This window comes from Trichomycterus rosablanca, chromosome 6 (genome assembly GCF_030014385.1).
Source record: "Trichomycterus rosablanca isolate fTriRos1 chromosome 6, fTriRos1.hap1, whole genome shotgun sequence".
Lineage (NCBI taxonomy): Eukaryota > Metazoa > Chordata > Actinopteri > Siluriformes > Trichomycteridae > Trichomycterus > Trichomycterus rosablanca.
The window spans coordinates 11,940,603-12,060,549 of record NC_085993.1 but is presented as its reverse complement, the minus strand read 5'-3'; the positions used below and the strand labels follow the sequence as shown (position 1 = coordinate 12,060,549).

General features: G+C 39.2%; 3 protein-coding genes across 3 annotated transcripts; 1 reads left to right on the top strand and 2 right to left on the bottom strand.

Annotated features, from left to right (window-relative positions):
* Positions 1-13,081: 13,081 nt before the first annotated feature.
* Positions 13,082-48,917, bottom strand: lrig2 (leucine-rich repeats and immunoglobulin-like domains 2). Its single transcript, XM_062996614.1, has 18 exons — positions 48,733-48,917; positions 39,554-39,628; positions 39,175-39,309; positions 37,447-37,587; positions 37,149-37,292; positions 32,939-33,082; positions 32,526-32,669; positions 31,754-31,834; positions 31,601-31,672; positions 30,835-30,903; positions 30,222-30,385; positions 25,644-25,955; positions 22,803-23,084; positions 22,217-22,660; positions 16,162-16,314; positions 15,665-15,805; positions 15,295-15,528; positions 13,082-14,260 (listed from the first exon to the last, which is right to left on the bottom strand). Exons 1-18 carry the CDS (start codon positions 48,915-48,917, stop codon positions 14,076-14,078), a joined length of 3,105 nt encoding a protein of 1,034 aa, XP_062852684.1. The 3' UTR covers positions 13,082-14,075.
* A 14,791-nt stretch (positions 48,918-63,708) lies between these two features.
* On the top strand, positions 63,709-95,333 carry padi2 (peptidyl arginine deiminase, type II). The gene is made up of 16 exons (XM_062996613.1): positions 63,709-63,849; positions 70,208-70,382; positions 73,274-73,343; positions 75,010-75,071; positions 75,803-75,923; positions 76,741-76,890; positions 78,765-78,955; positions 79,042-79,145; positions 79,366-79,477; positions 79,566-79,673; positions 79,911-80,062; positions 80,163-80,310; positions 89,853-89,946; positions 90,029-90,102; positions 91,391-91,522; positions 94,625-95,333. The coding sequence occupies exons 1-16, from the start codon at positions 63,761-63,763 to the stop codon at positions 94,856-94,858; spliced, it is 2,016 nt and encodes a 671-aa protein (XP_062852683.1). The 5' UTR covers positions 63,709-63,760; the 3' UTR covers positions 94,859-95,333.
* A 4,511-nt stretch (positions 95,334-99,844) lies between these two features.
* Positions 99,845-117,882, bottom strand: rap1gapb (RAP1 GTPase activating protein b). Its single transcript, XM_062996611.1, has 22 exons — positions 117,850-117,882; positions 117,426-117,473; positions 116,525-116,563; positions 116,239-116,427; positions 114,958-115,061; positions 113,572-113,650; positions 113,434-113,487; positions 113,266-113,349; positions 113,079-113,179; positions 110,265-110,394; positions 108,836-108,991; positions 108,045-108,116; positions 107,878-107,964; positions 106,443-106,580; positions 106,100-106,231; positions 104,877-104,986; positions 104,702-104,803; positions 103,071-103,212; positions 102,262-102,367; positions 102,114-102,175; positions 101,945-101,996; positions 99,845-100,084 (listed from the first exon to the last, which is right to left on the bottom strand). The coding sequence occupies exons 1-21, from the start codon at positions 117,865-117,867 to the stop codon at positions 101,988-101,990; spliced, it is 1,962 nt and encodes a 653-aa protein (XP_062852681.1). The 5' UTR covers positions 117,868-117,882; the 3' UTR covers positions 99,845-100,084; positions 101,945-101,987.
* Between the last annotated feature and the right edge of the window lie 2,065 nt (positions 117,883-119,947).

Below are 119,947 nucleotides of genomic sequence, written 5' to 3'. Positions count from 1 at the left end.
CCTTATATAGATGCACTGTGTAGGTATCCAACTGCTGTAGCCCACTTTTTGTTTATATTGCTCTATAAGGGCGACATGGTGGCATGGTGGGTAGCACTGTCGTCTCACAGCAAGAAGGTCCTGGGTTCACTCCTCAGGTGGGGTTCTTTCTATGTGGAGTTTGCATGTTCTCCCTGTTTCTGCATGGGTTTCCTCCGGGAGCTCCGGTTTCCTCCCACAGTCCAAAGACATGCAAGTGAGGTGAATTGGAGATACAAAATTGTCCATGACTGTGTTTGACATTAAACTTGTGAATTGATGAATCTTGTGTTAAGAGTAGCTACCGCTTCTGTCATGAATGTAACCAAAGTGTGTAAAACATGATGTTAAAATCATGATAAATGAATATATATTTATATATTTATATAATGTGTCTATACACATTAGCGACACCCAGTACCCCATCATTTATTTAAATAGAACCCCTCTGCATTTAGGTTACAACAATAATTTATCAAAGTGTTTATAAACCAAGCAAGGGACTGCCCAGTGGCTCGGTGGGTAGCACTGTCATCTCACAGCAAGAAGGTCCTGGGTTAGCTTCTCAGGTGGGGTTCTTTCTATGTGGAGTTTGCATGTTCTCCCTGTGTCTGCATGGGTTTCCTCCGGGAGCTCTGGTTTCCTCCCACAGTCCAAAGACATGCAAGTGAGGTGAATTGGAGATACAAAATTGTACATGAATGTATTTGACGTTGAACTTGTGAACTGATGAATCTTGTGTACCAAATAACTACCGTTTCTGTCATGAATGTAACCAAAGTGTAAAACATGACGTTAAAATCCTAATAAATAAATAAATACTGCTCTATACACCTTAGCGACACCCAGAACCCCATCATTTATTCTAATAGAAATATATGTCTTATATATTATTCTAGCAGGATACTGCATTTGTAGCATGTTGCTGACTGTCTGTGTTAACTTGATGAAAATAACACAACAATGCTGAAATTTGGTTATTCTGTGCTGTTTTAATTAAAAACTTGTACAAGACATATTACTGCTAGTTACTAACAGTTATTGACAGTTGTAGCCTAGTGGGTAGAGCTTTGGACTATTAACTGAAAGGTTGAGAGTTTGAATCCCAGCTTTGCCACGCAGCCACTGTTGGGCCCTTGAGCAAGGCCCTTAACCCTTTCTGCTCCAGCAGCCCCATACAATGGCTGACCCTGCGCTCTGACCCCAGCTTCCAAACAAGCTGGGATACGCGATGAGGTACTGTACGCCTGTATTTGTATATATGATAAATAAAGGCATTCTACACCGATCAGCCATAACGTTAAAACCACCTCCTGGTTTCTACACACACTGTCCATTTTATCAGCTCCACTTACCATATAGAAGCACTTTGTAGTTCTCCAATTACTGACTGTAGTCCATCTATTTCTCTACATACTTTTTTTTTAGCATGCCTTCACCCTGTTCTTCAATGGCCAGGACCACCACAGAACCACTACAGAGCAGGTATTATTTAGGTGGTGGATCATTCTCAGCACTGCAGTGACACTGACATGGTGGTGGTGTGTTAGTGGGTGTTGTGCTGGTATGAGTGGATCAGACACAGCAGCGCTGCTGGAGTTTTTAAATTCCGTGTCCACTCACTGTCCACTCTATTAGACACTCCTACCTAGTTGGTCCACCTTGTAGATGTAAAGTCAGAGACGATCGCTCATCTATTGCTGCTGTTTGAGTTGGTCGTCTTCTAGACCTTCATCAGTGATCACAGGACGCTGCCCACGGGGTGCTGTTGGCTGGATATTTTTGGTTGGTGGACTATTCTCAGTCCAGCAGTGACAGTGAGGTGTTTAAAAACTCCAGCAGCATTGCTGTGTCTTATCCTCCCTGCTCTGTAGTGGTCCTGGGAGAGTCCTGACCATTGAAGAACAGCATGAAACGGGGCTAACAAAGCATGCAGAGAAACAGTCGGTAATTGTAGAACAACAAAGGGCTTCTATATGATAAGTGGAGCTGATAAAATGGACAGTGAGTTTATAAACAAGGAGGTGGTTTTAATGTTATGGCTGATCGGTGTACATTTGAGTCTAGCCATGCATCTCTGCAGCCCCACCTGGTGGTGTACTGCTGTAAATACCTGACTTAGTAAACCAATCCACTAACGCTTTTATTTGCAGTGATTTAACAAAATACTGGTACTAAGACAAACCTCTGCTGGTTTCATTCAGCACTTTGTAAATAAGCTCAGGCTACTGCTTAATTAAAAACATGTAAAGACAAGCCAGTTAACCACCTTCACAAGGCATCATATCACTCAGTAATACACTTCATGCTTTTTTTTCTATTGAAAGGTTCTGCACTGTACAGTGTTTTTTAAACCTCTGATTCCACCTTTAATAGTTGTTTTCATTTATTTATTTATTAAGATTTTAACGTCATATTTTACACACTTTGGTTACATTCATGACAGAAATGGTAGTTACTCGTTACACAAGATTCATCAGTTCACAAGTTTTCCATGTCAAACATGAACAATGTATCTCCAATTCACCTCACTTGCATGTCTTTGGACTGTGGGAGGAAACCAAAGCTCCCGGAGAAAACCCACACAGACACAGGGAGAACAATCAAACTCCACACAGAAAGGACCCAGACCCCCTCACCTAGGGATTGAACTTAGGACCTTCTTGCTGTGAAGCAACGGTGCTATGCACTGAGCCACCATGAGTTGTTTTCATTGCAAAGTAAGGATAAATTTTGCATACCCCATCAAGACGTTATACACCAGAAAATGGAAAACACTGATAGCTACTTTTGGTCAGCTGACAAGGCACAAACACTTATCCGTTTTTAAAAAGAGGAATTGGCATGTTCACCCTGGTTGGGATTACGATGGGCCCAGTGGCACCCAGACAACACTGGGTACCAGACAGGAATTCATTCTTGGGAAAGCAAAACACAACTTCTGTTCACTTACACCTAGAAGCCAATCTACAGTATATTTTGCAGCAAAGATCCAATGGTTCCCCATGGCTTTACCAGCTGTGCCACCCAGCTTTAATGTTATAAAAATTTTAAGTGAATTCATATGGCAATGTATTGCCCAACACCAAAATGTAATTACTGCTGTGTAATGAAACTAATTCATGAATCAGCTGTTTTCATTTCATTCATTTTGATAATTAGCCTATTCCAAGGACGTAGCCATGAAATGAACATTGGGGAGCAAATCTGCCAGGGGAGTGGGAAGGGGTTCCTGCTATATCAACAACTGATGGGAACACTGACAGACCCTAACATTACACAAAGCTATTGAGTGGAATATGGTGGGGGACATAATGAGCATATCTGAATATTGGGGGTGGGCATGCCCCCCCCCCCAGTGTATATTGTGACCTATTTATTTAAGTATAGCAGAAAACATCCTCTAAACATCCTCTAAAATCTTTGAGTAAAAGAGCAAATTTGAGATTAATTCAACACCACTTAAAGGCACTGAACACACGTCAAAGCAAATTTTAGTTCATTAAAACATCAAACCATACTGACAAGGTTAAGGTGCCCCTCATAGGCAGTCAACTAACTTGAAGGAGATGTCTATTGTAACACCAAGGGGAGACAAAGAAATACAGTGATTAAAGAGAAAAAGGAAAGAAGAAAAAATAGCACTGCTGTAAATAACTGTACTTAGAAACTAATGTTTTCTTCAAAAAAGAGTCTCTAGACAAATTAATATGAATACAGAGCACAAAACCGCAACCAAAATGGCTGGATCTAACCCATTTACCCAGTTCCACTAAACCTGACTAAACCTCTGCTGACAAAATGTAAAAATACACAGATCAGCCATAACATTAAAACCACCTCCTTGTTTCTACACTCACTGACCATTTTATCAGCTCCACTTACCATATAGGAGCACTTTGTAGTTCTACAATTACTGACTGAAGTCCATCTATTTCTCTACATACCTTTTTAGCCTGCTTTCACTCTGTTCTTTAACGATCAGGACCCCCACAGGACCACTACACAGCAGGTATTATTTAGGTGGTGGATCATTCTCAGCACTGCAGTGACACTGACATGGTGGTGGTGTGTTAGTGTGTGTTGTGCTGGTATGAGTGAATAAGACACAGCAATGCTGCTGGAGTTTTTAAACACCTCACTGTCACTGCTGGACTGAGAATAGTCCACCAACCAAAAATATATCCAGCCAACAGCGCCCCGTGGGCAGCGTCCTGTGACCACTAATGAACGTCTAGAAGATGACCGACTCAAACAGCAGCAATAGATGAGCGATCGTCTCTGACTTTACATCTACAATGTAAACCAACTAGGTAGGAGTGTATAATAGAGTGAACAGTGAGTGGACACGGTAATTAAAAACCCATACCAGCACAACACACACTAACACACCACCACCATGTCAGTGTCACTGCAGTGCTGAGAATGATCCACCACCTAAATAATACCTGCTCTGTAGTGGTCCTGTGGGGGTCCTGACCATTAAAGAACAGGGTGAAAGCAGGCTAAAAAAGTATGTAGAGAAACAGAAGGACTACAGTCAGTAATCGTAGAACTACAAAGTGCTTCTATATGGTAAGAGGAGCTGATAAAATGGACAGTGAGTGTAGAAACAAGTGGTTTTAATGTTATGGCTGATCAGTGTAGTTCCCTCTTCTAGGAACAACTGAGTTGTTTCCTGCAGTAAATGTGTATTAAGTCCTTTTACATTATGTTTTAAAGTTTTAAAAGCAGCATTATTAGTTTGCATAAATTTCCCACCGGTTATATGGGAAGGGTGCGGTGCAAAGTTGTTGATGAGGGTAATAAACCCAGAGTGAGTTGAGGGTGCATGCATTTTTAATAACACAGCAGCGCAGTTTAGCAGCAGACTGAGGTGAATGCTTTGATCCTTTTCCCCAAAATATCCTACACAGCACTTCACACACAGGCCTGGTATGAAAACTGTCAGTTGAAGTGTTTAGTGAGATGTAAAAGCGTCTCAACTTATTTTAAAGCCTGCCAGAACTTTCCTTTTTGTTCTACTGTGTTGACCTAATTCAGTCATGCTGCCACAGCAGTGCTACATTGCTGAGGTGTAATTTTTTGCATATAAGCACCTCAATAAAGTTCCTCTGAGCATGACATTTTCAAACATTCAGCTAATGAATGTAGGACAGCTAAAGGCCCCCAAAACTACTACAGTGGTCAATAAACATCTTTTATTAGAGCTGACCCTTTTATTATAGGAATTACATAAACTGATACATAAGTTCTTTGGAACTGCCCTATGTCTTGCTGTTAGCTGATGTATAATAGGCTAGCTGGCCAATTGGTACCCAAGTGAAGTTCAGTCGTAACTGAGTAAAATACATCTATTTTTATGGTATGGACTTTGAAAGACATCCTTACAATTGGACAGTGTTGACCAATGTCTACCAAACTACAAACTATTCAACTAATTAATTTATCAAATTAGTGAACGGCTATTGGTGCCTTTACAATTATGACAATCTCTGAAGTATTCAGATTTATGATCATATATATATATGATTTACAGTGGTACCTTGAAACTCAACGTCAGTTGGTTCTGGGAGCGGCGTTGAGTTTAAAAGACGTTGAGTTTCAAGTTATTTTTTTTCCATAAGGATGTATGGGAAACCTGTTATTGCGTTCCATGGTCCCGGTTAATGTGACTTATTTCACTAAAACAACAAGCAATACATTTCATTAATAGAGAGAACTAATGAGCAGTAATAATAAGAGAGGTTTAGTGTTTCCATGTTGTTCTTTTATTACATTAAATCACATTAAGCTGTTTTTAACTATAAGCGTTTTAGACTCCAAAAAAACAGAACCCCGAGCTATAATACAAGTTTAAAAGTGAAACAGGAGGAAAATCCAGCTAAACACAGATACATGTGGATGCTTTTCGAGTGGATTTGACGGTTATTCCACACAAATGCAGATTTGTCTAATAAGCGCACTTGATGACGTTTTACTGCACAGCTTATGTCAAGTGCTGAATAAAGCGGCTGTTCATTGTAAATTTTAAATTAAATAAATAACACGGTGAGTTTAAGCGTACAAATTTCTTGACGAAGAGCGTTGAGTTTCAAAGTACCTTCAAATTGCAGCCCAGTCTGAACTGAAGGATTTAGTAAGGTCCAATCTTATTTTTACCATTTACTTAGGCATAACAAATGCAAGAATCACCGTCAAGAGAGTGGTGAGATATCGATTGTAAGGTTAAAGATTTTAATCCCAGCTTCGCCAAGCTACCGCTGTTGGGTTTTTGAGCGAGATCTCTGACCCACATTCTGACCCCAGGCTGGGATATGCAAAAATATTACATGTATGCACACAGGTGGTGGACCATTTTCAGCACTGCAACGACTAGCTTGGAAATGGCATGGCATATGAGTGTATCAGGTGTAGCATTGTTGGGATTTTAGTTACTCACAGCTTACATCTAGGATTCAGCAAATATGATCTAGCATTATAAACTGAGTAACTTTAAAAACGCCAAATCACTATGGTCAGACAACAGAGTTAAAGTATTATTGTAACAGCAAGGGCTGCTTAGAGTCAGCCAACAGCGGTCCAATGAGGGTCAAGCCACAAACCGCCGACAGGTTGTTGGGCAGCCAGGACTCACTAATGCCACTGAAAATAAAAGTACAAACCAACAAATGGGCTAATTTGATTCAAACTACAGTACATTATTTTATTATTGATTGTTATTAAATGAACGTGTCTTAACACAGTGCATCAAACCCTTCTGTCTATAAGGCTGCATAGTCATGGGGCAAAGTGCCCATGCTAATTCCTGTCCACCACTGAAAGCACCTACAATAAGCCTGTAGGCATTGAATCTGGACATCAAAGCAATGGAAAAAAAGTCAACTGGTCCAACGCGAACCGTGTATCATTTGCCAGCAGAAGAGATGGCACCAGGATGCCCTGCAGGATGAAAAAGAAGCCAGATGAGCTGCTGGTTATTTCCTGGTGCTATATACTACATGGCTCTTTAAATGCCTGGGCGGCATGGTGGCTAAGTGGGTAGCACTGTCGCATCACAGCAAGAAGGTCCTGGGTTCGATCCCCAGGTGGGGAGATCTGGGTCCTTTCTGTGTGGAGTTTGCATGTTCTCCCCGTGTCTGCGTGGGTTTCCTCCGGGTGCTCACAGTCCAAAGACATGCAAGTGAGGTTAATTGGAGACACTAAATTGTCCATGACTGTGTTTGATATAACTTTGAGAAGTGATGAACCTTGTGTAATGAATAACTACCGTTCCTGTCATGAATGTAACCAAAGTGTAAAACATGACGTTAAAATCCTAATAAACAAACAAACGAACTTTAAATGCCTTGTGGCGTCCAAGTCTCAGCAGAGCTGGTTTGACAGAATATTATGCAATTGGTTTGATGTTATAGTTCATTTGGTGTACAGCAATGTCACCCAGCCAGCACTACCATCCAGGGAGTTTTATATACATGAGTCTATTTTAAAATTCTACGTTTACGGAGATTTTGTGATCTGTTAACTAAATATTGGATGACATTGCTGAAGGTTGTTGTTAAACATAAAATGTAAACAAATCCCATTTCATGTTCAGGATTAGCTTCATCAGCTTAGCATGCATAACATGACAGTGTACGAACATAGTACAACAGAATTAGCATTTTTATTGTTTAAATTTCAGCTAAATATGCAACATTTTCAAACAAAAAGCTCTTTATACATGCTTTACAGAATGTACAAGGACAATATTGGAAATAAAACATCATAAAAAAGACATTAAAGCAGCATTGGAATATTCTCAAAGCATTAATGCTGACCTTTGGTTTCAGTTCAGGAAAACACTGATTTAGTATGAAGAGAACAGCACTGTTGGGTGTATACCAACTTTCCAGCTTAAACATATGCCCTTCGGCACAAGAGCGGGCACACTCGGCTCACCTCCATTTGAATTGGATTGGTCAATAAAGTCTTATGATTGTAGTGTGTGAATTTCTCCCATCTTTGCTCTAATATACAAATAGTAAGAGTTTGCAAGTGATCACAGTGGTATATGTTCTTCACCTATAAGTTCCATGCTCAACAGCTTCAATTTCTTACCAATAACCACTGACATCTCACAGTTAATGTTACTGTTAACAGAGCTGCATAGGAAGTCAATCACAGCATCGACAGCATGTACACTATGGGATTTAAAAGACGTCATATTGAACAGAACGATGTGTCATAAAACAGCTGGAAATCTTAAATATGTCAAAGCACAATGAAAAAAACACGACGTAAAAATAAACATACGGTAAAAATGACATGATTAGGTGCAAAATTCTAAACAGTTTGATGAGAATGACAGTGGACGGTAGTTGTACCATTTATACTGAGCAACAGCTTACGTGAAATGAAATGGGATATTGAAGGTACCTGTCTGATACATACAGGAAAGAGGTGCTAGGGGTGTAATGATACACATATTTCTAGATACAGTGGTCACAATGTGATACATGCTGCAAGTCTAACCGAATACAATGCAAGCAATGTTCACATTTACATTTTCGTCACGGTGGCTCGGTGGGTAGCACTGTCGTCTCACAGCAAGAAGGTCCAGGGTTCGATCCCCAAGTGGGGCGGTCTGGGTACTTTGTGTGGTTTGCATGTTCTCCCCAAGTCTGTGTGGGTTTCCTCCGGGAGGTCCGGTTTCCCCCCACAGTCCAAAGACATGCAAGTGAGGTGAATTGGAGATACTAAATTGGCCAGGACTGTGTCCAATATAACCTTGTGTAACGAGTAACTACCGTTCCTGTCATGAATGTAACCGAAGTGTAAAACATGACGTTAAAATCCTAATAAACAAACATTTACATTTTTAGCATTCAGCAGACGCTTTTTTCCAAAGCGACTTACAGTTGTGACAGTGTACAATCTAAGCAATTGAGGGTTAAGGGCCCCAACAGTGGCTACCTGGCAGTGGTGAGGCTTAAACCGGCAACCTTCCGATTACTGGAACAGTACCTTCACCACTAGGCTACAGCTGGCCTATACACAGCCATTACACCAGAACTCCCATGATGGAGCTAAATTTCGACTACAGAAAAGAGAGATCTAAAGCCTTTGTTTTAATCCCGACGTTAATATGGCGTTTAACACTGTGCTAATTGTCAGCTGCATTAAACGACAAGAAATCACGATAAAGCAATTAACATTCAGCAATTCTGTAACGTTATCTCAGATTACTCGATTAGTGTCACATACTTTACTGCAGCTGTGTTATCCACGCCTAGCACACAATAAATACACTGATTTTTTACCCGCTTGTGTTTGAACTGTAGTGTTTTGAAGTGCAGCGATGCTTTTTCATTTCCTATCCTCAAATTTGTGTATCGTTACACCCCTGCTCAATGCTGTAGTGTATTTTATCTAACACACAGTTCACAATTATATTCAAGTACCTCATAAGAGAATGTGTTTCATATGCACAGTCACATACTCACACACAATTGCATTAGCTCTTTGGAACATTGCATCCAGCTACAATAAGTGCAGCATTTATAGGACAATACAGGACAAAACATTTTGGAGAAAAATTAAAAACCAACCTATGACGTACTGCATGGAACATCAGTCTATGACTGCAGATTTAAAAAGTGCTAAAATACATATTAGGTATTTTTATTGAACTTAAATCGTAGGTCTAAACTCAGTCAGCCTGAACCATCGGGTCCAGTTTTAATAACAGCAAGAGAGGTGTCAAAGCTGGTGGTAAACCTTTTGGTCATGTGTATGCAGACTTGAAGCAAACAGCGTATTTGTGTGTATAATATTAATGTTACGTTCAACAGGTACATGGAAAGAAATTAGTCGAAGGGAGGGAAGAATCCCAAAAAGGGAAAATAGTAAATAATTTATTATTTAAATAATAATATGCTATATAAAACAGTATGTGCAGCAGATAAGCTGCTCTGTCTCCAAATGAACATACACTACATGGTCAAAAGTATTTGCACACCTGACCATGAGCTGGACACCCCATTTTTATAACAAATGGAATTAAAATAGAGTGACATTGATGTGATCTTTTCAGGTATAACAGCATTCTTCTGAGAAGGCTTCTCATGAGACTTCAATGTATGTCTGTGGGAATTTGTGCCCATTCAGTCAAAAGATGACAGCATTTGAATTGCTGGCACTGATGTTGGCAAAGAAAGCGTCACTGAACTTTCCAGTTAAGTCCAAAGCTGTTCAGCAAGACTGTTCAGTGGTCAAGCTTCACAGACATGAAGTTTTGTGTACAGGTGCACAGTGATGCTGGAACAGAAAAGGGCCCTCCCTAAAGTGTTGCAGCAGCAACACCTGTAAGCAACTGCTGTGCCTGAAACACATGGATTGAATAATTAGAAGGGGTGTCCCAATACTTCTGTCCATATAGTGTACCTTATTACTCTGTGTACTCGTTTCAGTGTTACGTTTAATTACTGGTTCTTCCTTATCAGCCTGTGTCATATAATATGGGCTTTAGATAAACAAAAAAGTAAACAGACTATATCATCACTATGATTATTATTACTAGAAACTTAATGGTGCTGCTCTTACACCCACAAGCAGATCAACTGTGGCTTCCCAGGGTGCTATCGCAGGCAGTCATGTGATGTATTGGGCCCGATCAAAGTCTAATCAAGTCTGTACACGATGAGCTGTATGAACTCAAAGCACAACCTGTTTCCTGAAGCAAATAATGTCACTTGCACAGTGTGTCTAATGTCAGACTTGCTTCTAGCAAGATGTATGCTGGCGGCAGACTCTGCGAAAAAGGGGTTTCAACACAAAGATCACCTGCCATGTGTTTCAAAGGCAACTGGAGAGAGCTTTAATACTAAAAAAGCCACTGACATGCCCAAAGCTGTCACTACAGGCTGTGTTTACAAGGACAGGTTTACAGCTTCTGTTAAAAACTCTCTCTCTGCTGTGTTTCACACACACAATGTTTGAGGATGTGTGGGAATATGGGCAGCTTTACCTTAAAATTTCATGAGAATTTCTGGTGGAATTTAGGATACTTATTTAAAATTTAAATGTAAAATATGCGACCCTTTAAAAACTCTGACACACAAGCGGTTGTACCAGCAAAGCACATCATGTTCTCCTGAATGCTTGAATTCACTTGTAAACACAGCACAACTGTTAGTAATGGTACTGTAACAGTACCTGTACTCTTTAGTGGACACAACAGCGGGTAAAAAAAATTACCTACGTACAGACTTAAGAATTTTCTGTTTGATGTGTTTTACTGATTTTTTCTGAATTTATCCACCTTTATCTCCCAATCTTGTGAATTCGCTGATGCTTAAACAAGCCCTGGTCTGAACAAGAAGAGCCGGATCACCACACGCCCCCTCCAACACGTCTGATCTGCGGGCGCTTTGTACACCTGCCAGTGTTGGGTTGCCACACAGCGTCAAAACGCATAGATCCATTTGACCCCCCAGGACCCTTTTATGCAGGTGTCTGGACCAGTCCTGGAAATTGCATATCTCTACGGCAGCAGGAAGAGACCCTGTCCAACCTTTCCTACCTAAAACAGGGCAGTGTGGTGCTAGCTGCAGGTTCTGCTTTTTTTTCATATAATAGTGCTAAGTCACATCACATTTCACTCTGCTTACAGGATTTATTCAAGCATAAAAAGGTGGTGAAATGCCTAGAGGGTTATACACTGATCAGGTATAACACTATGACCACCTTCCTAATATTGTGTTGGTCTCCTTTTGCTGCCCCATACAACAAACTGGAATGCACTGTGTATTGTGACACCTTTTTGTCTGAACCAGCATTAACTTCTTTAGCAATTTGAGCTACAGTAGCTCGTCTGTTGGATCGGACCACACGGGCCAGCCTAGGCTCCCCACGTGCATCAATGAGCCTCGGCCGCCCATGACCCTGTCGCCGGTATACCACTGTTCCTTCCTTGGACCACTTTTGATAGATACTGACCCCTGAAGACTGGGAACACCCCACAAGAGCTGCAGTTTTGGAGATGCTCTGATCCAGTCGTCTAGCCATCACAGCTTGGCCCTTGTCAAACTCTCACAAATCCTTACGCTTGTTCATTTTTCCTGCTTCTAACACATCAACTTTGAGGATCAAATGTTCACTTGCTGCCTAATACATCCCACCCACTAACAGGTGCCGTGATGAAGAGATAATCAGTGTTATTCACTTCACCTGTCAGTGGTCATGATGTTATGCCTGGTCGGTGTATGTACTCATACATACATTGAACAAAACAGGGACTGTCTTTTTACGAATTGAGTGGAAACCTATAGAAACATCAAGTGAACTGCATAAGAATTAGTACAGAGTCAATCATTGTTGAGAGGAAGTGTAACCATATGGGAATTATGTCAGAATGCAGATAATGGACCCTATAAAACTTCTGTCTTTCATCTTTCGATTGTCTATAGTGCCTATTAAAAGTAGGGACATAGTGGGTCTGTCTGAAAACCTAGTGATCTCTTTACATCCTATGGACGCTCTTGAAAAGTGTAGTCAATTTGTCTTCTGCTGCTGGGGGATCCCTGATTGCAGTCGACGTGGGTATATTGCTGCTCACGCCTCCTCCTGTGCACAGCCCTTTGCGGAACCCTTCTCGCCTCTCTATCTGCCAATCAGGGTCCTTACACAGCGTTTGAAGACCCCACCCACATAGTCCAGTCATCCCGCCCTAGCAGAACCGGGTCTGCTGCAGGCACTGCCAATTATGCCCACTAGATGGTGCCCAGCCGACCGGTGGCAACACCAAGTTTCGAACCGAGGAGTTCAGAATCTCGGCGCTGGTGTGCTAGCGGAATATCCCGCTGCACCACCTAGGCGCCTAAGGTGCCTTAATTCAAAGCGACAATCTGACTGAATAACGAGGGAGCATCTGAAGCTTCCTTAGTGGCAAAGGCAATCCCAGCATTCAGTGCGGTACAACTTTTCTGACAAAAAATTACAGATGCAGAACGACAAACTGGATTCTTTTCATATGTAAATACATTCTCATTGATTTTAAATTTGTATAAGTACAAGTGTCATTTATTTGCAAATTCGGATTTGTCAGCGACAATTTAACTGTTTTTGGTACAAAGTGGGAAATGTTAGCTGGCATGCTACCTGGGTGTGCCACACAGTGTAACAGTGTTAGCTTAGTAAGCGAAAACTGCGGTGACATAATTACTCTCTAAGCAGTGTGTCTGAACAATCTGCCTTATAAGTTTGATGACTTATTAGAATCCTCTCAACTTCGGCAGCTGCCTAGATAGGGAGTAGGCAGCAAGGCAGCTCACTAGGTTTTCGGACAGCCCCAGAGTATATTTGGCTTTGTGAACAGCATTAAACAAACAACAGCAAAAAAACTATTAACATACACTGTAATTTCAGCTCACAATATTAGGAAGGAACAAAAGGAATATTCTTCCACACCTCGGGATAAACATTCTAATCAACGTGATTACTAGGAAAGAGTAATGCAGAAAGGACCTTTGTCTTCCTGACAGCATCAGATTGTTCAATTAGTGTATTCACCTACCCGTACATACTGTACAGGTACTGATTTGTACCAACACAGAAGGGTCCGCCACCCCGGGCCTGAATGTGTGGACTTATTTCCCACCTTGTCTCTGCGCGCGCTCGTTTTCAGAGCCAGGGCGGCATGGAACTGGCTGGCTCAATGCTTTGGCATTCCCGTGAGAACTCCAACTCTCCGAAGTAGGTGGAAAAGTCAAAGAATAAAGGCATGGTGAGCAATGCTAAAACATTTTCTTACAAGGGCCTCAGCTTTAATGAATGATTAGTGTTTAAAGAATCAGCCAGAAGGTCTTATTCACCATGTCCTCGCTGAAGAGATTCTCACCAGAAACACACACTCTACCGAGATCCAATGTGAGGATGGGATGGAATGTAAACACACAACAGGAGGCGCTTACTTATATATATATATATAATTTGGCAGAGAGCGAGTTTTCTCAGAGGAGGTAGTGGGATTGAAGGGCACATTGTGCAGGGCATAAACACTTGGTGCTGCTCAGGCTCTATGTGTTAGGTGGGTTTTGATCCTGCGAGTTAGTCCTGTAAGAGGCTTCGTCTAGTCCCCCTCTCCTTTCCTCATGGATGGTGCCATTGAGACCTGTTGGGGGCTTGTGTACAGTCACTGAGCCCTGGGGCAGCTCCAAGGAATGAGGTTCCACTCCACTCCAAAAAGAGCTTTCTGGAATATCTGTACAGAGACAATAAAAGGCTGTCAGAGAGCAGAAAGATGAAGATATGCACCAACCTACTCTTCTGAATACTGAACACTGATGGGGTTATCAACACTAACACTAATACTAGTACACTAGTACTCCTACAGAACATATTTACATATGTGAATTGTGCATTTGTGTCAAATAACAGTCAAATCCTCTCTAAAAGCATCCACATACAGTGGTACCTTGAAACTCAACGTCAACTGGTTCCAGGAGCGATGTTGAGTTTAAAAAGCATCGAGTTTCAAGGTATTTTTTTATAAGGATGATTTTTTATGCTCATTTATTTGAAGTAAACAGACAGCATAAATGTGATTGTGAGATTCTGCTGGTTTGTTTGAAAGAAATATTGCCAATATTAATACTTTGATGTTGTTTTACCGCTCCGCTCAAGCCAAGCGCTGAACAAACCGACACACGTCAAGTTTAAGGGTACAACTTACTAGACGAAGGGTGCTAAGTTTCAAAGATTTCGAGTTAAGGGGATGTTGAGTTACAAGGTTCCACTGTACAGTATATTTATGTTTTGCTGAATTTTCCTCGCCGTTTCACTTTTAAACTTGTGTTATAGTTCAGGGTTCTGAGAAATCGTTTAAATTAGCTTTTCAAAGAAAGCCTAAAATGCTTATTGTTAAAAAAGCTTAACGTGGTTTAATGTATTAAAAGAACTACATAGAAACGCTAAACTTCTCTTAATTATTACTGCTCATAAGCTTTTTTCACTAGATGGGATTTCACAGTTATTGTTTTAATACAATAAGTCACATTAAGTCTTGTTCACGTTAAGCGCTGTTCGTTTTGCCCAAATAGCTTATACTGCGTCATATCAAACAGTTTGTCTAATTGGAGGCACTTTGAAAAGGCCAGCAGCAAACTGGGTCAAAGCTCAAATTGCAATCCCAACACAGCAAAAGTGCTCGGTGTGCACTCCATAGGAAACAACGGCACAGCCAGCTCAAAAGCGGTTCGCGCCCTAATGCATATAAGTAAGGGTGAGTCTGCTTACCGTTGCTTCCGTAGTATTGTGAGGCACAGAGTTGTGTCTCTGGACTGTTCTGAGCGATCAGGTTGTGCAGTGTTGGATCTTTGTACTGCCCCTCTTGTCCTGTGTCCCTTGGCAGCTGGGCATCTAGAGCATCTTCCTCACTCAGGTAGGAATAGTGACAGTAGTCACGTGTGCGAGAGTAGATGTTGGCATTGTCATAGCAATCTGAGCAGATGACCAGCGAGCCGGCGCCACCTAAGAGACAAACAGAAGATCAGTGTTCACTGCCTCAATAGATGCTCTTGATAATCCCAATAAAAATTTAAATATTTTAATATTATAAAGAATATTTATGGAAATTCTTGTTCTTTGCAAGAAAAAGCTCACAGACCATTGGGCATATGTGGCAGGCCATCTCTGGTTTCGCTCTGGAGGAAACCGCTCCGTCCAGCAAACAAGGACCCAACACGATTACCCAGCATCCCATTGGTCTCTGGGTCCATTTCTCCACCCACCTCGCCATAGCATACAGCTTTGGACAAGAAGAATTTGTTATGAATGTACCAAAAATACTCAGGTCAGCATTTATTTTACTCCAATGTGGATGTTTTTTTTTTCATTGCACATTTTTGTTCCCTTATGAACCAATCTAGTCATTTCCAGTTCTTTATTGTGGTTTAGGCACAGCCTTGCTGGCTGTTTCTCATCATCTGCCAGTGGTGGGCTCCCACACAAAGCCGTATCACTTTCAGACAGACACGCCACACTTCATGTGTCTTGTTACATTACAATAATAGTGACAGGCATTTCTAATGTGCAGCGTTTTACCATATGGAACTGATAGCGACAGGTAGTTATCTATGGTAAATGTTCTGTGGGTGATCTTACCATCATTTCCTTTATGAGCACAGCCATTGGACAGGGGAGGCATGAGCTGCTGGTGGCTGCCAGCCTCCGAGTTACTGTAGCCCTCCTGAGGTTCAGACAGAGTGCCCTGAGATGACAGGTAACTTGGAATGTCTGCTGGCAGATTCATCTCATCTACAACACACATATACACACAGTTACCAATATCTGTGTGTATCTGTCCACATCTGGAGCTGATGTCTACTCAGCATCTGCGTAAAGCTTAATGTTTGCTTCTTGTCAAGAACTGGAGTTATTTTAGTTATATATCTGCCTATGTGTGATCACTGTTACCCAACTCACTGTGCCAGCCATATGTGTGGGCAGAAAATGGGATTATTCTAGCAAACTGGGTTGCTTGCAAAGAGTTTTTTTGAAGCTTTGTTTTTTGTAATTAAGTTCTGCGACAAACATAGCACTAGCCCCATGGCACAATGTTCCGTGATATGTTTTTTGTGCATGAAAAAGCTTATATATATATATATATACTGGTGCTGGTCATAAAATTAGAATATCATGAAAAAGTTTATTTATTTCAGTAATTCCATTCAAAAAGTGAAACTTGTATATTATATTCATTCATTACACACAGACTGATATATTTCAAATGTTTATTTATTTTAATGTTGATGATTATAACTGACAACTAATGAAAACCCCAAATTCAGTATCTCAGAAAATTAGAATATTGTGACAAGGTACAATATTGAAGACACCTGGTGCCACACTCTAATCAGCTAATTAACTCAAAACACCTGCAAAGGCCTTTAAATGGTCTCTCAGTCTAGTTCTGTAGGCTACACAATCATGGGGAAGACTGCTGACTTGATAGTTGTCCAAAAGACGACATTGACACCTTGCACAAGGAGGGCAAGACACAAAAGGTCATTGCTAAAGAGGCTGGCTGTTCACAGAGCTCTGTGTCCAAGCACATTAATAGAGGCGAAGGGAAGGAAAAGATGTGGTAGAAAAAAGTGTACAAGTAATAGGGTTAACCGCACCCTGGAGAGGATTGTGAAACAAAACCCATTCAAAAATGTGGGGGAGATTCACAAAGAGTGGACTGCAGCTGGAGTCAGTGCCTCAAGAACCACCACGCACAGACGTATGCAAGACATGGGTTTCAGCTGTCGCATTCCTTGTGTCAAGCCACTCTTGAATTAGGAGACAGTGTCAGAAGCGTCTCGCCTGGGCTAAAGACAAAAAGGACTGCTGAGTGGTCCAAAGTTATGTTCTCTGATGAAAGTAAATTTTGCATTACCTTTGGAAATCAAGGTCCCAGAGTCTGGAGGAAGAGAGGAGAGGCACAGAATCCACGTTGCTTGAGGTCCAGTGTAAAGTTTCCACAGTCAGTGATGGTTTGGAGTGCCATGTCATCTGCTGGTGTTGGTCCACTGTGTTTTCTGAGGTCCAGGGTCAACGCAGCCGTCTACCAGGAAGTTTTAGAGCACTTCATGCTTCCTGCTGCTGACCAACTTTATGGAGATGCAGATTTCATTTTCCAACAGGACTTGGCACCTACACACAGTGCCAAAGCTACCAGTACCTGGTTTAAGGACCATGGTATCCCTGTTCTTAATTGGCCAGCAAACTCGCCTGACCTGTATTGTGAAGAGGAAGATGCGATACGCCAGACCCAACAATTCAGAAGAGCTGAAGGCCACTATCAGAGCAACCTGGGCTCTCATAACATCTGAGCAGTGCCACAGACTGATGGACTCCATGCCACGCCGCATTGCTGCAGTAATCCAGGCAAAAGGAGCCCCAATTAAGTATTGAGTGCTGTACATGCTCATACTTTTCATGTTCATACTTTTCAGTTGGCCAACATTTCTAAAAATCCTTTTTTTGTATTGGTCTTAAGTAATATTCTAATTTTCTGAGATACTGAATTTGGGGTTTTCATTAGTTGTCAGTTATAATCATCAACATTAAAAGAAATAAACATTTGAAATATATCAGTCTGTGTGTAATGAATGAATATAATATACAAGTTTCACATCTTGAATGGAATTACTGAAATAAATAAACTTTTTCATGATATTCTAATTTTATGACCAGCACCAGTGTGTATATATATATATATATATATATATATATATATACAGTGTATCACAAAAGTGAGTACACCCCTCACATTTCTGCAGATATTTAAGTATATCTTTTCATGGGACAACACTGACAAAATGACACTTTGACACAATGAAAAGTAGTCTGTGTGCAGCTTATATAACAGTGTAAATTTATTATTTCCTCAAAATAACTCAATATACAGCCATTAATGTCTAAACCACCGGCAACAAAAGTGAGTACACCCCTTAGTGAAAGTTCCTGAAGTGTCAATATTTTGTGTGGCCACCATTATTTCCCAGAACTGCCTTAACTCTCCTGGGCATGGAGTTTACCAGAGCTTCACAGGTTGCCACTGGAATGCTTTTCCACTCCTCCATGACGACATCACGGAACTGGCGGATATTCGAGACTTTGCGCTCCTCCACCTTCCGCTTGAGGATGCCCCAAAGATGTTCTATTGGGTTTAGGTCTGGAGACATGCTTGGCCAGTCCATCACCTTTACCCTCAGCCTCTTCAATAAAGCAGTGGTCGTCTTAGAGGAGTGTTTGGGGTCATTATCATGCTGGAACACTGCCCTGCGACCCAGTTTCCGGAGGGAGGGGATCATGCTCTGCTCAGTATTTTACAGTACATATTGGAGTTCATGTGTCCCTCAATGAAATGTAACTCCCCAACACCTGCTGCACTCATGCAGCCCCAGACCATGGCATTCCCACCACCATGCTTGACTGTAGGCATGACACACTTATCTTTGTACTCCTCACCTGATTGCCGCCACACATGCTTGAGACCATCTGAACCAAACAAATTAATCTTGGTCTCATCAGACCATAGGACATGGTTCCAGTAATCCATGTCCTTTGTTGACATGTCTTCAGCAAACTGTTTGCGGGCTTTCTTGTGTAGAGACTTCAGAAGAGGCTTCCTTCTGGGGTGACAGCCATGCAGACCAATTTGATGTAGTGTGCGGCGTATGGTCTGAGCACTGACAGGCTGACCCCCCACCTTTTCAATCTCTGCAGCAATGCTGACAGCACTCCTGCGCCTATCTTTCAAAGACAGCAGTTGGATGTGACGCTGAGCACGTGCACTCAGCTTCTTTGGACGACCAATGCGAGGTCTGTTCTGAGTGGACCCTGCTCTTTTAAAACGCTGGATGATCTTGGCCACTGTGCTGCAGCTCAGTTTCAGGGTGTTGGCAATCTTCTTGTAGCCTTGGCCATCTTCATGTAGCGCAACAATTCGTCTTTTAAGATCCTCAGAGAGTTCTTTGCCATGAGGTGCCATGTTGGAACTTTCAGTGACCAGTATGAGAGAGTGTGAGAGCTGTACTACTAAATTGAACACACCTGCTCCCTATGCACACCTGAGACCTAGTAACACTAACAAATCGCATGACATTTTGGAGGGAAAATGACAAGCAGTGCTCAATTTGGACATTTAGGGGTGTAGTCTCTTAGGGGTGTACTCACTTTTGTTGCCGGTGGTTTAGACATTAATGGCTGTATATTGAGTTATTTTGAGGGAAGAATAAATTTACACTGTTATATAAGCTGCACACAGACTACTTTTCATTGTGTCAAAGTGTCATTTTGTCAGTGTTGTACCATGAAAAGATATACTTAAATATCTGCAGAAATATATATATATATATATATACAGTGTATCACAAAAGTGAGTACACCCCTCACATTTCTGCAAATATTTCATTATATCTTTTCATGGGACAACACTATAGACATGAAACTTGGATATAACTTAGAGTAGTCAGTGTACAGCTTGTATAGCAGTGTAGATTTACTGTCTTCTGAAAATAACTCAACACACAGCCATTAATGTCTAAATAGCTGGCAACGTAAGTGAGTACACCCCACAGTGAACATGTCCAAATTGTGCCCAAAGTGTCAATATTTTGTGTGACCACCATTATTATCCAGCACTGCCTTAACCCTCCTGGGCATGGAGTTCACCAGAGCTGCACAGGTTGCTACTGGAATCCTCTTCCACTCCTCCATGATGACATCACTAAGCTGGTGGATGTTAGACACCTTGAACTCCTCCACCTTCCACTTGAGGATGCGCCACAGGTGCTCAATTGGGTTTAGTCCATCACCTTTACCTTCAGCTTCCTCAGCAAGGCAGTTGTCATCTTGGAGGTTGTGTTTGGGGTCGTTATCCTGTTGGAAAACTGCCATGAGGCCCAGTTTTCGAAGGGAGGGGATCATGCTCTGTTTCAGAATGTCACAGTACATGTTGGAATTCATGTTTCCCTCAATGAACTGCAGCTCCCCAGTGTCAGCAACACTCATGCAGCCCAAGACCATGATGCTACCACCACCATGCTTGACTGTAGGCAAGATACAGTTGTCTTGGTACTTCTCACCAGGGCGCCGCCACACATGCTGGACACCATCTGAGCCAAACAAGTTTATCTTGGTCTCGTCAGACCACAGGGCATTCCAGTAATCCATGTTCTTGGACTGCTTGTTTTCAGCAAACTGTTTGCGGGCTTTCTTGTGCGTCAGCTTCCTTCTGGGATGACGACCATGCAGACCGAGTTGATGCAGTGTGCGGCGTATGGTCTGAGCACTGACAGGCTGACCTCCCACGTCTTCAACCTCTGCAGCAATGCTGGCAGCACTCATGTGTCTATTTTTTAAAGCCAACCTCTGGATATGACGCCGAACACGTGGACTGAACTTCTTTGGTCGACCCTGGCGAAGCCTGTTCCGAGTGGAACCTGTCCTGGAAAACCGCTGTATGACCTTGGCCACCATGCTGTAGCTCAGTTTCAGGGTGTTAGCAATCTTCTTATAGCTCAGGACATCTTTGTGGAGAGCAACAATTCTATTTCTCACATCCTCAGAGGGTTCTTTGCCATGAGGTGCCATGTTGAATATCCAGTGGCCAGTATGAGAGAATTGTACCCAAAACACCAAATTTAACAGCCCTGCTCCCCATTCACACCTGGGACCTTGACACATGACACCAGGGAGGGACAACAACACATTTGGGCACAATTTGGACATGTTCACTGTGGGGTGTACTCACTTATGTTACCAGCTATTTAGACATTAATGGCTGTGTGTTGAGTTCTTTTCAGAAGACAGTAAATCTACACTGCTATACAAGCTGTACACTGACTACTCTAAGTTATATCCAAGTTTTATTTCTATAGTGTTGTCCCATGAAAAGATATAATGAAATATTTGCAGAAATGTGAGGGGTGTACTCACTTTTGTGATACACTGTATATATATATATATATATATATAAAATGGTTGTTGAATTTGCATTACTACACAAAAAGCACAAAGATAGATTTAGTTGCCACACTTTTTTTTGTATCTGTTGGTCCTGGATTGTTGAGTGCTTGTCCCATGCAGGGATAAAATAAAGAGAATTGCATCAGGAAGGGCATCTCCTGGGCCAGTTCATGTATGCAGACCAGAATGCTCCACTGTGAAGCCCCCTAATACGAGAGCAGCCAAAACAAAGAAATACGAATGGTGTAGATCATGCATGTGACTCTCCCTGTTAACAGAAGTGACTTGATTATCACTAGAATTTGTTACTGTTAGAGCTCTGATAGCGGTACCATATCAAAGTGGGAAACTCAATCAGTGTACACCTGAACACCCAAATATTTTATAGTGGATGGCACCATAGTTAAGTATCCATGCTGTATTTGGTTACTGAGACAGTGGTAGCCTAGCAGGTAGAGCTGTGGGTTGCTAACTGAAAGGTTGTGGGTCTGAATCCTGACTCTAAAAACAGTACTGACCAATGACCGGTGGTCAAGGGTCACTGAACTTTACCCACAAATGTACACTGGTGCTTAACCAGTGTGTGAATACTTCTGAATTCTGATTAGTAAAAAGGCCAGGTCATACCGTGGGGTCTAAAAGAATAATACGCCTAATTCAAAAGTCCTAATTAGACAGGATCTAGTCTGCAACCTACCTGTATTAGTGATGCTATAGTCCTCACTCTTGCGTCTCATGTGGTAGATGACTATAACCCAAACCAGCGAGGTGCCCACCACACAGCACACCACCACCATGACCACAATCCCCACTGTGGTCCAACCGTCCTGGTCGTAGGCACCGCCACCTGGTTCACAGTTGGAAGAGGGTGTGACGCTGAGGTAGATGTTGCCACGCTCTGTGCCCAGCGTGTTGGACATACTGCAAGTGTATTTTCCTGCATCAGCAGGCCTGGCATCCACGATAATAAGCAGTTGGTTGGCCGCTGCGAAGAAGTGACGCTCCGTTAACATCAACAGGCCATCTTCTTTAGTCCAGTTAAGGCGGGGCGCAGGGCTACCACGAGCTATGCACTGGAGAACGGCAGTCTCGCCGCGTGCTACGGTGCGATCCTCTAACGGCCGCTGGAACGATGGGGTCTCTGTATGGAGCAACACATGATGTAAACACAATGACTGGCATGCTCACATGACCATAAATACAAAAAATACTGACTATTCTGCAACTTAGTGAAATACACTATGACATCACATCTCCTAATAATCAAAGCGTGAAGGGCTTACCTAACACAGTGAGCGTGGCATTGGCTGACAGACTGCCCGCCTCATTTTTGGCCGTGCAGCTGTACACACCCATGTCCTCTGCTTTCACGTTAGCAATGAAAAAGGTGTCGTCTTCCGGCATGACATGCATCCTTCTCTCACGGGCAGCGGGAAAGTTGATGCCGCCGTCCTTCTGCCAGGCAATCTGGGGGGGCGGGTGCCCCTCAGCTGCACATTCTAACCGCGCCACTGTGCCCGTGCGGATAGTAAGATCCATTGGTGTTTTTAGAAAGGAGGGTAGCTCTGAAAATGTACGACAAATAAAGATTCAGTCAGGTTTCAAATGTGTGGAGGAAGGATGTGGTTAAATGGATGCAACTCTATTAATCACCGCTCTATTAATGCTATTGGTTAAAAATGCAATTTAATAAATTATTAACCTCATTTGAACCAATGTTAATGTCGAACATCTTACAAAAAAGAGTGTAAGAAAAAGATCACAAACAACCTGAACTTCAATAATAACTAATCACTGTGTACAAGCTCTGCCCTTGGTTTGCGGCACTATAATAATTGTATTTAAGTGTAAATCTTTAGTTTCCGAGTGCTGTTTGGGCACAAAAGCTTCACTTTCATCCAAATTATGGGACACCGGAATAATCACATCGCACAAGATTGCTTCCCAGAGGGCCACATAATGTTTGTTCTTATAAAATTGGAAATTAAATTAGAAGAGTCCTGAAAACAACAGGGGAGAGATTAAAGATCTGAAAAAACACAGAGGCTAAAATATTCATAACCAACAGTACCTCCAAAAGCCAAACAGGACTCTTTATCATGCATCCTGGAAGTATTTGACAGAAAAAAAACACACCCAATACACTCTGCTGATAGACCCCCAGGCTTCATATGTAAAATTGGCTTTCGTTAAAACGTCTTTTGTGGCTGACTGCAAGGAACCTAAGTATAAATCCTGAAATAATGAACCCCTACACACAAAGCATGACAGCTAAAGAACTTCCTTATAAGTAAGGCCCTACTTAATTCATGACTGTGAAAATTGCGTCACGGACCGTGAAATAAGCTGTTTACTTGTGTAATAGGGATGTCCCGATCACGTTTTTTTGTTCCCGATCCCGATCTTTAATTTTGATCCCGATCCGATACCGATACCGATTCTCAAACCGATACTTGTATTTTCTAGATATTGTCTAGATAAGAACTGGATAATACTGTTCACACAGTGCACACTTCAAGTACATTACAGTTATTCAAATTAATCCAATGTACATGTTTAACAACTGAATAGCTCTGCAGTGCTGTAGGAAAAAAATTGCCTGCATCCAAGCTATTGCTTAATGTTCTTTTACAAAATAAAAGTAAACAAACCTAGTGCAGCATTGTAGTAAAAATGATAATTACAGTTTCACTTTGAACTTTATATTCAAAGAACATAATTCTGTTTAATGCAGTGATACACTAAAAATGAACAAAAATCTCCACTCACAAGTGGTGTAGCAGCTTAACTTGAATATAAAAAAACAAATAAGTTACTTAACAGCATTACAGTAAAACCTGAATACCAAAATAAAATGGAAAGTCACTCTTTTGTTATGAAGGAAAGCCAGTTCTTAAAGTGCTTGTATTGTGACAATGGTTTGATGGACGGGTCTACGCAAAGTGAGTGTGTTTTGACCCTTTGGGGCTTCCATAGCGCATGGGATAGCGTGCTCGGCTCTGGCTGTCCGCTATTCGGAACAGAATAAGTTAATAAAGTGTTTTGCTCCCGACAATTTGTGAATATACCGTGTATTTTATTTCTTTATTAAGCGAGTGCATCACTACTACTGAGATGTCGTTCAGTCTTGTAACACGTAAACTCGTAAAAGCTGTATGTTATGGTCCTGAAGTTTTCATACTCGGATTAAAAGTTATTGTTTTGTAAACCGGAGTGATCCTCGACTCACACACCATATAAACAGTGCAATTCTACAGTAATGAACGCAGCTCTGCTCCTACCGCCTGGTGAAACGCTCGCAGTGCAGACATTACACCGCTGTTGGACACGTTTTACTTTCCAATTTAAAGTATTTCCACACAGCGGACATGCTGACGTAAAACAAAAGATCGGGTTATGATCGGCATTAGTAAAGCCGATTTCCGATCAGTTAAAAATGCCTTGATCGGCCCCGATCCCGATCTGTGAGATCGGATCGGGACATCCCTATTGTGTAATATGCAATTTGCTGTGAAATTCAAATTTTAACTAGCAATCATATGGTAATTAAGTTAGTGTAACAGACTTTTCTGTGGTATAGTGTACTGACAAAGATGTATGTGTTTCATACATCATATTCCATAATTAATGGAAAAGTGTGCTTCTCTACACACGTGATCATCTCTGTGTAGTCTGTGCTCCGCCTCAAAAGAACAAGCCAGTAAAGTATTATGCTCCAGATTGTTTGTCTATGTACAGTTTATTTATTTCTTTATAAATTAGCAAACCCTAAAGATGCTCAGTTACGTTAGCAATTGGTTATAAAAAATGTCCAAGATGTCGAAGTCTAAAGCAGTTAAAAGCACTACTTGTGTTACTAAGTTTGGAAAACTCCCAACCAATTTTGTGCATGCAGAGGGGGTGTCAAAACAGCAACATTAATCAATTTATGAGTGTTATTTAATGACTGCCATAAAATGTGGCACTTTTCTTTAAAAATCCGTGAAATCTGCTATTTTTGAAAAACAAGGTCCACGAAATAAAGCATTAATAAATTTTCCCCATAATTTCGTAGGGCCCTAATTAATTATAAGTTAAAGCCTCTGCAGGCGATATATGACTGATTATATGATGATTCAACTCACCGTTAACCGTGAGCTTGGCTTCAGTGGAGTAGTTGGATCCAAAGTGGTTGAAGATCACACACTGGTACTGTCCCTCATCTGTAAAGTTAACAGCAAGTATGTGAAGCACACTGGTGAAGTAAAGCTGCTGATCCTGGTAGCGGGTGTAGTCCAGCACCAACGCTTCGTACAGAACTTCTCTGTCCTTCCTCCAGGAGGCCGTCATGGGGGAGTCACTGCTGCTGAAGGCAGAGCAGTTCAGAGTCACGTTGGTTCCACGAAGGGTCACCGCGGTCCTGGGGTTCCCATTCATCTGAGGCTTTGGAAAGTCGTCTAAGAGGGTAAGAAAACAGAATAACGGTCATTAAAAGCAATTCTTCTCCAACGTTTCTATTAATGAAATGAATAAAAATGTGAGTCTGGAAATCTCATTTGTAATTAATCTTTATCTGCAGGGGTTTTCCAAATAGAGGTCTTGTCTTATTTATAAATCTCACTAGGCATTTCTCAATTTTGACCTTTATTTGAAAGATATCCAACTCTAGTCTGAACAGGTCACAATCCAGAACTGACCAAAATGCACACAAGCAAAATGCTCCACTTTATCTCTGGCTAGTGCTGTCAGAATTAATTCCATATTGACATACAGCTTAAAAATCTGACAGGTTACATATATTCAAACTGAAATGTGTGATTCTAGCCTAGTGGTTAGGGCAGCCTTTCTCAACCGGGGTGGCGCGGCACCCTGGGGTGCCGTCTGGCTTCGTCAGGGATGCCGTCAAAAATATTCTGATAGTGATAAATCGTTCACGAACGATCCGATTCTATTAAACGGCTCTTTAAAATGCGCCTCTGGAAGCCGCTATATACAGTGCATCACAAAAGTGAGTACACCCCTCACATTTCTGCAAATATTTCATTATATCTTTTCATGGGACAACACTATAGACATGAAACTTGGATATAACTTAGAGTAGTCAGTGTACAACTTGTATAGCAGTGTAGATTTACTGTCTTCTGAAAATAACTCAACACACAGCCATTAATGTCTAAATAGCTGGCAACATAAGTGAGTACACCCCACAGTGAACATGTCCAAATTGTGCCCAAATGTGTCGTTGTCCCTCCCCGGTGTCATGTGTCAAGGTCCCAGGTGTAAATGGGGAGCAGGGCTGTTAAATTTGGTGTTTTGGGTACAATTCTCTCATACTGGCCAATGGATATTCAACATGGCACCTCATGGCAAAGAACTCTCTGAGGATGTGAGAAATAGAATTGTTGCTCTCCACAAAGATGGCCTGGGCTATAAGAAGATTGCTAACACCCTGAAACTGAGCTACAGCATGGTGGCCAAGGTCATACAGCGGTTTTCCAGGACAGGTTCCACTCGGAACAGGCTTCGCCAGGGTCGACCAAAGAAGTTGAGTCCACGTGTTCGGCGTCATATCCAGAGGTTGGCTTTAAAAAATAGACACTCAAGTGCTGCCAGCATTGCTGCAGAGGTTGAAGACGTGGGAGGTCAGCCTGTCAGTGCTCAGACCATACGCCGCACACTGCATCAACTCGGTCTGCATGGTCGTCATCCCAGAAGGAAGCTGACGCACAAGAAAGCCCGCAAACAGTTTGCTGAAGACAAGCAGTCCAAGAACATGGCTTACTGGAATGCCCTGTGGTCTGACGAGACCAAGATAAACTTGTTTGGCTCAGATGGTGTCCAGCATGTGTGGCGGCGCCCTGGTGAGAAGTACCAAGACAACTGCATCTTGCCTACAGTCAAGCATGGTGGTGGTAGCATCAAGGTCTTGGGCTGCTTGAGTGTTGCTGGCACTGGGAGCTGCAGGTCATTGAGGGAAACATGAATTCCAACATGTACTGTGACATTCTGAAACAGAGCATGATCCCCTCCCTTCGAAAACTGGGCCTCATGGCAGTTTTCCAACAGGATAATGACCCCAAACACAACCTCCAAGATGACAACTGCCTTGCTGAGGAAGCTGAAGGTAAAGGTGATGGACTAAACCCAATTGAGCACCTGTGGCGCATCCTCAAGTGGAAGGTGGAGGAGTTCAAGGTGTCTAACATCCACCAGCTCCGTGATGTCATCATGGAGGAGTGGAAGAGGATTCCAGTAGCAACCTGTGCAGCTCTGGTGAATTCCATGCCCAGGAGGGTTAAGGCAGTGCTGGATAATAATGGTGGTCACACAAAATATTGACACTTTGGGCACAATTTGGACATGTTCACTGTGGGGTGTACTCACTTATGTTGCCAGCCATTTAGACATTAATGGCTGTGTGTTGAGTTATTTTCAGAAGACATTAAATCTACACTGCTATACAAGTTGTACACTGACTACTCTAAGTTATATCCAAGTTTTATTTCTATAGTGTTGTCCCATGAAAAGATATAATGAAATATTTGCAGAAATGTGAGGGGTGTACTCACTTTTGTGATACACTGTATGTATATATTTTTATTTCTGCGCAATTCTTATCGACTGTAATCCACCCATTCCGCTTCCATCAGTAGAGGGAATTAATCAGTCATAATAAGAGCTGTTTATTGTCGAAATTCAAATCCGAAAACGGAGAGCGAGCGGCACACACACACACACACACACACACACACACACACACACACACAAAACTCAAAAGAAGCTTTATTGGCATGACAAATAAGGACATTCCTATTGCCAAAGAAAGTTACAGAGAAATAATAAAAATAACAATAAGAAAGAACAAATATATACAAAACAGTTACATGTGCAAAAATATAAAATAGAATAAAATAATAATAAAAACAGTGCAAAATATTAACAATAAAAATGATAATATTTACATTAATGAGGTAGTAATAAAGATCAGTTAATGTGCGCGCACACACACACACAGAGAGAGAGAGAGAGACTGATCATTATTACTACCTCATTACTGTAAATATTATAATTTTGTTATTATTTTGCACTGGTTTTATTAATATAATATTTTTTTGCACTTGTAACTGTTTTAGTAAGTAAGTAATTTATTTATAAAGCACATTTACATCCAAAGTGCTGTTTTGTATATGTTTGTTCTTTCTTACTGTTATTTTTATTATTTCTCTCTAACTTGCTTTGGCAATACGGATGTCTTTATTTGTCATGCCAATAAAGCTTATTTTGAGTTTGAGTTGAGAGAGCCGTAACCGAGCTACAGAGAGAACATGCAGAAAAGAAGCAGTGCTCTTAGTATAATGACAAATAATTGAGAAATAAACTATAAACTTGTTAAATTATGGTAAATCTGATTAGTTCATGGTGTGAACTGAGCTTTTCGAGTGTAACTTGCATCAAGAACAAGTACAGGGAGCGACTGAGGGCTCTGGACCAGGAGCTCCGTTTCTGCCTCTTATCCATCCCTGTCAGAATAGGGCGATTGTGTGCATCATTCCAGGCTCAGGTTTCCCATTAAAAGTAAGTCACGTTTACCCCTCCCTCCCTAAATGACACCTTATGGTGTGTGTCCGTGTGTGTTAGCAGTCCGAGGGATGCAGAGTGTAAGTTTTTTTAATACATTTTAGACTGGGGTGACTTGAGATTTTGCATACTTTTAAAGGGTGCCGTGACTGAAAAAAGGTTGAGAAACACTGGGTTAGGGTACAGAACTAGTAATCAAAAGGTCGCTGATTCAAGCCCCACCATAAACAGAAATTTGTGATTCTAGCCTAGTGGTTAGGGTACAGAACTAGTAATCGAAAGGTCGCTGGTTTAAGCCCCACCACTGCCAGGTTGTTACTGTTGGGCCCTTAAGCAAGTCCCTTAACCCTCACTTGCTTAGACAATATATACTACCACAGTACTGCAAGTGGCTTTGGATAAAAGCGTCCGCTAAATGCCAAAAATGTAAATGTAAAATACTTTAAAATTTCATTAGATTTCACGGCATGGTTTCCTTATTCCTAGTAAGTGTTAGCGAGTGACAACAGCCGTTGCCCCCCAAGAATTAGAAAATGCTGAACACAGGTGGCAATGTTCACAGTTAAGCAGTTTTGCAACGTTGCTGTGCGAGGAAAAAGGCCCCTTCTTTATAAATGAAAGTCGTTTACAACATAAATAGCTCTAGGAATAGGGAGACCTGTGTACGAACAATCTGTATCTCCATTTTCTCCATGTGGGACCCCATGTTTCCTCCCACCTTCTAAAACATTGGCTACTGTGATTAGTCTGGTTAATGGATGAGTGTGTCAAGCCCTGTGATAAATTAAGGCCCTGGCCAGGATACATTTTTGGAATGAGCTGTCCTAATGAGAGCCCTAATCAGGATAGGATAGAGGATAGAGTTTACAACTTTGGTTTATGTATTTGTTTATGTACTTCTTCCTTTTTAAATTGTCGTGCTACATTCTGCCATTGAACCTGGAATCAGGCACTTGCTACATTGAGTTTTTTTGCAAATCGTACCATCAACAAAGTGATTATCAGTGTTACATTCAATTTGATTTGCACCACCTTTATCTGCAGTGTGAACAAACCTAGCCTGTGTGACTTTTATATATTTAGACACTCATTTTATTCCTGTGATATATGAAGTACATCAAAGATATACACAACCAGTCACTTACTACACACAAATTCTTTCAGCTGGACATTGAAGATACTTCTGCCTGCCAATGGAGCAGGATGTGCACACACAGCGATGCACGACTGCTGGAGGTGGTTGTCAATCAGCCACTGACTCAGCCACTTTAGCTGGCAGTCACACAGGAGACTGCTGGTGTTTAGGTCACTGTAAGATAAATGAAGATGGAGACATTCTATTTAAACATAATAATGGCAACTCTCATAAGAACAACTTTTGTGACAAGGAACACATTGTTAAGCATAAAACAATATATAAATATGATGTTTGTGTCATTTTCATGTTTTAGCACCGTTGATCCTGGTCAGATACATGCAGGGTATGGTTTCCTGGGAATCGCTTGGCACAATGTAGTAACACACCTCAGACAGGACATTAGTCCATTGCTGGCCTCAACCATTCACACCCAATCCATTTCTCAGTATAGCCAATCAAGTCTGTATGTCGACCAGCCCATGGCACCACTGCTGGAATTCAAGTGGGCTAGTGTAATTTACCACTGCACCACCCAAGCGCCCAAATAAAAATAATGCCAATGATGATACGTCTTAAATAATACAAAAGAAACCTAATAAGAGAAAAATTTTTTAACTTACAGTGATTTGAGTTTTAAATGGGAGAAGGCATCAGGGTGAACAGACATGATCCGGTTGTTGCTCAAATCTCTGCAGAGATAAAAATCAAACACATTTACCAACAAATCATTGCTGTGAATTCTATTTGATGTAAATGTAAATGCAAAAACAATACAAGCTAGAGACACAAAATTTGCTATTTTTCTTTAACCAATAACTGACTGCTATTAGTTGATGGTTAACCGTCAACCAACAAGCTTATAGTGTCTCAGTAAAATACATAACACATCACAGAGTTCCACAACAGCAAGTCTTTATAGTTTACTTATTGAAAACCAGTATAACAAAGCAAATGTAGCAGCGATATAGAACAGCAAAATGGTTTGCTACCAACACTTTCACACTGAACTGATTTTGCTTAGGGTGTTTATGTCTAATACAAGTGCTAACTGAACATGCTTATCAAAGTGAACAGAAATGCAGTCTGTGTTTTAAAACTCTCCCTGACAACATTAGTGTGGTTATCATAAGATGTTTACTGTTATATGGAGACACAAAATCCAAATCATTTCTATAAAAAAAAAAAAAAAAAAAATGTTAAACAGAAACTACGTTTAAATCAAACTTCAGCTGTTAAAAATAAGTTAAAATGCCCTTTTTAACAACACCATTAATCAAACAATGATTTCTTTGTTGGTTATGGGTTAACCAGTTAATCATTAGAATCCCTTCTACAAATCTTAAATATTAAAATAGAAAACACTTAAGAGAACCATTAGAAACTTACAAATGTTCTAGTTCTCCCAATCCCTCAAAAGCCCTTTTAGTAATGGTCCTGATCTTGTTCCTCTGAAGAACCCTGTAATCAGTAATATTACAATGTTACACACTGAAACAATCTGTGTCAAGGCATTGTTGACCTTAAAAAAATCAAACTTACAATGTGTTGAGCTTCTTCGTGCCCACAAACATACCAACTAAATCCTCAATAGCAAGAGATATGTCATTGTTACGTATATCACTGAAAAAAAAAAAAAAAACAGTTTAATATAGAACAAAACTGTCGTTATAGAATAGAACAGAATGCATTTTTTTTTCATATATACATAAACACGTGTACAGTACAACAATATTCTTTTTTTTGTGCATCCCAGCTTTTCTGTAGCTGAGAAGGTTAAAAGACTTGCTCAAAAATTCAACCATGGCTGCATGGCAGAGCTGGGATTCGAACTCCCAACCTTTTAATTGACCTCAAAGTTCTGCCTATTAGGCTTTAAAAAAAAATCACACATCCAATTGCAATTATCAGACTGTTGTGTTTCAACAGACTCAAATGTGAAGTAATATGTCATAATTGGTGATAATATTAAACTCATAAGAGAAATTGAACTATAATCCAGAACTAAATAAATAACCAATAGCGCATCCTACGCAGACATAAAATGCGGATGGGTTTAAATTACAACATAGCAGGGTAGCTGGCTGATAGCAGAGCTGAGATTCTACTTGGATCATATTTTTTAATCTAAATACATATACAATGGATATTAAATAATTAATCACAAAATTAATTCATATTTTCAGATTAACTTGATAAATAATCTGCATGTTACATATAATAACAGCAAATCAGTTATAATCAGGCTAATGACACTTTAGACAACAAATCTAAACACCCAGAATTAAAACCCTAGTATCATGTGTTGTCTTACAGTGTGCGGACATTTGACAGGGTATTAAAAACTCCCTCTCCCAGATGTGAGATGCGATTCTCTCCCAGGTTGAGACTCTGCAGCATCCCAAGCCCAGAAAAAGCCCAATCCTCCAGACGAGTGAGATGATTATAGGACAGATCCCTGATAAACACAAACATGCAATAGGTAAAGGTTAGCACTGGAATGTGTGTGTTTTTATTAGTAATCATGGACAAAAACACAAAATAAGAAAACAAATTAAAAGCTACTTGAAAGCACTTTAACACACATAACTCTAGCCTGGGCACAATCCTCTCATGTAAAGGAGCTCCAGTACAAGTGAGTATTTAATCAGCTAATCTGTGTACTGGAGTGTGTTTAGAATTTGAGCTGAAAAGTGCTAAAGCTTAGAAGTTGAGTGTTTTACTTACAGCTCTTCCAGACGGTGGCAGAATTCCCAGGAGTCAGCTCGGATAAGGCCGATGTTGTTGTGGGTGAGCCGGAGCAGACGGAGCATGTGGAGGCCGTACAGCCAACCTTTATTCAACTCTGTGAGGTTGTTGTGCTCCAGCTCTCTGTACAGAGAAACATCAAAACCCTTCATCTCAACTCAAGCATAAACAGCGTAAGATTAAGCATGCTGGCCATAAAATAATGAGATGTAGCTGTCTTTATTCTATTTATTTATGCATTTTCTCCCTTTTAAGCGAAGCCAGTTAGTCTTCCACTGCTGGGGATCCCTGATTACGTTGGAGAAGGGTCCCCTCTGATGTGCGCACCGTCCCTCAACCCCTTCTTTCTCAACTGTGCCTCGGTGGTTTCGCACATGAGTAGGGTTGGGCGGTATTGCTGATTTTCATACCATCATACCGTCTTCAGAACAATCAGAACGTCAAACATTGCTTATCCTATCTAATCTATAATAAATATTTCAGGCATAAGTGTAAATGCGTCTCTTTATATATATTTTTTATTTCTGCGCAGTTCTTATCGGCTGTAATCTCGGATGTTAAATCTGATTATTTCATGGTGCATATGTTTTAAAGCAGAAATAAACACAGGCACATCTCTGCACAAAAGAGGATTGTTCTGAAACTTAATGCGATGCAACCACAGTATGTCTCTTCTCTGTAGTTTTTTTCTCTTCTTTTAAAATAAATCTTTTTTTCTCATTTAAGTGTTGTTTGAATTAGGCCTACATTTAAGGCAAGGTAGCAAAATGTTCATGATTGTTCATCATTGATATTAATATCCGGGTTGTCTTATAGTTTACCCAGTAGCGCTTCCCAAGGCCCGAAGAGTCATTTTTTTTTGAACGGCTCTTTAAAAGGAACCGAGCCAAAAGATCCGGCTCCCTTCAAGGAGCCATAATTCCCATCACTACAACCAATCAGTGAGCTCCAACTGCCTACCCCTCCCTTACTGTGGATGCGCGAATGTCTTAAAGTCTCAGTTTTCAAGGTAAACCTGAAGCAGAAATTTGGCGCTTCAAATTTTTTTAATACCGTCACCATTTTTAAATACTGTCAACAGTTTACCGTAATACCGTCATACCGCCCAAGCCTACACATGAGACACCTCAGTCTGCTAACCATGGTTCTGCACATCGTTTGATGACCCCACACACCAAGTCCCACCCAGCAGACTCAGTGGCCAATTTGTGTCTGCTGCGGGCACTGCCAATTGTGCCCGCTAGATGGCGCCCAGCCAACCAGTAGCAGAGCTGAGATTTGAACCGGGGTGTTCAGAATCTCAGCACTGGTGTGCTAGCAGAATATCCCGCTGTGCCACCTGGGCCCCATCGTAGCTCTGTTCCTAAAGCAGGTTTTTAATCCCTACCACACAACTAGTAAGAAAATAGATTTAGTTACGCATATCATTATGAAAGTAAACACTGACCACCCACTTTCTCAGTGGCTTTCGTTTCAGATGTGTTTTTAAACATCAGGAAATTAAAACAAAACCAATCTGCTTAAAGTTGACCTAAAACTCCACACTAATTATCCACTATTTTAAAAAGAAGTTAAAAAGAAATGTTAAAAAGGACAAAACACCGCTGAGATCCGAACTCAAATCTCAGCTGTGCTATCAAATCCTGGATCCCTGGATCTTAGCGGCAATGGGCTAACATATTTTGCCGTTGCACCACCCGAGTGCCCAATACCTATCAGACTACACTACACACAAACTGAAAACGAGTATGTTTTGTGAAGATCAACTGAAAATCAAAAAGTCTCTTTTTTACAAAAAGTATTTAGACCCTTTGCCTGTGCACTCTAAACTGCGGTAAAAAGCATCCTGTTTGTTTAAATTATCTGTGAGATGTGTCAACTGAATCATATTGGATTGATTAGACAGAGTTTGGAAGGATTTAAACTGCAATGTAATGATAAAAACCAAGCAACAGAGTCCAAAATACTCTCTGTGGATCTCTGTGATCGATATTTGGCAAGATATGAATCAGGGCAAGGATATAAAATAATATCTAAGGCTTTAAGTAATGCAGGACCACAGTAGATTTAATAAGTTTGAAATGGAAGAAGCTTGGCACAAGCTTAAACCTTTCTAAAGTTGGCTGTCCGGCCAAACTTGGCATGTGGGCAGTAAAAGCTTTGGCCAGGGATGTAAGAAAGTGCCCATCAGTAACTCAAAAAAAAAGCTAAAAGTCCTGTTGGATGGACAACCATCTCTGCAGCACCCAATAATTTAGGCATTTATGGCAGAGTAGCAAGTCAGTAAAAGACATGGTTGAGCCTGCCTTGTTGAAGAACATGAGGAAAATGATTCTCTAATCTGATGTGAGAAAATTGAACCACATGGTCTGGCAAAAAACAGGCACTGAACATCACCTGGCTCATATCATCGCTATGGTGATATGTTGTGGTGGCATTATGCTATGGGGTTGGTTGCTTCTCAGCGGCAGGGACAAGGAGACAGTCAAATCCTTCGAGAAAATTTTCTAAACTGCAGTGACAATTCACCTTTTAACAGCCAAAATAACACTAAAAAGGCTTTGGGGCAATGTTATGAATCTATTTGAGTGGTCTAGCCAAATTCCAGATTTAAACCCCTTTATGAGACCTGAAGATGGCAGTTTTCAGACGGTTCCATACAATCTGACTGCTTGAGAGACAGGGACAAAGTGCCCAAATTTAGGTGTAAAAAGCTTGTAGAAACATCAGACAGGTAGAGCTGCAAAATTTGCATCTACAAAGTTCTGAATAAAGGGTCTACATCTGTGGCGGAAAATGAAATACCTTTGGCCCAATGAAATACCTCAGAGACCGGATTATGAGAGAAAAGGGTTTTAGCCGCTCAGGTGGCGCAGCGGTTAAACACGCTAGCACACAAGAGCTGACATTTCGAAATCGTCAGTTAAAAACTCAGCTCCATCCGGCTGGGCTGGCCGGCTACATAAACTGATGTAATTACAACCTCATAACTGATGTAATTACAACCTCTGCTGGCTGACTGATGGCGCCTGCACAGAGACGATGAATAATGCGTTGATCAAAGTGTGGCTCTCCGTACACAAAGCTGATCCGCATATGAACTCGCCTCGTGCAGGTGAAAAGAAGCAGTCGGCTACTGCACTGCACTCGCTATCCTCAATAAGGAATGGAGATCAGCATCAGTACAGAGGAAGCGTAATGCAATCGGGTAATTGGATTTAATTTAAAGTTCTGATCTTGCCTGCAGAGAAAAACCGAATTGACCAAGTCTCACATGGAGACTCTGTGAACGCGATAAGGCAGAAAGAAAATAATCACCCTTTATACCAGTGACCTTGTAGGATAGATTTCACTGTTAACAGAGATTTCTTAGCTAGAACATAGAAACTGGTCTAAACCAGCTAGAACTGGGTTTTGGATGTCATACAATGTTATTGATGCACTTCTTGTCATGTACACCAGCGGTCCCCAACCTTTTTTGCACCACAGACCGGTTTCATATAAGATATAATTTCACGGACCCGCAGGAGGATTTAAAATAAAAAGAACCATAGACTAGAAAATCTGTGTAAACCTGCAACGAGACGCTGTTTCCACCTAGTGGTGATTGGGGACAATAACACCAGAAGAGTTTTGGAGATGTAATTGCTCTTGTAGCGAGCTCTAATTATTTATTCTTTAAGTGCAGCCCAGTAATAAATGACCAACGGACCGGGACCGGGATGCGGCCCGGTGGTTTGGGACCACTGACGTAGACCACTTTCCAAAGCATATGTACACTTTTTAATTAGTAATTGAGGGCGGCACAGTGGCTAAGTGGGTAGCACTGTCACCTCACAGCAAGAGGGTCCTGGGTTTGATCCCCAGGTGGGGCCCGGGTCCTTTTCTGTGTGGCGTTTACATGTTCACCCAGTGTCCGCGTGGTTTTCCTCCCACAATCCAAAGACATGCAAGTGAGGTGAATTGGAGACTAAATTGTCCATGACTGTGTTTGATATAACCTTGTGAACTGATGAATCTTGTGAGTAACTATCTGTTCTGTCATGAATGTACCCAAAGTGTAAAACATGATGTTAAAATCCTAATAAACAAACAAACTAATTAGTAACTGATTATGTTTTAATACTATTAATTCTGGTTTAAATGAACACTTTTCTCCCACACATCAAATGATTTACAATTCACTTACAATTCCTCCATATTGTCAAGGCCAAAAAGAGCGCCGTCCATCAGCTTGGTGATGCTGTTCCTCTGCATCTTCAGAGACTTCAGAGACTCCAGTTCTTTGAAGATCAAACTGTCCACCACTCTGATCTTATTGCGTTTCAACTCCCTGATACAGACGAGACACAGAAAGTTCATTCCACGGACGGCGCATGTTTTTCTCTACGCGCCACAAAACACCGACATTGCTTAAGGCAGATTCTTTCATCTAAAAGTCACTATGATCAGCTTCTTAAAGCATATGAAAATAGAATTGGACTTACAGAACTTGGAGCTGAGCGAGAGTGAAGACTTTAGCAGGGAGGAGTGTTAGCCGGTTCCTGTTTATCTTCAGAACCAGCAGAGAGGTGAGGTTGCTAAAACAACCAGGTTCCAGCAAGCTGATTTTGTTGTTACTTAGATTCCTGAAGTCAGACCACAAAACACAAGTTCAGCCTCACAAACTTCAGTCTATCATAGATTTTACAGAATCACTTGTGTGTAGATATCTGATTTAATTGTGATGACTTGATTTGACTGTGATTAGTTCCATAAATGATCGTTTCAGCTACGGTAGTATTTGGGCTGCACTGACATTTTTCCTATTTAAGCATTTTCTCTTTTTTTCTCCCAATCAAGCATAACCTTGCTAATTGGTCTTGCTGGGGACCACGACTGCTACCAAAGGGGGGTCTATTTGCCTGACACACGCTCCCTCCGACACGTGAGCAGTCCACCAACCCGTTCTTATTCGCCCACACTTTGGTGGATTTGCATGTGAGGCCAGTCTTGCGCATGAAGAGTTACACAGAGCTGTATTAAGCATAGAGAGCCTTACTAAACTCCAAGTGACTGGCCCCCTCCCCTCCACCACCACTTGCGCAGACACCCTGACCAGTCTTGGAGATCTCTTATCACAGCTGGGATTTCTTATCCCATCTGACCTTCCCTCTCTCAAACACGGCCAATTGTGTTTGTGAGGACGACCAGTCAGGTCGGTGGCTCTGCTGAGAGAACACTCCACATTGGTATGCTAGCGTGTTAGATTGCTGCGCCGCCTGAGATAAACAGTAGATCACGACTGTTTTAACAACTGTGTTACTGATGGTAAAGCTTGTATTTGTATGAAATGTATTTTATTAGTTTCCATACATTTCTAGATCTTAGCAGGTGTATTTATTTAATTACTTTTATCCTGAATAATCTAATGGTTGTTTAGATGTTCTGATAACATACAAATGGAAACGAAATCAAATTACTTTATTAGATAACAGATATTAATATTTACATACACCGACTAGGCATAACATTATGACCACTGACAGGTGAAGTGAATAACACTGATTATCTCTTTATCACGGCACCTGTTAGTAGGTGGGATATATTAGGCAGTAAGTGAACATTTTATCCTAAAAATTTATGTATTAGAAGCAGGAAAACGGTTAAGTGTAAGGATTTAAGGGACAAATTGTGATGGCTAGACGGCTGGGTCAGAGCATCTCCAAAACTGCAGCTCTTGTGGGATGTTCCCGGTCTGCAGTGGTCAGTATCTATCAAAAGTGGTCCAAGGAAAGAACAGTGGTAAACCAGCGACACGGTCATGGACGGCCAAGGCTCATTGATGCACGTGGGAAGCGAAGGCTGGCCCTTGTGGTCCGATCCAACAGACGAGCTACTGTAGCTCAAATTGCTGAAGAAGTTAACGCTGGTTCAGACAGAAAGGTGTCAGAATACACGGTGCATCACAGTCTGTTGCGTATGGGGCAGCAAAAGGGGGACCAACACAATATTAGGAAGGTGGTCATAATGTTATGCCTCATCAGTGTAGAACACATTATGGTTCCACTTTGGTGTTAGATTAATCTTGGTAAAAATCAAATGACAATACCAAAGCAGCTGTTTGCAAAGACAAAAGATTTTGAAAATGCTTTATGTTTTATAATGTCTGGTGTAATCACATTTATTGGCCCTATATTGTGTTAAAACTTAATTAGTAAAAATATAGAACATACAGGTGTTTGAGCTGCATAGGAGGAAACAATCCAGCTTTCAGTTCCGAGATGGAGTTGGAGCTCAGATCCAGACTCTCCAGAGCCGAATATGGCAGAAGCTGCTCGGCCACCACTTCAGAAATCTGGTTATGAACGCTGAACGCACACACAAACACAACATCAGATAGGAGCTCTTATCTCTGTCATTTCCTCCAGCTCTACGGCCATAACACGTTTTAATTAGCAAAGCAAGTAGAAGGATTGAGCTATTTCCACATACAAAAACAAGTTATTCATTAAGAAGTCTTTTCCCAGCAGGCAAAGCTCATTCAGTACCACAAGTAGCGGAAAACATTGCATTGTATCAAACTGATAAACAAGGGATGAAAGAGAAACTTACAGAGATAGCACAGTGATGTTTGAGGTAGCGTCTCCGAGAAAAGGAACACTGGAGAGCTCATTATGATTCAGAGACCTGAAACAAAAAAAGAATTTGTATAATTATGAGCATAAAGTATAATTATGTGCTTACAATGATGGCTTTTTCTAAAGCATAAACAATGCCAATAACTGACATTTAAGACAGCCTTTATTCCCCTGTGATACAAATTTTACACACCTAGTACATTTTTTATGGAAAACAGAAAGAAACAAAATATTTCACAAATTAAAAGGATAGCAAAGTAGGCCGCTCAGGTGGCGCAGCGGTAAAAACACACACTGGAACCAGAGTTGGGATCTTGAATACATCGTATCGAATCTCAGCTCTGCCTGCTGGCTAGGCTGAGCGGCCAGATATGGGTGGGATTAAACCGGATAGGGACTCTCTCATAACTAATGCAATTACGACCTCTGCTGGCTGATTGATGGTGCCTGCAAAAGAGTGCTCTCAGGGTGTGGTGTGTCTCTCTGTACACAGTGCTAAGCTGCACTCGTCAAAGTGTAGGTGATAAGATGCATACGGCATGCTGCCCACGTGTCGGAGGTTAGTTCTGCTCAATCAGAGCAGGGATCGGCATTGGTGGAGAGGAAGAATGATGCAATAAATGCATAAATAAAAAATAAATAAATAAATAAAAAAATAAAAAATAATAATAATAAAAAAAAATATATATATATATATATATATATATATACAGTATATATATATATATATATATATAAAGCGGTTGATGAAAATTACAAAAAAAGGAATTAAATAGGTAAATTAATAAAGTACCTAGTTCTTATCATGATATGCATGCAACTCATCATATAACTTTGCTATCCTTTTTATTTATATATATATATATATAAATAAAAAGGATAGCAAAGTTATATGATGAGTTGCATGCATATCATGATAAGAACTAGGTACTTTATTAATTTACCTATTTAATTCCTTTTTTTGTAATTTTCATCAACCGCTTTATATTGGTTGATATATATATATATATATAAACGCAGCCTGTCTGATTTCTCTGGAAAATATAAACCCTGGAGAGGGCACCAATCCATCGCAGGGCTTCATACGTATACCCATCCTCCCTCAGACTTAGCCAATTATGTATGTGTAGTCGCAAGACCTGTCAATAGAGATGCTGATTCGAACCTGAATCTCAGCAATGCTGGGTTAAGAGAAATACAGGGTTTTTCAAACCCGAGTCAGGGTCGCGAGACAAAAAAATGGATCACAGAAAAAAAAAAAAGAACTAACTTGTGGAGGTTTTACATTACATCTTGTAAACCACTGTGGGACCAGATTACCACTATTTTTATTAATTAAGTATATTTCGTTTTGTGTTTCATATTGATGCATTGTTTGTGTGGCCTGGATCATTGTACAAATCATGGACAAAAAGTTTAAAAAGCCCTGGCGTAATACACCATTGTGCCACCTAATGCCTTATTCACACTACCCGATTTCTGCCCTCGTTTTCACTCGCCGCTAAATTTCAGCACTAAATTTGCTGGCTCGGGAGTAACTCGAAACTCGGCTCTCAATCGCTACGTGTGAACTACTCAACAACTTGATCCGAGAAGCTTGCCGAGAAGAGAGATATCTAGCTTGTCAAATATCTGGATCTGAGTCACACAACTGGCAATGGGTGCTATGTCGAACAGCCAATGAGAACGCAAGATTTGGGGTGAGCGGAAACGCAGGAGAGGAGTTGTAAAAAGGTGAGACATAATATAGTTTATATCAGAATACATCGGCACACACACAAGTTTTACAGTATTTCTGACCTGATCTCTATAAAACATAACACCAACTTTGCATTGCAAAAAATATTTATTAACCTCCAACTCACTATAGAACAATCCCTGCTGCTTGCTTAGCCAAATCCACTCAGATTCATTTATTTTTTCTCCTTGCTGCACATCAGCGCACAAAGTTTGATCGCTCGCTACTTGTTGACGTGCATTTTTGGACATGGTATCATTAACCCCCTCGTCACTTCTCGCGTTTGTTTTCGTGACAAAATGTAGTTTGGGAGATGTAGCGTAGTGTGAACTGTACAGCGACCTGACGACTTGGAAAGTCATGTAGCGTGAACTTGGCATAAGTGCTGGTACTTTATTATCATCTATTATACTTTGACATGGAGCTAATTTGATGCCGATAATGGGCTGCCAACTGTGAATAAGTGTCAACAAACAATGATTTTGGTTGCTTCAGTATATTAAATAAAGTCAACTTCATGTCCAATCAACAAAACCAAATTACAAATTAATCATATACTGTGAAAGACCAGACAAGTGCTATTTTAGCATGACTTAGCTACTGAAAATAATTTTAATATTGTTTTGACTGGGACACAACGGTGTCGAGGATTCAACTATCTGGCTAACAGTCTGGCTGTGGTAAAAAAAAAAAAAAAATTTATTACTCTTGTCTGGTTATTTAATCTAATTCAAATTATCTTCTAGGGCGTGCAAGGAGGATGAAGGTCCCTGTTGAGTCTGGTTCCTCTCAAGGTTTCTTCCTTGTAATAGTTGGGGAGTTTTTCCTTGCCAATGTTGCCCTCAACTTGCTCAACAGGAGGTTTTGGTCCTGGAGTCTGTAAAGTTGCTTTGAGACAATGTCTATTGTGAAAAGTACTATACAAATACACTTCACCTGACCTGACTTGATCATTCCTGCAAATCACCAGTTCCATTGGCAGTAAAGCAGCCCTGAACAGCTTCTTTTTTTGGCAGGCTTGTTTTAAGATGGTTCTTAAATGAGATCTGGACTATTTTCCTTAAGATAAGAAGATAATTCAAGTATTCTTCGCACCCTTTCAAACAGCCCACTGTTCCATGCACTTTGTACTTCTACACTGTTCATACAGATGATTTTCAAACTTAAGCAATGGCCCCCAGTGACATCCCTAACTACCTAAACTTTGAATATCCATGGCCTGTTTCTGTGGTTCAGTCAAATAGGAGCAATTAAACTAGTAATATTTGCACTGGCACAAAAAAGATCACCAGCTGTAGACAACCATACTGAGGAGAATTAGGACACCATGCCACAAAAAAACAACAATTATTTTACAACCTTTTACATAGTCAACATTATTCACTGCAACAGATCCAATTTACAGCTGCTTTTTTCAGATAGTATGAGTATGGGTAAGTATGGGTATGGGTAACAGGTTTGTTTGTTTGTTGATTAGAATTTTAACGTCATGTTTTACACTTTGGTTACATTCATGACAGGACAGGTAATTTACTCGTCACACAAGATTAATCAGTTCACAAGGTTATATCGAACAATTTAGTATCTCCAATTCACCTCACTTGCATGTCTTTGGACTGTGGGAGGAACTGCAGGGCTTGTTTGCTTCAAAGAAGAACAGCATTTATAATTTCACATTTGGGATGAGACCAGAAAAGACAAAAAAATGTCAATGAGATATTTGAAAGGCAGAAAATCACTGATAACCAAAAGGAATTTCAGAGCTGCTTTAGATATTGTTCTTTGGACTAGAAAGTCAAAATTTAAACATTTTGAAAGGCAAAAGTTTCATTACAAACTCACTATTCAATAAGAACAGTATTGTACCACCAAAACATGGTCATACGTGATAGTAGTATAGTAATAGTGTGTGTATGCTTTGTTACAGAGTCATACTGCTTTAACAAAGTTCTCTGAAGTTCAAAGGAAAGCACCGCAAAATGTATACAAAAAAGTATAAAAGTACACTGATACACCACATAGTGCACGACTCTAATTAAAGACGCTGCCTCAGTTAAGAAAGGGGTGGAAGCAGAATAATATGCACTGCTTCCACAAATAAAAAACCAAATCACAGCTTAAACAACAGAGAGGTTTTAGAGCGGACGTGTTATTAACTAACAACCTTTTAACCAATGAGCAAGAAAAAAACAACATGATGGGTTATATAATACTGATTAACACTGATTAACAAAATAAAACAATGTGGTTGTTTATCAGCACAGTTCCATCAATGTTATTTGAACTTAACTCAATCATCTTATAATCACCTCTACTGAAAAAAAAAAAAAAAAAAAAAAAAAAAAAAAAAAAGAATTCAGCTTTACTACTACTGCGATGTGAATAAAACCAGCTTTAACCAGCATTACACATATTAGATAATTAAACAATTACATTTAACACTAAACATACACCGATCAGCCATAACATTAAAACCACCTCCTTGCTTCTACACTCACTGTCCATTTTATCAGCTCCACTAACTATATAGAAGCACTTTGTAGTTATACAATTACTGACTGTAGTCCATCTGTTTCTCTACATACTTTTTTAGCCTGCTTTCAACCTGTTCTTCAATGGTCAGGACCCCCACAGGACCACCACAGAGTAGGTATTATTTGGGTGGTGGATCACTCTCAGCACTGCAGTGACACTGACATGGTGGTGGTGTGTTAGTGTGTGTTGTGCTGGTATGAGTGGATCAGACACAGCAGCGCTGCTGGAGTTTTTAAATACCGTGTCCACTCACTGTCCACTCTATTAGACACTCCTACCTAGTTGGTTCACCTTGTAGATGTAAAGTCAGCTGTTTGAGTTGGTCATCTTTTAGACCTTCATCAGTGGTCACAGGACACTGCCTACAGGGCTCTGTTGGCTAGATATTTTTGGTTGGTGGATTATTTTCAGTCCAGCAGTGACAGTGTGGTATTTAAAAACTCCATCAGCGCTGCTGAGTCTGATCCACTCATACCAGCACAACACACACTAACACACCACCACCATGTCTGATTATATAAACTTATTGAAATTCAGACAATTTCCATGTTCAGATAAGATATACACATGGAAGCTTATATGTTTACTATATTTAGATTAGATTTACACATGGAAGCTTATATGTTTACTATATTTAGATTAGATTTACACATGGAAGTTTATATGTTTACTATATTTAGATTAGATTTACACATGGAAGCTTATATGTTTACTATATTTGGATTAGATTTACACATGGAAGCTTATATGTTTACTATATTTAGATTAGATTTACACATGGAAGCTTATATGTTTACTATATTTAGATTAGATTTACACATGGAAGCTTATATGTTTACTATATTTGGAATAGATTTACACATGGAAGCTTATATGTTTACTATATTTAGATTAGATTTACACATGGAAGTTTATATGTTTACTATATTTAGATTAGATTTACACATGGAAGCTTATATGTTTACTATATTTAGATTAGATTTACACATGGAAGCTTATATGTTTACTATATTTAGATTAGATTTACACATGGAAGCTTATATGTTTACTATATTTGAATTATATTTACACATTGAAGCTCAGATATTTACTATATTTGGATTAGATTTACACATGGACGCTTATATGTTTACTATATTTGAATTATATTTACACATTGAAGCTCAGATATTTACTATATTTGGATTAGATTTACACATGGACGCTTATATGTTTACTATATTTGGATTAGATTTACACATGGAAGCTTATATGTTTACTATATTTAGATTAGATTTACACATGGAAGCTCAGATATTTACTATATTTGGATTAGATTTACACATGAAAGCTTATATGTTTACTATATTTAGATTAGATTTACACATGGAAGCTCAGATATTTACTATATTTGAATAGGGATGTCCCGATCCGATCTCACAGATCGGGATCGGGGCCGATCAAGGCATTTTTAACTGATCAGAAATCGGCTTTACTAATGCCGATCATAACCCGATCTTTTGTTTTACGTCAGCATGTCCGCTGTCCAACAGCGGTGTAATGTCTGCACTGCGAGCGTTTCACGAGGCGGTAGGAGCAGAGCTGCGTTCATTACTGTAGAATTTTACTGTTTATATGGTGTGTGAGTCAAGGATCACACCGGTTTACAAAACAATAACTTCTAATCCGAGTATGAAAACTTCAGGACCATAACATACAGCTTTTACGAGTTTACGTGTTACAAGACTGAACGACATCTCAGTATCAAGCTCTCTGATTGGCTTAGTTATGTAACCGAGCGTCGTAGTGATGCACTCGCTTAATAAAGAAATAAAATACACGGTATATTCACTAATTGTCGGGAGCAAAACACTTTATTAACTTATTCTGTTCCGAATAGCGGACGGCCAGAGCCGAGCACGCTATCCCATGCACTATGGAAGCCCCAAAGGGTCAAAACACACTCACTTTGCATAGACCCGTCCATCATTCATAACAAGAGTGACTTTCCATTTTATTTTGGTGTTCAGGTTTTACTGTAATGCTGTTAAGTAACTTATTTGTTTTTTTTAATATTTAAGTTAAGCTGCTACACCACTTGTGAGTGGAGATTTTTGTTCATTTTTAGTGTATCACTGCATTAAACAGAATTATGTTCTTTGAATATAAAGTTCAAAGTGAAACTGTAATTATCTCACTTCATTTTTACTACAATGCTGCACTAGGTTTGTTTACTTTTATTTTGTAAAAGAACATTAAGCAATAGCTTGGATGCAGGCAATTTATTTCCTACAGCACTGCAGAGCTATTCAGTTGTTAAACATGTACATTGGATTAATTTGAATAACTGTAATGTACTTGAAGTGTGCACTGTGTGAACAGTATTATCTAGTTCTTATCTAGACAATATCTAGAAAATACAAGTATCGGTTTGAGAATCGGTATCGGATCGAGATCAAAATTAAAGATCGGGAACAAAAAAACGTGATCGGGACATCCCTATATTTGAATTATATTTACACATTGAAGCTCAGATATTTACTATATTTGGATTAGATTTACACATGGAAGCTCAGATATTTACTATATTTGGATTAGATTTACACATCGAAGGTCTGATATTTCCTATATTTAGATTGTATTTACACCTGGAAGGTCTGATGTTTCTTATATTTGGATTAGATTTACACATGGAAGGTCTGATGTTTCTTATATTTAGATTAGATTTACACATAAAAGGTCTGATATTTTCAGTATTTAGATCAAATTTAGACATGGAAGGTCTAATGTGTCCTATATTTAGATTAGATTTACACATAACATGTCTGATGTTTCTTATATTAAGACTTACACATGAAAGGTCTAATGTTTTTAGTATTTAGATTAAATTTAGACATGGAAGGTCTGATGTTTCCCACATTTAGATTAGATTTACACATGAAACGTCTGATGTTTCCTATATTTAGATTATATTTACACATGGAAGGTCTGATGTTTCTTATATTTGGATTAGATTTACACATGGAAGGTTTGATGTTTCTTATAGTAAGATTAGATTTACACATGAAAGGTCTGATATTTTCAGTATTTAGATCAAATTTAGACATGGAAGGTCTAATGTGTCCTATATTTAGATTAGATTTACACATGAACTGTCTGATGTTCCTTATATTTAGATTATATTTACACATGGAAGGTCTGATGTTCCTTATATTTAGATTTACACATGAAAGGTCTAATGTTTTTAGTATTTAGATTAAATTTAGACATGGAAGGTCTGATGTTTCCCACATTTAGATTAGATTTACACATGAAATGTCTGATGTTTCCTATATTTAGATTATATTTACACATGGAATGTCTGATGTTTCTTATATTTAGATTAGATTTACACGAAGGTCTGATGTTTCCTATATTTAGATTATATTTACACATGGAAGGTCTGATGTTTCCCACATTTAGATTAGATTTACACATGGAAGGTCTGATGTTTCTTATATTAGGATTAGATTTACACATGGAAGGTTTGATGTTTCTTATAGTTAGATTAGATTTACACATGAAAGGTCTGATATTTTCAGTATTTAGATCAAATTTAGACATGGAAGGTCTAATGTGTCCTATATTTAGATTAGATTTACACATGAACTGTCTGATGTTTCCTATATTTAGATTATATTTACACATGGAAGGTCTGATATTTTCAGTATTTAGATCAAATTTAGACATGGAAGGTCTAATGTGTCCTATATTTAGATTAGATTTACACATGAACTGTCTGATGTTTCCTATATTTAGATTAGATTTACACATGAAAGGTCTGATGTTTCCTATATTTAGATTATATTTACACATGGAATGTCTGATGTTTCTTATATTTGGATTAGATTTACACATTAAATGTCTGATGTTTCCTATATTTAGATTATATTTACACATGGAAGGTCTGATGTTTCTTATATTTGGATTAGATTTACACATGGAAGGTCTGATGTTTCCTATATTTAGATTATATTTACACATGGAAGGTCTGATGTTTCTTATATTTGGATTAGATTTACACATGGAAGGTTTGATGTTTCTTATAGTTAGATTAGATTTACACATGAAAGGTCTGATATTTTCAGTATTTAGATCAAATTTAGACATGGAAGGTCTAATGTGTCCTATATTTAGATTAGATTTACACATGAACTGTCTGATGTTTCCTATATTTAGATTATATTTACACATGGAAGGTCTGATGTTCCTTATATTTAGATTTACACATGAAAGGTCTAATGTTTTTAGTATTTAGATTAAATTTAGACATGGAAGGTCTGATGTTTCCCACATTTAGATTAGATTTACACATTAAATGTCTGATGTTTCCTATATTTAGATTATATTTACACATGGAAGGTCTGATGTTTCTTATATTTGGATTAGATTTACACATGGAAGGTCTGATGTTTCCTATATTTAGATTATATTTACACATGGAAGGTCTGATGTTTCTTATATTTGGATTAGATTTACACATGGAAGGTTTGTTGTTTCTTATAGTTAGATTAGATTTACACATGAAAGGTCTGATGTTTCTTATATTTGGATTAGATTTACACATGAAAGGTCTGATGTTAGCCATAATAAGATTATTAATAACATAAAAAGTGTAAACAATTTCTAATCAGACTTACTACAGTACTATAAACTGGCATTGATTATAAACAGATAACCGAATATCACGTAAATACCAACAATCTGATTACTTGGCTAATCTGATTTTTTGCAGTAATGTGATTGTGTGTGTAAATAGATGCACTCACGGTTCCTTGTACAGAACTATACTGTGTAGCTCCGTACGAACCTTGAGCTTTACCAGCATGTAAACAACCAGTTAAACTCGGCCTGAAACTTACACATGAGTGATCCACGCTGGGATCTCCAGAAGAGGATCAGGTAAGGATTTTCGACTGCAGTCCAGCACTTTAGTTCCATCAGCAGCTTGTGTACAGATACAGGGAGATGGACACGGATCGAGTCCCACAGCAGCGCTCACTAGCACCATAAACAGAGCCTGGGGGATGGGCCAGGCCGCCGCCATTTTCACTCTCACACACACACACTTAACAGGAGCCAACCGGGAAAACTAAGTTTTATAAAGATGTTAAAGTCGCCTTTGAATTTAAATCGAACCAAAGACCGAAACAAATCGGGTGTGAAATAAAAGCGGTGTGTGTTTGATCCATGGCTGAGTTTGCTCCCTCCGGTTTCTTCTTCCGCCTTCCTCTTCTCTTTCTCTGCAGCACTACTACTGATTCACATCCAGCACCAAAACACCCCGAATATACCCGCTTTCCTGCAGGGTGGCATGCAATAATCCATAAATACAGTTTAAAGCATCCGAGGATGGTATGAAGTGTTGCAGGAGTGTGTTTTGTTTTCAAATGTTCTTCCAGCACTTCGCTCTGATGGAAAACAAAAGCAGCTCTCCTGCACCGACGTGCGAGGCCCCTGTCCCGCGCATGCGCACTGCAACATTGTGCCAAACGCCGGTCAACCTGCAGATGGCGACATTTCTCCAAACATCTAATAAACAAACATGTTCGCTTCAGTCAGCTGAACGGTGGAAGCCTCAAGTTTAGTTTCGAACTCTACACTGATCAGCCATAACATTAAAACCACCTCCTTGTTTCTACACTCACTGTCCATTTGTAGTTCTACAATTACTGACTGTAGTCCATCTGTTTCTCTGCATGCTTTGTTAGCCCCCTTTCATGCTGTTCTTCAATGGTCAGGACAGATCACTACAGAGTAGGTATAATTTGAGTGGTGGATTATTCTTAGCACTGCAGTGACACTGACATGGTGGTGGTGTGTTAGTGTGTGTTGTGCTGGTTTAAGTGGATAAGACAGCAGTGCTGATAGAGTTTTTAAACACCTCACTGTCACTGCTGGACTGAGAATAGTCCACCAACCAAAAATATATCCAGCCGACAGCACCCCGTGGGCAGCGTCCTGTGACCACTGATGAAGGTCTAAAAGATGACCAACTCAAACAACAGCAATAGATGAGCGATCGTCTCTGACCTTACATCTACAAGGTGGACTAATTACATAGGAGTGTCTAAGTGAGTGGACACGGTGTTTAATAACTCCAGCAGCACTGCTGAGTCTCATCCACTCATACCAGCACAACACACCACCATCAGAATCAGATTTATTGGCCAAGAATGTGGATACACACAAGGAATTTGTTTCCGGCTGATGGTATCTTTCTAATAATAATAATAATAATACATTTTATTTATATAGCGCTTTTCAAGATACTCAAAGACGCTTTACATAAGACAAATAATCAAAACAAATACGTACATACACCATACAAATCATAGTACAAAATCAAAATAGTACATCAACATCAAGAATAATTAAGATAAAAACAAAGAGAGCAGCATAAGACAGTTCATTAAAAATTAGCTAAATTATGAGAGAGAACAACAAATATAGAACAATTTCTTAAAATTAGACAGAAACAGGACAGATTTACATGCAATCAGGAAACTGAAAACTTTACAAGTTTTAGGATCTAGGACTTCACATTTCTGTCGTGATCTAAGTATAAAAACTATTAAAAAGAATAGCAAAAATAAGTGTTGAAAGCTGAGCTGAAGTCCACAAACAGGATCCTTACATAAGTCCCAGGGCAGTCGAGGTGTTGCAGGACGTAGTGAAGGCCCATGTTGATTGCATCATCCACTGACCTGTTAGCCCTATATTTCCTTCAGATGGGCTAGCACCAATCGTTCAAATGACTTCATGACTACTGATGTCAAAGCTACCGGTCTGTAGTCATTCAGTCCAGTTATGGAGGGTTTCTTGGGGATCGGGATGATGGTGGAGCGTTTGAAACAGGAGGGAACTACAGACAGTTCCAGGGATCTGTTGAAGATACGTGTGAAAATTGGAGCCAGTTGGTCAGCTCAGGCTTTGAGACAGGAGGGAGAGATGTTGTCCGGGCCTGACATGTCAGTGTCAGTGCAGTGCTGAGAATCATCCACCACCCAAATAATACCTGCTCTGTGGTGGTCTTGTGGGGGTCCTGACCATTGAAGAACAGGGTGAAAGGGGGCTAACAAAGCATGTAGAGAAACATATGGACTACAGTCAGTAATTGTAGAACTACAAAGTGCTCCTATATGAAGTGAAGCTGATAAAATGGACAGTGAGTGTAGAAACAAGGAGGTGATTTTAATGTTATGGCTGATCGGTGTATATACTGTATACTGAATACTTCATCAGGTAGACAGAACTGTCTGATATTTAACCATTTTATAAGACACCCATGGAAATTAACGTTGTGGGTATACAATCACTAACTGTAGCTGTTGCTTTGTTACCAACTGTACCCACACCATACGTTAATAAAAAGGGACATCTACAGGATAAGATCAGATTAAATAAAAATAATAATAATCATTTTTTTCATTTGACATTATTTTAAATTGCCATAGTTCTTATGTGTGTAAAACAAATTGGGACGGGAGGGGGCGCTGTGGACAAGTTATTGTTCCACTAAATTCTTAATCTTTTCTTTTCTATATTTTATTTTCCTTTGCTATTTTAATTAATTCATTGTCTGTTTTACCACGCTTGATTATTATCGTATTCAGAGTCGCGGTGGGTCCGATTCACTGTGGGAAACAGGTCGGCAGTCAGGGCAAACACACACACACACACACACACACACACACCTAGGGCAATTTTAGTAGCTCCAATTAACCTGACTGCATGTGTTTGTCTTGGCTACCCACTAAGCCACCTTGCCGCCCTATTTACTGTTTACCCTATGATCCGACTCTCAACCCTCTAACCCTGAACAACAGTCAATCGTTGTTCATGCTGCCGCCCAGCCCAGTCGGAGAGGTAGAGTCGAGATTCGATGCGATGCATTCAGAACCCCAACTCTGGTGCACTAGCGTATTTTACCGCTGCACCACCTGAGCGGCCCCTTATATTTCCTTCTTATTATATTCAGTGTTTCTTCATTTTTCTCAGCATTTCTTATTCGTCTTCACAGTCCTACCTATCATGTAATTTTAACATAATAATAATTGTGCTAGTTGTCCATTAACTGTAATGTTTCTCTTTCTTTTTATAACTGTGAGATGATGGTTCTTTAAAAAAAAAAAAACAGTGATTCAATTCATCAGTGAGATGAATATTAATATCTTTAGTGTACTGTATTTAAAACCAATGATTCATCTAATCTACAACTATGACTATGATTAGAGATTATTAGCTACAACAACCTTACCTCAATTAAAATATTTATTTTTAACCTTTTCAGTATATAAATTAACTTGGACGTCACGGTGGCTAAGTGGGTAGCACTGTCGCCTCACAGCAAGAAGGTCCTGGGTTCAATCCCCAGGTGGGGCGTTCCAGATCCATTCTGTGTGGAGTTTGCATGTTCTCCCCGTGTCTGCGTGGGTTTACTCCGGGTGCTCAGGTTTCCTCCCACAGTTCAAAGACATGCAAGTGAGGTGAATTGGAGATACTAAATTGTCCATGACTGTGTTTAATATAACCTTGTGAACTGATGAACCTTGTGTGTGTAATGAGTAACTACAAAAAAATGTCGTTGTGCAATAACAATAAAGGCATTCTGTTCTCTTCCCGTCATGAATGTAACCAAAGTGTAAAACATGACGTTAAAATGCTACTAAACAAACAAACATATAAACTAACTTAAAATAGTACAAGGCCAATAGCTAGCACATAGACTGATCAGCCATAACATTAAAACCACCTCCTTGTTTCTACACTCACTGTCCATTTAATTAGCTCCACTTACCATATAGAAGCACTTTGTAATTCTACAATTACTGACTGTAGTCCATCACTTTCTCTACATACTTTTTTAGCCTGCAGAGAAACAGATGGACTACAGTCAGTAATTGTAGAGCTACAAAGTGCTGCTCTATGGTAAGTGGAGCTGATAAAATAGACAGTCATCTTAAATGATTTACCTTTTTTTTTGAAGGTGGTCTGGTTGTCTTTTCTCAAGATTCTAAAAAGGATTCTTCTTTTCGTGTCTACAGAATTGCAGTGTTGTATTTTCCCCCTGAACTGAGGGACTATATATATACAGTATATACCTGTATATATATATAGTGGGGGAAATAAGTATTTGATCCCCTGCTGATTTTGTAAGTTTACCCCCTTACAAAGACTTGAACAGTCTATAATTTTTATGGAAGGTTTATTTTAACAGAGAGAGACAGAATATCAACAAAAAAATCCAGAAAAAAAACATTAAATAAAAGTTATAAATTAATTTGTATTTAATTAAGGGAAATAAGTATTTGATCCCCTATCAACCAGCAAGAATTCTGACCCCCACAGACCGGTTATGTGCCCATGAGGCACACAAATTAGTCCTGTCCCTGTATAAAAGACTCCTGTCACAGAATCAGTTTCTTCCGTTCAAATCTCTCGACCACCATAGGCAAGACCCAAAGAGCTATCAAAGGATGTCAGGGACAAAATTGTAGACCTGCACAAGGCTGGAATGGGCTACAAGACCATCAGCAAGAAGCTTGGTGAGAAAGAGACCACTGTTGGTGCGATAATTCGAAAATGGAAGAAATACAAGATCACAGTCAATCACCCTCACTCTGGAGCTCCATGCAAGATCTCACCTGGTGGGGTAAGAATGATTCTGAGAAAGGTGAGGTCAGTCCAGAATTACACGGGAGGAGCTTGTCAATGATCTCAAGGGAGCTGGGAGCACAGTCACCAAGAAAACCATTAGTAACACACTTCGCCGTAATGGATTGAGATCCTGCAGTGCCCGCAAAGTCCCTTTGCTCAAGAAGGCTCATGTACAGGCCCGTCTGAAGTTTGCCAATGAACACCTGAATGATTCAGAGAAAGCTTGGGAGAATGTGATATGGTCAGATGAGACCAAAATTGAGCTCTTTGGCATCAACTCCACTCGCCGTGTTTGGAGACAAAGAAATGCCCGGTGGGGATGGTGTTCTTGGGGTCATATCCAGCATTTCTCTGCTCCCAGCTCCCTTGAGATCATTGACAAGCTCCTCCCGTGTAATTCTGGACTGACCTCACCTTTCTCAGAATCATTCTTACCCCACCAGGTGAGATCTTGCATGGAGCTCCAGAGTGAGGGTGATTGACTGTGATCTTGTATTTCTTCCATTTTCGAATTATCGCACCAACAGTGGTCTCTTTCTCACCAAGCTTCTTGCTGATGGTCTTGTAGCCCATTCCAGCCTTGTGCAGGTCTACAATCTTGTCCCTGACGTCCTTTGATAGCTCTTTGGTCTTGCCCATGGTGGTCAGAATTCTTGCTGGTTGGTAGGGGATCAAATACTTATTTCCCTTAATTAAATACAAATTAATTTATAACTTTTATTTAATGTTTTTTTTCTGGATTTTTTGTTGATATTCTGTCTCTCTCTGTTAAAATAAACCTTCCATAAAAATTATAGACTGTTCAAGTCTTTGTAAGGGGGTAAAGTTACAAAATCAGCGGGGGATCAAATACTTATTTCCCCCACTGTATATACGATTTCACATTGTAACTACATCTTCTGTTCTTTTACCCCGAGGTGGTTCTGATGTAAACCTGTTTACCCTCCCGAGGTTAATGACTGCAAGTCGAGACTGCAGGGTCAACGATGCTGCTCCTACTAGATGTGAAGGGAACCTGGTGTGCTACTACAAGATGGGACAGGAACCTGGCATGCCCCTACTAGGTGGGACAGACGGCTATATAAATGAGTCTGACTTGACTTGACTGATAAACATAACTTATTCTGTACAATACCTGCACATCTGGACGTTATAAAATTATTCTAATTCTAAACTGAAACGTTATATGCCGGAATAATACTTGAAACATTACCTTGGCATATCAGAATGTTTTTTCTACCTCACCCATTATTTACTCAGTACCATGTACTGACCAACACTTGTCTCTAGTCTTGTCTTACTTAATTACTCTTTAGATTATGAATGTCTCTTTGTATTTATTTTAGGTCTTCTTGTATTTATTGAACTGTTGTCTACCTGCACTGTACTGTACTGTCTTGCACTTTTGTTCTATATTGCACCCTGGTCCTGGAGGAACGTTGTTTCGTTTTAATATGTACTCGTATATAGATAAAACCTCTCTCTCTCTCTCTCTCTCTCTCTCTCTCCTAATTTCTACTATTTTTGAATATATGTTACACTTATTAACTTGCCATCTGACTGACTGACAGACAGACTCACTATTGTTAAATTGTGCATTGTAACATTTTAAAGGATTTTCACAGAGTAGAGAAGTGAGATTTTGGTGGTTTCAGCAATGTCAGCTATACTACACGTCTGCTGAGGTGGAAACAAATGTTAACAGTTTAGGTAATTAACTTGGCAAATGCTTTCATTAAATGCAATCTTACAAACTGAGCAGTTTGAGGATTAGATTCAAGAGACGCAATAATGACAGCATGGTAAAGCTGAGTTTTGAAGCTTTCAATTACTGTAAAGTCTTAACTAGTTGTATACAAGAAGTTAAAAAGCAAAGATTTTCACTTTTGGCAGACTTGTTTCCTGCAGGCTGAATATACAGTCTCACTAATACCCAGTTTTATTTCTAACAACACCCATGCTTAGGGTCTAGGAATGCCTCCAGATGGTGTTTTAGCCGTTATCTTTTTTCGCTTTAGTGTCTGAGACACAGACTAGACCATACTTGTAGGGTTGCATGCAATATAATACAGTGGATATAAAAGTCTACACACCCCTGTTAAATGGCAGTTTTTCTGTGATGTAAAAAAAGAGACCAAGAAAAATTATTTCAGAATTTAAATCAAACCTTAACGTGACCTATAATATGCACAATTCAACTGAAAAACAAACCAAAACCTGTATAAACATCGCACCATTAAACTAATCCTTTGTTGAATCAGCATGGCACATCTTGAAGTGGCAATCTTTACCCAATATTCCTTACAAAAGTGCTCCAGATCTGTCAGATTGCAGGGACATGTCCTGTGCACAGCCTTCTTTAGGTCACCCCACAGATTTTCAGTAGGATTTAGGTTAGGATTCTGGTAAAGCCATTTTTTCATTGATGTGAAGGTATGCTTTGGGTCATTGTTATGCTGAAAAGTAAAATTCCTCTTCATTTTCACCTGAAGGTTTTGTGCTAAAAATGACTGCTATTGGGGACTGTTCATAAATCCCCCCACCAGTGGTGTAACTACATGGGCCCCAGTGCAAAAAAAAATAAAAAAATGTTATTTTCATTTTTTACTTAACGAAAATATTGTAGTATAATAATAACGACCTGGTAAGTGCAGCAGTCAATTGGGGGGGGGGGGGGGGGGGGAGCGCCCCCCTCCAGCATAGGCCCCAGTGCACCTACACCCCCGATCCCCCCCGCCCGATAGTTACACCCCTGCCCCCCATCTGACTAAAGCCCCAGAGAAAAAACAGCCCCACAGCATAATGCTGCCACCACCGTACTTCATTGTCTGTTCTTTTGGTTATTTGTGGCACACATAGCTTTTGGAAATATGGCCAAAAAGTTTAACCTTGGTGTCATCAGACCATAACACACGTTTTCACATGATTTGGCAGACTTGATATAGATTTTTGCAACATATAGACAAACTTGGATGTTTTTCTTGCCACCCTTTTCACAGCCAAGATATATGTAGAATAAGGGAGATTGTTGTGACATGTAGTACACAACCAGTACTTGGTAGAAATTCCTGCAGCTCCTTTAATCTTGTTGTAGTCCTCTTGGCAACCTCCTGGACCAGTTTTCTTCTTGTCCTTTCATGTCCATTTTAGAGAAGCATTCAGTTACTGTTGTCCCATATTTTGTCCTCTTGTTCATGACGTCAATGTAAGATGTCTTCATTGTGTTCCATGGTGTATTTAATGCCTTGGAAATTTTTTGTAACCTTCTCCTGACCTTTTGATACTTCATAAACTCTTGCATAAACTCTTACTCTTGAATCTTACATCAAAAGCCACTTTATATTTATATAAACTTTATATAGGGTTATAGTTATAACCACTTTAATTAAGGGCAGGTGTACTACTATTTAAAATGAATTTGAATGTGATTGGTTCATTCTGAATGAGCCACATCCCTGATTTTGAGTACATTAATTTAATTGTTATTCTTATTTTGCTCCTCTGAACAATTTTGGTTGTTTTTTAAATTAAATCACACAGATTATAGGTCACAAATATGGTAAAAATAAAGAAATACATTTTACACAATTTTGCCAGTGTATAATCAGTAGAATCACTAACCTGTTATTTCATGTTATTTCCCTAAAGCTGAAAGTCACCTTAGGCCTGCATTATGCATACCTTAAATGTCCTGACATGCTAATAATTGAATCCTTACATACCACTAACATTTACATTTTTGTGCAAGTACAGAAATTTTACGGTTTTTCTCACAGACTTTTACAATTAAAAGCCTTAATGTGTTATCATGTTTTACAGGTTATTGTCCGTGTACAATAACCCAGGGGAGGATCTAAAATGGTTTAGTCCTGGTAGGATTACTGAAAATGCTTATCCTATAATGACTACCTGCCACAGGCTAAACCTGTAGGTGTTACGCAGTTAGACCTGTTTTATTTAGACTGTTTTACAAACCTAGTTAATATATAGTCAAATATATTTTACCAGGAATTAAAGAAAGTAACATTTTATAAAAATAAATAAATCAATGCAAATTGGTGCTGAGTACAGTTTTAGTGGCCGCTCAGGTGGCGCAGCAGTAAAAACACACGCTGGGACACCAGAGCTGGGATCTCGAATACATCAGCCGGCTGGGCTGATCAGCCACATGAACAACGATTGGCTTGTTGTTCAGATAGGAGTGGGATATTAAATCTGGATAGGGACTCTTTAATAACTAATGCAACTATGACCTCTGCTGGCTGATTGATGTCGCCTGCACAGAGATGGGAAAAGAGTGCTGTCAGGATGTGTCTCTTCGTACACAGGGCTGATCCGCACTGCACTCGTCAAAGTGTAGGTGACAAAATGCATACGGCTGCTGCCCTTGTGTCAGAGGGGGCGTGGGTTAGCTTCGTTCTCCTCAATCAGAGCGGGGATCGGCATTAATGGAGAGGAAGCATGATGCAATCAGGGCAATCGGACGCGGTAAAAGTTTGGAGAAAAAGTATAGTTTAAGTAAAGGCTACAGTGTATCACAAAAGTGAGTACACCCCTCACATTTCTGCAGATATTTAAGTATATCTTTTCATGGGACAACACTGACAAAATGACACTTTGACACAATGAAAAGTAGTCTGTGTGCAGCTTATATAACAGTGTAAATTTATTCTTCCCTCAAAATAACTCAATATACAGCCATTAATGTCTAAACCACCGGCAACAAAAGTGAGTACACCCCTAAGAGACTACACCCCTAAATGTCCAAATTGAGCACTGCTTGTCATTTTCCCTTCAAAATGTCATGTGATTTGTTAGTGTTACTAGGTCTCAGGTGTGCATAGGGAGCAGGTGTGTAGTACAGCTCTCACACTCTCTCATACTGGTCACTGAAAGTTCCAACATGGCACCTCATGGCAAAGAACTCTCTGAGGATCTTAAAAGACGAATTGTTGCGCTACATGAAGATGGCCAAGGCTACAAGAAGATTGCCAACACCCTGAAACTGAGCTGCAGCACAGTGGCCAAGATTATCCAGCGTTTTAAAAGAGCAGGGTCCACTCAGAACAGACCTCGCGTTGGTCGTCCAAAGAAGCTGAGTGCACGTGCTCAGCGTCACATCCAACTGCTGTCTTTGAAAGATAGGTGCAGGAGTGCTGTCAGCATTGCTGCAGAGATTGAAAAGGTGGGGGGTCAGCCTGTCAGTGCTCAGACCATACGCCGCACACTACATCAAATTGGTCTGCATGGCTGTCACCCCAGAAGGAAGCCTCTTCTGAAGTCTCTACACAAGAAAGCCCGCAAACAGTTTGCTGAAGACATGTCAACAAAGGACATGGATTACTGGAACCATGTCCTATGGTCTGATGAGACCAAGATTAATTTGTTTGGTTCAGATGGTCTCAAGCATGTGTGGCGGCAATCAGGTGAGGAGTACAAAGATAAGTGCGTCATGCCTACAGTCAAGCATGGTGGTGGGAATGCCATGGTCTGGGGCTGCATGAGTGCAGCAGGTGTTGGGGAGTTACATTTCATTGAGGGACACATGAACTCCAATATGTACTGTGAAATACTGAAGCAGAGCATGATCCCCTCCCTCCGGAAACTGGGTCGCAGGGCAGTGTTCCAGCATGATAATGACCCCAAACACACCTCTAAGACGACCACTGCTTTACTGAAGAGGCTGAGGGTAAAGGTGATGGACTGGCCAAGCATGTCTCCAGACCTAAACCCAATAGAACATCTTTGGGGCATCCTCAAGAGGAAGGTGGAGGAGCGCAAAGTCTCAAATATCCGCCAGCTCCGTGATGTCGTCATGGAGGAGTGGAAAAGCATTCCAGTGGCAACCTGTGAAGCTCTGGTAAACTCCATGCCCAGGAGAGTTAAGGCAGTTCTGGGAAATAATGGTGGCCACACAAAATATTGACACTTCAGGAACTTTCACTAAGGGGTGTACTCACTTTTGTTGCCGGTGGTTTAGACATTAATGGCTGTATATTGAGTTATTTTGAGGGAAGAATAAATTTACACTGTTATATAAGCTGCACACAGACTACTTTTCATTGTGTCAAAGTGTCATTTTGTCAGTGTTGTCCCATGAAAAGATATACTTAAATATCTGCAGAAATGTGAGGGGTGTACTCACTTTTGTGATACACTGTACCTATTACTCTTAATTAAAGTCTAGCCCGGGCTGGATTCCTAACTATAAATCAATGTGTTTGATAACGACACGAAAAGTCCAATAGTTTGCGTGTTGTTAAATTAATGTGTTCTTCTATTATTATGACATGGTTAAAAACCAGACCATATTTTACAAATAATAATGCAGGTTATTTTGCAGTCTTTAGTTTTTTTTTAAATGCTTTTTATGAATTCTTCCACACAAAATTCTAGAGCTAAAGCTTTATCATTTATTTTCCAAAGTTTACTTATATACATGTTAGCAGTTATTGTGGCTGGAACGCTACCTGCATTGTTCAACAGAGTAAGCATGGGGGTAAACATATCTGTGTACATGATCTAGTGCAGGTGAGCACACGCCCAGTCTTTTATAGCTCTGCGCTGGAGGCCATTCCAGCTACACAAAGCTACAGGACACCCGAGAACAGAGATCAACTGCACACTGCAGGTAGAGGAACAGCACCATGGAGCAGCAGCAATCCAGAGACTCTGTGCCAGCACTGCAAAGAAGAACCAACACCAACATGCCCAAAAGAACCCTCCGCCTCAAAATGAACACCGCGATACCGGTTGTTTATGTGGTCGGAACAGAGCTGAGTATTAACCTTAGCAGGTAAATGTGTGTGGGTGTGTTTGTGTGTGGGTGTGTATTTTCGATGCTTTTTTTTAAACGTATTTTTATTTCTGTAAATGCTTTACCAATTAATTGGCATATACTTCAACCATAACCGTTCAGTGGATGTGTCTCAAATAAAGGTGGATAAATAGTGTAGTAAAATGACTAATGAGACTACTGTTGTCCAAAAACTTATGAAGAGTCTCACTATTGGATTTTATTCTTTAAGGATTGGGGATATGAACCAGATATGTTCTCTTGGTTTGCAGTGGTCTTCTCTTTGCTGATGAATTCTCATGAATACCATTTTGCCTAGACTCTTTTGGTCTAAGAAGTCATAAACACCTGCCCTTGCTGTAGCTTCTAGACATTTGCAGTTTTTAAATGTTTTCCAAGCTCGTTTGATGAGCTCTTATGGAAATTTTTACTCGGTAGATTTACCACTATGTAAATTTTCTTGATTTGAAAATACAGTTGCATTCAGAAATATTTACCACCCAAAGTAAATAAGGATTTAGAACTGTAATCTCTTCTGTAGAGATAGATTTTGTTTGAAATGAAGTATTTATAATTTATATGAAATAACAAATGAACATAGAAAATAAAATACGTAGTATTTTAGAGTAGCAGGATATTTTGCTAATGTTGCCATGTCACAGTTATTCAACCCCTACATGATTGCTCAGTTTAAAACCTGCTGCTTGTTTGTATGACAAAAAGATGGGTTACACATGATTAAACTATTGGAAACTTAATAACCAGCCTTCATTTGCTTCAGTTGTAATGTGTTATATAAACACCACCCAGATGATTTAGGGTGTTTAAGGTGTGTTGCAATCATGGTGAAAACTAAAGAGCTGTCACAAAAGCTGAGAGGATATTGTTTTTATAACACCAAAAGGGCAACAGGTATTCGAAGATTTTCAAGATCTTGCACAATGTTTGCTTGCAAGGAGTGTTTAAACCTAAGGTGCAGTAGAAAACCTGTGTGGCAGAGGGAAAAGCCCAAAATTTCACCCAGGGGCTGTAGCAATCTCATTAACAATGCAAAACTCCAGTGTTACTGCAAAACACTTACAAAATGACCTGATGAAGGCTGGGACAAATGTGTCATTGGCAAACATAACATTACTTAACAACCAAAGACTTCACGGTCGAACTTAATTACACACGCCACAGAATACTTTTCCCATATGGTCAGTGATGATGTGGTCAGCAATGATCTGGGGATGTTTTTTAGCTTCAGGAACTGGCAGTCATGACCATATGGCATGATAAATTCATAGACATACCTGGCATCATCAGACTTTATAGCAAGACAATGATCCTAAGCACACTTCCAAGTCAACCAAAGTTTAATTAAGGAATCAGTCCTGGAATATGTTGGAGTGGTCTTCTCAGTCTCCAGATTTAAATCCCATAGAAAGTCCTTGGTGGGATTTGAAAGACAGCAATAAAGCCAGCATACCTTAATGAGCTGGAAGCTTTGGCAGAAGAAGAATGACTGGATTTCACAAGAGAGGTGTTAGAAGCAAGATTGTGACAAATAATGTTCTCAAAATTGTTTGTATGTATCAGTATATATTTTAACATAGACTTCAGTTTATTTTCATTCAATTCAATTCACATCACCCTAGTATTTTTTTTAAGTCAGGGGGGTTGAATATTTCCAATTGCAACTATTTCTCTCACTGTGGTTCAGCAGAGTAATTAAACTTTATTAAATGACTGTCTGGAACTTTATGACATTAATAGAGGAAAAAAATAATGCAGTTACGAACTGTGTAATTGGTTATACAGAAATAGCACATACATATGGCAAAAATAAAAATGGTATATGTGTGCATTATTGAAATGGACAATACAGGATTAGTATTAACTGAGAAGATAATATTTGTTCGCTAAACAGCTCTGCCTAGTGCAGCAATAACATGTCACTGGGTTAATCCATATTCATTCAAGACACACCTTCAATGTAAAGTGCAGTGACAAACCTATTTGCCACGCTTTTGTTTGTCTCAAAGGAAGATTTGCTACAAATTTTAGATAATTAAATAAAACATATCTGTTAAACCACAGCAATTGACAGCAATTACTGCCATTACTAAAGGCTCTCTATTATTTATTATTATTTAATTAAATTACTGTGAAATAAATTTAGTTCACCTTTTCTTTGCAGGACTGATTTAAATCAGCCACATTAACTCTCAAAAGTCTCTTTTCCTTGGCTTTGAGACAGTAAAAGTACTTACACTTTTTGTATCTGTTACTATCCTACTTCTCAAAAAGAAGTTCATTGTGTGGCTTTGTTTACACATGGTGGCAAGGGTGTAGGAGAGTGTTAGACATTGGGGGTGGGGACCAAGAAAAAAAAATTCACCACCAACAAACAGACAGCAAGCACAGCAAAAAAAATTAATGGCAGAAACAATCATTCTATACAGATACGACCACAACTATGATTAAACCTTGGAACATCTCCAAGTAAAATATTCAGAACTTCTGTCAAGTCCCTAAAATCCAAATTAATCTCTTAAATAATCTTCCGAATACCAGTTTAACAAGGTACCAATAATATAAATTGCTCGGAAGGAGGTGACAGATGCCTCTATGACCTGGAAACTCTACATCCAACATCAAGACACAAATTATTTTAATAATTATTTTACTAATTATTATAATCACACATGGTATTGCAGGGACAGTGTTAGTGCCGAGGTTAAGATACTGGACAATAGATAGAAGGAGCACTGGTGCAAACCCAGTCACCTCCTAGTTGTCACTGTTAGCTCCTTGGGAGAACTGAATTGTATTTGGTCAAATTTATAAGTTGTTTTAAAAAGGTGTCTAAAAATGCTGTGATGTAAATGTAATTGGCGGAAGTCAGTGATTAGGTTACTGTATGTTGTCCTATAATGAATTGGTGCCCTGCCCAGGATGTAACCAGTGTTTCCGGATAGTGTTGGACCCTCCGGACAACTGCCCAATATTTATTTTTACATTTAATGTATTTAACAGATGCTTTTATTCAACATGGTTTAAAGCTGTGACCGAATACAATGCAAACAATAGAGGGTATGGGTCTTGTTCAGGGGCCCTACAGTGGCAACTAGGCAGTAATAGGGCTTAAACCAGCAACCTTCTGACATATAATGCAGTTTGTAGTATACCTTACTGGTTTTACTTGCATAATTCAGTACAGACAGTTGGTAGTGCTCTTTTTAACCTAGGGCAGGACGTGTGGAGCATTATAAGGAAGTAAGTGAGGAACTAGACATCGATTTGAGACGCAGCCAGTGTACATATGATGTTTCCTTATACGTAACGGTAATTCGTAACCCATAAATGCAACATGGCACTGCTGCACCGGCTACAAAAGCTGCTGATCCGAAAGTTGGTGCAGCTCAGTGATAGAAAAACACGGCACAATAATGTCTTCCCGATCACTCCGACTTGAGTTTGGTCATGTTGTTCGCACGGTGTATGTGGTCGGACAGGAGCTGAGAGTGAATTTAAACAGGTAATGTTTACCTCAGTCTTTCACTTTGACTTCATGTATCAGCTGTTTGCATCTAGTCTAGATGAGTTCAAAACGGTACCAGCAGTGCTTGGTAGCAGCGTCTCTACATAGAGCGAAACGATTCATTTAAATGTATTTTTTAGTCATCATTTCTAAAGTAAGTATTTAAATTATTTTTTCCCAACAAACGTTCATGTATTTTAATTCAATTCCGCGTCGTACTTGTTTGGTTTACGTCTGATTCAATTGGAGTCGGCTCCTAAATTTCACGCTCTAAGAATTTAGAGTCGACCCTAAATCCTTGGAGTCGGTTCCTTGCACATAAATAGATTCATTTCGTCCAAACAAAACCAAGCTACTGTACATTAATTTAGCCAGTTTTAGTTTTGTATTTTTACAATTATTTGACAGTAATATGTAGATCATTGATTATTTGAAAATACATTATTAACCTTTTATCAGTTTAATTAATATAAGCTGGTTATTTCATGTGTGAGCATTTTCAGGAAAGAATGTTTCCACCAAAATTGCCTGTTAAAAGTATGTAAAATATTTAAATCCATGTATATCTTATATGGAAATATGGAAGAAGCTCTGCCATTAGACTATATTACTTTATAATGTACAGGCTTTGTGCACCTTACATGTTATGTTATGTTTTGCATTTTTAAACAAAAAGCTTTTCAAATTGAAGCCCTGACATGAATTACAGCATTCAACCTAATAAAACTTACCTGTGCAGCTATGTTTTAATTGTAACTAAGTCCATTATTTTGTCTGTTACCCATATATACAGTAAATTAATATAAAAAAATAAACCCAGAGATAAAATGTTTAAGATAGCGCTTGTTTTTAGTATAGTAAGCTACATAGATAGATAGATTAGATACCAGAAGCATCTACCAGAAGTGCAAATAGTAGTATTGTGCAATGAAAAAAACTGAGAATATCAGTAAACATATATCTATGATTAATATGAATGTATATTTATAGCTATAGCTATTTACATATATGGCATTATATCTATGTACATAGTACTATATACACTGATCAGCTATAACATTAAAACCACCTCCTTGTTTCTACACTCACTGTCCATTTTATCACTTTATTACTGACTGTAGTCCATCTGTTTCTGTACATGCTTTGTTAACTCTTTCATGCTGTTCTTCAATGGTCAGGACCACCACAGAGCAGATATTATTTAGGTGGTGGATCATTCTCAGCACTGCAGTGACACTGACATGGTGGTGGTGTGTTAGTGTGTGTTGTGCTGGTATGAGTGGATCAGACACAGCAGCGCTGCTGGAGTTTTTAAATAAATAATACCTGCTCTGTGGGGGTCCTGACCATTGAAGAACAACATGAAAGGGGGCTAACAAAGCATGCAGAGAAACAGATGGACTACAGTCAGTAATTGTAGAACTACAAAGTGCTCCTATATGGTAAGTGGAGCTGATAAAATGGACAGTGAGTGTAGAAACAAGGAGGTGGTTTTAATGTTATGGCTAATCAGTGTACATAACAGCAATAACAACAATAAGCATATGAATAAAAATGGGTATGTATTAGAATAATAAGAGTAATAATAATAATAAAAGATTAGTTAGGTATGTATTAGAATAATAACTGTAATAATAATAAAATATTAGTTAGGTATATATTATAATGATAACAGTAATAATAATAAAATATTAGTTAGGTATATGTTATAATGATAACTAATAATAATAAAATATTAGTTAGGTATATGTTATAATGATAACAGTAATAATAATAAAATATTAGTTAGGTATATATTATAATGATAACAGTAATAATAATAAAATATTAGTTAGGTATATGTTATAATGATAACAGTAATAATAATAAAATATTAGTTAGGTATATGTTATAATGATAACAGTAATAATAATAAAATATTAGTTAGGTATATGTTATAATGATAACTAATAATAATAAAATATTAGTTAGGTATATGTTATAATGATAACAGTAATAATAATAAAATATTAGTTAGGTATATGTTATAATGATAACTAATAATAATAAAATATTAGTTAGGTATATGTTATAATGATAACAGTAATAATAATAAAATATTAGTTAGGTATATGTTGTAATGATAACAGTAATAATAATAAAATATTAGTTAGGTATATGTTATAATGATAACTAATAATAATAAAATATTAGTTAGGTATATATTATAATGATAACAGTAATAATAATAAAATATTAGTTAGGTATATATTATAATGATAACAGTAATAATAATAAAATATTAGTTAGGTATATGTTGTAATGATAACAGTAATAATAATAAAATATTAGTTAGGTATATGTTATAATGATAACTAATAATAATAAAATATTAGTTAGGTATATATTATAATGATAACAGTAATAATAATAAAATATTAGTTAGGTATATGTTATAATGATAACAGTAATAATAATAAAATATTAGTTAGGTATATGTTATAATGATAACAGTAATAATAATAAAATATTAGTTAGGTATATATTATAATGATAACAGTAATAATAATAAAATATTAGTTAGGTATATGTTGTAATGATAACAGTAATAATAATAAAATATTAGTTAGGTATATGTTATAATGATAACTAATAATAATAAAATATTAGTTAGGTATATATTATAATGATAACAGTAATAATAATAAAATATTAGTTAGGTATATGTTATAATGATAACAGTAATAATAATAAAATATTAGTTAGGTATATGTTATAATGATAACAGTAATAATAATAAAATATTAGTTAGGTATATATTATAATGATAACAGTAATAATAATAAAATATTAGTTAGGTATATGTTGTAATGATAACAGTAATAATAATAAAATATTAGTTAGGTATATGTTATAATGATAACTAATAATAATAAAATATTAGTTAGGTATATATTATAATGATAACAGTAATAATAATAAAATATTAGTTAGGTATATGTTGTAATGATAACAGTAATAATAAAAGATGTGTAAATAATAACTATACAACTGTAACTATAACTGTATAAGGATGGTGCTAAATAACTATAACTATAACTATATATATATATATGACAGTTGTGTTAATTGCAGGTGCAAATAATAAAATAATAAAATAAGTCCAGTGTGGTATTGACTGAGCAAATGATAAACAAATATTAAATAATAGGTCCAGTGTGTAGTCCAGGGAGTTGGTGGTGTTAGCGGCATAGTGTAGTGTTCAGTAAAGTAATTAAGCTGGGGTAAAAAAAACATGCTATAGTTTAATTTATAGACTTGTCTATAAAAAATTTAATTAGCTAGCCAAAACTGTTATTCAGTGAAGAAAAGATTCTAGAAACTGTATATTTATTACTTTTAAGGCAAATGTCTTGTCACTGACAATCTTATATCTAACTAGTCCTTTTGTTAAAATGTACGTAAGTACACCATATTAACTGTATTACATTTATTCATGTTACTAAGGTTGGAATAAACTCAATTGATGTACAAGTGAACTATTAGAGAGAATAATTAAAATAATTATCATCATTTATTTTTACCCCTTTGTATTACATTGTTCGAGATCAGACAATGCTTGCTGTTGGTTAGGGACTAAAAGCTCTTTGTATTCAGACAACACTGCAGTTGATAGTGGGCTGCTGCTGTTGCCTGTTTCTGATACACACAATGTGCCTTTGATATAATTGCTGAAAACAGGATTTGAACACTGCTTCTTTATCTTTTGCTGATTCTTTAAAAGTTGTTCCAGTAAATAGTGATTATGGTACTGACCTAGTGATTAGAGGCTTACTTTGAAATGGCAAGTTGACACTGTTGGGCCCCTGATCAAGGCCCTTAATATGAATTGGTTGCATAGTACTCATTAACAAATGTAAGTCACTCTGGACAAAAGCATCTGCTAAATGCTGTAAAGATAAATATATTTGCATTCATGCCTGCTGATTCAGTGGCTGTAAGATTTGCAAGAACTGTAATAAAACTATATTGGTGCTTGTTAAGGGTTATTGAAGCACATTTATAAAACAAATCTGAAAGTTTTAATCACACCTGTTTAAATGAATACAAATCCATGAGTATGCCATGTTAAATAAGTTTTGTATTAATCTGTCTTACATTCATGTAATCTCATTTCTCAAAACATTTACATCTTTAGTATTTAGCAGACGCTTTTATCCAAAGCGACTTACAGTACTTTGACAGTATACAGTCTGAGCAATTGAGGGTTAAAGGCCTTGCTCAAGGGCCCAACAGCAGCAACCTGGCAGTAGTGGGGCTCAAACCAGTGACCTTCTGATTACTAGTCCAGTACCTTAACCGCTAGGCTACAACTGTCCTACACCTGTCTCTAGGTGTTATATAAAAACACTTCCCACTAGCTGAGCTGAGAATAGTAATTAACACTTGACTGGTCTCGAATGGACAAGATATTGCCCTATTGGGAACTTTGTAGTCATTGTGAAACAAGGCAGGCAGTCATGTGTAAAGCTCATTCACTCATTCATTGTTTGTCTTACCTCCGCTTTAACCGATTCAGGGTCATGGTGGGTACAATTCACCAGGTGGAAGGTAGAAGACACTCTGGGCAGGTTGCCAGTCCATCACAGGGCACATACACTTTCACACACATACTTGAACTATAAGCTAAATAATGATGTAAAAAAGTTAAGCCTCCAAAAGTCAAGCAGTATGAATAGTTTCTGACATTCTTTTTATCTTTTTTACACACACACATAATCAAACAAAAGGTCTATGTTTTTAGTCTCACATTATGCAGTCCTGATGTGATGTGGTATTGTATTGTTATAAGAGCAAAGGTTACCCACCTGCATAAGGATTATATGCTGGCTGATTCTTTTATACGTATTTATAATATGACTTGTCTGACTGCAAAGTAGGGCTGGGCGATATGACTAAAAAACTAATATCTCGATATGCTTTTGAGAAGTGGTGATATACGATACGATATAATGTAAACTTAAAGTACAGTGGCAGACCACTGCCCGTATTTTAGCTTATTTGGTTTACAAGTTATTTTAAAAACACAAAACACTGTAGTTGTGATGAATTCTGACAGAATTACAGTGTTTATATTTTGTATTATTACAGGCTGTATTTGTATTCATATTGACAATATTTATATCAAACAAACCAGCAGAATTTCAGAGTCACATTAATGCTGTCCATTTCACTTCAAATAAATGAGCATCAGAAAAATCCAGAAAAAGTTCAATATTTGATCATGCTTTGCTATCATTGCAAAATGAAAGCGCACGTTAGACGACAGCACCGCGACCCAGATCAACCACAGAGCAGCATAAAATCATAACCGCTGCGTACCTGAGCTTCTGTTCCTCAAATTGCGAATCAAATTTATTTCCGTGTGTTGTCCCATTAGGGATATAATCACCTTGTTTTTCTTCCTGAAGGGCACCTTTTATGTTTCCAGAATATTTCCTGAATATAATAATACATTTTCAACTGTGTTTATCCTCCTATAAGGTAAAAAGCTGAAACCAATCAGGAGAGAGATTATATATATCTGAATTCGGAAGCAAAACGAATGAATCTTTACCATAGATAAGAGCACAGCTTTGTTTGAAAAGAGTCGTTTCTGACTCTTTATTCAGTGATTCAGTTTCATGTGTGTGCGAAAAGTGTTATGAAAACAGCGTTCTGCGCAGCGCTTGTGCTCTGTTTTAAATGTTCTCAAATGGTATCCTGTGTGTCCTAGACATACTCGATATATCAAATATGGCCATTTTTAACATCGTGTAAAAAGTAATATCGAACATATTGATATTCATGATATACCGACCAGCCCTACTGCAAAGTACTCGGTTATACTTGCCAAGTGTGTTTCGTGTGAAACCTAAGAAGCAGCCGAAGTTGCCTGAGTTGTTTTCTTGTTGCATGCAACAATACAAAGAACTGTTCAGTTATTACATTACACAGTAAAAGACAACATCATGTATTTCTGTATAAGTTCCTGATAATTTAACTCTTTTTGTAAGAAGCAGTTATTTAATTGTGTTTTCCTTAGTTTCGCCACACTGCCACATCTTTCAGATTTACCAGCAAACCACATGATTGCAATTTCCTTGAAAGACTTTATTACACATTGGATATTTAGACCGTTATTTACTGTAAAGGTTTGACAGTGTCTGACTTTTGGTAATTACTTAGGCTGTGTGACAGAAGATCCTGCATTACCAGCTGCTGCTTCTGTATATAGAAAGTGATGTGAACTTGGAAGATGCATACTGTGTGGAAATTACTTTCCCTTCTGTGTTTGTTAGTGACAAGCTGTGTGTGTGTGTGTTTTTTTTTTCAGTTGTGCTCCAGTACAGTCAAAGTTCTTCTCTGTAAAATGCACCGACAACGTACAGTGTCAGATTTTGCCGAAAGTCCAGTACGGGGCCTCTTCTGTTAATCCACTGCCACTCGGCAAAAACACAGTGCTTCTAATTTCCATGAACACTGCCAGCGCCGTGGCCAATGAGAGCAAGGTAATTTGGACTCAGACACACTCCAGCCTCAGGACCTATAAACAGTCTGTCTTGTACCAAAGAATGTAAATACGTTCTAATTCGGGGATTTCCAGTGTTATGGATACAAACAATTAGACACCACGTGGCTCACAAATGTTGTTTCATGACAAATGGATTTAGTCTTGATGCAAATCTATGTTTCTTTTAAGATCACTAAGGTTTGATGTATATTTTTTTACATCATGTCAAACTTTCTTTTATTTCGACTATAAAAATACCTCTTACCGAGTGCCTGGTGTGCACTTTTTCCTGATATTGGGACAACTCAAATCAGATTATTCCTTTTATGCAGTTTTCTGGCTTAGGGTCACATTAAGTCTGACAGTGGCTAGACTTTTACTAGGCAAAATACAGTCACTCGCACCTAGGCTCAATTTAGATATGGCAATACATGTACTTACATGTTTTGCATGGTAGGAGAAAGCTTGGTTATCTGATTAAACAAAGGATATGTATGGTTATCTGGTTAAACACAGGGTATGTTTGAGTAGTAGATGACTGCAAGTACAAATTCAAATATTTATACACTGATCAGCCATAACATTAAAACCACCTCCTTGTTTCTACACTCACTGTCCATTTTATCAGCTCCACTTACCATATAGAAGCACTTTGTAGTTCTACAATTACTGTAGTCCAGCTGTGTCTCTACATACCTTTTTAGCCTGTTTTCACCCTGTTCTTTAATGGTCAGAACCCCTACAGGACCACCACAGGACCACCACAGAGCAGGTATTATTTGGGTGGTGGATCATTTTCAGCACTGCAGTGACACTGACATGGTGGTGGTGTGTTAGTGTGTGTTGTGTTGGTATGAGTGGATCAGACACAGCAGCGCTGCTGGAGTTTTTAAACACCTCACTGTCACTGCTGAACTGAGAATAGTCCACCAGCCAACAGTGCCTCGTGGGCAGCGTCCTGTGACCACCGATGAAGGTCTAGAAGATGACCAACTCAAACAGCAGCAATAGATGAGCGATCGTCTCTGACTTTACATCTACAAGGTGGACCAACTAGGTAGGAGTGTCTAATAGAGTGGACAGTGAGTGGGCAAGGTATTTAAATACTCCAGCAGCGCTGCTGTGTCTGATCCACTCATACCAGCACAACACACACTAACACACCACCACCATGTCAGTGTCACTGCAGTGCTGAGAATAATCCACCACCCAAATAATACCTGCTCTGTGGTGGCCTGTGAGGGGTGCTGACCATTGATGAACAGGGTGAAAACAGGCTAAAAAGGATGCAGAGAAACAGATGGACTACAGTCAGTAATTGTAGAACTACAAAGTGCTTCTATATGAAGTGGAGTGGAGCTGATGAAATGGACAGTGAGTATAGAAACAAGGAGGTGGTTTTAATGTTATGGCTGATCAGTGTACTGTATATAAATATATTTACGAATTCCTTTGAAATTCATACTTGAATTTGCTAAAACAGTGCGCTGCTCTTGATATGTGGATAATTAGGGATTCCAAAATCTGTTTCATCCTCTTACAATGCTCTGTATCGTTCTGTGTTATGTGCACACCCGTTTGTGTTTATACCCAGTCATGTGGTGGCAGTTCAATCCATACAATTACAGGGATACAGGCTGAGAGGAAAAAATGTGACTTCAGTTGTTTGACTTTAACTGTAGCTTGTGTGTTGGTTGAAGTATGTCAAACTGCTAATCTACAGCCTCTAGAGTTTACACAGGGTGGGGTAAATAAATCTAGTCAGTGGCAGTTCTGCAAGCAAAAATGCCTTGCAAGATGTCAGAAGGCCAGACTGGTTCGTGTTAAAGCCTGCAAGCTGTAGCCTATTGGTAAAGGTACTGGACTAGCAATCGCTGGTTGAAGCCCTACCACTGCCAGGTTGCTGCTGTTTGGCCCTTGAGCAAGGGCCTTAGCCCTAAAAATTGCTCAGACTGTATACTATAACTGTACTGTAAGTTGCTTTGGATAAAGGCGTCTGCTAAATGCCAAAAATGTAAATGTAAGCCTACAGTAATTAGAATAAGCTCTTCACAACTGTTTGAGCTAATAAGATTTTTGGAAAGCATGATTTAATAAACATTGGGCAGATGTGTTGTAGCAGCAAAATACTACATCAGCTTCCATTAAAACATACTGGGTTTTTTTCTTGCCTATTTTCTGGCCTGTCATCATCAAGTTTCTGCTTGTAGAAAAGCAGAACTCACTGCCCGTCTGGCATGAACTATCATGCCACGGTCAGAGTCCCACAGATCAAGTGTCACACAGATCTTATTTCCATTCCGATGTTTGTTGTGTACATAAACTGAACTTCTTGGCCTGTGCCTGTATGATTTGTGTGTATTGTGCTGCTGCCAGTTCACTGACTGGTGATAACTGCATGAATGAGCAAGTGTACAAGGATTATGATTCTTGTGGGTGAGTGTATATGTTAAATAAACCATCATTCTATTTATATGGTACATTTACTGGAATTGATAGGCTTATTTATGGGAATTTTTGTAGAGTAAGCACACCCCACTTAAAATAGCTACCAGTGACACACAAGTTAAGGAAATCGGTGTACCCTAGTAACATTTCCCCACATGCTTAATCACTTTTTTAATTGGTCATTTTCATTTGGATTAATATTGATCTAATTTATTTTGCCATAGTTGTCCTGTCTATCCAGTCAATCCAGAACTAAAGTGTACTGAACTCATCTGAGTCATCAGTTTACTGTCAGTTAGCATTAGCTATTGTGTGTAATTTGTCAATAAGGCATAATGGTCATGACATATTGAGTCATTAGAATTTGTGTGAATTATTATATGATGATCTTATGATGAATGAAATCCAGCTGTTTGTTTAATATTAATGTGTATATTTCAGCTATCTGTGAAGTTCTATGCAAGCAAGACTGAGGTTATTGGAAACGCTGTGCTACATCTCACAGCTGTGGGTATGTCTCCGAGTTCAGCCATAAACATAAACAGACATAAATGCTCACAAACATACGATGGTGTAAAGAATAATTGTCCTATCGTTTGATTGCTTATTGTTGCATACTTGGCACAGTGAATTAATTTTTAACATAATTAAACAAACCATATCACACAAACAGAACACATTTTGACCCACAATGTCATTAATTTTAAAGAATAAAATTGTATGATTTTATACAATTTAACCAACATCTATCTGACTAAAAAAATACCTATTTCATAACTAATGTCACTACCATTAGCAGCAGTGACTGCAATTTGATGCTTTCTGTAACCAAGTCTTTACTAACTAGGGCAGTTGTAGCCTAGCGGTTAAGGTACTGGACTAGTAATCAACAGGTCGCTGGTTCAAACACCCCCCCCCCCACTGCCAGATTGTCACTGTTGAACCCTTGAGCAAGGCCCTTAACCTTCAAATGCATACACAGTATACTGTCACAATACTGTAAGTCGCTTTGCATAAAAGCATCTGCTAAATGCTGAAATGCTGAAAATGTCTTTTGCTTCATTGTGAAGGATTTTATTTTTGAGGGGAGGCACCCTATTCTCTTGAAAAGCTGGGACATTCTGTAGAATACATAAAAAAAAAAAAACACCGTGGCCGCTCAGGTGGTGCAGCGGTAAAAACACATGCTGGAAAAAGAGCTGGGATCTCGAATACATCGTATCGAGTCTCAGCTCTGCCTGCCAGCTGGGCTGAGCAGCCCCATGAACAACGATTGGCCTGTTGTTTAGATAGGGGTGGGATATTAAAAGCCGCCTGAGTCATAACTAATGCAATTACGACCTCTGCTGGCTGATTGATGGTGCCTGCACAGAGATGGGAAAAGAGTGCTGTCAGGGTGTGTCTCTCCATACACAGTGCTGATTCGCATTGCACTTGTCAAATTGTAGGTGAGAAAATGCATACGGCTGCTGCCCACGTGTTGGAGGGGGCGTGGGTTAGCTTCGTTCTCCTTAATCAGAGCAGGGATCAGCATTGGTGGAGAGGAAGCATGATGCAATCGGGCAATTGGACGCGCTAAAAGGGAGAAAATGCATAAAAATATATATATTATATACTGTATATATATACTTAAAAAAAATCATAGCATGCAGTCCAGACAACAGTGACCATAAACTGTTTACCAGCTGAAGTCTTGTGCCAAACAAGAATAGGCAAACATTCCACTTTCAAAACTATTAGTAACAATTAGTAGTGTCGTCAATTCCCAAACTACTGAAGATGTCATTTATAGGTAAGGTGATTTAACTTAGTGGTCAGCATGTTTCTGTCCCAACGTTTTTGAATGTTTTGCAGGCATTAAATTCCAAATTTGTTTATATTTACACAACACAAAGTTGGTCAGTGAACACTGGATATCATTTATTTGATAATTGTAATGAACCTTAATTTAACTGAAAAAGTACGAGTTACAGATTCTTGTTTTTTACTGCACTTTACAAAACGTCCCAACTTATCCAGAAATGTTATTGAGAAGTTGTTTTCCAGGTTGTTTATTAAAGATGTGTTGGAGCTGTACCTAAAATATACTTTATTTTTCGTTGCAGATTATGTATAAGGCAGTTTTGCATTATAATAAAACATTTGTTAGTAGTTATTAGACTTCTGTCCTCTTGCAGAGATCTCTCTGGATGTGGATGCAGATCGAGATGGTAAAGTTGAAAGGAACAATCCTAACAAGGTTTGTTTTGTATAAAGGAATTTTGGCTTTTACTTTTAACGTTTTACTCTTATGAATTGTGTAGTATTGCTTACAAATGTGCAACATCTGTAAAATAAGTGTACAAATGTAATAAATCAACAACCAAAACAGAATCGGACAAACATCTTACAAACACTGAGGTTCTCAGTGACACTCAGTGTCGTAAAGATGTAAATTGTGCTCTATAGTTCTGCATCTGCCTGTGGAATCGAAAGGATCTTTAAAAAAAAGCTGCTGCCATGTTTATGGATGCTGTTGCCAAATCCTTTTTTGATTCTGTAAAATTGTGTTATGTGTCAGATCATGATTTGCACATGGCTTTTGCTTTAGATTAACATGATATTAAAACATGAGCAACCATGCAAGGTGATCCCCTGCTAAAAAAGTTACATTTTGATTCTTTTCTCAACACTAGTTCTGTGTGTTCCTGCGTTGATATAGTTATAATAGTGTATATTCATACTAAGACATAATTATTAGTTAGATCGCTTCATTATTGGGCCTTTTGTGAGCTTGTGTCTCTTATTTGGCAACCCTGAGGCAGTTGTCAGTGTGCTCCATGTGCCAGTTTCAATTCCAAATAATAATAGGGGCACCCTGTGTAAAAACTGTGCCAGGTCTGGTATGTAGACTAGATCAACTGTGGCGACCCCTAAATATGGGAGCAGCTGGAGAAACACACACCTTATAAGTCTTTTTCCTCTTTTAAGGCTTCATGGAAGTGGGGTCCAAATGGGCATGGTGCCATTTTGCTGGTTAACTGTGACTCAGAGTCTACTTACTCGTACAAACAAGTGGACCATGAGGATAATGAGATAACCAAAGTCTCAGGTAAGCAAACGCACAGTAGGAAGTGCTCATGTCCAGACGTTGCACAGTTTAAAAGCCTAAACAGAAATGCAGCTGTGAATGTGAGTAAATAAAAGAAAGCACACGACTATGTAGTAACAATTGTCATTGGGCAACACTAGACAGTTAACAGCTAATAGCACAATATTGAGGGGGGGGGGGGGGGGGGGGGTAGTTAAGTAATCCAGTTTAGCAAAAATGCAGTACAGAAATGACCTGCACATCTGGATTGTGCTTGGATTAGCTGGAATCAGTTTTAGATTAGACAGCTTGGATTAACTGAATTTTTTTTCTTTAAATTCTGCTCTAGGAATCATTACTACATTATTAATTTAATATTTTTTCCTATGTAAAGCACTTTGACCTATGTGTATGAAATGTGCTCTGCAAATAATCTTAAACATAATGCATCAGTGTGGAGTGGCGGAAAACCATCAAGCAAGCTATTAGTAATCATTTTACTCTTATAGTAAGGTGCTGGACTAGTAAAGCAGAAAGTTGGTGCCAGGTTGCCACCGTTGGGTCCTTGATCAAGGCCCTTAACCCTCAATTGCTTAGACTGGATACTGTCACAGTACTGTAAGTTGCTTTGGATAAAAGTGTCTGCGAAATGCCGAAAATGTAAATGTACATCTAACAGAAATACTGCCCCAATAGAACACATGCAGAATGATTTTAGGGATCCACTTAACTCCAGTTAACTGTGCCACCAGTGGTCTAAACATACATTGTATACTTTGAACTCTTATCTTTCTTTCTAATCTATGCTCATATACACACTGTTCCATTGTCATAACAGATTTAAATGACATGTCCAAGATGATCTTGCGCACCAATGGCCCAAAAACTCTACCAGACGGCTACAAACTCTGCCTGCACATCACTCAGGCAGACGCTGAGTGCGTGAGGGTGTTTAGGAACAAGGTTAGCGGCCCGTCCAGCGCTCTGAGTAAGTAACTACACAATTGCTTTTCTTACATAGAAGGAATGTGTTTAATCTAATCTAATCAGGTGATCCAGTTTTTTACACGAGCTAGCAAAATGTCACAAATTATAAAGGTTTTTAATTTAGAATTATTTTATTGGATATGAGAAGAATGTGTAGGACTAAACTTGTCAAAGATCTCTATGAACGTGACAAAAGCATTAGTGATGCCTGCTTGCAGTTTGTGTTTAAATTTATTCTGTAGGTATTAAATAGATAAAGGTTGGGGTTTTGTGAAGACCAATCGGTTTCCTCCACACCAAACTGACCAAATCATTAACCTCATGCACAGTCAGATTTTTCAGTGCACATGAGACCAAAGATTATATGTACCAAACACTGTGGTTGCCACTAAACCATCCAGGCCATCCACATTTATACAAACCCATATTTTTTAAGCATTTTACTCTCTTTTTCTCCCAATTTAGCATAGCCAAGGAGGGTGTATATTCGCCTGACACACACTCCCTCCAGTGTGTCCACCAATCCTGTCTTATTCTCCCATATGCCCTGATCTCTGCGCTCCTCCACTTTCACTTCACTTTGTACAGGCGCCCTGGGCAACCAAGGTCCTTACACAGCGTTGATAACCCCACCCCTCAGTCCGGTCTTTCCAATTCAGCAGACTGGAGGCCAATTGCACCAGTTATGGGGAACCCTGGTCCAGCTCATCCCACCCTGAACAACAGCCAATCGTTGTTCATGTGGCCGTCAAGCCCAGCCGGATGGCAGAGCTGAGGTTCTGGTGCTTTTACCGCTGTGCCACCTGAGCGCCCAATGATGTACAGAGTTGGTAAAACGCATCCGCTTTGTCATTTTTTGTCAAGATGTTGCGCGGCTGTATAATTGACACACAATGGCTGTGGCTACAAAAAGCAGAACCTATTTATTACGTCCATATACTTTTGGCTGTGTGGCCATATAAAAAAATTAACTAACCATGCTGGTATCAGAAGTTAATTATAAGTAGAGATGCATGAGTACCGATACTGGTATCGGGTATTTGCCCGATACCGCGCTCATTAACTTGTACTCGTACTCGCAAACGAGGCTCCGATACTAAACATCCGATACCGTGTGCCTAGTGCACGTTGCTGCGTTATGCCTAGTTCACACTACACGATTTTTGCCCTGATTTTCGCTCGGCGGCTGGTCGGCGCTAGATTTGCCGGCTCGGGAGCAACTCGGCGTTCGCTCGGCGATCAAAACTCGGCTCTTGATCGCTAAGTGTGAACTACCCAACAACTCGATCCGAGCGCTCGAGTTTTCTAGCACGTCAGATATCTGATCTCAGATGTGCGACTGGGAATGAGTGCTATGTCGAACAGCCAATGAGAACGCAGGATACGGTGTGAGGGGAAACGCAGGAGAGGAGTGTAAACAGGTGGGACAGGGGGGTAATATAGTTTATATCAGAATACACCGGCACACACACACACATTTTACAGTATTTCTGACCTGATCGTTCTCTACAAAACATAACAACAAAACACCAACATTGCAAAAATATTTATTAACCTCCAACTCACTACAGAACAATCCATGCTATTCGTGTTGCCAAATCCATTTAGATTCATTTATTTTTCCTCCTTGATTTCATCACATCAGCACACAAACACTCGCTACTTGTTGACGTGCATTTTTGGACGTGTATCATTAAATTTCTCGTCACTTCTCACGTGTGTTTTTATTTATTTTTTTAAACGGTATTCTAAATAGGTATTGGTATCGGTATCGGCAAGTACAAAAATACATGTACTTGTACTCGTACTCGGTTGGGAAAAATGGTATCGATGCATCCCTAATTATAAGTCAATTGGTCATCTTTATTGTTACAGAAAGTATTTACCTCAAGCTCTTCGAGAAGGACTACCCTATAGTGCTACACAAAAGGAAATTGGGTAATGAAGTTCCCTACCTTGGTGGCAATGCAGAGCTTGTCTTCTATGTGGAGGGTCTTCGTTTCCCCGATAAGGATTTCGATGGGCTGATTAATATCAACCTTAGTCTATTAGAGCCCATCACAGAGGTCAGTGCAAGCACAAAGCTGTCCAGCTTTTACTGGATGTTCTGGTAGATACAGTATGTATGTAATACTGATATTCTCTTCACTAGGGAATTCCAGAGACGCCTATTTTCACTGATAAGGTGGTGTTCCGTGTTGCTCCATGGATCATGACACCCAACACTCTCAACCCTGTGGTGGTCTTTGTGTGCAGGTAAACTGACCGGTTCATGTCCTCTTAATAGATGAGCTACAAATACATATTTTGTTAATCTCACCAGATTTACAGAACTGCATTAACCCTGCTTTCTCTCTGAAGAATTAACCTCTTTTCAAAATAAAAACAATTTAGTCACAAACCCTGCAGTACATGCCAAAAAAGGAGATTTAGCCAGCTGTCAATCATTATTAACGTTTCTCTTAAATGGTACCAGTGTGTCGGATAATCACGAATTTCTGAAGAGCATGAAGGAGCTGGTGGAGCGCTCTAGACTCAAATTGAAGGTCTGCTACCAGTACATGAACCGCGGTGATCGCTGGATGCAGGTTCGTCATTGATCTGTGAAGTCTCTGGATGGATTTATCAGATTTTGATCATCGTTTACTAAATTCTGCTGTTTTTTTTACCCTAAAGGATGAGATCGAGTTTGGTTACATTGATTCTCCACACCATAAATTCCCTGTAGTGCTGGACTCTCCTCGAGATCGAGAGCTGCAGGATTTCCCCTACGAGGAGCTACTGGTAAAACTGACAAACCAAACTTGTAGCATTTCTTTAAATGTTAATTATTACAAAAAAGTGAACCGAGCAATGTTTAAGAGCACCATACTGACAGCTCTAGGCAAATATGTAGTGGTGTGTTTGTTCAGCCCCTGGTGTTGTGGCTTTACTTTAACACTTTCAAACCATTAGTACGTGATGCAATATTGTAAAATGTACAAGATCAAAAGCAGCTTTAAAGCAAAACTTTTATCCCAGGGTCCAGACTTTGGCTATGTGACTCGTCATGCTTCAAAAGAAGAGGTGAGCAGCCTGGATTCATTTGGTAACCTGGAGGTGAGTCCTCCTGTCACGGTGAATGGGAAGAACTACCCACTGGGACGAATAATTATCGGCGTGGCCTTCCCCACGTAAGTAATGAACAAAAAGCTTTAGATAAATGAACAGTGATTAGAGACACTACAATTTTGCACTGGGTTTATAAACATTTCTCTCTTACTGGCTCATTAGCGCAGAAAATGGCCGCAACATGACCAAGGTGGTGCAGGACTTTCTGTGGGCACAGAAGGTTCAGGAACCCATTGCCCTCTATTCTGACTGGCTTGCAGTGGGTCATGTGGATGAATTTATGACTTTCGTTCCAGCTCCTGACAGGAAGGTAAATAAAAATAATGAAAATAACAAATAGAACATAGTACTATGTAGTGCTGCATGATAATGTCTCAAATGATGACAATTATGTTTTATAATACAAGTTTGTACATACATATATATATATATATATATATATATATATATATACAGTGTATCACAAAAGTGAGTACACCCCTCACATTTCTGCAGATATTTAAGTATATCTTTTCATGGGACAACACTGACAAAATGACACTTTGACACAATGAAAAGTAGTCTGTGTGCAGCTTATATAACAGTGTAAATTTATTCTTCCCTCAAAATAACTCAATATACAGCCATTAATGTCTAAACCACCGGCAACAAAAGTGAGTACACCCCTTAGTGAAAGTTCCTGAAGTGTCAATATTTTGTGTGGCCACCATTATTTCTTAGAACTGCCTTAACTCTCCTGGGCATGGAGTTTACCAGAGCTTCACAGGTTGCCACTGGAATGCTTTTCCACTCCTCCATGACGACATCACGGAGCTGGCGGATATTCGAGACTTTGCGCTCCTCCACCTTCCGCTTGAGGATGCCCCAAAGATGTTCTATTGGGTTTAGGTCTGGAGACATGCTTGGCCAGTCCATCACCTTTACCCTCAGCCTCTTCAATAAAGCAGTGGTTGTCTTAGAGGCGTGTTTGGGGTCATTATCATGCTGGAACACTGCCCTGCGACCCAGTTTACGGAGGCAGGGGATCATTCTCTGCTTCAGTATTTCACAGTACATATTGGAGTTCGTGTGTCCCTCAATGAAATGTAACTCCCCAACACCTGCTGCACTCATGCAGCCCCAGACCATGGCATTCCCACCACCATGCTTGACTGTAGGCATGACACACTTATCTTTGTACTCCTCACCTGATTGCCGCCACACATGCTTGAGACCATCTGAACCAAACAAATTAATCTTGGTCTCATCAGACCATAGGACATGGTTCCAGTAATCCATGTCCTTTGTTGACATGTCTTCAGCAAACTGTTTGTGGGCTTTCTTGTGTAGAGACTTCAGAAGAGGCTTCCTTCTGGGGTGACAGCCATGCAGACCAATTTGATGTAGTGTGCGGCGTATGGTCTGAGCACTGACAGGCTGACCCCCCACCTTTTCAATCTCTGCAGCAATGCTGACAGCACTCCTGCGCCTATCTTTCAAAGACAGCAGTTGGATGTGACGCTGAGCACGTGCACTCAGCTTCTTTGGACGACAAACGCGAGGTCTGTTCTGAGTGGACCCTGCTCTTTTAAAACGCTGGATGATCTTGGCCACTGTGCTGCAGCTCAGTTTCAGGGTGTTGGCATCTTCTTGTAGCCTTGGCCATCTTCATGTAGCGCAACAATTCGTCTTTTAAGATCCTCAGAGAGTTCTTTGCCATGAGGTGCCATGTTGGAACTTTCAGTGACCAGTATGAGAGAGTGTGAGAGCTGTACTACTAAATTGAACACACCTGCTCCCTATGCACACCTGAGACCTAGTAACACTAACAAATCACATGACATTTTGGAGGGAAAATGACAAGCAGTGCTCAATTTGGACATTTAGGGGTGTAGTCTCTTAGGGGTGTACTCACTTTTGTTGCCGGTGGTTTAGACATTAATGGCTGTATATTGAGTTATTTTGAGGGAAGAATAAATTTACACTGTTATATAAGCTGCACACAGACTACTTTTCATTGTGTCAAAGTGTCATTTTGTCAGTGTTGTCCCATGAAAAGATATACTTAAATATCTGCAGAAATGTGAGGGGTGTACTCACTTTTGTGATACACTGTATATATTAGGGCTGTCAAACGATTAATTTTTAATCGCGATTAATCTCAGAATTTCATATAGGTAATTGCGATTAATCAAAAAAAATCTGTGTAAATGTTATAGAAAACAAGGATTTTGAAGTGAAATGTTACAATTAAAATGATGAACACATTTTATGCTAAATGTACTTCTGTTAAAAACTGCTGGGACAAGAGAAAACTGTAAGGGATTTTTATTCACTCACATATACAGGGGTTGGACAAAATAACTGAAACACCTGTCATTTTAGTGTGGGAGGTTTCATGGCTAAATTGGACCAGTCTGGTGGCCAATCTTCATTAATTGCACATTGCACCAGTAAGAGCAGAGTGTGAAGGTTCAATTAGCAGGGTAAGAGCACAGTTTTGCTCAAAATATTGCAATGCACACAACATTATGGGTGACATACCAGAGTTCAAAAGAGGACAAATTGTTGGTGCACGTCTTGCTGGCGCATCTGTGACCAAGACAGCAAGTCTTTGTGATGTATCAAGAGCCACGGTATCCAGGGTAATGTCAGCATACCACCAAGAAGGACAAACCACATCCAACAGGATTAACTGTGGACGCAAGAGGAAGCTGTCTGAAAGGGATGTTCGGGTGCTAACCCGGATTGTATCCAAAAAACATAAAACCACGGCTGCCCAAATCACGGCAGAATTAAATGTGCACCTCAACTCTCCTGTTTCCACCAGAACTGTCCGTCGGGAGCTCCACAGGGTCAATATACACGGCCGGGCTGCTATAGCCAAACCTTTGGTCACTCGTGCCAATGCCAAACGTCGGTTTCAATGGTGCAAGGAGCGCAAATCTTGGGCTGTGGACAATGTGAAACATGTATTGTTCTCTGATGAGTCCACCTTTACTGTTTTCCCCACATCCGGGAGAGTTACGGTGTGGAGAAGCCCCAAAGAAGCGTACCACCCAGACTGTTGCATGCCCAGAGTGAAGCATGGGGGTAGATCAGTGATGGTTTGGGCTGCCATATCATGGCATTCCCTTGGTCCAATACTTGTGCTAGATGGGCGCGTCACTGCCAAGGACTACCGAACCATTCTGGAGGACCATGTGCATCCAATGGCGGTGCCGTGTATCAGGATGACAATGCACCAATACACACAGCAAGACTGGTGAAAGATTGGTTTGATGAACATGAAAGTGAAGTTGAACATCTCCCATGGCCTGCACAGTCACCAGATCTAAATATTATTGAGCCACTTTGGGGTGTTTTGGAGAAGCGAGTCAGGAAACGTTTTCCTCCACCAGCATCACGTAGTGACCTGGCCACTATCCTGCAAGAAGAATGGCTTAAAATCCCTCTGACCACTGTGCAGGACTTGTATGTCATTTCCAAGACGAATTGACGCTGTATTGGCCGCAAAACGAGGCCCTACACCATACTAATAACTTATTGTGGTCTAAAACCAGGTGTTTCAGTTATTTTGTCCAACCTCTGTACTAGGCAGTAATACTATCCAGCAGAGACCCTTGACTTCGTATAAATGTCAGATTGTAGGTTAAAATTTCTCCATCAGAAAACATTGTAGATCAGCGGTGCTTTAGGTGGGATAAGGCGTAGTTATTGTAACAGACTTTTCTGTAATTGTATCGTGACAATGGTTTGATGGACGTTTCTACACGAAGTGAGTGTGTTTTGACCCTTTGGGGCTTCCATAGTTCATGGAATAGCATGCTTGGCTAACGACTCTAGCTGTCCGCTATTCGGTACCGTAACAGAAAAAGTAATAAAAGTGTTCTGCTCCCGACAACTTGTGAATATACTGTGTATTTATTTCTTTATTAAGCAAGTGCTACGACGCTACGACGCTCGGTTACATTTGAGAAACGCTGTCTTAATGAAAGATGCCGTGCACGGTCAAGTCTCAACATAAACTACGGATGACTCGCAGAGCCAAATAGAATTTGCGTTAACGGCACTTTTTTTTAATCGCGTTAAATTGAGATGGCGTTAATGCGTTATTATCGCGTTAACTTCGACAGCCCTAATATATATATATATATATATATATATATATATATACAGGGGTTGGACAAAATAACTGAAACACCTGTCATTTTAGTGTGGGAGGTTTCATGGCTAAATTGGACCAGTCTGGTGGCCAATCTTCATTAATTGCACATTGCACCAGTAAGAGCAGAGTGTGAAGGTTCAATTAGCAGGGTAAGAGCACAGTTTTGCTCAAAATATTGCAATGCACACAACATTATGGGTGACATACCAGAGTTCAAAAGAGGACAAATTGTTGGTGCACGTCTCGCTGGCGCATCTGTGACCAAGACAGCAAGTCTTTGTGATGTATCAAGAGCCACGGTATCCAGGGTAATGTCAGCATACCACCAAGAAGGACAAACCACATCCAACAGGATTAACTGTGGACGCAAGAGGAAGCTGTCTGAAAGGGATGTTCGGGTGCTAACCCGGATTGTATCCAAAAAACATAAAACCACGGCTGCCCAAATCACGGCAGAATTAAATGTGCACCTCAACTCTCCTGTTTCCACCAGAACTGTCCGTCGGGAGCTCCACAGGGTCAATATACACGGCCGGGCTGCTATAGCCAAACCTTTGGTCACTCGTGCCAATGCCAAACGTCGGTTTCAATGGTGCAAGGAGCGCAAATCTTGGGCTGTGGACAATGTGAAACATGTATTGTTCTCTGATGAGTCCACCTTTACTGTTTTCCCCACATCCGGGAGAGTTACGGTGTGGAGAAGCCCCAAAGAAGCGTACCACCCAGACTGTTGCATGCCCAGAGTGAAGCATGGGGGTGGATCAGTGATGGTTTGGGCTGCCATATCATGGCATTCCCTTGGCCCAATACTTGTGCTAGATGGGCGCGTCACTGCCAAGGACTACCGAACCATTCTGGAGGACCATGTGCATCCAATGGCGGTGCCGTGTATCAGGATGACAATGCACCAATACAGACAGCAAGACTGGTGAAAGATTGGTTTGATGAACATGAAAGTGAAGTTGAACATCTCCCATGGCCTGCACAGTCACCAGATCTAAATATTATTGAGCCACTTTGGGGTGTTTTGGAGAAGCGAGTCAGGAAACGTTTTCCTCCACCAGCATCACGTAGTGACCTGGCCACTATCCTGCAAGAAGAATGGCTTAAAATCCCTCTGACCACTGTGCAGGACTTGTATATGTCATTTCCAAGACGAATTGACGCTGTATTGGCCGCAAAAGGAGGCCCTACACCATACTAATAAATTATTGTGGTCTAAAACCAGGTGTTTCAGTTATTTTGTATTCTGTATATATATATATATATATATATATATATATATATATATATATATATATATATATATACAGTGTATCACAAAAGTGAGTACACCCCTCACATTTCTGCAAATATTTCATTATATCTTTTCATGGGACAACACTATAGACATGAAACTTGGATATAACTTAGAGTAGTCAGTGTACAGCTTGTATAGCAGTGTAGATTTACTGTCTTCTGAAAATAACTCAACACACAGCCATTAATGTCTAAATGGCTGGCAACATAAGTGAGTACACCCCACAGTGAACATGTCCAAATTGTGCCCAAATGTGTCGTTGTCCCTCCCTGGTGTCATGTGTCAAGGTCCCAGGTGTAAATGGGGAGCAGGGCTGTTAAATTTGGTGTTTTGGGTACAATTCTCTCATACTGGCCACTGGATATTCAACATGGCACCTCATGGCAAAGAACTCTCTGAGGATGTGAGAAATAGAATTGTTGCTCTCCACAAAGATGGCCTGGGCTATAAGAAGATTGCTAACACCCTGAAACTGAGCTACAGCATGGTGGCCAAGGTCATACAGCGGTTTTCCAGGACAGGTTCCACTTCGCCAGGGTCGACCAAAGAAGTTGAGTCCACGTGTTCGGCGTCATATCCAGAGGTTGGCTTTAAAAAATAGACACATGAGTGCTGCCAGCATTGCTGCAGAGGTTGAAGACGTGGGAGGTCAGCCTGTCAGTGCTCAGACCATACGCCGCACACTGCATCAACTCGGTCTGCATGGTCGTCATCCCAGAAGGAAGCTGACGCACAAGAAAGCCCGCAAACAGTTTGCTGAAGACAAGCAGTCCAAGAACATGGATTACTGGAATGCCCTGTGGTCTGACGAGACCAAGATAAACTTGTTTGGCTCAGATGGTGTCCAGCATGTGTGGCGGCGCCCTGGTGAGAAGTACCAAGACAACTGTATCTTGCCTACAGTCAAGCATGGTGGTGGTAGCATCATGGTATTGGGCTGCATGAGTGTTGCTGGCACTGGGGAGCTGCAGTTCATTGAGGGAAACATGAATTCCAACATGTACTGTGACATTCTGAAACAGAGCATGATCCCCTCCCTTCGAAAACTGGGCCTCATGGCAGTTTTCCAACAGTATAACGACCCCAAACACAACCTCCAAGATGACTACTGCCTTGCTGAGGAAGCTGAAGGTAAAGGTGATGGACTAAACCCAATTGAGCACCTGTGGCGCATCCTCAAGTGGAAGGTGGAGTAGTTCAAGGTGTCTAACATCCAACAGCTCCGTGATGTCATCATGGAGGAGTGGAAGAGGATACCAGTAGCAACCTGTGCAGCTCTGGTGAATTCCATGCCCTGGAGGGTTAAGGCAGTGCTGGATAATAATGGTGGTCACACAAAATATTGACACTTTGGGCACAATTTGGACATGTTCACTGTGGGGTGTACTCACTTATGTTGCCAGCCATTTAGACATTATTGGCTGTGTGTTGAGTTATTTTCAGAAGACAGTAAATCTACACTGCTATACAAGCTGTACACTGACTACTCTAAGTTATATCCAAGTTTCATGTCTATAGTGTTGTCCCATGAAAAGATATAATAAAATATTTGCAGAAATGTGAGGGGTGTACTTACTTTTGTGATACACTGTATATATATATATACATACATACATATGTACAGTGGTACCTTGAAACTCAATTTCAATTGGTTTTGGAAATGGCGTTGAGTTTTAAGGTATTTTTTCCCATAAGGATGTATAGGAAACCTGTTAATGTGTTTCATGGTCCTGTGGTGGAACTGCATATATTTTAGGCTAATGTAAAATAATGGGGTTGTTTGACACTTATACACTTAAAATAACACAAGTATAACATAAAAACACTGAAATACAATTAAAAACAGTTAAAAATCAGTAAAAAATACAATAAAAACTGCACTTTACCTTTACTTCTTTATTGTTTCCTTATGCTTCTTAATTAGTGGAGAGAACAAATGAGCAGTAATAATTAAGAAAGTTCTATGTTCTTTTAATTCATTAAGTTCCATTTTTGATTCTTCCAATTTCTCAGAACCCCGACTAACACAAGTTTAAAAGTGAAACGGGACAAAAATGTAAAACTATATATAGAACCTTATTCACAACGTAAACTGCAAGCTGTCAACTGGGTTCAGTATTAATTTAGTTTTCCTTTATAAATTTAAAAATAGGCAACAACAGTGCTACAAAAAATGAAGTAAAAGTATAATTGATGCATAGTTACAAGAAAATGTAATTACCTTCACATTAAGTTTCTGTGCTACCTAATTGATGACCACAATCCAGTAACATATCGCTAATGGCACAAATTGGATGGAAATTGAAACTTCATAAGGTGAGACCAATTCACATGGCTGCCAAATTTGAAACAAATGCATCGAAAAGCATAATACTGAAAAAATAAATATTTACAGTGCCTTGCAAAAGTATTCAGCCCCCTTGAACTTTTCAACCTTTTGCCACATTTCAGGCTTCAAACATAACGATATGAAATTGTAATTTTTTGTGAAGAATCAACAACAAGTGGGACACAATCGTGAAGTGGAACGAAATTTATTGGATATTTTAAACTTTTTTTAGAAATAAAAAACTAAAAAGTGGGGCGTGCAATATTATTCAGCCCCTTTACTTTCAGTGCAGCAAACTCACTCCAGAAGTTCAGTGAGGATCTCTGAATGATCCAATGTTGACCTAAATGACTGATGGTGATAAATAGAATCCACCTGTGTGTAATCAAGTCTCCGTATAAATGCACCTGCTCTGTGACAGTCTCAGAGTTCTGTTTAAAGCACAGAGAGCATCATGAAGACCAAGGAACACACCAGGCAGGTCCGAGATACTGTTGTGGAGAAGTTTAAAGCCGGATTTGGATACAAAAAGATTTCCCAAGCTTTAAACATCTCAAGGAGCACTGTGCAAGCGATTATATTGAAATGGAAGGAGTATCAGACCACTGCAAATCTACCAAGACCCGGCCGTCCCTCTAAACTTTCAGCTCAAACAAGGAGAAGACTGATCAGAGATGCAGCCAAGAGGCCCATGATCACTCTGAATGAACTGCAGAGATCTACAGCTGAAGTGGGAGACTCTGTCCATAGGACACAATCAGTCGTACACTGCACAAATCTGGCCTTTATGGAAGAGTGGCAAGAAGAAAGCCATTTCTCAAAGATATCTATAAAAAGTCACCTGGGAGACACACCAAACATGTGGAAGAAGGTGCTCTGGTCAGATGAAACCAAAATCGAACTTTTTGGCCACAATGCAAAACGTTATGTTTGGCGTAAAAGCAACACAGCTCATCACCCTGAACACACCATCCCCACTGTCAAACATGGTGGTGGCAGCATCATGGTTTGGGCCTGCTTTTCTTCAGCAGGGACAGGGAAGATGGTTAAAATTGATGGGAAGATGGATGGAGCCAAATACAGGACCATTCTGGAAGAAAACCTGTTGCAGTCTGCAAAAGACCTGAGACTGGGATGGAGATTTATCTTCCAACAAGACAATGATCCAAAACATAAAGCAAAATCTACAATGGAATGGTTCACAAATAAACGTATCCAGGTGTTAGAATGGCCAAGTCAAAGTCCAGACCTGAATCCCATCGAGAATCTGTGGAAAGAGCTGAAAACTGCTGTTCACAAACGCTCTCCATCCAACCTCACTGAGCTCGAGCTGTTTTGCAAGGAAGAATGGGCAAAAATTTCTGTCTCTCGATGTGCAAAACTGATAGAGACATACCCCAAGCGACTTGCAGCTGTAATCGCAGCAAAAGGTGGCGCTACAAAGTATTAACGCAAGGGGGCTGAATAATATTGCACGCCCCACTTTTCAGTTTTTTATTTCTAAAAAAAGTTTAAAATATCCAATAAATTTCGTTCCACTTCACGATTGTGTCCCACTTGTTGTTGATTTTTCACAAAAAATTACAATTTCATATCGTTATGTTTGAAGCCTGAAATGTGGCAAAAGGTTGAAAAGTTCAAGGGGGCTGAATACTTTTGCAAGGCACTGTATATCGACCCATGCACACTGTTACAAAGCAACTTAACTCCTATTGTATCACACAGAATACCACACTTCCAATATCAGCACCCTTAAATCTGTGATCTGTGGGATTTCTTTATTTAATTTTCAATTAACTTTTTGATGGATAATAAGATAAAATGTGCATCAACCAATTGGCTTGGTTGATATCTTTAATTGTATTAATTACATTATTTACATGCATTATTATTAAATTACTATTAACTACTGTACTATTATTAAACACAGTCGTGATTAGAATGTGCCGCTTTAGAAGTTTGTGGTTTGTCCACATTACTTGTTTATTATTCAGGCTTCATCACTAAAGATTTATTTATCCTGCTGCTTTACAATGTCATCACTACTTATGATCTCTGTTTTTTTTAACCTCCCAGAAATTCAGATTGCTGCTTGCCAGCCCTGACGCTGCATATAAAGTGTTCAGAAATTTGCAAGCAAACGGACATGGCACTGCTAAGATGTTTCCAGGTAGATGTTGGCATGTGCTCTTCACTAACACTCAGTCATTATGCTTTGCTTATGTTTGACAATGTGGCTTATGTTTGACCAGGCAAACGAGAGGAGGTCAGTGTTGATGAGATTCTAAACAACGAGGGGTTTCGAGGAGAGAACGTCTTTGTGCAGGTTAGTGATCTGGTTCTGGGACAAGCCTGTAGTTTCCTACATGTAAACCGGAGAGACACTACTAGTTAAAATAAAAGTACTAATTCTGGTTGTTATCTGCCAGTATACTCAATGTGTACACCCCACACGTACACACATCAAGCGTCAGAATGTATGTTCCAATGTATCGAATGGATCCCCCTTAAAAGTGCTATCAGTACTTTCTTTCATCCTAGCAAAAGGCTTTGAAAATGTTAAACATTAAACCTAGTAAACAGCTAAATGATGTCAAGCATCTTTTCAGGATGCAGTTCATAAAGCTAGAACTGAAGACCCAACATTAAGGCCAGTGTGCCTGTACTAAGTTGTTTATTATTTAGGATTTATTTAGGATTTCAACATCATGTTTTACACTTTGGTTACATTCATGACAGAACAGGTAGTTACTCGTTACACACATCACATACTCGTATCAAACACAGTCACAGACAATTTAGCATCTTCAATTCACCTCACTTGCATGTTGGACTGTGGGAGGAAACCGGAGCTCCAAGAAGAAACCCACGCAGACACGAGGAGAACATGCAAACTCCACACAGAAAAGACCCGGACCGCTCCACCTGGGAATCGAACCCTGGACCTTCTTGCTCTGAGAAGACCGTGCTACCAACCGAGCTGCCAGTTTGTGAATATAAGAAATGTAATGACTGCAAATGCACATGTGGTGCCACAGACATTGTTAGTTCAAGCTTACAGGTTTGAGTCAGAGCATGCTACTGGCCTGGCCAGGTGACCAACAGTCTGAGGGAGGGAGGGTCAGACAGGGTTTCTCATTATTGCTGCTGCAACAATGATTCTAGTTTGGTTAAAGCGCTGGTGCAGGAGGGACACACAGGGCATGGAATAACTCTCTGTATATGGTATGACTGTCTGTGAGAATCCACTGCTGGCTGTGTCGAAAGGGACGGGTGCAAATTGTGGCCTGTCTCGGTGGTGCAAGCAGCAGAGGAGTTACAGCGGGGTATTGAAAATGAATAGATTAGGATTAGAATGCAGGGGAAAGTGCCTTTAAGGTAAATATGCTTGTCACTAAGGTGGTTTCCTCAGTAGTACATATGTTGTATCATGGTTGTATCATGTTTCAGCTGATTCCCTGTTTTACCATGGTCTCCTAGTAAACAAAGCAGCTTTATAAAAATTTCCACTGTACAAATTAAAATAAACAAGCATAATATTGGGATTGTATCATTTTGAAGAGGTGTCCTTGGGGGACAAACACTCTTTAATCGTTTTGACTCCCTTTTTTCAGAGCTGTATCGATTGGAACAGGGATGTCCTCAAGAAAGAGCTCGGACTAGACGAGGAAGACATTATCGATCTCCCAGTCCTGTTTAAAGTGATACCGGAGGAAGCCAGAGCTGTGGCCTTCTACCCTGACATGGTACGATTGTGTCTTTTGTGAACTTTAACTGCATTACATACAGAGAGTAGGAAAAACAATTGGCAACAGTGTATTAATATTAACAGGTTATAAGAGAGCACAGTGGGTTAAGTTTGTGCTGCATAGCAAACTGGGTCCTGAGGAACTCTTACCTTCTTTAAGTACAGTAGACCCTTGACTTACGAATTTAATTGGTTCTGAAGGGCTGTTCTTAAGTCAAAATGTTTGTTAGTTAAACCTATTTTTCCCATAAGAAATAATGTAAATAGAATTAATCCGTGCCAGACCTCCCAAACCCCCCCTTACCTAACCTCTCTAATGTCTTAAATGGTCTTTTTTGTTATAAATACAAGTATATTTCCCTTAATCATAAATTATAGAATAGACATTCCTGTAATAAACAATAATAAACAATTCACAGTAGTACTGTACATAAAAAACACATTCAGTACATTGCGTGTGCTGTATCATACACCATAGTACATTTCCTTTTTTTATAAAATGTATCTACCAGAAACAACAATAACTCTCATATTTCTCTATTATTTCCTTCTTAATTTCAATAGTGTTGTATTTTGTAGGTGTAATTGCACAAAAGAAAGAATACTTTGAGTTCCTTGTTCTCTCTCACTCACTGTCCCCTCTGCCTGATACACAGTGACACCTACTGGCAGGTGTATTATACAACACTAAATATTAAAAGATTTTTTCATTTTATCAACACTGCGCTTTCTTTGCACATTCTTTGGGGACATTTTAATATAGAATTTTACAAAATATAAAGAAAACACCGAAAAAACACTGTCTTCTGTCCGAATGTTCACTCACGGTGCATATATATATATATATATATATATATATATATAGATATATATATAGATATATATATATAGATATATATAGATATGAGAGAGAGGGAGAGAGAGAGAGACGCTCCGAGTCCACTTGTTCGTGACGTCACGTGTTTCACGAATTTCGGTTCGTAATCCGAAATTAGTTCGTACGTTAAGTTGAAACAGATCACTCGTAACAGTAGGTGGCACAAACCTGACCCCAACAAAGCAGTTAGTTTTAATTAATAAACAAAAGTAAATGAGTTTAGTTACCCTCCATAACAGACATTTGGAGAAATGTGCAATGTTGCGACGTAATCATTGTTAATTTTGCAGGTCCGCGTGTGCGATACACAGCCATAATCTTAACCTGTATCCACTGATTGGCCTTTTTGGTAATCTGATATGAGAGATTGCATAGCATTACTACACAAATAACTGTGCTGTCATAGAGGATTTTCAGCTAATCCCTGCTGTTACTGGTTAATGAACATAACCTGCAGCTGTTTGTACTTGTGATATATTTGTGTTAAATATAAGCTGCTCTTAATGTGGTTATTCATGTCACATCCATCCACCTTGCCAAGCTAAATATTCAAAATATTTAAGTCAAATATTTAGTGAATATTGTAAATGAAATTTGAAAACCTTATAGCATACTGTTTATATTTTTTTTTACATTTTTCAAGTTTTAATTTAACTTAAATATTCGAATTCAGGTAAACACTTGATGTTTTACAACTTTAATACACTTGCAACTAGGGATGTAACGATGTACCACAAGACAGTTAAAAATCGGTGCACATGTGCAACAATTCGAATCAATTATTCATTTAAGATGAATCAATATTCACTTTAAACAGCAGAGGGCACTGGCACTATTCACCTCGCCTGGTTGACGGCACTTTACAAAGTTGCCAGGTAGGGGGATTTTCCAGCCAAATTTATTTATGTGAGGATACTTTCTTTATTTGTATTATTCATGTATTTATATAATGTGTATATAATTTATTTTAGTTTTTTACACAATAAGCATTATTTGGCATAGTTTGTACCTACCTCAGAAATAAAAATTACATTTATTATTTAGATAAATAAAAGATAAGCACAAATACAGTATTTATTTTAAAGAGAAATAATAAAATGAAACTGTCATCATTTGTCTTCAATTTCATTTTGTTTAAAAAAAATCTGATCAAACCTCAGCTCTGCCTTGCCGGCTGAGGCTGAGCGGCCACATGAACAACGATTGGTCTGTTGTTCAGATGAGCAGGACTAAGCCGGATGGGGTCTCTCTCTGTCAGACTGGTGAAATCACGACCTCTGCTGGCTGATTAGAGGCGTCTGCACAGAGATGAGGAAAGAGTGCTCTTAGGGTGCATCTCTCCATACACAACGCTAGGTGGCACAACACTCGTCAATGTGTGAGTGACAAGATGCATGCGGCTTGCTGCCCACGTGTCGGAGGGGGCGTGGGTTAGCTTTGATCTCCTCGGTCAGAGCAGAGATCGGCATAGGCGGAGAGGAAGCATGATGCAGTTGGGCAATCGGACGCGCTAAAGGAGGAGAAAAAAGGGGAGAAAATGGAAAAAAATAGTATCGTGAATCGTATCGCATCATGGGTAGAGTGTATCGTTACATCCCTATTTGCAACACATTTTGAAAATTGTATGGTCTAAAACAGGAAATAATGGTACGTATTCTCTGTAATTATGGTGTACTGTATTTTGTGCCAATAAAACTCCTGCCCTGAAGCCCATTTGTGCAGGTTAAGTGACTAAATGGCCCAATGTTGAGGAACATTTGAGCAATGAGACTAATTATTTAGGTAGCATACATAGAAAGGAACTTGTTGGAATTAGCCTCTATTAGCTTAATGATAGGATAATAGGAATACGGATCATGGGTCTTGCCATAACTAGTTTCTAACACATTAATTCAGCTAATAACAAAAAGAGAACGAACAACCACCGTAAAAACAACTACTGTAATTAAACAAGCAGCATGTTGGTCAGAAAGTGCAGCTGATTATAATGAAATTTGTTCATTTTACACTTTCTGGCATATAGTAAATCCAAAGTCTGGAACTGAAACCTTTGGTACCAGTCAGACTTTGATCAGTACTCTTTGGAATAGAAGTCAGCCCTTAATATGTTATGATATGTATGAAAATTTGGTTGGAGCCAGTGATATGGGACATTAGCAAGGCAAATGTCTGGTTTTTTTGTGTTGTATTCTGACTGTGTGACTGTTACCTGTTTGCCTGCAGGTGAACATGATAGTGCTGGGGAAGAACCTGGGCATTCCTAAGCCGTTCGGGCCGGAGGTGAACGGCAGCTGCGTTCTGGAGGCTGAGGTGCGCTCTCTGCTTGAGCCTCTCGGTTTGAACTGCACCTTCATCGATGACTTTGCATCCTACCACCAGAAGCTGGGGGAAGTGCACTGCGGCTCCAACGTGCGTCGAGAACCCTTCGCCTTCAGATGGTGGAACATGGAGCTGTGAAAAAGTAGAGCTCACTAAAGTTACAGATGGGTTCAATAGCCTGATTCCATTAATTTCACGCTTAATATTTTTGCTTGTAGAATTGTTAAATGTAGTATTTTCTAAAAACAAGAGGTCTGCTAAAAACAAAAGACTGAGCATTACACTAAATTAAGAATAACACATTAATGTTACGGGTATAATAAAATACAGGAGGTCGTAAAAGTAGAAAAAAATTAGCATTGCATTCAAATTGTATATTCAGAAATATCTGAGAAATTTTATGCACTGTTTGTATGTTTGTATTGAATATTATTAACTGAGTTTTTTAATTATTATTTTTTAAATTTGGTCTTGTTTGTGGATTTTATTTAGGAAGTTGCATGCTTTCTTTGCTATTAGTTATATAAAAAGGCCTCCAAATGTCAGTCTTATTGATTTATCCTAAATATACTGATTAAATAGTGATATTACTAAAGGTTTAATTTTACCTATTTGAGACCATTTAGAGCAAAATGTCAGATTACTTCAAACGTTTGTCTATAACATCAGTACATTTCTGCTATAAAGTTTGTTTTGTTTGTATTCTACATTTGTCGCTTTATTGATAATTAACAAAAATAAAGTTTTAAGCTATTTTTGTTTTACAATCAGGTAGCAGTAAATAATTTACCATGGTGACCTTTATAAAACATTAATTAACAAAACGGTTGGTGTTATTTACAGTGAAATGTCACACTTAAGTACAGTCACTTTAATTCAGCAATATCAGCCCACTTGAAATAAATTTGTGCTAAAATGTCATCTGTGGTGTATACACAATGAACAATAGTGGTTACAATTACAATGTATTAACACACTCCTGCCACTGGAGGGCAAACTTGTAAAAAAATTTTAACCAGCTAAATAACTTGGGGCATATATAGTAAATTAGAAACAAGTATTTAGCCATTTTCTTTAGGGTTGTGTGTGTGTGTGTGTGTGTGTGTGTGTGTGAGTGCAAGAGAAATAAACAGCTATAATTTGTGAAACCTCTTGACCTGTATTTCATCAAAAACAGAACAGAAAACTCTGCCTAAAGGACTCATTTAAGGAGTGCTGCAAAGATGGTAGACCATCCAGCAGGTTCTCCCATCTCTTTTATAGTGACCACTGGGTTCTTTCATACCTCCCTGACCAAGGTCCTTCTTGCCTTCTTCTTAGCAGCCGACTCCAGCAACATTCAAGGTCGTGCCAAGATCCTTCCATTTAAAAGTTGAGGTCACTGTGGTCCTGGGAACATTCAAAAGCTTAAATAGTGTTTTATATCCTTGCCCTGATCTGATGCCTTGCTACAATTTGCTTGACCCAAGGACAGTCCCTTGGACTTTAGGGCTTAGTTCTGACGGTGCAGTGTAAATTACAATGCATTTGTCCAATCAGTTTAAACTGCCACAGGTGAACTCTAATTGTTCTTGAGATGTGCCTACAACTAATTTGAAGACGACAGGATGCACCTGACCACAATTTATACTACCATTACAAAGGGTCAGAACAAGGGTTTTCTGATTTTTATTGTTTTAACAGTTTAGTTCTTGAAAAGCTTTTTATTTTTCATTTCATCATTATGGGTGGTTAAATGTTGACTTGTGGGTAAAAATGGAAATTCTATTCATTTAATTATTTTCATTCAAAATCAAATCCACAACACATAATTGTGCAAAAAGTCAACTGGTCTGAATACTTTGTACTGGGGCATTAAACACTATCACAACATGAAAACAGTGAATTCTTTCAGTGAAGAAATTTTAAACTAAATCTGTACATTTCAGCCAAACAAACATAGAGCTAACATTTGAAAACTGTATTCCTATTTATAGTCATGTAAATCCAAAAAATATATATTTAAAAAAAGCATTTTAAATATACTGTAAGGGTGGCACGGTGGCTAAGTTGGGTAGCACTGTTGCCTCACAGCAAGAAGGTCCTGGGTTAAATCCCCAGGTGGGGGCGGTCCGGGTCCTTTCTGTGTGGAGTTTGTATGTTCTCCCTGTGTCTGTGTGGGTTTCCTCCGGGTGCTCCGGTTTCCTCCCACAGTCCAAAGACATGCAAGTGAGGTGAATTGGTGATACTAAATTGTCTGTGTTCGATATATCCTTGTGAACTGATGAATCTTGTGTAAAAGTAACTACCATTCCTGTCATGAATGTAACCAAAGTGTAAAACGTGACGTTAAAAAATCCAAATAAACAAAGAAAAAATATTCTGTAAACTCAAAATAAAAAGAGTATGTCATAGGCTTCTACAAAAATGCCTTCTTAAATTGAATCGTTGGCTGATTTTTGAACACATACTACCACACAGGGTGGCACCGTGGCTCTGTGGGTAGCACTGTCGCCTCACAGCAACAAAAACCTGGATTTGATTGCCACTTGGAACAGTCCAGGTCCTTTCTGTGTGGAGTTTGCATGTTCTCCTTATGCTTTGTGGGTTTCCTATGGGTCCCCCAGTTTCCACACCCAGTTCAAAGACGTAAGTAAGGTGAATTGGAGATCCAAAATCGCCTGTGATGGTGTTTGTCATTGAACTGATAAATCACATGTGACCTGTAACTACCTGTTCTGTCATGGATGTAATCAAAGTGTAAAACATGACCTTAAAATCCTAATAAATAAATAAATAAATAAACTACCATACACAGTGCATTTAGGTTCCAGATACATACAGTTTTAAAAAGAAAAACAAGACCTTTATCAGGAGTTTACCAGTTGGGCTTTAACATTAAATCAATATTTTTATGCTTACAAAAAAATAACACAATAAGTCATGAAAATATAAATTACACAATATTAAAAGCAAATAAAATATTTCAACGTTATATACAGATGTACAATAAAATTAAGGGAAAAAAGACATTTAAAAACGGAATAAAAGGAAGTTACATTTTAAACTGCTTGGTTTATTATTAATTAAATATTACAATTGAGTACAATTTCAGTCTCCCAAATGTGGCATGTCTGTTCTCACACTGATGCTGTCTCTCTGGTAACATGAATGTTTGTCATTATCACTTTTTTACCACAGTCCTAGTAAATGTTTTAAGCTTGATTAATGTTGTGCAGCTTACTGCATCCAGTTGGTTTAAGAAGCTGATCAACACAGAATTGTATTAGCGATTCTACAACCTCTTCTGGTTTAAATTGAACTTTACTGTCATTGAATTTATCTGCAGAATTGAATAAAACTTAATTACACTTTAACACTGTGCATAGACATCTAGGACAAATCCTAGTCCAGCTACTGTGATACTCTGGAATGTAGTGGCTATTGTGTGGATGTGAAGGGACAAATTGTTCTGGGCTTACTGCAAGCCATGGATCTACCAATAAATGCCATCAAAAAGTTATGACTTGGTTACCAGTTATTTGTACCAGTTTAAAACCGTCTTCAAATACTAAATACTTTCCCTGTAATTAAAAAATGTCATTTAGACCATAAAATGTGTTGACTGGTACATCATGTTTATCCAAAATGATTAACATCAACTCGATATGGCTTTAATATTGACATCATTACTTAACATGACCACATGTAAAAGCTACTCATGCTGACAGATGCATAAGTGGCTAAGTATATTGTAAACACATTGATTTTGATGAATGGACATTCCTGATTAACCTTAACATTAAAAATGGAATGACCGAAGTAAACTTAACCATCAATAGTCAGAGGAAATGGTCAGAAGATTAAACTTCACGCCATAAGCTATAGCAAAATGTGAGGAGCATAAAATTGTGTTGGCAGAGGCTGTGTTAAAAAAAAATACCCATTTACTATGGTTCTTACATTCAAAAGCTTACTGTTGCCCTCTGTCGAAAGCAGAAGGATTTCACACAAGCAGGTAAAGCTATAGAAGGCAACTTGAGAACGAATCACAGTAGACAGCACAGTGAACAAGTTTAACCTTGAGACAGCACATCTTGTGTACTAAGAGTCTGATTTGTGCAGTTCTCTGCATGTCATCATCACAATGCCAAACTCCTGAAGCAAATGCAGATACTGTAACTTGGTGAATGTATAATAAATCAATAAAAAACAACTATCTAATACATCCATAAACAATGTATGAAGTATAACTCTGCTGTACAAAACTACACACCTGACTAGTGCTTAGATTTCACCACAGGTCAGTTCATTTTACAACAAATAACATTAATCAGTAAGAAATTACCAACATTATTTCACATGACTGATGAAATAACACAAAGGTACTGACAATAAAAAGAAGAAAAAAATGCCTCACAGTGCCATGCATGTTCATGCTTTGTGTTCTGGAGTGAAATAAAGTGAGTGTGAACGTGTAACAGTGTTATCCCTATGTAAATCTATACAATGATGCACTCTGCTACTCTTAATGTATTAATAAATAACAAATAAATAAATCAAACAGACAAAATCAGAGCCATCAGTGAGCATGTGGTGCCCTAATGCGAAAAGTAAATGAAACAAGAAGCAAGAGTGACAAACAGAACAAATGTGCTAGTCTGTGGTTAAAACGGATAGTTCCGGTCCTAAAATCTGATTGGCTGAGCCGCGTTCGAAGCCGTTGTAAAATCCCCGATAAACTCACACCTAGGACCACCTCACATCATTCCATATTAATACGCCACTGAATCGAAAAAGTTAATGTTATTTTCGCCCTCATGTTGCCTAGCAACACTGTTAATCGAACTATTTTGCGTCGCGGAAGAATGCTTTATTGTAAGTTTATACACGATAAATACATTTATGAATTAAACATTGTTGTATTTATTATATTTTTTGTTGACCGCCGTTTTATAAAAGCAATAAGCCACTCGAGACCGTGCATTACTGTTATGATTTTAGCACGGGGAAAGAAGTTTTAGGCACTCCGCGAAAAACGTCATCCCCGTGCTAAAATCACAGTAACGTACGGCCTCTCGTGGCTTATTGCTTTATTTAACCCTTTGCTGGTATAACAGACAAATAGATCTTAAAGACGCACACTGTGATAACCACTGCACTGTTACCATGGCACCTGCGAAAAATCCTCATAACCGCCTGCAGCGGCCAAAAGGCATGTTGGGGGATGTTCAGTCATATGGCGCTGGAAAAATGAGCATGTTCTTAACTAAGAAACAAGGAATTCCATCCCACATGGGCCCAGTCATGGCCTGCACAGCTTTTTCTGTACTGGGTCTCCTGGGAGTCGCCACAAGTCTTTAAAGGGAGCTGCCTATAGGAACTCTGTAAAACAAAGAACATTACAGCTGTTAATGATGCACTTGCTTTACTGTTTGTCTTACATGAAATAATTTTTTTTCAAAATGACAGTTACAAAATACAGGAAGACCCTAATAAGTATGCATAGTGCTCCACAAAAGTGTCTAAAAAAAAATCACAATTATTTTACTTAATACTCCAATTACAAATATGATTATTTAGCCAATTTAGGAATTTTAAATAAATAGATTAGATTTTTTCCTTTCATATTTTATGCAAATTCATTGTGTTGTATTTTGTTGCATTTGTGTTTATGTACTGTTCAGTTTTTGAGTGTTTTTTAATTTTAATACTGATCCTGTTTTATATATTTTTCTCCCATAGACTTTTACTATGCTATATACACCGATCAGGCATAACATTATGACCACCTCCTTGTTTCTACACTCACTTTTTTATCAGACACAGCAGTGCTGCTGGAGTTTTTTAATTACACTCACTGTCCACTCTATTAGACACTCCTACCTAGTTGGTCCACCTTGTAGATGTTAAGTCAGAGACGATCGCTCATCTATTGCTGCTGTTTGAGTTGGTCATCTTCTAGAACTTCATCAGTGCTCACAGGATGCTGCCCATGGGGCACTGTTGGCTGAATATTTTTGGTTGGTGGACTATCCACTCATACCAGCACAACACACACTAACACACCACCACCATGTCAGTGTCACTGCAGTGCTGAGAATGATCCACCACCTAAATAATACCTGCTCTGTGGTGGTCCTCTGGGGGTCCTGACCATTAAAGAACAGGGTGAAAGCAGGCTAAAAAAGTATGTAGAGAAATAAATGGACTACAGTCAGTAATTGTAGAACTACAAAGAGCTTTTATATGGTAAGTGGAGCTGATAAAATGGACAGTGAGTGTAGAAACAAGGAGGTGGTTTTAATGTTATGCCTTATCGGTGTAGATTTGCAGCATTTCTCTGATGCAGTTATTCTTAACCTTTTTTCAGCTACACTTGTATGACACAGGCTGCTGATAAAGTCTTTACACTTAGGCTGTAGTTTGAAATATGTGTTATAGTTGTAAATGTTTATTGGCAGAGCATAACAGCTGCCTATTTATAACAACTGAGTTTTAAGTCAACACGTTTAACTGCATGTTGGCTCCACTGTGATAGAAATCATTGATTTTTTCATTCAGTCACTGTCTGTTTTACCGCTGCTTTACCCTACCCAGGGCCGTGGTGGGTACAATTCACTGGGCGAAAGGTAGGAAACACCCTGGGCAGGTCACCAGTACATCACAGGGCAAACATTCACACCTAAGGGCAATTTAAGTAGCACCAGTTAACCTGACTGGATGTCTTTGGACTGTGGGAGGAAACCCACACAGACATGGAGAGAACATGCAAACTCAGCACGGAAAGGATCCAGACCACTCAGACTGGGAATTAAACCCAGGACCTTCATGCTGTGAGGTGACAGTGCTACCCACCAAAACTGTTAGGAGTCATTATGTGGTAAATATAAATCAGCATAATTGGTAGCTTAGTGGGGGACAGTGGTAGTCTAGTGGGTTGAGCTTTGGACAATCAGTCAGAAGGTAGGTTGTGCCCTTGCACAAAGCCCTTAGCTCACTCGGCTCCGGGGGGTGGGGTGGGGCATACAGTGCACTGTGCTCTGGCCTCTGCTTTCAAACAAAAGCTGAGATAAGCGGAAAAATATTTCAATGCACTGTATAATAGAATAAGCATATTCCATTTGCGCTACATTATTATTATTAATGCATAAGTATTCCTTCAAGGGATTATAGCTTGGCTAAGACATTATTGCATAAGTGCATTTGGTAAAATGTCTTAAATGTGTCAAAAATGAGCCAAACCTGCTGATGAACATTCATGAAGTAATCTAGCATCAGAAAAAGCCTAGCAGTTCTGTAGAAGACACAGACAAATGATCATATTAATATGTGTAACTTACTATCACAGCCAATGGCTTATCAACTAATTTAACCTGACAGCTATGAAGAAGTAAGAGTGAAAATCCCTTACTGAAGCAGAGTGTTGTCTTTCTGGTCTGGGCCGAATGGGATCAGACAACTGTCGAGAAGGACCTACAAAAAGAAACACAATTAATAAACTACCAGAACAGAATAGGAAATATGCTACAGAGATTGTGCTTATATAAGAGCTGGGAGACCTGGTGAGCTGGCTTGGTTAACACTGCTTATGCTTTCCTCCATCCAGCCACTGCTATATGTGAATGAATCTCGCTTATGAGGGGTGCCAGCAGAAGACAGGCTCTCCTGATGCACATAAACACACACACACACACACACACACACACACACACACACACACACACAAAGAAGAAACACAAAACCCTTTCTTTTAATGTGGTTTTCATAGTGTACTAGACATGTCATGTTTATAGATAGATTGATAGACTTTATTGTCATTGTAGTTATACAATGAAACTTTGTTTGGTAGCTCTCAGTGAGACCAGTAGCAATAATAAAATAAAAATAAGATAAAATAAATATTAAAATATATAAGAAAGTACAAAAAATATAAAAAACAGCACAATAAAAAAATTTAAGAAATAAGTTAATAAATAGTATATATGTAGAGAATGTAAAGTGATCTGTGCATTAAATAGCAGCTTGGGGAAAGCAGGGTTCAAAACAGATTAATTTGTTGTCTCAGCAGCTATGGGTGTGAGTGTGTGGGGTGGGGGTGTCAGGTTTAATAGAGGCTACAGCTCTTGGAAAAAAAAGCTGTTCCTCAGTCTCTTTGTTCGAGTCTTAATTGTCCTGTATCGTTTTTCCGATGGGAGGGGGACAAACAGTCTGTGACCTGGGTGGGTTGAGTCTTTGGTAATGTTCTTAGCCCACTTATTTTAAATAAATAAAAACAACTTGTGATTTAAATTTAATTTAAACTGTAGTCACTGATATTATGGTAATTGAGCATGCTTAGCTATGTGTGGTAGAAAACATGATCATGTACCAGTCCTGTGTCGTACTCTTCAGTGGCTTCAAGTTCATGGTCATTCTCCTCCACCACACTTGTGAAGCTGCTGGCATTGGATGAGGAGCGAGAGAGGTCATGGGACTCCGGGATTGAAGAAGCTCTACAGCACATAGCCGAACTAAAAAAAAAAATTAACACATAAAAAAATATAGTTAATTAACCAAATACCATAGTATTTTTAGTATAACATTCACATATTGACAGTTATACATAAAATCTGCCAAATCCGGCAAAAAAAAAGGTGTGAGCATGAGGGGTAATCACTTATAAATTGCTATTTAAAATTCATCAATAATTTACTTAAATTTAAACACAATTAAACTGGATTGAAACACTCATAAAAGCTAAGACAGGTGCAAAAATGTTATACAATATTCAATTTACAACATAATCATGTGAACTGGTTTACAAGTGAGGAAATCATCGACCAGTTCAGTCTGTGAAATTAATGATGGGTTGTAATCTCAGTCTGTGTACACAGGGCAAGGCTGAAAACCCCTTAATGTGTGTAAACTTTAAGCACTCAGAAGGCATTGAAGGTGAATCCATCACAATACTGTAATAAATATAGCCAAATGGGCTTGGGAGTTCTTTGTAACATAATTATTACTTAACACAGTCCACCACAGCATTAAGAATGCAACCTAAAACTCTATTACGCAAACAGAAAGCCAGAAATGAATTATAATCAATAAATGTGATGTAACACAGTGGTAAACATGCCTCTGTAACACACAAATGAAACCACAGAATAAATTGGAGTTTAACAAAGTCAGCCACTGTAAGCTGGATTCAATTACTAAAACAACATGCTGTTTTGATTGGCTATTGATTCATACAAGTACCTCAAAATAAATAACATCGGTAATAATGGTATATACTATTACCTGTTATTTTAGTCTGACTTTTCATTTTGTAGACTGATGTTTAGTGCTGGTTTCGATTGGAGCTTTTCTCCAACAACCTTTACTGACACAAATAAATAAAACCCCTCTCTGATTGGCTCATGCATGCTTACAACTGGGTCATATTGAATGTTTTTGATGGAAAACAGAGCATAATTTTTACACACATTTTATAGTGCATATAGTGAACAGAAGTCATTCTGGGTTAAACATTAACAAGCCAATGTAACATGACCACACTGTTTACGTCATGTTAACGTATGTGGTCACCAGGCTAGTTTGAGTTAACCAGCAAGCAGAAAACAAGAGTACATTCTAACTTTGAATGCACTGATGTACTGTTTTAGTGTTTTTGTCAATAAATAGTTTCATAAAATAGTCTTCATGATGTTGCTGTTATGTTCAAAGGGCTGTTTAGACAGGGAAAATACTTGCACATGCTAGAAATTACTCGGGTTTTTAAGCATGTGTATTTTTTGGAGAAAGGATAATACTTTATTTTTTAAAGCTTGCCTTTATATGACTAAAAGTAGGCCTGGTCTGTAATCGCCCTCACATGACCAAATATGCATACTCTCTTATGGCTGCAAGCTTGTACGGGTACTGCAAAGCACCACTTTGCAAGAAAATGCCAGGTATATAACAATGGCATTCCCCCATAGACAAATGTATTAGAACATTATTACAATTTCCTCAGCTCACCCTGTCCTGGTAGTGGGCATCTCAGGTGAGCTGTGATTAGATGAGTTGTCAGAGATGTGGCCATTGCCTGGTGTTTTCTGCTTGTTTGGTGACTCCTTACTGCTGCAATAAACAGAATTAAAACTGTTGCCCTTTAACCACCCTCAGAAGTAAAAAATTTCTCTGCTGTTCTCACCTTCTCTCCTGCACCTCCTGAATGTTTTCAATGCCGATGGCGCTGCTCCGCCTGGAGCTAAACGGACCCGATTTCTTTCTTGTCGGGCTTTTTCCGGGGATGATCAGAGACTGTGAAGGAGAAACCAGCCAGCTGTCAGAAGCAGCGACACTGATTTCTGTAGTTAATATCCACTCTATTGTGTTCAAGGCTTTTTTATTTATTCAATACACTATTTAAAGTGACAATGTGTGTATATTACAGCTCATTTTACAGCTAAACCACTCGAAGCAGTACAATAAAAACTAGTATGATAATTTACTGAGAACTTCATTAGACTTAATTTACATCTCTATCTACTCAACTTGTCAGAACAGCTTGTTTTCTTTCTTGCTATGGTGTTTATTAAAGTGTATTGCAGCATCAGAGTCTAATCTGTCATGCTGTCCAGCATCCAGCCTGAATCAATTTGGTACTGCAAAAATGAGGCACTATCTTTTCGTGCAGGTGCAAGCATAATGTAATGGTACACTCATTTTGTTAAACATAATAATACCAATGCAGTTGCGGTATTTTCAGAGTTAAAAATAAGCACGCTTGCACTGACACAGGTAAAGTAGCACAACAGTGGGTGTAACAAGAGAGAGACTGTAGGCAAGGATTAAACCCTGGTCCCCAGAAACGTTTTTTTTTTTTTAATGCATTTTCTCCCATTTTTTTCTCCATCTTTAGCGCGTCCAATTGCAAATTGCATCATGCTCCCTCTCTGCCTATGCCGATCCCTGCTCTGACCGAGGAGATCGAAGCTAACCCACACCCCCTCCGACACGTGGGCAGCAAGCCGTATGCATCTTATCACCCACACATTGACGAGTGTTGTGCCACCTAGCGTTGTGTACGGAGAGACACACCCTAAGAGCACTCTTTCCTCATCTCTGTGTAGGCGCCTCTAATCAGCCAGCAGAGGTCGTAATTGCCTGATAATTGTCTGACAGAGAGAGACCCATATACGGCTTAGTCCCGCCCATCTGAACAACTGGCCAATCGTTGTTCATGTGACCGCTCAGCCTCAGCCGGCAAGGCAGAGTTTTTAATGTGGCACCTTTCTATGTGGCAAAACTGTGCTTCCCCCTGTACCCGACTCTTTCGTACTAACCTAGGGTTGAGAAAAACAAACATTTTGTTCTGGGTGTACCGACCACTTTTTTTTAAAAACATGTAATCCATGGTAAAGACATACTCACAATCCCTGGTGTTTTGGGAATGTCTGGGGGATTGTTGGTAAAGCTGCCACTATGGCTGGTAGAGACAGTATGAGGCTTCTTATTGCTCAGGCCCATTGCGTCCATAGACTGACTCCTACTGCGAATGACTCTCTAAATACAGAAACACACACATACACAGAGACACACAAAAAGTGAGAAGATTGACCACAAGTGTGAACAGTGTAAAAGGGTTTACATAGAAAGATGAAAGCATAGAAAAGGAACAGGAAGTGAAGGAACATAAGCACATAAGCATGGGAACAAAAACTTTGTTCCTGTCATGGAAACATGTTTCAAAAGTGAAACAGATAGATAAAAGTACCTTGAATGACTCAAAAAAGCCACCCCCTCCCCCTCCGTTCTCCAGTTTCTCGTCCTCCCCTCCCAGTCCCATCATACACTGGCTGTTCACATGCAGTTCCTCATACAAAGTCTCCAGCAGTGCAGAACGTGTTCTCTCCTGCAGATAAACACACACATAAACTGTCAACACGTCACATACGAGCATGAATTTTTATGCATTTTCTCCCCTTTTCTCCCGAATTTTTAGCGCATCCAATTTTTACTCAATTGCATTATGCTTCCTCTCTACTGGTGCTGACCCCCGCCCCGAATGAGAAGAGCAAACTGACACACGCCCCCTCCAACATGTGTGCATCTTTTCTCCTACACGAGGCGAGTTCATTTTCGGATCAGCTTTGTGTACGGAGAGCCACACCCTGATTGCATTATTCCTTGACTCTGTGCAGACGGCATCAAGCAGCCAGCAGAGGTCGTAATTGCATCAGTTATGAGGTCCCTATACGGCTCTTCTTCCTTGTATGAACATCAAGCCAATCACTGTTCATACAGCCGCCCAGCCCAGCCAGATAGCAGAGCTAAGTTTCGAACCGACAAGTTCGAAATGTTAGCTCTGGTGTGCTAGGGTGTTTTACAGCTGCGTCACCTGAGCGGCGCATTAAGTAATTTTAATGTAACTACTCAGTATAAAATCAAAGAGGCGTAGTGCTTGGGTGGTGCAGTGGTCTATTACGCGGTCCCAACACTGCTTAGATCCAGGTTTAAATCTCGTCAGTGCTATCAGCCGACCGTCTGTCTACACAGACATGATTGGCTATGTTTGAGGTAGAGGGTGGCCAAAACCCTGCGATGGATTATTTTCTTTAAATATAAAGAACCTCCAGCTATTGGCAAATGCTTACATGTCACCTTGTTAAAAGATAGAAAATACTTCTACAGAAGGGAGATTAAAAATGATTTAATACTGTTTATACTTACTGGCCTCTTTATTGGGAACTTGTCAGAGATGTGCACAGTTAGTGACAGAAGCAATTTTTTTCATGGATAATCTTTCTCTTTTCTCAGTGAACACTTTCTGATCACAGAACACTGTAGGCTTTATGTTTTAGGTTAGCACACTCTTCTACTTCCAGCACTGAAATTGAGATGTTCCAAATATATCAGCACTGATGCACTTGCTACACTTATATAACAACACTCGGTACAACTCACATTTTTAAGTTAATACCATGTTAGTGTCATTGCAGTGCTGAGAATGGTCGACCACCCAAATAACATCTGGTCAAAGAGGGTCCTATGGGCATTCCTTTTGATTGATAAATTGGATACAGGGGGTTCCTCTTACTGTTAATTGTTTTTGAATGAATGTATTTTTTTTATTTTAGGTAAGTTACAGTTCTTTTACATGAGTCACATTTTTGCTGCTCTTCTGACCACTGAAATACACACATACTCACCTCTAGCTTGGCAAACTTCTCTGCCTTGTAGCATGAATATTCAGCATTAATTAGTTTCGTCAGGAGAAACTCATGGAACTCTGGACTCTAGTGAGAAAATACAACATAAACAGTCACATCACTTTTGATTAGAATTAAGTGAATCCTCCTCCTAAAGTATCTCTCACTTTTTTGAAAACAGCAGGGTCTGGGAGAGCAGGTCCAAAGAAAGGCACGTCATCTCTTGCTGTCACTGAAACCTGCAATCAAAGGCAAACATGCATTTTATCCATGCCACAGCAATAACTTTAACAACACAAAGATATTTTCTAACAACATGATTGAAATGTTTTAATGCAAAGACATCTGTCAAATCTGGTTAATTTTGATGACAAAATGTGCTGTACTCTACAGCCAAATTAAAACGGCTGAAGAGCTGAGATTTAAACTCCAGATCACTGGATCTCAGTCGTAATGAGCTAGCACAATACACCACTGTGGCATCCAGGTGCCCTTTATTTTTGATGTGTAATTGATTTGTTTGTGTTTTAACAAGTATTAAATCATGTTTGTACACTTCAAATGCTTTTTCAAAGCAGAAGGTACAGAAGGTACAGAAGGTAAAATGACTGTTAATGTCTTAAACCATAAACATACACATATTTTGTACTATATAAATAAATGTACACCCAGCATTCATTCAGTATTTCCCAGTTATCTGCTAATTGTAAACAGAAAAACTTAACATTGCAAACATTATTTAATTCAATTGATAATTAACAAAATGCAGCCCTCAATAGAATTACTTTACTGCCACTCAAATTTGTGTATAAAGGTTTTAATACTTATTGAGACATCAGTTTGATTAGTAACTTATTATTAAGCATGTAAACTTCAGTATATGCACAGAAAGTTAGCACGGGCAGCAATACTTAAAAATTAAAAGAAAAATTCATTTTAAAGGCCACTGATTTGTCACCTTGTAAAGGACGTTGTCTGTGCAGGCATTTTCCACTTGCACCACCACGTAAGCATGTAGAAAATTGGATGCAATCATATCTGGTACAAACGGTGTGTTTTCCTCTTGAAACACGATAGCCACAATGTCATTTCCTATGTGTCTCTTTCTCTGCAGCTGAAAGCAAAACACATTTAAAAAATCATACTGTATAATTGGTTAGTTGGTGGTTATTATAGTAGATGAATTAATTGCTTTGTCAGATTCAGAGTGGGTCTAGAGCCCACTCATAAAGCACTGCACTTAAGGCAAAAGTACATCATTACCCGGGTGCCAATCAACTTTAGGGCAACACAAAATCACCTATTTATATAATCACATGTTTCTGAAGTAAACATGATTTCCTTAATATAAAAAGGTGGTATACCAAGTCACATTCTGTCTGGCCATGTATAACATTAAGACCACCAAAAAATGAACAGCAAAAAAAGAGCTGGAGTTGAACCTGTTATGTAGTATGGAATTACATGTCATTAATTAACTTTTTTATTATGCCACATTTCCACTACAATGTAATTCTGTACAGACTACAGTGAGAAAATAACAGAAATGAAGCTCAATGCTTTCCTAATTAAATGCCACACTATTGTTACTTGTGTTGCAGACTATTACTGCCCATCACTACTAAATATTATATTATTATATCAATAGATTATCACTAATTACAAATTTTCTACAAAAATAATCAATATTTGTGTATAATCAATGACACTTTGTGTATTGACTGGTTTGTCATCACTGCACTATGGAAAAGTAAAGAGTAAATACAAGAACAACTATTAATTTGCACTGAGGAAAAACATCACATTGATGATATTTGCCAGAATATTTAGAATATGAGTTGTTTTATAAACACTACTTTTGTAAAATTTCTGAGCATGCTTACTGACCATGATTAAAGTAAAGCTAGTAAATTAGTGATGGCATGTGTTAAATTGTGTGTTTGCTTAAATGCTTTCAATGACTGTGGGAATTGTAAGTGATGATACTTTCTGAGTAATGAGATAGAGAGTGTAAAAACAGATGGCATGTGATGGCCTGTTGTTTGAAATAACTAAGCATATGGAGCCTGAATATGTCCAAGCATCTCATAAAGCTTTTCTGACAGGCATAATAATAAACCAGGCAGCCACATAAATTGGTATAATTGTTTTTCGGCTCCAGAATGATTTGGCACCCTTGGTTAAAGGGTAAAAAGGGTCCTAGAAATGTATTTGTGGTTTATTGGGTCAGTTACCTGATGCCAAAAGGATTAGAGAAATGACAGCATAATACATAATAAATAACTAATTACTTATATTACTGTTCATTAGAATGAGAAAACTGTTCATGTCAGTGAGAAAAGAAGCACTTTTGGACAGATGGCCCAATATAACAAGACACTCCTTACCTGCTGTGAGTCTCCTTCAGTGTAAGGCAGTTTGGTGGACACATGAAACATGATTTCTTTATTATGAAAATTGTGGTATACAGACTCAGTTCCAGTCTGGCCATGTGTAACATCAAGCCCACCACGAAACCTTTTAAAGAAAAAAAACAACAAAAAAGATAGTATAGAAAAATTATTTCTTATATTTCTTATATTATTTCTTATAACAGAAAACTCATACCCACTTTAATTACAATTTACTTATTTTATGTCAATTTATTAGGTACACTTTAAAACATGGTAATTTAATTACCATATAGGTGCAATTTGCTTTAATGGTGTGACTTATTCCTTGGTTATTACAGTAGGTAAGTTACTTAAAAGATGGTATTTTGAACATTGTAACTGTAATGTTGGGTTGGCTGAGTATGTTGACATGATGAACATGATATATTTTTTAAAGAAAACTAAACAGCCACAATACACAGACAGTAGGGCAGCTGTATCCTAGCGGTTAAGGTACTGGTCCAGTAATCAAAAGGTTGCCAGTTCAAGCCTCACCACTGCCAGGTTGCCACTGTTGGGCCCTTGAGCAAGGTCCCTAACCCTCAATTGCTTAGACAGTGTACTGTCACAACTGTAAGTCGATTTGGATAAAAGCATCTGCTAAATGCAGAAAATGTAAATGTGAATGAAGAGTGAAAATGAAAACTATGTATCCATGTGTATGCCACAAGCAGGACTGAAACCGTTACAATAACACTGCAACTTCTTTTATAGCTTCAATATGTAGTTTAGGCATCGGCATGCACATTGTAGACGTTACTGATGGCGGACAGGATTAGCAAGGGCACTTTGTCTAGCCTGCAACTACGCAGATCTATACACAGACGGGTTTGATGCACTGTGTGTTGTAAAACAGGGCAGTTGTAAGGGCAGTTGTAGCCTAGTGGTTAAGATACTGGACTAGTAATCAGAAGGTCACTGGTTCAAGCCCCACCACTGCAAGCTTGCCACTGTTATGCCCTTTAGCAAGGCCCTTAACCTTCAATTGCTTATACTGTATACTGTCACAGTACTGTAGTCGCTTTGGATGAAAGCGTCTGCTAAATGCCGTAAACGTAAATGTAAAACATTCACTTCATCACCAGCATTAAAATGATCTGCAATTCTAGTCCCTGTAGCCCTGTGCTGGTTTGTACCAGATGCAATAGTTCTCACTGCCTTCTGCTATTAATGAGTGTTGGCCTCCCAACACACTGTCAGCAGCTTGTGGTGTGTCACTCATTGGCTCACTGTTGAGAGATACTCAACTTAGCCACCAGTGAGCTGTTTTAAGGAAATACTTTAACCAAGTTACATGGCCACAACAATCTGACCCTTATCAAATTTACTCAAGTCTTTACACCTGTCCATATTTTTTGTATTCAACATGTGTAACAGAGTAACTACCATCAACCCAATATTTCAACATATCGCTGTACAAGACATGAACAATTTTTCTGAAATACATATTGCTCCTCTGTGTACATTATATAATAAACTGATCTATAAAGGCAACTGTAAATATACAGGGGTTGGACAATGAAACTGAAACACCTGGTTTTAGACCACAATCATTTATTAGTATGGTGTAGGGCCTCCTTTTGCGGCCAATACAACGTCAATTCGTCTTGGAAATGACATATACAAGTCCTGCACAGTGGTCAGAGGGATTTTAAGCCATTCTTCTTGCAGGATAGTGGCCAGGTCACTACGTGATGCTGGTGGAGGAAAACGTTTCCTGACTCGCTTCTCCAAAACACCCCAAAGTGGCTCAATAATATTTAGATCTGGTGACTGTGCAGGCCATGGGAGATGTTCAACTTCACTTTCATGTTCATCAAACCAATCTTTCACCAGTCTTGCTGTGTGTATTGGTGCACTGTCATCCCGATACACGGCACCGCCATTGGATGCACATGGTCCTCCAGAATGGTTCGGTAGTCCTTGGCAGTGACGCGCCCATCTAGCACAAGTATTGGGCCAAGGGAATGCCATGATATGGCAGCCCAAACCATCACTGATCCACCCCCATGCTTCACTCTGGGCATGCAACAGTCTGGGTGGTACGCTTCTTTGGGGCTTCTCCACACCGTAACTCTCCCGGATGTGGGGAAAACAGTAAAGGTGGACTCATCAGAGAACAATGCATGTTTCACATTGTCCACAGCCCAAGATTTGCGCTCCGAAACCGACGTTTGGCATTGGCACGAGTGACCAAAGGTTTGGCTATAGCAGCCCGGCCGTGTATATTGACCCTGTGGAGCTCCCGACGGACAGTTCCGGTGGAAACAGGAGAGTTGAGGTGCACATTTAATTCTGCCGTGATTTGGGCAGCCGTGGTTTTATGTTTTTTGGATACAATCCGGGTTAGCACCCGAACATCCCTTTCAGACAGCTTCCTCTTGCGTCCACAGTTAATCCTGTTGGATGTGGTTTGTCCTTCTTGGTGGTATGCTGACATTACCCTGGATACCGTGGCTCTTGATACATCACAAAGACTTGCTGTCTTGGTCACAGATGCGCCAGCAAGACGTGCACCAACAATTTGTCCTCTTTTGAACTCTGGTATGTCACCCATAATGTTGTGTGCATTGCAATATTTTGAGCAAAACTGTGCTCTTACCCTGCTAATTGAACCTTCACACTCTGCTCTTACTGGTGCAATGTGCAATTAATGAAGATTGGCCACCAGACTGGTCCAATTTAGCCATGAAACCTCCCACACTAAAATGACAGGTGTTTCAGTTTCATTGTCCAACCCCTGTAGTTTAAACAGAGTTTAAGTCTTACCCTTTAAAGTCATGTAGCTCAATCTTCTGTCCCAAAAACTCCAGGAACTCTACAAAGGCTGGACTTTCTTCACTATTGCCAAAAAGCTCCTCTTCTGAAGTCTGCAGGAAATAAAAAAAAAACTTGGTCAGAAAAAACCTGAACAGGCCATGTTTATCTTTTAATAAACCCAGAGTTTTTCATTTACCTGGCCAAACTTCTGATAAATAACTCCAAACTTGAAGTTGTTGTTTATGACGTGTTCATCAAATGTTACAACGAGTCTGGAGGCCTGTTGGAACACGGTACGGAGAAGGGGTCAGAATGTGATACAGATTCAATCAATTTAAAGTAAGGATAAGCAATGTTGACCGACCTTTGGGTAGAGGACAGGAAAAAATCTGTCTACATTCACCTCTTCACACACCAGCTAGAAGAAATGAATACTGTCAAATAAACACATTTTCATATAAACATTTCTCACATGATGTATTATATGTTTTTATTTTCCTACCTTTGCCATTTGCACCACGTTGGGAAACTCAGTTAGACAAGAAATAGGTATCACATCATGGTAGGTCTTAAACTTTGACCTAGAAGAGACAGTAATCCTGTGTGTAAGCTCAAGTTTATTTTAAGGAAATACTGATTTTCATTTTAATTAAACTAATTCACAGTTAATGACAGGGTGCTTGGGTGGCACAGAGATAAAATCAAGCTAGCCTCAATCTCAGCAATGTTTGTTTCTTTATTAAGATTTTAACGTCATGTTTTTACACTTTTTTGGTTACATTCATGACAGGAACTCATTACACAAGGTTAATCAGTTCACAAGATTATATTGAACACAGTCATGGACAATTTAGTGTCTCCAATTCACCTCACTTGCATGTCTTTGGGAGCTCGCGGAGGAAACCCACGCAGACACGGGGAGAACATGCAAACTCCACACAGAAAGGACCCGGACTGCCCCACCTGGGGATCGAACCCAGGACCTTCTTGCTGTGAGGCGACAGTGCTACCCACTTAACCACCGTGCCGCCCTAAAACTCAGCAATGTTATCAGCTGGTTGGGCATCTACAAAGATATGATTTGCTTTATCAGAGGAAGGCTGGACACTCTCTGTGCCGTCCCAAGCTCCCAAGAGAAAAGGTAAAGAGAAAGAGTTGACATCCTGTAAAATAAGTACAAGAACAAAATGTATAGAGCAAGAAAGACATTTTGGAGGACTTTATTTTCGAATTCTCTTGTAACAGACTTTGATAAACAGAAACACTGTGTGGCCAAAAGTATGTAGACAACTCTTCTAATTATTAAGCTCAAGTGACTTAGATATACAGTATTAATAAGTATATAAAACCAATGACAAAATAAATGATGTGGCAATGGTTTTAGTAGGGCTTCTGTTCTAGCATGACTGTGCCAAAAAGAGTTTTACAAAGTCATAGTTTTACACTACACTGGCATGCACAGAGCCCTGAACTCAAGTGCACTGAACACCATTTATGAAAGCTGTTTTGGACGGACACACTTCAAAATCTTTTAAAAAGCCCTAGACTTTAAAGTCCTGCAGAGACTCTGCTAAAAGCTTTTTCATAAAGCTTCAACTTCAAGCTAATAAAATAAGTTCCAAAAAGTGTAGAACAGTGATGGATGAAAGAAACAAAACAAAAGCACAAAAGCAGCATTCATATAAAATAGTGCAGTACAACAGGGATGAAGGGAAAGAGAGAGGTAATAGATGAGTCAGAGACTAGTGGATTGAAAAGTAGATCAGTGTGATAGAAAGTGAGAATAGAAGTGTGATGACTGAAAAAAGCACAGTTCTGATGAAGAGAGAATGGGAGTGTGTGTGTGTGTGTGTGTGTGTGTGTGTGTGTGTGTGTGGGAGTGGTTTACCTAAGCAGTAAGCGAAGATGTTCCTGGTCCCCGATCACGTCATACTTCACTGAAAAAATAAGGTGGCCCAGTGCTGAGTCCACTGAGTAATAATTAAAATGCTCCTGTAGGAAAAGTTAAACAACCGGTTAAACAAAGCTGCTTGCTGGAATGCTGCTGTTTAGCTTTGCATGTACTTAAATAAAAAAATGTAGCACGCATAAGTGTGTAGTGTTTATTTCTCAAAAGGATTTTTTTGCTAACATAGTATTATTATGATTATTCAACAACATGAATTCATTCAAAGCAATAGGAGGGCGGCACGGTGGTTAAGTGGGTAGCACTGTCGCCTCACAGCAAGAAGGTCCTGGGTTCGATCCCCAGGTGGGGCAGTCCGGGTCCTTTCTGTGTGGAGTTTGCATGTTCTCCCTGTGTCCGCGTGGGTTTCCTCCGGGTGCTCCGGTTTCCTCCCACAGTCCAAAGACATGCAAGTGAGGTGAATTGGAGATACAATATTGTCCTGTCATGAATGTAACCAAAGTGTAAAACATAACGTTCAAACAAACAAAGCAATAGGACAACCAACAACTGTAAGTAAGATTTTGCATATTTTGAACATTAAATCATGCATAACTTTTAAAACACACTGAAGTAAAATCTTACATTTTTAATTGTTTTATTTTTATTAATCAATTTTTCTTGGTCTGGTCTATTTCTATATTAAAACGGGGTGAAAGGCAGGAATACCATGGACAGGGCACCAATCTATCACAGGGCTTCAGCCATCTCTCCTCAGGCATCCATCTCTGTGTAAACACTTGGCCAGCTAATAGCACTGCTAAGATTCTAATCTGTATCTCAGGGATAAAATACCGTTGCACCACCTGAGTGGGTGAAATCTTAAAAGACGGATTTTTTGCTTAAAGAATAAAATCTCTCAGATAAATAAATTGCAATAAAAATCCATTGATTTTTAAATCCAGTCTTTACATTCTTACATCTTTCAACAGTAGAAGAAAAGAAATCTGATCAGATGTCAATTTTTGTCAGATACACAATAAGTTTTATCACAGTCGATAAGTTGAAATATACTGAAATGTAGTTAAATGTAAATCATGTTCTGAACTATGCCTAGGACCATTTGGTATTCTGGAGGGATTTTGGCATTGTGGGGATCTGGTGCTATAGTTCACGCTTTAACCATCCAAGCCAAAAGTCTACTCTACACACCTTTACCTCAAGGATAGAAATAGTAGTCAATTTGCTTAGCACAATCAATAACATAATCAACACTATGCTTACCTTGCCCAGGAATTGTTTTCTGTAGATCTTAGCTATGCTGTTGGTTTCCAGTTTTTTTTGGGCTGATGGACATATGAGTGGCTCCTCTTGCGTGGGGGCATCGCTAAGCTCATGATTGGTTCCTTCAATCCAATAACCACCAAACTGTGGCAGCAGGATTAATGGAAATGGTGCTTTACGTCCCAAAATCTATAAAAAAAAATGATATCAAATGGTATTAAAAAATATTCATATTGAAGACTAGGCATTATATAGTTCGACTGTAAGATTATTGTTTGTTATTTACCTCATGAACACTTGGGTAGGGAATATAATCTTCCTCTGTCTGTAAAGTAAAAATAAAAATGAACATGATTACCAATCTGTACAATGTGTTGAAAATGAAAAAATTTACTTCTACACAAAAAGGGAAAAAATAGGGTAAAAATTTAAATGAATTGTGTTAATAAAGTGTTGAGCAGTGACAAGCCCCCTAAAAAGCTTCAAATTGGCATGAACTCTACTAGACACAGAGATGAAAAGGACCTTCAGTTTCTTGTTTTGTTATTTGTAATAAAAAACATTGTCAAACACATTAGTCCAACATTTCTTGCAGACGTTCAAAGCTACACCATGCCAGCTTAATGCTTAATGCAGCATAAGAGAGCTAGTGGACCACTGCACCGTGAGGACTGAACCACTAGCAGGTTAAGCAGTCTTTGTGACCCAAGCTTCTGCCACCTGTGCCCCTGTAATAAACCTGTAATGAACCTAAGAGACCTATCTCTTTGCCCTCTTGCCATTTTAATTCAAGATCAAGGCAAGCCAAAGTGCTTAGCATTTAAGACCTGACACAAAGATTTGTAATCCTATCATGCATATCATTGTCTAAAAGCACCTGCCGTTTTAATGTTAAGCAACTTATTCATTTAGGCTTACCCTTTCATTCGTGGCCCATCTATACATAAATATCCAGCGTTCATATTGTGTAAGCCTCTTATAATAAGCTGTACATGTTTAGTCTTGAAGAGGTGGTGATTATTATATGTATAAGATAGCACAGAAAAGTGACACCACTTCAGGTTCAACTGGAAATTGTGCCACAGTAATTTAGCAGCATAAGATTGTGGACTAAAGGCCACAGAAACTGTGTGTGTGTGTGTGTGTGTGTGTGTGTGTGTGTGTGCATACTGTATACCCACACTTACTTTAAGGGGAGGTGGAAGTGTGCACCTCTGCTCTTCCATTCTGCAGTTCTGTAAACCAGAAGGTATTCTGCAATTAAACAAAACCCTCTAACATACTACAGAACTCAAAACAGAACTGTTGACTTAACCAATAAAATATACTTTTCCACACCTAAAGGCGTTTATTGAATATTATTAAAACAGGCAAAGGCATACGCATAAGCTGCACAGGAAAAAGAATTTAAAAACAGCAGACTATAAGAGAAAAGTTACACAGTTATGCATAATTGTGATAGTAAATAAAAAGAAAAAAAAAAGAGTTAGAAAAGGGGAGGGTGTCACCAGCAAGGCCACATCAGTCAGCTTAAATCTAAAAGGCAACATAATTGCTTAATTCCACTATTTCTTCTCAAGCAGCAAGGGAAAAGGAACAATCTCTGTTTACCTGCATCCGCTCAATCATTGCAAATAAATCTGAAGTCTGGGGACCAGAGAGAGAGAGAGAGAAATTTGAGTTTCCATTTCTATGAAAAGTGAAAACGTTGTGAGGAGTGTAGCCTCCGTTTAAATTAAGATAGCTTGAGACCACAGCGGTCTGTCCAAATACCAAGAAAAGAACAAGCATTTGTTAGATTTTCTTTTCTTCTTGTTCCAGGTCTTTTATATATATATATATATATACACTGATCAGCCATAACATTAAAACCACCTTCTTGTTTCTACACTCACTGTCCATTTTATCAGCTCCACTTACCATATAGAAACACTTTGTAGTTCTACAATTACTGACTGTAGTCCATCTCTTTCTCTACATACTTTTTTAGCCTGCTTTCACCCTGTTCTTCAATGGTCAGGACCCCCACAGAGCAGGTATTATTTAGGTGGTGGATCATTCTCAGCCCTGCAGTGACACTGACATGGTGGTGGTGTGTTAGTGTGTGTTGTGCTGGTATGAGTGGATCAGACAGCAGCGCTGCTGGAGTTTTAAATACTGTATCCACTCACTGTCCACTCTATTAGACACTCCTACCTGGTTGGTCCACCCTGTAAATGTAAAGTCAGAGACGATCACTCATCTATTGCTGCTGTTTGAGTTGGTCATCTTCTAGACCTTCATCAGTGGTCACAGGACGCTGCCCACGGGGCGCTGTTGGCTGGATATATTTGGTTGCTGGACTATTCTCAGTCCAGCAGGGACAGTGAGGTGTTTAAAAACTTCATCAGCATTGCTGTGTCTTATCCACTCATACCAGCACAACACACACTAACACACTACCACCATGACAGTGTCACTGCTGTGCTGAGAATGACCCACCACCTAAATAATACCTGCTCTGTAGTGGTCCTGACCGGATCCTGACTATTGAAGAACAGCATGAAAGGGGGGTAACAAAGCATGCAGAGAAACAGATGGACTACAGTCAGTAATTGTAGAACTACAAAGTGCTCATATATGGTAAGTGGAGCTGATAAAATGGACAGTGAGTGTAGAAACAAGGAGGTGGTTTTAATGTTATGGCTGATCGGTGTATATAAGACAGTATACAATTCATTCATTCATAGTACCACTATAAAGTAGCTGACAGTACCACTGGGTATTTGAACTCTAGATCCTAGAGTTAGCTGGCTAGCATAATTTACCACTGCATCACCTGAGCGTTCTATACATGATTTAAAAATGCTCAAATTTAAATTTACAATGAGCCTTCACATCTGTTTCACTGATCAAGTGACAAACATGTTAGATTGGGCATGTTCCTCTCTGACTGTGAAAGACCTGTATGTTGGTCTGTCACAACCAACATCGCCTAGACGCAATTATTTACGCTGATTAGAATTATTAATTATTTGTCTTTTAAATTACACTAATGCTTCTATATAAAGTCATGCACTGCTGCTACCTCATATTGTACATGTTATTCTTAAAGGTAACATTTTGTAATGATTCGTAAAATTTTCATTCCATAACATCAAATATAATTTAGTTACATATCTAGTGTCTGTGTTATTAGACTTGTATTGTATTTAAATTAAATGTGGCATAAAATAACTGACAAAATATGCTTTTCATGTTTTCCGAAATGTCACAATTCCCTTTTCAATCATTTAAGAAGCAAATGTCAGTTTTAAAACACTGCAGCTGATGTAACTGGTACATATGTAGCACTGAGATCATTTACTGTGATTTCAAATCATCTGTCTCCAAAGTGTTACCAATGCGAACTCCTGGTGCGAAATAGTGAAACTGAATCCAACACGCTTCTCTTCACGATAAACTGATTCAGCTGATTTCTTATTATTCACATATACATATTTCAGAATGCATTGCCAAGTTATTTAAGGACGATTCATGTGGCTTTTATGTGGCTTAGGAAATTTAATTCATGTGGATGTTACACAACATAATAAAGTGTAGAGTATTACTTAACCCCACTAGTTGCATTGTTTTGTTACACAACGAGCTCACACCGAGAACGGTTCATGAGTATTTCCCACAGCCCACGTTGCTTTAATCTAAAAGCCACAGTACAGCTCAATCATCG

What these genes read in the sequence shown, in the direction of transcription:
- lrig2 (XM_062996614.1), bottom strand. Translation starts at nt 48,917, where the DNA reads ATGGCGGCGGCCTGGCCCATCCCCCAGGCTCTGTTTATGGTGCTAGTG. An exon ending in AGCCAAGCTCACGGTTAACG is followed by an intron (nt 23,085 to 25,643) that starts GTGAGTTGAATC and finishes GTACATTTTCAG; the next exon opens with AGCTACCCTCCTTTCTAAAA. An exon ending in TGCCACGCTCACTGTGTTAG is followed by an intron (nt 22,661 to 22,802) that starts GTAAGCCCTTCA and finishes TGCTCCATACAG; the next exon opens with AGACCCCATCGTTCCAGCGG.
- padi2 (XM_062996613.1), top strand. Translation starts at nt 63,761, where the DNA reads ATGTCTTCCCGATCACTCCGACTTGAGTTTGGTCATGTTGTTCGCACG. An exon ending in TTCCAGCTCCTGACAGGAAG is followed by an intron (nt 80,311 to 89,852) that starts GTAAATAAAAAT and finishes TTAACCTCCCAG; the next exon opens with AAATTCAGATTGCTGCTTGC. An exon ending in TGGCCTTCTACCCTGACATG is followed by an intron (nt 91,523 to 94,624) that starts GTACGATTGTGT and finishes GTTTGCCTGCAG; the next exon opens with GTGAACATGATAGTGCTGGG.
- rap1gapb (XM_062996611.1), bottom strand. An exon ending in ACCCTGCTGTTTTCAAAAAA is followed by an intron (nt 107,965 to 108,044) that starts GTGAGAGATACT and finishes TTTTCTCACTAG; the next exon opens with AGTCCAGAGTTCCATGAGTT. An exon ending in AAGAGTACGACACAGGACTG is followed by an intron (nt 102,368 to 103,070) that starts GTACATGATCAT and finishes TATGTGCATCAG; the next exon opens with GAGAGCCTGTCTTCTGCTGG.